The sequence below is a fragment of the Oncorhynchus clarkii genome, chromosome 25, assembly GCF_045791955.1.
Source record: "Oncorhynchus clarkii lewisi isolate Uvic-CL-2024 chromosome 25, UVic_Ocla_1.0, whole genome shotgun sequence".
Classification (NCBI taxonomy): domain Eukaryota; kingdom Metazoa; phylum Chordata; class Actinopteri; order Salmoniformes; family Salmonidae; genus Oncorhynchus; species Oncorhynchus clarkii.
In genome coordinates, this window is record NC_092171.1 from 11,435,396 (window position 1) to 11,542,895 (window position 107,500).

A 107,500-nucleotide genomic window follows, 5' to 3' on the forward strand; every position below is an offset into this window, starting at 1 on the left:
AGAGAATCTTGTTTCTCATGGTCAGAGTCTTTTAGGTGCCTTTTGGCAAATTCCAAGCGGGCTGTCATGTGTTTTTTACTGAGGAGTGGCTTCCGTCTGGCCACTTTCATAAAGCCCTGATTGGTGGAGTGCTGCAGAGATGGTTGTCCCATCTCCACAGAGGAGCCCTATCAGAGTGACCATCGGGTTCTTGGTCACCTCCCTGACCAAGGCCCATCTCCCCCGATTGCTCAGTTTGGCCAGGTGGCCAGCCCTAGGAAGAGTCTTGGTGTTTCCAAACTTTTTCCATTTAAGAATGATTGAGGCCAATGTGTTCTTGGGGACCTTCAATGCTGCAGAAAATGTTTTGGTACCCTTCCCCAGATATGTGCCTCGACACAATCCTGTCTTGGAGCTTTGAGGACAATTCCTTCGACCTCATGGCTTGGCTTTTGCTCTGAAATGCACTGTCAATTGTGGGACCTTATATAGACAGGTGTGTGCCATTTTAAATTATGTACAATCAGTTGAATAGACTACAGCTGTCCTCCAATGCACCTGAGCTCAATTTCGACCATAACCAAGGGACTGAATACTTATGTAATGATCATGCTGTTTAATCAGCTTCTTGATATGCCACACCTGTCAGGTGGATGGATTATCTTGGCAAAGGAGAAATGCTCACTAACAGGGATGTAAAGAGAAATAAGATTTTTGTGCGTATGGAACATTTCTGGGGTATTTTATTTCAGTTCGTTAAACATGGGACCAACACTTTACATGTTGCGTTCATATTTTTGTTTAGTATACATATGAAGTGGGTAAAACAGTAGGCAAACATAATTAATGTGACCCGTGTTCAATGACAGAGAGCAAGAGAGAGAGAGAGAGAGAGAAAGAGCGAGACAGAGAGACAGAGAAAGAGAGAAGATCATGGATTTAGAATGTGTGAGAGAGAGAGAATAAGAAAGGAAAGGATATTTTTGGGGGTTTAAACTTACTGTTGTGAGTTAGAATAGTAGACATGGTGCAATGTAGAAATTTGATTGGTTACCGGGCACGAAGGGCACATGCCCAGGGGACTAACCTCCAGGGGGCCACTATTGCTTTTGTTTTTCACTTACATTCAGATATCAAATCAACCAAATCTCGCTTAGGGCCCCCAAAAGGCTCCTCCGCTTCCTTCTGTCCGTAAAAAGTTGCCGCTGCTGTCCGTGTTCCTCTCTCTCACTTTCACAATGTGATGATGTGTCAAAGTCATTGGGTGGTAATGAGGCCTCTGCTGCTTACTCTAGCCTCTGCTTGCTCTCTAATTAATGGACCAAAGACTTTCCATTGTGATCAGAGCAAATGAACAATAAATCACAGACACAGCGTTGTCAGCCTACAGAACATCTGTTTTACACACGTCTTACAACATTCCCGCCGCTGGCCCCCGTGTGCAGAGTGTGTGGTGGGCTGTGTGTGTGTAAGGGCCGAGCGGGGGTGTGTGTGTGAGGTGTGTTTGTGTGAGGGGCCCTGTAGTGAAAGGCCTAGGCTGTAGGAGCCCGCAGCACGAGGCCCTCTTCATTTATTGCTCTAATGAAGAAGAACAGAGCGCATTCTGATGGAACTGGGATGTTCATAACAATAAAAAGACCTGCGAGAGGTGGAGGGAGAGAGGGAGAGAGAGAGGGAGGGAGGGAGGGAGGGAGGGAGGGGGAGAGAGAGAGGGGAGAGAGGAGAGAGAGAGGGAGAGAGAGAGAGGAGTGAGAGAGAGAGAGGGAGAGACGGAGAGGGAGGATCACATTCAGTAGCATCCACATCTTTCTCTCTCTGTCTCTTTGTCTCTCTGTCTCTCTCTCTCTCTCTCCCTCTCTTTCTCTCTCTCTCTCCACCCACCCACTCTCTCTGCTGTTGGGTAACTCTGTCCTTGCTCCATGGTTTGTTAGGCAGGCCTGCTGTAGTGCTGTGTCAGGACTTCTATTGGATGATTAATGCATGCGGATGGACTCATCAGCCTACAACAATACCACACTATCTCCATGCCGTTTCAGTGCCATGCCTCAGGCGTGCGCACACACACACACTCACGCATACACGCGCACAAGCACACGCACACTCACGCACATCTACAGAGGAATGTATGCACACACGCAGAGGCCTATCAAAATTCACCCTATCCAGGTGCAAGGAGCTACTATCATAATTCACCCTATCAGGTGCAAGGAGCTACTAGAAGATGGAGACATGAATCACCAAGTTAAACAATTTGATACAGTATATTCACAATATCACAAAAAAAACTTTTGGCTGACCGGATTAATGGCAACAAAGGAGTTTTCTTTCTCTCTCTCTTGTTGGAAGGTTTTCAAAATGGACGTTTTGGTTTTCATCCTCGACAGAAGGAAAATGTAATGTTAGAGTAAAGAGCAGGGAGAGAAGAGAGAGAAAATAGGGAGTGGGACATTAAAACATGTCAGTGCTACTCCAAGCGTTAGCCTCCCGCGGCTCGCACCCTGTGTGGCACTCACTACTTTAATCAGCTTGACCAGGGGACGAGTGGGAAAAGTTAGAGATGAGAGACGCAACCATGTGTGTTTGTGTTCGCGTGTGTGTCGAGATGAGAGGAATTTATCTTCCCTATTGACCTGTATCAGTGATGTGTGTGTGATGTTTCAGAAGCATCAGTGACCTGATACTGCCCAGTCTGATGTAAGGATGTTGGGCCTCTGCGTGTGTGCATACATTCCTCTGTAGATGTGCGTGAGTGTGCGTGTGCTTGTGCGCGTGTATGTGAATGAAATGTAACTCATGTGTTTGAGCTACATGGGACAGGTTGGGAGATGAAGATGCATGGCAACGTGGCTATTGGCTAATTTAAAGAGAGACATCCTCTTCATCTGTTCATGTGGATGCAAGGCAGTCATTTATTTATCTGTGTGTGCGTGCGTGCGTGCGTGCGTGTGTGTGTGTGTGTGTGTACTGTAGGTGTAGCTGATGTCTCAATAAGATTTCACTGTTGGACACGGTCTGACTTCAGTATTCAACTTTCGTCCAAATGTTGAGTTTTGACGGTTAAGTTTAGGCATTCATTCTGAATGGTAAAGTTAAGGATTAAGGTTTGGGATAGGATTATAACAGAGACAACTCAACAGTTAAGTGTAGGCATTTATTCTGAATGGTTATAACAGAGACAACTCAACAGTTAAGTTTAGGAATTCATTCTGAATGGTTAAATTCCTACTCGTCTCTATTTCAGCTCATTTATCACTTGATTTACTTAAAGACCCAGTGCAGTCAAAAACTACAGTTCCCCATGTTTTATATACACTGTGTGTACAAAACATTAAGAACACCTGCTCTTTCAATGACAGACTGACTAGATGAATCCAGGTGAAAGCTATGATCCCTTATTGATGTCACCTGTTAAATCCACTTCAATCAGTGTAGATGAAGGGGAAGAGACAGGTAAACCTAGGATTTTTAAGCCTTGAGACAATTGAGACATGGATTATGTGTTGGCGTGCCATTCTGACAGTGAATGGGCAAGACAAAAGGTTTAAGTGCCTTCTAACCGCCTGGAATTTCAGCCTGTTTTGGTGAGATGATGTTTTGGCCAAACTGGTGACATCACCAGATGAGTTAATATACCAATAAGAAAAAGAGTTCCAATCCTCTCCGCCAATAACAGCTTGTTTTCAGTTTTCCCCTCTCCACTCAGGCCACTCCCAGACATCTCAATTGAGTACCACAGTATGAGTCATAATACCCATAAAACCGAGCAGTCAAACAAGGAAGTGGTTTCAATCATTTTTCCACCATAATTTTTTCCCGTAGGGGATTTTAGTAACACTTAATAACCGTGTAAATCTCTCTTGGACAAGATGACTGTCAATATATTCACCTGTATTTACACCCCAAAAATGAAATGCTAATGTGGTTATCATAAAGAACTACAAATACCATGATGACCTGGACAAGACTGCTAAATATAGTAATTTCTTTAAATGGACAATTCTGTAAACTGACTTGTGGAAGTTTACAATTGACACAATACCTGTTAGCAAAGGTGTTAGCTAGAGACGACGTGCAGGAGCTTGCAGGGATTTGTAGTTTTGCATGATGTCTACTTTGATGATAATTAGCATTTTAGAATCTGCAAGTCAACAGAGCCGAAGATATTGATAAGTCATCTTGTCCGAGAGAGATTTACGTAGTTATCAAACGTCACGCCAGGGTAAGCCTACACGAAACACAGCCCTTATTTTAAGTGTTTCTAAAAAAAAAAACTTAGGAGGAAAAATTGGAACCATTTCCCTGTTTGACCTCTAGGTTTTATGGGTATTTTGACACCTCCACTGTGGGGCTCTATAGGTGGTCCAGGTATCCTCATGACATGGCACAAGTTGAAGGGTGGGCCTTTCCTCTTTTTGTTCTCCATTGCTCCGCTGTTGTTCCTTATGCAAGGTGGGAAGCCGATTACATCACAAATCCCCATCAGAACAACTCTTTGAACGCCCTACTCCTTGAAGTTTGCACTTGTGTCAAAAAAACAAACACTATTTTGATCCAAACTTTTTTTATCCTTTAATTAAGTGTGTGTACTTTACAGTATTTATACTTGGAATATCACTTTTCAACAGTAAAAGTTCAAACATCACTGGAGGATGTCTTTAAGGTAAGGGTTAAGGTTTGAGAGAGGGTTAAAAAAATATGCTAAATATAGCACTGAGATTGATCCCGCAATCCTCAGAGCTGGAGGTTGCGACTAACGCCCAGCTGCCATTCCCATATGCTGGCGAGCCACGAGTATACTTGATGGTAATAGCGCTCACTGTTGCCCCCTAGGGGCCGGTATTGACGGTATCTCCCGACATCCTTGGGACCTGGACAAACGTTGAATATTGCATTGGATTTGGAGTGAAACGGCTGAATATCTACAGAGAGAGAGAAATGGAGCAATTTTGACACAAACAATACAAAGACAAAGTTAAACAATCAGACACGCATACACACTCACTTTCCTCATCGACCGTAGCAGACTATGTGAATGATGTGTTTGGGGCACAGCACAGAGACACTGAATACATCAGCATTTAACAGGACATCTAGAGACTCTGTGAGAGCTGTTGGGTTTTACAGCTGGCCACACTGAAGGTAACGACCACACACACACCCACCCACCCACACACCCCCCCACCCACACACACACACACACACACACACACACACACACACACACACACACACACACACACCTCTCCTTCTCCTGTAGGAAACAGCCCCTCCACGGCCATTCATCAGCCATCCTAGGGAGCGGCCAGCGGTTCCACTCACTGGTTTAATTGTTAATGCTAATTGCTATTTATTGGCTCAGATGCAAATGATAGGCCAGCCAAAGTGAAATTTTATGATGAGTGAACTCCCCCTTTCGCACAAATTGAAAAAGTGAAACAAGAGGAAGATGAAATGAGGCGCGTCGGGTCTTAATGGCGCCTTTTTAATGAGGAAGGCAAAATGAAGACTGATTTACACCGGACCCAATCCCCTGTTTTCCCTAGGAGCCCCATTTGGCAGGGTAAAATGGAGCGGTAATTGTTCTGGCTCTTTTCCGACGCCAATCGGGGAACCCAAATCTTTCTTTATTGACAGAAATGAATGTGTTTATCCGCCAGTCACATGGAACATGCCTCATCAGCTTTATCAAGTTCAACCGCTCGCCTCAACACTTCACACTCACCACAGGGGGGAAGAAGAAGAAGACACTGGGTGTCAGTGGAGCCTCATCTCTTCACTGGACTGAGTTACACAGCTACATAAAGACTAATGGCTGCTTACGGCTGCTTAGCTTTGAGATACTTATGACTGCTATAAGCAGACACAGGCAAACTGATGTCTGGATTCAGAGTTATGGACAAAGCGGCATTTAAAGGCAATGTTCCCGCAAAGACCGCATTCATGGTAAACGCTGCAATAAGCGGATTCAGTAACAGACTCACTGCAGAATTAGACGCTCGTCCACGTTCTCCAAACGTCAAATTTCAAAGTTGCTCCTAACGTCAAATTTCAAAGTTGCTCCTACCGTCAAATTTCGAAGTTGCTCCAAACGTCAAATTTCGAGGGTGTTTTTGTGGCTCCATGGTGCTCTGTATTGTTCCATTTCTCCAAAACGTCAACTTTTGAAGTTAAGGGTTAAGTTTAGTCACTCATTCCGAATGGTTAAGGTAAGGGTTAAGGTTTGGGATAGGGTTAAATCCAACAACAACAAAAAAAACAGTTTCAAACACTCAACCTTCGGTTCGAGGGTGGTGGAATTGAAATAGTAATGGGATTAGGTCTATCCACCACCTCCGTCCACAACACCCTAGCAAAACCCAAGCCTACTTAATGGTAATAGCACTCACTGTTGCCCCCCCCAAGTGGCCGCTTTTGAAGGCATTTCCCAGCATCCTCAGGACATGGATAGATGTCTTGAACGACCGGGCTGTGAATCCCGGGCCATAAGCAGACATAGGTAAAAATACAAAAGAAGCAGACACAGTGTTTACATACAATTAAGAAAGTAACACACCAACACTTACAGTACCAAACCCTTTCTGGGTTGGAAATGAAGGCCAAATGGAATCTGTAGAATCACTTGTGTGATTCATTGACGGAGATGAAACACATACCTGTAGAGCTCCTTCATCATGATGACTGTACTCCAGGATTTGTCGAGCACTGAACCTAATTGGGCAGAAACATGCAATTACAGCTCCACCAACCTGGTCTAGCAGGGGGTCATCACAGGATACAGCACATAGGAATGGAACAACTTAATAGGTGTATGCGGTTGGACCTAATGTGTTCACCTGGTCACTTATAGTCAAATATATTTAAAAAAACAGATTGTTTGGGACTGGAGACAACTGGGCCTATAGTGAGAGTGAGAGACACCATATTCAGCCAGAACACATCCTGGTTAGGATGTCCATATAACCCACAGCATATGGACATGTGACTCACATTCTAATATACTCTAAAAGGCCCAGAAGTATTTGCAAAGCGCATTACTGTAATGTAGGCCCTGGTGTGTGTGTGTGTGTTTTCCACTCTGTAATGACCGGTTGCAGGGCAGACTCCTATCCATGATGACTCTCTGTCCGTCTTATTTGTTTTCCATCCCTCGTTTCTCTTCGTCCGCTCCGTCACTCCCCCTGATTAAACCTCCTGCCTTCCTCCAGGTGGGAGAGCCTCGCCAATTAAAGGCCAATCCAATCGGCTGTCACCGGGAAGGCTGTGATCTGAGGAGTGTTTGTGTGTGAGTGGGTATGTGTCTGTGTGTCTGTTTGTGTGTATGTCTGTGTGAGAGGGTGTGTGTGTGTGTCTGTGTGAGAGTGAGTGTGTGTGTATGTCTGTGTGAGAGTGAGTGTGTGTGTATGTCTGTGTGAGAGTGTGTGTATGTCTGTGTGAGAATGTGTGTGTATGTCTGTGTGAGAGTCAATGTGTGTGTCTGTGTGAGAGAGTGTGTGTATGTCTGTGTGAGAGTGTGTGTGTATGTCTGTGTGAGAGTGTGTGTGTATGTCTGTGTGAGAGTGTGTGTGTATGTCTGTGTGAGAGTGTGTGTGTATGTCTGTGTGAGAGTGTGTGTGTCTGTGTGAGTGTGTGTGTCTGTGTGAGAGTGTGTGTGTCTGTGCGAGAGTGTGTGTGTGTGTGTATGTCTATGTGAGAGTGTGTGTGTGTGTGTGTCTGTGTGAGAGTGTGTGTGTATGTTTATGTGAGAGTGTGTGTGTATGTCTATGTGAGAGTGTGTGTGTCTGTGTGAGAGTGTGTGTGTTTGTATGTCTGTGTGAGAGTGTGTGTGTCTGTGTGAGAGTGTGTGTGTGTGCGTGCCGGTCTGTGTGATCCGGGAGGGTAATGCAGTTAGAGTTATTTCACAGTCCATTAAGGAGCTTATGTTGACCCCGTGACCTCTGAGCCAACAACACTGAATCCATTATCATCACAATGGAAGGCCCAGGCTCCGCTTGACATGACAATGCCACCAGGAAATCCCAAGTTAGCACTTAGGGAGAGCTAGGAGACAGAAAAAAAACGACCGCTACTTTTCTCACCCTGCGTCTTGGTGGGGATGCTCGGTAAGATTTGGGGGATTAATATTACAGGGGAAGAGTCATTTGTATCATTATCATTCAGCCAGGCCACAGAAGGACAATAGACGTAAGCATGGAAAGAAGGAATGCTGCTGACGGAGAAGGTTTTTTGGGGTGGGAGGGAATCTGATTCAATTACGTGGAGAGCAAAAGCTGGTAGCGACTGTACGTGCCTAAGTGTATGAATAGGGGAGCCGTACGTGTGTGTGTGTGTGTTTTTGGGTGTGTGTGGCTTTGACAGATGAAGTCATCATCCTTTAGGGGAGGAGTTTGTCAACAGAGATACCCAATAGTTATGGATACTGTCAATAATTATCCCAGGAAATGACAACACGTTGCTGTTGACACACTGAAGACTATGTATTAGCTATAACGTTGGAGTGCATTTTTGAGAATAAATGAAACATTTGAATGTTCTATAAACAAAATATTGTAGAAATGGATTTAACATTTGTCTTATTGTACTTTTTTAATTACACCATTATTATAATTATCATTATATTCGTCTTAGTATTCGTGTTTTATATCATTTTCATTTGTCATTTTTATATCATTTTCATTTTTCATTTTCATATCATATAATTTTCATCAGTATTATCATTATATTTGTATTATTGTATTATTTCTAATATATTTAGAATTTAAAAAAAATGTGTCATAACTTGTTCTTCAATATCAATATCGTTATCAGAAGTAGTACTATTAAACAAATTGTTTTCTTATTATTGCCGTTATGCTTTTATCAGCATTATTACTTATTGATCTAATTAGCATAGTACATATTTAATTATCAATATCAATAGCTTCATTTGGTAATTTACCAAATATAAACTACAACATTTGCATAATTCCCCTAGCACAATGCATACAGAGGCACGGGTGTGTGTGTCCTGTCTGTTGTCTGTATGCACGTGCCTGCTAGTCCGTATGTGTGTGTGCGCTCATGCGTGCGTGCGTGCGTGCGTGCTTGCGTGTGTGTGTGTGGTGTGCCCAAACCCTTGTCTTAATTACAGTAGTCAGAGTGAATTAAAAGGAAATGAGGTTATGAGAATGACAGGCCAAACTCAAGGACTAATTAACCCACAATCACTAGTCTAAAGGAATCCCAAGTCGTTTTAACTCGCTGCTCTTCTCTTGTTGTATGTCTGCAGTCATTTCTAAAGGTTATCAAACACTTATGAAACGCTCCAAGGGTTTTAAATGGTATGCTAAATATGATATTAGATCGAAGAAATAAGGAGAAGTCGTCTATCTCAAAAGGTATTCCAGAAAGGCTTGCATTAATTAGCATGATTATATTGCAAGAAGATTTTGTTGTGTTGTTGTTTAAATGATCATTTTCAATATTGAAGCATAAAGGAGAACTAAAAGCCTGTCACGTGCACAAATCAACATGTTTTCACTTTCCAATTATTTTGGTTGGAATGATTCATTTGAGGACATTAAAATGGCAATATCAAAACTCACTGTTGAGAAACACACAGGCCAAATCCACTGCTGTTCCCTATTATTAAAATAACTAGGGAGACAATTATTAAACTATGAAAATAAATGACTGTAATTATCACCTAGTAGTAAAATGGTTTTAAATGAAGTAACTCAATGTTATGAGCAATACTCAGAATGATGACTAAATTATAATAATAAACAACAGGAATTCATTGAAATGTCCTTCAGCATAAATACATGATAAATGCATGATAAATACATGATAAATGCATGATAAATACATGATACACACATCACAATGGCATAATGAAGAAACTGTTAAAAAATATATAATACGTTCATGCTTCCACATTAAATCTGTCTGCAACAATAATGTTTATTTTCAGCTCAGCATCGCAAATCAGAATTGCATTTTAATGCACCCCCGTCTCTGTCATTTCAAATCTGTCCCTCTCCAGTAATTCATTTATCTTTCTTTCTATTCATCTGTCTATTTATCCACTTATTTAGTTAGAAGCGAGGTGGTACCCGTGACCCTCACCTTGGCCTGCTGTCCACACCGCCTGTATGGCTATCGATTGGCAGGCCTGATGGTTGTATACACCGCTAACAAGACAACATGATCTGAGCTGAGGCTGGGTATAGGGCTGGGGTGTAGGGCTGGCGTGTAGGGCTGGGATATAGGGCGGGGGCTAGGGTCTATAGCTGGGGGTATAGGGCGGGGTTGGGGTATAGGGCGTGGTTGGGTTATAGGGTGTGGTTGGGGTATAGAGCTGGAGTATAGGGCGGGGTTGGGGTATAGGGCGTGGTTGGGGTATAGGGTGTGGTTGGGGTATAGAGCTGGAGTATAGGGCGGGGTTGGGGTATAGAGCTGGGGTATAGGGCTGGGGTATAGGGTGGCGCTAGGGTATAGAGCTGGGGTATAGGGCTGGGGATAGGGCATAGGGCTGGGGTATAGGGCTTGGGCTGGGGCATAGGGCTGAAGGTGGGGAATAGGGCTTGGGCTGGGTTTAGGGCTGAAGCTGGGGTATAGGGCTGGGGTATAGGGCTGGGGTATAGGGCTGGTATAGGGCTGGGGTATAGGGCTGGGGTATAGGGCTGGGGTATAGGGCTGGGGTATAGGGCTGGGGCTGGGTATAGGGCTGGGGTATAGGGCTGGGGCTGGGAGAACGCAGCATTCCCCAGACGGAAGGCAGTGATCCTGGGCTGGCGTTATGTCTGTCTCCCCCTCTCATCCCTGGTGTTGGAGGTGTTGAAATACAGCCGTCTGTCCGTCTGTCTGGCAGGAAGAGTCTGTCTGTGAGAAGTGACTCAGAGCCAGAACACAGGAAGGGCATTCAGAGAGGAAGAAAAAAACATGTCCCCCTTTCTCTCTCTCTGTCTTTCTCCGTTCCTTTCCTTCTTTACAGCCAACACATCAGTTTTACTGTAGGAAGCACCAGAGGAGTTTAAGAGGAAGGAAAACAATGAAAAACTTGAATAGACCCCAAACATCACCACTACCTCTCTTCCCCACCCCAAACATCACCCCCCCTTCTCTTCCCCACCCCAAACATCACCCCCCCCCCCTTCTCTTCCCCACCCCAAACATCACCCCCCCCTTCTCTTCCCCACCCCAAACGACACTCCAGGCCCCCTCTTCCCCACCCCAAATTACACACAGCCCCCCCTCCCTCCCAGAGAGTCTCTCCATCCTCCCTCCCCTTCACCTCCTTCCCGGAGGTCCACACCTCTCCAGTAGCGGCCCGTAGTGTTTGGGTGGGGAGACAGGGGGAGACAGTGAAATTGATATCCCTGGTCGTCCCTGTCCCAAGCAATATGTTGCCTTTCTGGGACTTATCACAGTGATTGATGGGAGGGGGCCACACCAGCAGGGACCCCTGCCTTAATCAACCACACACACCCTCAACAAATTGGACAGTGGTGGACTAACAAGTCAGATAATGCCGCTCACACACACACACCCCTCCCTCTGCTGGTAAACACACACACACACACACACACACACACACACACACACACACACACACACACACACACACACACACACACACACACACACACACTCTAAAAGTTCTCCTTGGAAGACCTCTCAAAGCTGTCTGGCAGAGGAGGAGAAGTAAGGTACAGAATGGAACAAGAGATGGCAGTAAGAGAACAGGATAGATAGGAGGAGGGAGAGAGAGAGAGGGAGAGGGAGAGAGAGAGAGAGAGAGAGAGAGGGAGAGAGAGAGAGAGAGAGCGAGCGAGAGAGAGAAAGGGGTGAAGATACACTTTGGTTTCAATTCAATCAAACCAATACAGGTACGCAATGCAATTCATAATGTATTCATTAGCATAAAGGAACATTTCCTGTAGTCTAATGAAATTGCAGAACAGTTTTGGGTACTATAAAATGCAGCCCTTACTGGTAGACAATTCCACTTCCAGCAATGTATTAATTTGATTAATTGATGAATTATGCGTTTTATGATTTAGATCACAAAATCTGATTTTGTGATACAAACCTCATATCTTAATGCTAAAAAACATAGTATACTGGTGTTTGCGAATTTATTAACTGTTGAAAACATTCTCATTTGAAAAGAATTAGATTGGATTCTGAGAAGTTGCTATAAATGACTCTGACATGTCTGTGAATAGTCCTCTTAATGCTGGGGATTTGAACCCTTTGGATGACTAGAAATGCTATGGATGATTGGAGTAAAATGTGTGTCTTTAAAATGTCATCTTCTTAACATTTCTAATATTCTATCCAGCTATCTCACTAACTACAATCTCCATTTCTCAACGTTCATTTATGTATTTACATGCCTCACTTACCAATAAGACTTCATGAAAAGGAGAGTGTGTGTGTGTGTGTGTGTGTTCTCTGTGCCTATATAAGTGTTGCGTTCCACTATTCTAATGAGTCCTCAACACTCAGCTCTTCAGCATCTGAAATGTGTAACAAAGGCGCAGTGTCAGTGACATCAGACAGACAGAGAGACAAAGGCCATACACTCTGCCTTTCCCCCAAACTGTCCTTCACATGCCTCCCTTATTGAATCCCTTTCTACCTCCCTCTCTAACCCGCGCTATTGTCAAATTGTTTCTCAAACGGAACACAATTGAAAGGCAGACAGTTGTTCAATGCCTGCAGCCAGCCCATTGATTACCAATAGGCTGTGTGAGGGAACGGAGAGAGGCTCTATTCTTTGTAAAGGCTCCTATCCCGACAGCACTTTCATTTAAATACTACCACTGTTTTTACCTGCCGCCTAGTACTATTAGCATAACAAACAAGGCAGATCAATCAACTGCAATGAGAAACACAGACACACACACACACACACACACACACACGCTTGCTATTCAAGATTTTATCTCGACACAGCAGAGCATCTGTCTTTGTGTGTGTGTGTGTGCGTGTACTTCCTCTCTCTTTTAGAGATGTTTTAGAAGGACTTCACCACTGTAGATACCATTATTGTTGAGGCTGGGCCCTGTTCAAATAACATACTAATGTTTCCTTCCTTCTTTTGTATACAAGGTCCATCTCCCGTGTCAAGGGGTCCAGGATTGGGTGATGGGAGGATGAGGAGGGGAGGAAGAGGAGGATGACAGCATACTATTCTCCTTCTCTGTCCGTTTCTCCTTGGTGGCCCTTCCAGCAGTAAATAAATTAGAACAAGGGCGAGGATGTGTGTGTGTTTGAGTGCGTGTGTGTGTGTGTGTGTCTGTGTGTCGGCATGGGAAACCTACGTGTCTGATGCACACACCTGCTGATGAAGGCCTGCTGGATGTGTGTGTGTATGTTTGTGTGAGGACCCCCCTGCTCGCACTGTGTGACAGTAGGAACCTGTGTGTTCCTGTGTGTGTGTGTGTGTTCGCGTGTGACACTATCAGAGGGAGCGTGTGGTGGTAGATTGATGTGTACCCCCGGCTCGGTCTTTTCTGTGGAGAATGGCCGCGTTCCTCTAGCTAGTGATGCTACATCTATCCTGGGGCCTCCCAACACAGCGCCCAACCAGCGTTTGATCACTCTTTATTTGGCACTGAGCGTGTGTGTGTGTGTGGGTCCCACACTCGGAAGGCTCCACTGCGGCCATTAATATTATATATAGATACCCTTGTCAGGGATTTACATCACTGATCCCAAAATCCTGGGAAGAGGGAGGCGAGGGGGGACAGGGGTGAGGAGAGGAGGGGTTGGAGGGGAGAGGAGGAGTCAGGGGGGTTGGGTTGGGGATATCTGATTGATAGTGTTGAAAGTTGGAGACTTGGGGAGGGAGAGAAAAAGAGTAGAGAGAACAGGGTTGGATGAATCACCGTGTTCCTGCCTTGATACCCCAGCGCTCCTTTGTTGAGGGGCTGACAGTGTTTTCACTTCTGTTTGATTTACTGACATTCGTTAATGTTGGTATGTTTCTAATTGGTGTTTTTAGGACCTTCTTCTGATTTGTCATCTGTTTGTGTAGAACCGTTCTGAAAATGTGCCTTTGACGTCGATGAATGATTTCTATTTCAGGTGGGCAAGTACATCTCGCGATAGGATTCAACCCACTATCAACACAGAGAGACAATCTGACTACCCAACTGGTTATGGCGAACAGACGGACAAACACTAGATTCAATCTAACTGAGAAAAGACGAAAGAAAACACAAGATAGATTGATGATTAATAGGGTTATTTTGAATAAAAACGGCACACCAAAAAATCCGAACAGCGAGGTGTGAGAAGCTTTAGCTAGCTGAAGAGAGAGAGAATTCAGCTTTGGCCTATCATGTTCTGTGTGTCCTTCCATAGCGAACGGAGGAGAAGAGCTGTGACACTTGGATTTTCCAAGCAGTCTCCATATTCCCAGGAATGCCTTATCCTGATGGAACGATGACAGGAAATCAATAGTTCATGTACCTAATGAAGTAATGAGAGTCTGAGTGTGTGTGTGTGTGTGTGTGTGTTTATGGTTGTGTGCTTGTGTGTGCATCCCTGAGCAATCACACACAGCTTAAGCCAGGTCCCTTGGGCAGGGAACAGCTTTAACTAACAACTTCATTACCCTCTCACACACACACACACACACACACACACACACACACACACACACACACACACGCACACACACACTCACACACAGAGACATACACACGCACATACAAATACACATCTTACCCAGACAGTCTTAGTTGTATACGGACCAAGGCTGTGTGTGCGTGCGTGTGGCTATGCTATAGCCTTCTCCCCATTCTGCCCAGACGGTCTGTGCAGAGTATTCCCGGGTCTCTTCCGTCTCTCCAAACTTCCCCTCAGTGTGTTTCCAGGTCCTGCCAAGTTATTCTGAGGCTGTGAAAACATTCCCAGTCCTGAGCCCAGTTCTGGGAACCCCAGGCCTGGCAGACACCGAAGAGCTTCAATCATCCAATTAGATCGTCAAGGGGGATCTCTCCTCGCCACCGTCAGCCAATCACCTTGTTCAAATCACACATACACACTCTCTCTCTCGCCCCTGTCCATTAAAGATGTCTGGGGCCGGAGTGGGACGGGCTGATCAAGAAACATGATGTCCCTAATAACAGTCTAATAACAGTGTGAAGGGAAGGAATTTGGACAAAACGACATGGCGCATGGCAGAGCCTGTTTACTAGTGGGTAATTAATTCTCCACATATGCTGGGAACATCTGTCGCTATGACCTGCCGGGGAGGAGAGGACACGCTGCTGCGCTGCTTCTACCAGTCTCATTAGCACACACACACACACTCACGCGCGTGCGGGCGCACACGCGCAAACACACACACGCATGCATGCAACTACACACGCGCGCGCACGCATGCAAGTGCACATACACAGGCACACGCACACACAATGGACACACGGACGTTCACACGTGCACAGAATCTGAGATCAGTGATTAGTAAAGACAGATCAGTCATCTACTCAGCCCTGCCTACCTATCCCTGTTATCTTTGACATCTCCTCCATCCTGTCCTCTCATCATGCCGCTCCTGGATCCTCCTCCTCCAGGAAAGGATCCTCCTCCTCCAGGAAAGGAGTGTGCGCGTATGTGTGTGTGTGTGTGTGGCAGCTGAAACCAGAGGTATGTGATGACAGTATTTTCCTGAGTGATGTATGAGACACTGAGGCAATTCAACAAGATGTGGTGGCTACAAAAGAGCCAAGAAAATGAATATTACTGGTAGAATTAGCAGTGTTACATGAAGTTGGTACAGTGCTGTTTTAAAAAGCCAAACCGTGGGAGCTTCAGAAGACTTGGATGCTTGCACCTCTGGACACAGAGAGGCAAGATGTTGTTGACTCTGGAGCACTCCCAAATTGTAGCATTTGTTTTGGACATCCAGACTACTGGTGTGTGTGTGTGTGTGTGTGTGTGTGTGTGTGTGTGTGTGTGTAAGACAGAGAAAGTAGTGGTTGACCCCTAGACAGTGTGTGTTGTCTTTGACATCTTGACTTGTGTTCAGACCAATAAATCTGTGTATCAGGAGGAAACCAGGGGTCAGCACAAACACTGATTAGATAAGCTGCTACAGCACTGCGGTGTGTGTGTGCGTGGAAGACAGAAAGAGAAAGACAGGGTATAAAAGATGAGAGTGAGGGAGAAGATGTGGGAAGAAAGGAGGTAAAGAGAAGGGAGAGGAATTTGGGGACAGAGGTAGAGGAAGGGGGCATCTCCTTCTTGTGCGTATGTGTGTATGTGTGTATGTGTGTGTTTGTGTGTGTGTGTGTGTGTTCTGGCCGCAGGGCAGTAGACAGACAGTAAAAGCACAGTGGAGATCAGTGGTGAAGGTGAGGTGTCACACACAATACTGTCACACACACTGACAACTGATGGACCGTTATCAGACCCATTGGCCACTAGGGACTACCTCGGACAGCCTCTCTGTGTGTGTGTGTGTGCTCAGCCAGGTGGCTCAAGATCCACTTCGAAATCTGACATTGGGAGATGCCTTCAAAACCGGCTACTGGGGGCGTTATTACCATTAAGCAGGTTTTGGTTTTGCTAGGGCATTGTGATTGGGCGTTAGGGATGTGCGTAAGCAGCGAGCACTGGCCCCTGGGGGTCGTATGTTCAATCCCAGCGAGAGGCAATCACTTGATTTATTTACCCTCTTCCAAACGTTAAACCGTATCTTAACATTCAGAATGAATGCCTAAACTTAACCAGCCACGAGGCACCGGCAACAGAAGCGGCGCTACCCAGCGTCCAAAACACCTCTGCATTTTGGATGTTTGGAGCAACTTCAAAAGTTGACGTTTAGAGAAATGTGGACAGAAGTTAAATCGGTCAAACCGTGAGATCTATCATTTCTTTTTTTGACCCTTATTTTACCAGGTAAGTTGACTGAGAACACACTGTCATTAACAGCAGCAACCTGGGGAATAGTTAGTGGGAAGAGGAGGGCGGTGCTGTCGTGTGTCTGTGTGCTATATCGCTTTGGTTTGCCTCAATGAAACCTGCCTGTGTAAATAATCGGAACGTCCCTGTTGCTGAACTACTTCGTTCCAGATCTATTGAGAAAACAAACGCGCTTATTTCTTCATCTGACTGGCACACAGCTAACACTCCAACACATACATGTAGCAGACATGATTGGCTTTGCATGTTGAGTAATCTTGCCAAAACCCTGAAGGTTTGCATTAGTTCCCCAAGCGGGTACCTTGGTCTTTAGCTCAATGGCCTGACACAGCCTTGTGGTGCTCAGACCACCTACAAACCCCAGTGTTTCACACAAATTCAAAGATAGAAGTACATAACTTTTGCGGCAAAGTACAGTGAAATGCAGTGGCTCGCTAAAAGAGCCACGACAGCAGAAAACCCATACAGGATGATCTTCATTAACCTCCACTATGCCACAATTCCCTCTGGTGCTGCCTAGAGAGACAAAGACAAACTCTCCACCATGTGTCCTGTACCCCCCCCCCCCCCCCCCTCCTCCATCGCCCGCTCACCCCTCTCCCCAACGCGCACTCCTTCTTGTGATCGACTTCTCTCCCCACTCCAACCAGCCACCACCACCCCTATTCCCAACAAACAATGACAAAACTCCGAAACAGTTTACTGTACAACAACACACTGTAGGAAAACACTTCCCACAATCCCCCTCCTCCCCCAAAAACACTCGCTCACAACAAACAACACTAAAACAACCCGGAAACAACGCTTGAACCCCGCTAACAACCGCCACCCAGCAACAGTAGGTCTCCCTGAAGCTGTCTCTGCTAATCTGGTGAGGAATCAATTACGGTGTTCCAAAGTGAGACTAAGTCTTTCCTTCAGCTCATCCTGCCTCTAATGTGATTGTCCTGTGTGTGTGTGTGTGTGTGTGTTTGTGAGTGTAAGAGAGTGTGTGTGTGTGTGTGTGTGTGTTTGTGAGTGTAAGAGAGTGTGTGTGTGTGTGTGTGTGTGAACGCATCCGTGCGTGTGTGTGCGCGCGTATTCCGAGCTGCTCTGCGCTGTGTGTCTCTCAGCCAGCAGCGTAGTGAAGTAATAAGGCTAATCTGGTTGGCTGCTCGCCTCCCCATCCACACACACCTTATTGTATTAGATCAGTAATGAGATTCTGCACTCCATCAACACGATGGTGCACTGGGTGTGTGTGTGTGTGTGTGTGTGTGTGTGCGCCTCTCTTCTCACAGAGGAAATTTGCCCATTTACATCCTACCATTAGCTTTTTACAAATGTGCCCTTGAGCTTCACGCCTTGCCTTCCTCGCCTGATAACACTTTCCTTTGGCAGACAACAATGACAACACACACAAAGGAAAATGCACACACTCGCATTAAGTTGCCTCCCGTTCCTTTGATTTGTCAGAAGAGCGTTAACTGGGCAAAGCAGACAAGTCAACAGGTAGGGAGAGTGACAATAGTTGGCTAGTGACATGCTATTTCCTCACCTGGCAGAGCAGAGAAAAGGTCTTTCATAGAAACTCACTCACTCTCTCACTCACTCACTCACTCACTCACTCACACACACACACACAACTTCCCTCATGACGCCCAGGCCTCAATAACAATTACCATTACCTAACCACTGCCCCACCATTATGTGAGGCGTGAGTTTTAGAGGGCACACACACACACGCACACGCGCACGCACACACACACACACACACACACACACACACACACACACACACACACACACACACACACACACACACACACACACACACACACACACACACACACACACACACACACACACACACACACACACACACACACACACACCCATACAGATGAGGTATGTTTAGAGGACACACACACACACCCAGATGAGGTGTGTTTAGAGGACACAGGGGTCTGTGATGTGGAGAGGAGTTGTGTTCAATGGGCCAGATAATGAGTTACCATAAACACCTTTAGTGTGCAGGACTCATTAAGACATGGACCAGTAGCACTCTGATTACATGGACACTCTGACACTGGCACAGTTAACTCTACATGGCTGCTACTGATCTAGACAGTACAGTAGCACAGTTAACTTTAGGGTCAGTTTGTTATATCTGGAGTACTTCTCCTGTCCTATTCGGTGTCCTGTGTGAATCTAAGTGTGCGTTCTCTAATTCTCTCCTTCTCTCTTTCTCTCTCTCGGAGGACCTGAGCCCTAGGACCATGCCCCAGGACTACCTGACATGATGACTCCTTGCTGTCCCCAGTCCACCTGGCTGTGCTGCTGCTCCAGTTTCAACTGACCTGAGCCATAGGACCATGCCCCAGGAATACCTGACATGATGACTCCTTGCTGTCCCCAGTCCACCTGACTGTGCTGCTGCTCCAGTTTCAACTATTCTGCCTTATTATAATTCGACCATGCTGGTCATTTATGAACATTTGAACATCTTGACCATGTTTTGTTATAATCTCCACCCGGCACAGCCAGAAGAGGACTGGCCACCCCACATAGCCTGGTTCCTCTCTAGGTTTCTTCCTAGGTTTTGGCCTTTCTAGGGAGTTTTTCCTAGCCACCGTGCTTCTACACCTGCATTGCTTGCTGTTTGGGGTTTTAGGCTGGGTTTCTGTACAGCACTTTGAGATATCAGCTGATGTACGAAGGGCTATATAAATACATTTGATTTGATTTGATTTGATTTAACTCTACATGGCTGCTACTGATCTAGACCGTACAGTAGAACAGTTAACTCTACATGGCTCCTACTGATCAAGACAGTACAGTAGCACAGTTAACTCTACATGGCTGCTACTGATCTAGACCGTACAGTAGAACAGTTAACTCTACATGGCTGCTACTGATCTAGACAGTACAGTAGCACAGTTAACTCTACATGGCTGCTACTGATCTAGACCGTACAGTAGCACAGTTAACTCTACATGGCTCCTACTGATCAAGACAGTACAGTAGCACAGTTAACTCTACATGGCTGCTACTGATCTAGACCGTACAGTAGCACAGTTAACTCTACATGGCTGCTACTGATCTAGACCGTACAGTAGCACAGTTAACTCTACATGGCTGCTACTGATCTAGACCGTACAGTAGCACAGTTAACTCTACATGGCTCCTACTGATCTAGACAGTACAGTAGCACAGTTAACTCTACATGGCTCCTACTGATCTAGACAGTAGAGTTGCACAGTTAACTCTACATGGCTGCTACTGATCTAGACAGTACAGTAGCACAGTTAACTCTACATGGCTCCTACTGATCTAGACCGTACAGTAGCACAGTTAACTCTACATGGCTGCTACTGATCTAGACAGTACAGTAGCACAGTTAACTCTACATGGCTGCTACTGATCTAGACAGTACAGTAGCACAGTTAACTCTACATGGCTCCTACTGATCTAGACCGTACAGTAGCACAGTTAACTCTACATGGCTGCTACTGATCTAGACCGTACAGTAGCACAGTTAACTCTACATGGCTCCTACTGATCTAGACCGTACAGTAGCACAGTTAACTCTACATGGCTGCTACTGATCTAGACAGTACAGTAGCACAGTTAACTCTACATGGCTGCTACTGATCTAGACCGTACAGTAGAACAGTTAACTCTACATGGCTGCTACTGATCTAGACAGTACAGTAGCACAGTTAACTCTACATGGCTCCTACTGATCTAGACAGTAGAGTTGCACAGTTAACTCTACATGGCTGAAACTGATCTAGACCGTACAGTAGCACAGTTAACTCTACATGGCTGCTACTGATCTTGATAGTACAGTAGCACAGTTAACTCTGTTCTGGACAACAATACTACAACATGGGCTTGACAGTAATACACTATCACATGTATTCTACATGGGTGCTATTGTGATGGGACGTCAACAATTTACACTTAATGTTGTAACATTTCGAAAAGCTATTTAATTTGTCATAAGCATACTAAACAGAATCTATTGTAGCCAATAACCATCTGAGGTGCAGACTGCAAAAGCGTTTTATTTGAACCACCAAACCTTTATAAAGTAAATAGCTACATATATTCTGTATTTTAGGTACATACAATAGATGAATGTGTCCAACCACCCCTGGTGACTGGGACAAATGAACATCACTGCAGGACTTACTGAGAGACAGAGGAAGTGAACATCACTGCAGGACTTACTGAGAGACAGAGGAAATGAACATCAGTGCAGGACTTACTGAGAGACAGAGGAAATGAACATCAGTGCAGGACTTACTGAGAGACAGAGGAAATGAACATCAGTGCAGGACTTACTGAGAGACAGAGGAAGTGAACATCACTGCAGGACTTACTGAGAGACAGAGGAAGTGAACATCACTGCAGTACTTACTGAGAGACAGAGGAAGTGAACATCACTGCAGGACTTACTGAGAGACAGAGGAAGTGAACATCACTGCAGGACTTAATGAGAGACAGAGGAAGTGAACATCACTGCAGGACTTACTGAGAGACAGAGGAAATGAACATCAGTGCAGGACTTACTGAGAGACAGAGGAAGTGAACATCACTGCAGTACTTAATGAGAGACAGAGGAAGTGAACATCACTGCAGGACTTACTGAGAGACAGAGGAAATTAACATCAGTGCAGGACTTACTGAGAGACAGAGGAAGTGAACATCACTGCAGTACTTACTGAGAGACAGAGGAAGTGAACATCACTGCAGGACTTAATGAGAGACAGAGGAAGTGAACATCACTGCAGTACTTACTGAGAGACAGAGGAAGTGAACATCACTGCAGTACTTAATGAGAGACAGAGGAAGTGAACATCACTGCAGGACTTACTGAGAGACAGAGGAAATGAACATCAGTGCAGGACTTACTGAGAGACAGAGGAAGTGAACATCACTGCAGTACTTACTGAGAGACAGAGGAAGTGAACATCACTGCAGTACTTACTGAGAGACAGAGGAAGTGAACATCACTGCAGTACTTAATGAGAGACAGAGGAAGTGAACATCACTGCAGGACTTACTGAGAGACAGAGGAAATGAACATCAGTGCAGGACATAATGAGAGACAGAGGAAGTGAACATCACTGCAGGACTTACTGAGAGACAGAGGAAGTGAACATCACTGCAGTACTTAATGAGAGACAGAGGAAGTGAACATCACTGCAGGACTTACTGAGAGACAGAGGAAATGAACATCAGTGCAGGACATAATGAGAGACAGAGGAAGTGAACATCACTGCAGGACTTACTGAGAGACAGAGGAAGTGAACATCACTGCAGGACTTAATGAGAGACAGAGGAAGTGAACATCACTGCAGGACTTACTGAGAGACAGAGGAAGTGAACATCACTGCAGTACTTAATGAGAGACAGAGGAAGTGAACATCACTGCAGGACTTACTGAGAGACAGAGGAAAAGAGCATCACGTGCACGTAGACCGGTTCCCATGTAATTCCTCATTAACTCTGTGAGAATGATAAAGGAATGAAAAACGTGTTTTATTTCCACCCCTCCAAAACATTCTACACTAGGAGATAATATTTCAAGGTGCCAATGCTAAATATCTCATGATGAGTTTATTTGAAGAAAACAAGAGTACACTTAATAAGCAAATGATCCTGCTGTGGAGGAGAGGAGAGATAGATTAGAGGGAAACCACCAGCTGAGACACAGAGAGAGAGTAAGAGCGAGAGAGGCCTATATAATGATACTGAGAGAGAAAGAAAGGACACTAAAGCCAAACATTCAAAGATATAATTATGTTCGTCTTTCAGTGGCCGGTGGATAGATATCAGTAGAAGTTAAATGAGCATAATCACATGACAAACTCTCACAGCTTCTCTCTCTTTCTCTTCCTACCCTCTCTCTGTAACTGTGGGAAGAGTAGATAACTTTGAAGTTGCTCATAAAAGAAACATATCCGTGAGTGTTTCAGTATGAACTTATTATCCAGGGTGCCAATAAGGCTGTGCAAAAGCGATGTGTGTGTGTGTGTGTGCATGCGTTGGGATGCGTGCGCGCTTGTGTGTGTGGAGGCGATAGATCATATCTAAGGAGTGTTTGCTCTCGGCACAGATGCCATCATCACTAACTACTTGCTGCAGATCCTTGAGAGCTAAATCACTTTGCCATGCAACATTGGCTGTTCAGTCACTTCGCCGGCAGATGCTCCATCTGTTGGTGGAGATGTCTTCTACACTCCCTGCTCACCTTCAGCCAGAGCCACCCACACACAGGGTGTGTGTGTGTGTGTGTGTGTGTGTGTGTGTGTCGTCAGCGAGCTAGGGGCAGAGAGGACCAGGGTCAGTATTACAGTCATGGCCCAGAGGCCTCTCCACAGTTAATGCTTTGACCACAGTCACGGTCCTGTCTGTGTTAATCGACAGAGCAGCCATAGCCACTCACTACCCCTCTTGACCATACTCTCTCAACCGTTCCTAACCCGACCACACTCTCTCAACCCTCCGGAACTAATCGCCACGTCTATTGACCATACCCTGTTTGACCCGACGAACCAGCCTCATCAGCCACTCCGCCTTCTCAACTAGACTCCTCTTGACCTCCCTCTCCACCGTCCAGACCTGACCACTCTACCAGGTCATTATGAACCACCGACGACTTCTCAACCCCAATTTAACACTGTTTTTCTAACCAAGGACTCATTCTCTTTATCTTTCCCTCCACTCCAAAGCTCTTCTGAGTTAAGTGCTGCTGTAGATGAGATTGACTTGTAATAAAAAATATAAAAAAACAGCCAAGGTTTTGCCATCCAAGGTTGATATTCATTTTGGTTCACTAGCATCCTGTCTATTCTCTGTTTAAATGTAGGAGTTGTCGGGTCCTCATGTCTCTGTGTGTCTGCCATTCAGATGTCACACAGCTAGCTGGAGCTATGGTTCACACTCATTTTACATGTGTATTTTTGACATATGCTTAGTGGGGGCTGGGGAAATAGCTCCCTAGCACTGTGTGTGTGTGTGTGTGTGTGTGTATGATGGTTCCTCAGACTCCCTGAGCTGCCCCCCTCCCCTCCTGTTCCAATTATCTTTTATGATAGTGGGACAAATGGAACTGTGTCTCCCCATCACATTCGGGACAATCTGGAAGCACCCGGGGTCCCCACTGTACTGTTGCCTGTGGTCTCAGCTAATCCACTCACACAGACACGCACACACACGCCACCACCATCCTGACACTCAGGCCGATCACACACCTCTCCCAAATCTCAGACCTCCTGTTTTTTTTCCTACTCTCCTACTCCTCACTTCCTGTATCAAACAGGCCGTTCTGTCTATCCCTCATCTAACACAATCAAATCAAACTTTATTTGTCACATGCGTGGTAAACAACAGGTGTAGACGAACAGTGAAAACAGGCCCTTCCCAACAATGCAGAGAGAAAGAAAATAGAGAAATAGTAGAAAAGTAATAACCCGTTATTATAAAAGTTATAATAAATACACAATGAGTAATGATAACTTGGCTATATACATGGGGTACTAGTACTGAGTCCATGTGCAGGGGTACGAGGTCATTGAGGTAGATATGTACATATAACTAGGAAGAAAGTGATTAAGCAACAGGATAGACAATACACAGTAGCAGCAGCGTATGTGATGAGTCAAAAAAATATAAACTCAACATGCAACAATTTCAAAGATTTTACAGTTCATAGTTACAGTTCATAGTTACAGTTCATAGTTACAGTTCATAGTTACAGTTCATAGTTACAGTTCATAGTTACAGTTCATAGTTACAGTTCATAGTTACAGTTCAGCCAGGTCCATCCACTCAATCAGATTTTTTTTTCTTCTCTCTCTGTCTTTCTCTCCTCACCCTTTCATCCCCTCTCACTACCCCCTCTATCTTCCTCTTTCCCAGACTCCCTACCGCCATCCCTCTCTCCCACCTCTCTCTTCCTCCTCTCTCTCCCACTTCTCTCTCCCACCTCTCTCCCCAGAGTGTGTAGTCCATATGTTGTTTGACAGCAGGCCTCAGTAAATTATAACTGTATCTAAATGTTGATGACTGGGACTCTGGGAGATGCAGGCAGATAGACAGGGAGCGGTGTGTGCGTGTATGTGTGTAGATGAACGGTTGTTTATGAAGGGAGGAGGCTGGGGAGATGGGGTGATATGATGGGGTAGGGGAGTCAGGGGAGGTAGGGGGTAGAGGGGGTTTAGGGGGTGCTGCCAGATGTCAAACAGTTGAAGCTTCTCACGGACACGCTAACAATTCACTCAGAAGCAATGGGGGGGTAACAGACGTGACCAGCCCCCCAACCCCCACCCCATCTGTGGTCTGACACCTGACAGGACTCCCCCAATACACCCCAACACCTATACCTACTGGGTCAGGGGTAAACTGGGTAAGGGAGAGAGCAGCCAGGTCGCTCAAGATCCACTTTGAAATCCGACGTCCGTCCAGAGAACCAGGACGTTATGAGATGCCTTCAGAACCAGCCACTAGGGGCAACGGCGAGCGATATTACCATCAAGCAGGCTTGGGTTTTGCTAGTGTGTTGTGGATGGGCGTAAGCTGCAGGCTGACGCCCATAATCCCATGGATAGGCACTCTTTTATAGATGTTTTACCCTATCTCAAACCTTAACTCTTAACTTAACCATTCAGAATGAATGCCTAAAAGTAACCTGCCGCGAGGCGTTGGCCACAGCAGTGGAGCAATCCAGAGTGCAGCTGCAGCCGGAGGAGTAACCCAGAGTGCAGCTGTAGCCGGAGGAGTAACCCAGAGTGCAGCTGTAGCCGGAGGAGTAACCCAGAGTGCAGCTGTAGCCGGAGGAGTAACCCAGAGTGCAGCTGTAGCCGGAGGAGTAACCCAGAGTGCAGCTGCAGCCGGAGGAGCAACCCAGAGTGCAGCTGCAGCCGGAGGAGCAACCCAGAGTGCAGCTGCAGCCGGAGGAGCAACCCAGAGTGCAGCTGTAGCCGGAGGAGTAACCCAGAGTGCAGCTGTAGCCGGAGGAGTAACCCAGAGTGCAGCTGTAGCCGGAGGAGTAACCCAGAGTGCAGCTGCAGCCGGAGGAGCAACCCAGAGTGCAGCTGTAGCCGGAGGAGCAACCCAGAGTGCAGCTGTAGCCGGAGGAGTAACCCAGAGTGCAGCTGTAGCCGGAGGAGTAACCCAGAGTGCAGCTGTAGCCGGAGGAGTAACCCAGAGTGCAGCTGTAGCCGGAGGAGTAACCCAGAGTGCAGCTGTAGCCGGAGGAGTAACCCAGAGTGCAGCTGTAGCCGGAGGAGTAACCCAGAGTGCAGCTGCAGCCGGAGGAGCAACCCAGAGTGCAGCTGCAGCCGGAGGAGCAACCCAGAGTGCAGCTGCAGCAGGAGGAGCAACCCAGGTTGTCGTTTGGAGCAACCCAGAGTGCAGCTGTAGCCGGAGGAGCAACCCAGAGTGCAGCTGTTGCCGGAGGAGCAACCCAGAGTGCAGCTGCAGCCGGAGGAGCAACCCAGAGTGCAGCTGTAGCCGGAGGAGCAACCCAGAGTGCAGCTGCAGCCGGAGGAGCAACCCAGGTTGTCGTTTGGAGAAACGTGGATAAACGTTGGAATCTGAAGTCAAATTGGTCAAACCGTGAGCTCTTGTTGGGGAGAGACGGGAGGCAGGGCCAGGGTATGCTGTTTAAAGGTAATAGTATGGAAATGATTCCCCATGTTGTCTGAGACATGAGAGGTGGCCCTTTGGAAAGCTTGCAAACACACATGCACTCACGCACACAAACATCCAGCCACACACCCCACCCCGCCACACACAGGTGGTACACAATCCTGACAGGGTCAGACACCTTTCTTCTCATGATTAACCCACTATAAAACAGCAGCCAAATGTGTGTGTGTGTGTTCTGATGGACCCCTGCCTCCTTAGGACATTACCTATCAAATTAACCACATGACAGCCTCTCTTGTCCACCCTCTCACTACCTGTCAATCATCATGATTACACACAACCTAAAATGTCTACAATGGCACCAGCCAGGTGGGGGCTACATATTGGAAGTGGATGAGGTAAGTTACCCTCTATACAATGTAAAGAGCTTTCAGACCTGGTGCTGTGTCAATAGAAATTGAGATTCATTCATTTTAAATAGACTTGAGAATGGCTGATGGCTCAATACGGTGGGTGGCTCAATTGGGCGTCCTGAGAAATAGACTATTTCAGCTCTCTACATCACATATCCAAAAAATGACTGGCTTAACCTCTCTGTGACTAGAACTGTAGTTGATGCCCGGGATAATTAAACAATAAGGCCTGAGGAGGTGTGGTATATGGGCAACGTACCACAGCTAAGGGCTGTTCTTACGCACGACACAAAGCGGAGTGCCTGGACACAGCCCTTAGCCGTGGTATATTGCCCATATATCACAAACCTCAGAGAAGCCTTACTGCTATTATAAACTGGTTACCAAAGTAATAGGAGCAGTAACAACACATGTTTTGTCATTCCCGGGGTATACGGTCTGATATACCACGGGTATATCAGAATTCAGGGCTTAAACCTCCTAGTATATCATTTGAAATATCCAACCCATATAGATAGATCTACAAATCAACCCATAGAGATAGATCTCTGAACCAACCCATAGAAATAGATCTCTGAACCACCCTTAGAGATAGATCTATGAATCAACCCATAGAGATAGATCTCTGAACAAACCCATAGAAATAGATCTCTGAATCAACCCATAGAGATAGATCTCTGAACCAACCCTTAGAGATAGATCTCTGAACCAACCATTAGAGATAGATCTATGAATCAACCCATAGAGATAGATCTCTGAACCAACCCATATAAATAGATATCTGAATCAACCCATAGAGATAGATCTCTGCATCAACCCTTAGAGATAGATATATGAATCAACCCTTAGAGATAGATATATGAACCAACCCATAGAGATAGATCTATGAACCAACCCTTAGAGATAGATCTACGAACCAACCCGTAGAGATAGATCTACGAACCAACCCTTTGAGATAGATCTACAAACCAACCCATAGAGATAGATCTATGAACCAACCCATAGAGATAGATCTCTGAACCAACCCATAGATAGATCTATGAACCAACCCTTAGAGATAGATCTATGAACCAACCCATAGAGATCGATCTCTGAACCAACCCATAGAGATAGATCTCTGAACCAACCCTTAGAGATATATGTATGAACCAACCCGTAGAGATAGATCTATGAACCAACCCATAGAGATAGATCTATGAATCAACCCATAGAGATAGATCTCTGAACCAACCCATATAAATAGATATCTGAATCAACCCATAGAGATAGATCTCTGAATCAACCCTTAGAGATAGATCTATGAATCAACCCTTAGAGATAGATATATGAACCAACCCATAGAGATAGATCTATGAACCAACCCTTAGAGATAGATCTACGAACCAACCCGTAGAGATAGATCTACGAACCAACCCTTTGAGATAGATCTACAAACCAACCCTTTGAGATAGATCTATGAACCAACCCATAGAGATAGAGCTCTGAACCAACCCATAGATAGATCTATGAACCAACCCTTAGAGATAGATCTATGAACCAACCCATAGAGATCGATCTATGAACCTCTGAACCAACCCTTAGAGATATATGTATGAACCAACCCGTAGAGATAGATCTATGAACCAACCCATAGAGATAGATGTATGAACCAACCCATAGAGATAGATCTCTTAACCAACCCATAGAGATAGATCTATGAACCAACCCATAGAGATAGATCTCTTAACCAACCCATAGAGATAGATCTATGAACCAACCCATAGAGATAGATCTATGAACCAACCCATAGATAGATGTATGAACCAACCCATAGAGATAGATCTATGAACCAACCCATAGAGATAGATCTATGAACCAACCCTTAGAGATACAGTTGAAGTCGGACGTTTACATACACTTAGGTTGAAGTCATTAAAACTCGTTTTTCAACCACTCCACAAATTTCTCTGATGAAACAAAAATGGAACTGTTTGGCCATAATGCCTCTTGTTATGTTTGGAGGAAAAAGGGGGAGGCTTGCAAGCCGAAGAACACCATCCCAACTGTGAAGCACAGGGGTGACAGAATCATGTTGTGGGGGTGCTTTGCTGCAGGAGGGGCTGGTGCACTTCACAAAATAGATGAGGTAGGAAAATTATGTGGATATAATGAAGCAACTTCTCAAGACATCAGTCAGGAAGTTAAAGCTTGGTCGCAAATGGGTCTTCCAAATGGACAATGACCCCAAGCATACTTCCAAAGTTGTGGCAAAATGGCTTAAGGACAACAAAGTCAAGGTATTGGAACTTGAGCCCAGACCTCAATCCTATAGAACATTTGTGGGCAGAACTGAAAGAGCTAAGTTAAACAATTTAAAGGCAATGCTACCAAATATTAATTGAGTGTACGTAAACTTCTGACCCACTTGGAATGTGATGAAAGAAATAAAAGCTGAAATAAATCACTCTCTACTATTTCACATTCTTAAAATAAAGAAGTGATCCTAACTGACCTAAAGAAGGGAATGTTTACTAGGATTAAATGTCAGGTATTGTGAAAAAAATGAGTTTAAATGCATTTGGCTAAGGTGTATGTAAACTTCCGACTTCAACTGTAGATCTACGAACCAACCCATGTCACATGCCCAGTAGATCTGTATACTCAGAACAGCGAAATGCTTAGAATAACGAAAGAAAAAATAACTTAATACAGTTATTTACTCAATTTGAAAGGGTTATGGTGCAATGAATAAAAAATAAAATCCCTTCATATTCCATAAGAGTTAGAGGTAACAGGATTACTGTGTGAGTGCTGCTGTTTTCAGAAGGCTAGGGGGTGTGTGTGTGTGTGAGCGTGCGTGCGTGCATGCGAGTGTGTGTGCGTGGGAGTGTGTGATTGCAGAGGACGATATTGTGTGGATAACATCTTGTGCAGTGGTCAGTGGCTGGGCTACAATATGATTAGAACCAAGCCCTGAGCATGGTGGACACGTCGAGGTAGAGTTAGGAAATGGACTTAATATTTTATTTTTATTGGCCAGTCTGAGATATGGCTGTTTACACAACCATTGGACGGAATCTCCACAATGCTTGTGTAATAACTTTTCTGCAGAAAAACGTCTGTGAATCACAACCATTGAGCCAAATGCGTTGTACATTGGTTGTACAACTTGAGTGTGAAAGGGGCCTTTGTGAGTAGATAGCGTTTGCTGTCTCCTAACGATGACTGTAATTTAGCAAAAACACCACAGTGCTATCCCCTATAGAGTGAGACGAGACAGGCACATGTGCTACGACGGCCCGTGCACCAATCACACAGCAGATAGCACAGCGCCACGACAACCCACATGATGACCAATGGCGCGGCGCGACAGAGCAGAAGGCAGTAGTCACGGCGTCCAGTATGTGATTGACGGGAGGGCCGATGGCCCCCCCCCGACCGACCCTCCCCCCATGTATGGCCCATGCCTGTCTGGAAGTGAGCTGCCCCACCATACGGACATGGTTTATATGTGTGTACATTCTGAGAATAGTTACTTAGCCACCTAGCCACATCCAAGCTGCCCAGGTGGTCAGTACAGAGACCAGTACATTAACAGAATGAGCCACAAACCCATCACTGTATCTCTCTCTAACTCTCTCTCTCTCTCACACACACACACACACACACACACACACACACACACACACACACACACACACACACACACACACACACACACACACACACACACACACACACACACACACACACACACACACACACACACACACAGACCATCTGGTCCTTCATTGGAGCCCCCACTAACCCCTGCCTTGCCTACCCAGCGGTGTCTGTCTGATAGGGGCCACTGATGAGCCGTGTGTGTGTGACTCTACGTGTGTGTGTGGCGCCAGCCCCCAGGCCTTCCATCACTCCCTGCTACCAGGTCTACACCAGCTGTCTGCGCTCATTTGCATTCCTCTCCCCCCCAAATAATGAAATTAGCCACAAGTTTCCCGAGGTGCTGCAAGACACAGACTTAGGTTGCGTGTGTCAGTGTGTGACGGGGTGTGTGTCTGTGTGTGTGATAGAGGGGAAGGTCAGAGGGAAGAGAGCGTTGGAAAATGCTGCTCGCACAAAAAAATTATCAAACGCTGATAAAACCCGAAAGCCACAACAACAAAAAAGAAAGTGATTTAGACTTTTTAGGTCCTTTCTTCCCCCTCTTCCCTCACAGAGGTATTTTATAACATTTCAATTGCATGTCCTGCGCCAACGCATAGCGTGTGTGTTGTATGCGCGCGTGTGTGTGTGTGTCTGGGAGGCAGGGTGCTAGCTGAGAGCTACTGTCCGTCTCTGTTTAACTCAACTCCACTGGCGCTGGACAATACGAGACTACAAAAACAAGAGCAGCGAGCCAGGATGGTTTTTCCACGTAGCTCCTGGATCGCTGCTATTGCACTACATGATCAGAGGGGAGAAATATGAGACTGTTGCCAAGATCAGAAGTGAGTCTGTGTATCTCGCCTCTGCAAACCAATGTGAGGCAGGGCATTGTGCTTCAGGACCTTGAGAGTTGGTCAGACGTTGTGTGGAGGTTATAGTTCGTTGTAAAGGAACGTCAGCAAATCCTGTCCATCAATAGTGTGCCGCCAGTCAACCCACAGCACAATCGGCAGGCCGGGACAGCTGTCAATACAGCAGCTACAGAGACAGACACCTGCCTCCGTACTCATCACCTCTCACAACAATCACCTGCCAATACCCCTAACCGCACTGATCAGCTCCCATCATCGCTGATTCAGCTTGAAGAGGTGTGTGTGTGTGTGTGTGGTTGAGACGCCACATGTTCTGGACTTCTGATCAGAGGGGAGTCAAAAGGGACCTTTTCCTGTCTGTGGAACAATGACTGTGAGAACACACGCACGCACGCACACGCACACACACACACGCAAGCACACGCACACACACACAAAGGGGCATTATCATAATCGCTGCATTGAAAGCCTTTGCTGTGGCCTCCTCAGAGACACAATGGAACAGGTGAGAAATGGCGCCTCCAACTGGAAACCTTTAACATGACATGAGACCAAAATACTTTCCAACCATTCTTTTCCTTGAACTGATCTCTGATCTCTGATGACATGACTGGATCTGTGAAAGCGATGTAGTAGAACCCTGGGATTATTCGGCTCATATCAGATCCGTGATTACTAAAACGAAGGGAACAGAGGGGAACAGAGGAAAAGGGAGGAGGGAAGATGGGAGGGGAGATGACACAGGAAACAGGGAGAACAGAGAAGGAACAGAGAGAAAGCAGGACAGAGGGAAGGAGGAGAGGCATGCGACGGAGGAGGATAGAGAGAGAGAGAGAGAGAGAGAGAGAGAGAGAGCATCGCGACGCCTGGGCTGTATCCGCATGAGAAATGTAATTACAAACGAGAGCGTGAGTGATCCTCAGCTCACCCACATCTGGTCTGGCATCTGGCAGCCAGCTCGTCTGTGCCCGCTGCCTGGTACTACCCACCCTAATGTTTCTGTCTACACGTCCATTAAGAGACCATTACAAAACGCTCCATCTCTCCCCTCACAGTCTACCACAGACCCAAGGGACTGGGAGGGACTTGGGAGAGAGAAGTTGGGAAATAGAAGAGAGAGGGAGGGAGAGAGAGAGAGAGAGAGAGAGAGGGAGGAGAAGATAGAGAGAGGAGAGAGAGACTTTTAAAAACGGTCCAAAGTCATTCACATTGCTCCACACAAACATGCTAAGTGCTTTCTATGGAGACTGAGACGCTGGGGCCTGAATGCTGTCTGATCAACACCCATCCATTAGCTGCTTTATAAGCCAGACTGGGGTCAAATACACATACTGTCACATATACAAATCTCAAAAACATGTCCACCTGGGTTAAGATAAATGTACAGGTCATTTCTGCTTGGATATCAAGATGGGATTTGACTGAGTGTGTGTCAGTGTGTCAGGGAATGTGAATGTGTGTGTTGGTGTGTGTGTGTGAGCGTGCTGCGCCTCCTATCTGCCAGGTCTGGCAGCTGTTACTGACAGCTCGATGGAGACCAGAGGAGGGCATGCAAATGACCCAGCATGACAATGATCTCATCCCCTCCTCGACCCGCCCTTTACCCCTCCTCGACCCAGCCTGATCACCGAAAATAGACTTGGATTCCGGAAGTTTGAAAAGATCCTGAGAACGTGGATATATCCACTTCCTCTGCACTCACAGAACAATAATAAAGACTCCTACCCAGCACCGGGCGTGAACTGGTGATGCTCAGAGCCAAAGCCTGCTGCTCAGACCACTGCATCACCGCTGGTGGCAACACTCGAGTAATGACGTGAGAATAATTGATGATACTCGATGGTAAGAGCGAGTCATTTTCAATTATTTCCTTTCAAGCGTTTCTCAAACCACAGCCCTAACCTTAACCACGCTGAAACGATGCCTAAACTCTTAACCTTTGAGTTGTTTATGTTATAAACCTGTAACCACACGGAATTAAATAGATGTTCATCTATTTTTTTTGCCTTTACCTCCCTTATCTCACCTCATTTGCTCACATCGTATATAGACTTGTTTATACTGTATTATTGACTGTATGTTTGTTTTACTCCATGTGTAACTCTGTGTCGTTGTATGTGTCGAACTGCTTTGCTTCATCTTGGCCAGGTCGCAGTTGTAAATGAGAACTTGTTCTCAACTTGCCTACCTGGTTAAATAAAGGTGAAATAACCAAATAAAAAAAAATAAAAAATACAAAAATATGGTACCTACGAGATCGTGTTGCCTCACCCCGTCTCAGCCTGACAACGATGTTTTCCCTCCTCACCGTCTTTAACCCTCCCTGACTCAACCCATCTCTCTCGCTCCACAATCAACAGATTATCAACAGATTATTAACAGATTATCAACAGATTAATAACACAATATCAACAGATTATCAACAGATTATCAACAGATTATTAACAGATTATCAACATATTATCAACAGATTATCAACAGATTAATAACAGATTAATAACACAATATCAACAGATTATCAACAGATTATCAACAGATTATCAACAGATTAATAACACAATATCAACAGATTACTAACAGATTATCAACAGATTAATAACACAATATCAACAGATTATTAACAGATTATCAACAGATTAATAACACAATATCAACAGATTATCAACAGATTATCAACAGATTATCAACATATTATCAACAGATTATCAACAGATTATCAACAGATTAATAACACAATATCAACAGATTATCAACAGATTAATAACACAATATCAACAGATTATCAACAGATTATCAACAGATTATTAACAGATTATCAACAGATTATCAACAGATTACTAACAGATTATCAACAGATTAATAACACAATATCAACAGATTATCAACAGATTATCAACAGACCACAAACCACTTACAAACCCTTAAAGATGATTTTACACACAACAAATGAATAACATATTGCATGAATTGGATTCATAACATACCGTACGGATTGCACAACAACAACAACAAGAACGGATGACGTGGTAGAGCATTGGATGACGTAGCACACTAAAAACGGGGTGCTCGTTTTGGCTCGTGAGCCCCACTTTTAAAACTACCGGCTGAAATTACACAAACGTTCTGGAGCATCACTTTAACAAACACGGAATGTGTCCGACAGGTGAGACGGGCAGGTGGGGTGGTGGGCAGGAAGGGTGTGTGGACTGGAAGGTCAGGTGTGTCAGGAACGTGTGTGTGTGTGTGTGTGTGTCTCTGACGTTCTCCTGCTGTGAGGCTGCAGTGTGCTGAGACAGCCCGTCACTCCCCTGTCACACCCCTGACCCCGTATCCCTACACCCCCCTCCCTGATACACACACACAATAAATAGACCCCCCCCCCCCCCCCAAACCAGCGTGCTTGGACTACACACTCATGCGCGTGCACATCCACACACACACACACACACACACACACACACACACACACACACACACACACACACACACACACACACACACACACACAGTCAGCACAGGCTGAGTTATTGGGAAGTGATGGACTAGGCCAGAGCACAACAATCCCTCTACTGAATCTCCAGATTACACACTGGTGCCCTGGACTCATCACCAGACAACACACACACGCCCAGACAGAACAAAGCACTCAGTATGAGGTGTGGAAATGAAATCAGGGAGCTATAGGCAGATGAGTTGCTCCACTCTCTCAAATTAAAGCACATTTATTTTGGGCCGCCGAGTGTGGTCCCGCTCTGTGGGAAAGCGTCCCCATTAGCCTGATTCCAGGATGGGAAGAATGAGCAGAGGGATGAGGTAGTCGGCTTTACGTGCTCATGTGCTGTGTGTTTTTGTGTGTTGGTTGACAGAATGAGGCGTTTCTTGGAAGAGAGAGGTGTGTGTGTGTGTGTGTGTGTGTGTGTGTGTGTGTGTGATTACATTGCTACTGTATAAAATGCATGGCATCATTATAGGTTAAGTTGAACTTGAACATAGGTTGAAGAAAATGCTCATCATAACATTATGGCACATTTCTTGTGACCGTGAATTTAATTAACTTTGTGAATTTCCGTCCATATACAGTAAGACAAACAAACGAAAAGGGATACAAGGGAATACAGTTACCAATACAAGTCCACACTTCTCTGTGTGATAATGTTGAGTTGAATTTTCTTACTGAACGATAGTTTCATACAATCTTCCCAGCGTTGGAGTAGAGGCGTCCAAATTTATCAAACACGTGACAAGTGGTGAAGACTGTCTTGAATGGCTGGAGAGAGAGAGAGAGAGAGAGAAAGAGAGAGAGATGGGAGAGAGAGAGAGAGAGAGAGAGAGAGAGAGAGAGAGAGAGAGAGAGAGATAGAGATGGAGAGAGAGACAGAGAGATGGGGAGAGAGAGAGATGGAGAGAGATGGAGAGAGAGAGAGAGAGAGGGAGTGAGGGAGAGAGAGAGAGATGGAGAGAGAGAGAGAGAGAGAGAGAGAGAGAGAGAGAGAGAGAGAGAGAGAGAGAGAGAGAGAGAGATGGAGAGAGATGGGGAGAGAGAGGGGGAGAGAGAGAGAGAGAGAGATGGGGAGAGAGAGAGATGGAGAGAGATGGAGAGAGAGAGAGAGAGAGAGGGAGTGAGGGAGAGAGAGAGAGAGAGAGAGAGAGAGAGAGAGAGAGAGAGAGAGAGAGAGATGGAGAGAGATGGGGAGAGAGAGGGGGGGAGAGAGAGAGAGAGAGATGGGGAGAGAGAGAGGGGGAGGGAGAGAGAGAGAGTGAGAAGGAGAGAGAGGGAGGGAGAGAGAGAGAGTGAGAGAGAGAGAGTGAGAAGGAGAGAGAGGGAGGGAGGGAGAGAGAGTGAGAAGGAGAGAGAGGGAGGGAGGGAGAGAGATGGGGAGAGAGAGAGAGAGAGAGAGAGAGATGGAGAGAGATGGGGAGAGAGAGAGGGGGAGAGAGAGAGAGAGAGATGGGGAGAGAGAGAGGGGGAGGAAGAGAGAGAGAGTGAGAAGGAGAGAGAGGGAGGGAGAGAGAGAGAGTGAGAGGGAGAGAGTGAGAAGGAGAGAGAGGGAGGGAGAGAGAGAGTGAGAAGGAGAGAGAGAGAGAGAGAGAGAGAGAGAGAGAGAGAGAGAGAGAGAGAGAGAGAGAGGAAACACAAAGTTACTCACTTCCGGTTTTAGCGGTCGTCATCGAGGAGTAGCTATGAGAGATGTCAAAGTGGGAAATAACATAAATCTGTCATTATTCAGAAACATATTCAATGAAGCATTAAGTCCCCATACAGCATGTTCTCCTCATAAAGCCTGTGTGTGTTCCTGTGTGTGTTTGTGTGTCTTCGGCAGTGAATGCTCTTTTCATGAGTGATTGTGACAGGCCTGTCATCAGCCCCCCAAGCCTCTCACAGAGGGCATGGACGTACTGCTACAACACCCCAACAACCCAACACAGAACACAATAACTACACACACAGACTCAGGAAAAAAAATTAATGCACACACACATACAGGGTTGGGGAGTAATGGATTCCATGGAATCCGTGACATGTAATAGATTACAAAAATACATAACTAGAATCTGCTACGTTACCAGAACAAATATTATAATCAGATTACAAATACCTTTTAAAAAGTAGATGATTACTTTTCAATTATTTTAAACTGCCTGTCATTGTTTTTGCGACCTGTGGACAGCCAGTGAAAAATGCGCTCTTGCAACAGCTGCAGAGTACAGATCCCAGCCTATGGAATAAACGTTTGAAGGACTTCCTACCTTCTAAACTCTTCAGTGGTATTGTCCTCCATAACGTCAACAACAAGTTTCATTTAAGACGGCCACGAGTGGGGCTTCGGTTGCTCAATCTCCTTCGTGCTGATAAAGAAAATGTCCATAGGCCTAACGGACATGCTCAAACTCGCACACTTTTGCTAGACTTCAACAGCTTATCGAGACATCAACGAGTCACCAAACACAAAGGTAAACAATAGGCCTATTGTAAACGCAGCATTTGACGTGCATTTTTCACTAACGGCTCTTTTCGGTACACTTAAAAAAAAGGTGCTATCTAGAACGTACTGTCAAAGGGTTCTTCAGCTGTCCACATAGGAGAACCCTCTGAAGAACCCTTTTTGGTTCCAGGTAGAACCCATTTCACAGAGGGTTCTATATGGAACCCAAAAAGGGTTCTACCTGGGACCAAAAAGAGGTTCTCCTGTGGGGACAGCCGAAGAATCCTTTTGGAACCAAATAAATACCTCAAGGCACAACGCCTCTCCCCCATGTGACCTATTTGTTGTGTTTATGTAATGACATGTATGTGGAACTGATAGATGCGCGCACACACACACACACACCTGTTAATGTTTTTAAATGTATGTAAATTATAAAGTGTTTTGTGTGTAATGTATTTTTGGTTGTGTGTCGGACCCCGGTAAGACTAGTTGTCACTAATGGGGATCCTAATAAATCTAAATCAAATATAGCCTAATCGTATTATTATATGTAGTAGAAAGCGATGGGTCAGAAGAAACCTACATAACCAACCCATAAAGTTGAATTTAACATCCATATATGGCTATGTAACCTTTAACATAGATTTATCCTGCAATAGATGTCGTTCAAATGGTAATATTCCTTTTTGTCTTCTTCTAATGCCTCTTAAGGGGAAAGTCATATAAAAGTTACTGAAAGTAATGAAATTACGTTACTGAGCTTGGGTAATCCAAAAGTTGCGTCACTGATTATAATTTTGTAGTAACTGTAATGGATTACATTTAGAAAGTAACCTACCCAACCCAACCCTGCACACACAGACACTCACGCATACACATATACACACACACACACCGATACAATCTGTCCCTCGCTCTCTACATCTCTCTGACCACCGCGTGTTCCTGTAGGAGCAGAACCGTAACATGGCCGTAACCTCTGGCGGTCGATGGCGCTATGGTCGGTGAGGAACGGTAGCAGAGTGGAGCGGCTGCTGAAACTAACCGGGCCCTTAATCACGGCTGTAACGGGCAAATTACCGGCAGCGGCAGCCCGCTAATGATGAATGCAGAGTCTCCGCTCAAACCCTGACCTCCTTTTCTGCTGCGCTGCAGAAAAGGCTGCCGGGGTATTTATAGCTGGGCCTGAGCCCACTTTACAACTGGCCTACATGCTAGGGAACGCCACACTGCCAGGTAAGTGTGTGTATGTGTAGTTGTACGTGTCTGTAGGTGACTGTGAGAGTGTGTGTAGGTATATATATATAAATATATATATATATGTATGTGTATGTGAGTTCCTGTGTAGTGACTGCGTGTGTGCATTTGTGTGTGTGTGGTCTGATGTCCATGCCATCCCCCGCCTCCACACACATACACACACACACCAGAGAGTGACCTGGTGTGAACTCTGACCCCCTCGTCCAGGCCCTGTGATTACCCAGCAACCTTTGCAGCACGGCAGCGGCCACAACCCAGAACAAAGTGGCGCCTCGGAATTAGAGCTGGCCGCTAAGGGAAGGAGGGAGAGGGAGGGAGGGAAGGGGTTTAGTTATTTATTTCTATATGTAGTTAGTAGAAGTTGAGGAAGGACAAACTAATGTCAGAGACTGGGGCGCTGTGTACTTCCTGCTCTCGGGGTAAACATGTGATCGCCCTGTCACTCACACTCCATCGCCATGACAATCATCGCCATGCCGACCGACGCCTGGGGGGCGGGGACAAGCATGTCCTTGTAAACAGGAGCCCCCCTCCGCACACTGACACTAACGACGGAAGAGCAGTGCGCACACACACAAACACACACACACATGTGCACACACACACACGCGCGCGCATGCTGTCACCACCAAATACATATATCCTCTGCAAACTGATCACACAGTGAAAACATCTAAGACAGATCTCTCAGTCAAAATCCCTTAGACATCAGAAACACACCCACGTCTTGGCTAGTAGCACGATGTGATCTTTGACTAACTTTGGGCTCTGAAAGGTCAATCACTAGATTACTAAGTGGATTTTGTTCCCGTTACTTGTGATGTGTGAAGCTGACCAAAGTGGCCAGTTTGGTGTCACTACGGTAATGTGTTTAATGTGCGTGTGGATGGAGTGCAGTAGACCGCATGTCAGTGTGTGTGGAGATATGTGCCATGCGGATGTGTGTGTGTCGGTGGAGAGTGTGTGTCAGTGCGTGTGCATGGCCCCATCTCTCTGTGGTGTGGTAACCTGTGGGTAGTAGGCAGGGACTTGTCAGGCTGAGGCAGACGGCAGAGAGGACCATGACTGGAGCTTTGTGTGACAGCTTCCTTTGCACCCGGGTGCCCCGATCCCTCACGCACGCACGCACACACACACACACACACACACACACACACACACACACACACACACACACACACACACACACACACACACACACACACACACACACACACACACACACACACACACACACACACACACACACACACACACACACACACACACACACACACACACACACACACACACACACACACACACACACAGCCACCAGAGCTGTGAAAGTAGGAAGAGAGACACAGCAACGCTCCTGGAATGCAACACAAACATAGGGGGAGGGGGGGTCAGAGTGTCATATCAATTTGTGGCTGTGGTGGCATTTCTTGAAGAGGCTAACCACTGTCACTTCAGTTTAGTTTAGCTTGACACTGTCTGTCTGTCCAGCTGAAGAACTGACCGCACACTGGAACACAGCTGATAAATCACTACTACAAAAGGCTTTAGTATACAGCTTTAACTTGCATTGTCCTATTCTGGGTTGGGGCCATCCTCAATTCAAGGATAAAACACTTAAATATTCATTGAAAATGAATGACAGTTATCCTGAATTGGATTTCGATTCAACTCTCCGAATTTCAGTCATCTTATCATTCGCTGCCTGTACTTCTCTGTGTTGTTTTTGGTTTGGCATAGGATAGGTGGTGTAGCCTAATGAGGGCTAAATGCTAATACCATGGTAACAGCATATTTTGAAATGATGAATAATGAGTATTTATTGTTTTTCAAAGGACTTCACGTTCGTGTGAGCCTGAGGTAAAGCCCTGACGTACTGGAACGGAAACCCGTAGGTTTAGGTCACCTCATCAGTCCAGAGCACTTTAACCAGACCCCTCCATTAACACCCTAGATATTGTTACCTCACGGGACCAGTGCTCTAACCAAGCATTTATCCTCTCTTTCACTCGATCCCTCCCGAGCTCCCTCCCCCTCCTCTCTCCCTCCAACTCAATGAGAAAAGACAGGGGAAAAAATATGAGATTGATTTATTTGCTTCAGTGTTCTTTGGGTTGAAGTTTTTTTCTCTCTCTCCCTTTCCACAAACTGAAACCAATTAGTGGGTCTAGCACTTGTAGTGTGGAATGTAGGTCGACCTGAGGAGTAATAAAAAACTATTGACTTTCGGTGACTGTAAGCGGCGTGAAAGGGGTGCCGCGGCCTTGTCCAACATGAAAAGAGCTCCATTAATTTCACTTATTTCACGAAGGGCCCTGTCAAGTCCTAATGCGTTCCGCACACTTCTAGCATTCAGACACCCTGACACCAGCCCCGGCCCAGCCAAAATGAGTTACTTTACTTCAACCACTCAGAGAGAGAGAGAGGGAGAGAGAGAGGGGGGAGAGAGAGAGAGAGAGAGCGAGAGAGAGAGAGAATGAGGGGGAGAGAGAGAGAGAATGAGAGAGAGAGAGAGAGAGAGAGAGAGAGAGAGAGAGAGCGAAGGAGAGAGTTGACAGAGTAATTTCTAATTTCCTGGTTGAGGCTGGAACTGAGGCCTTTCATACATGGCTAATTCTGCCTCAACCTCTCCCTCTTCATCCCTCTCTTCTCTCTCTCTTTCCCTCTACATCTCTCTCTTTCTCTCTCTCTCTCTCTCTCTCTGTCTGATTGCCAAGCATGTCCAGGACACTGTGAGACCAACGTGACACAATACAGAAAAGACGACACATTATTTTGAGCATAACGCACGGGGCGTTCTCAGAACCTTTCTCCTTTAAGCAGTGACATAACACACCTCTCGGATCGACTGCAGAATGTTGAGAGGCCTTAAAACAAAATGAACGTCTGGACGGAAAAACGGATCAAGTTCAGTTCAGTGCATGACAATGGTTCCTATGTGGCTATCATGACTAAAATGACTAAAATACAGGTTATTCTACCAAAACCAACCAGCTCCAGATTAAGGTTGCTCTTGCGGTAAATGGCTGATTTAATTTGGTTATCATGGACATGTGTTAACCTAGCCTTGGATATAGCTAAGGCTCACTTAACAAAGTTCTCAGAGTGTGTAGTTCAGAGGGCTGTAATCCAAGGTTAATCTATATCTCATCTCCTAGTCCCTGCTTAACTAAACCTGAATTAGGCCTTTCCCTGGATCTACATCTATCTAATCCGAGGCTGGGAGAGTGGGACGTCATTTCAGGGAAATGAGTCTATTTCACTGGCTTTAGCAAGTGTGTGTGTGTGTGTGTGTGTGTGTGTGTGTGTGTGTGTGTGTGTGTGTGTAGAGGAGGGTAGAGGCTATCTGCAGACAGAAACTAATCAGTGTGTATGAGATAAGAAAGCAGCCTTTATGGTGCATGGTAATCAGGCCTAACCCTGCCACGGCTATGCATAATCACTCACACGTATTCACATGATTGATGAAATATGCGTTTGTGAAATCCGAGCTGCCTTTGTTATCATCCTGCATTTTTCTCTCTCTTTTTTTTCTCTCCCTCTCTCTCGTCCACACCAGAGGGTTTCGCAGAGGGCCGAGCGAGGCGAGGAGCGACACGACGGAGAGCCACACAAACAAGAAATTACACGCACAGCGAGGGGCCTTCGTAAAAAAAAAAACACACAAAAAAAAACCCACACACCCACTTGTTTTTTTTTGTTGGTATTCCGTAATATATGAGATGCATGAGAAAACAAAGTCCTCTGAAGAAGTGAAAGAAGAAGAAGAGAGAGGAAGAAGAAGAGAGATGAGAAGGCGAAGAAGGGCGGAAATAAAAAGAACATTAATTGTAATCCCCCCCCCCAACAGAAGTGTAAGACGGATAAGAACGAGATGAGAGAGGGAGGAAGAGAGACGGATAGGATTGATAGAGTTGTGTTCACTGACACGCGATCACATTAATGAGCAGACTGAAACAGAATACTAAACTTAAGTTACCGTCTCAGACCAAGACGCACGTCTACAAACACATAGCAAATAACAATCCCACTCACATTAAGCCCATTCCCTCATTGTAAAGCCTGTTCGCCCTTATTTCCACATGAAATGTGATACTGATGTTTTAATAAAGAGATCACTGGTTAATTCTTTGACAAGCCTAATTCCTCCACAAAATCAGGCCACTCTTTATGTTAGCTGTGTGGTCTAGATTAACACTGTGTTTTCCAATGTGAGCATCCCAGCTGATCTCAACATCGACAAAGGTGCTTTACTGGTCTACTGAAGCTAAAGCTACACTCTTAGAGCAAAAGGTGCTATCTAGAACCTAAAAGGGCTCTTCAGGCTGTCCCCATAAGAGAACTCTTTGAATAACTATTTTTGGTTCCAAGTAGAACCTTTTTGAGTTCCATGTACTGTAGACCCCTTCACACAGAGGGTTCTACCTGGAACCAAAAAGGGGTTCTCCTATGGGGACAGCTGAATAACCCTTTCGGAAACCTATTTTCTAAGAGTGTACCCTCCGTGATGGGCGTTATTAGGGACAGATCCACAGACAGACAGTTAGCGCTGTAATGAGAAACAGAGAGACGGCTTGATTTGGGCGCAACACGCCTGTCTACCCGCCCGTCCGCAACACACAGATTAAATATGCACAATTCCCATGCAAAGCAGGCGGCAGCGGAGGCGATGTGATCAGCCGTCTCCATCTAATCCCAACGCTGGGCTCTCTCAGCCAGGGTTAGCGGCCTCATTCGTCAACACACCTTTTAGCATGACACAATGGCCATTTGCAGCTGTAAGTGTTTGCGATTGCTTCCCCCCTAGTGTCAGTGTGTGTGTGTGTGTGTGTGTGTGTGTGTGATCAGATTTCATTCCACTCTACCATATGGAAGACACAGGTTCAACAGGATTCTGGTCACACACTAAAACAACAGCAATGTTTACCAGGCTGGGAATTACCAGGGATATCACGATACTTACTGCATTACGATTCTCACAATTCTATATGTACAGTATTGTGAGTTGATACTGCGATTTTATTGCGATTCGATGTTCCAATAATTATTGCTCACCATATGTCTGCTGCGGAAGGAAAAGAGAGAGAGAGCCATGAGAAAACGAGTGTTGATCAGTCATGGAAATAACTGGTGAAAACAAATGTCCTCCCTTTTTAACAAGAAGATGGAGAACATGCTGTGTAGTTTTCATGCAGGTGCAAAAATAATATCCCGAAATGTAAACCACATCAATTTTTCCCCTATCACTAATAATAGTACATTTATTGCAATATCTAAACGTGGGAAATATAGGATGCCACAATGATAGAAACACTCTCATCTTGTATGACACAGGAAAAAATTGACACAATTAATGAGTGCTTTAAAAGAGAACAAATACGCAAGCAACGCAGCAAATACATGAAACATGGTTTGTTTTCTGTTTATTGTGACATGGATGTACTGTCTTTTCTCCTTGAGTGTTCAGAAGTGTGTACGTGTGTGTGTGTACCTGCATAGACTTGCTTAATATGTGTGCGTGTGCATGCTTGTGTATTGAATGGGCGTGTGTGTGTGTGCGTGTGTGTGTGTATGCATATGTGTATCCTGTCCACAACCTCCTGCATGTCTAGAACTAAAACAGCATCTACATTTTCTCTCTCTCTCTGTCTCTCTCCCTCTCTCTCTCTCTCTCTCTGCTGAACTCTGATCATAGACACAGTCCATATGAAGGCTGTCATGTTGCTGTTCTAGTGATGTGTCTGCTGCAGCAGAATGTGTGTCAGGGCCGGCCAGGGAGAGAGGATACAGACAGGCTAGTATTGTATGCTTCACTGGAGCATAGCCCCTCTCACAGGCCTACTGGCTCAATTAAAACACACCTAGTCTTATCCTTATGGCTCTGTTTTGCATCTACACTGGGTGAGATATCTCCCATATCTAAATATACCTCCAACATCAAGTATATGACTTCCCCTCCAACAACCTGCTTTTATTCAGGAATTCACAGGTTATTCTACAGCTAGTTTTGCGTATTTCGTACCATAGTATACGTAGCCATTTGGATTTCCATAGAATATGGGGTAAATTGCTTTTATGTACACTGAACAGAAACATAAACACAACACGTAAAGTGTTGGTCCCGTGTTTCATTAGCGGAAAATTAAAGATTCCAGAAATGTTCATATGCACAAAAAGCCCAATTGTTTCCATCCCTGTTAGTGAGCATTTCTCCTTTGTCAAGATAATTCATCCACCTGACAGGTGTGGCATTTCAAGAAGCTGATTAAACAGCGTGTGATCATTACACAGGTGCACCTTGTACATGGGACAATAAAAGGCCGCTTTAAAATGTGCAGTTTTGTCACACAAAGAGAGAGCGCGCAATTGGCATGCTGTCTGCAGGAATGTCCACCAGAGCTGTTGCCAGAGAATGTAATGTTCATTTCTCTACCATAAGCCGCCTCCAACATTGTTTTAGAGAATTTGTCAGTACGTCCAACCAGCCTCACAACCGCAGACCACGTGTAATGGTGTCGTGTGGGCGAGCTGTTTGCTGATGTCAACGTTGTGAACAGTTCCTCGTAGTGGCGGTGGGGTTATGGTATGGGCAGGCATGAAGATACGGACAACAAACTCAATTGCATTTTATCGATGGCAATTTGAATACACAGAAGTACCTTGAATAGATCCTGAGGCCCATTGTGAGGCACATTGTGAGTCCCATTTATTAAAGTTATCATCGAACAACACCTGCATATCTGTATTCCCAGTCATGTGAAATCCATAGATCAGGGCCTAATTAATTTATTTCATTTGACTGATTTCCTCATATGAACTGTACCTCAGTAAGATCTTTGAAATGGTTGCATGTTGCGTTTATACTTTTGTTCAGTAAACAAAATGCTTCACCTTGAAAATAAATGTTGAGGGTGAATCTTCTCCGTGTCTATTAGTATATTACCGTGACGTGCTGAGTAAGGGCTATACATTATTTTAAAACATTAATTGCAGCAAAAACACCATGCCTAAATATATGTTAATATTTTGATGATCTGGCCTATTCAAATATCAACAAAATTGAAACAAGTGCATTCTAAAAATATATATTTGGTAATGGTAGATATGGTAGTGATTTTTGATCAAATTTCACAATGAAGATGATATTCTCAGCACAGATTGACAATGTTAGTTCTGTTTTTACATGGACCCATTTTAATATGACAGTGAAAGCTGTGATATCTATTCTACATGCTGCTGATGGCGGATCACTGCGTGTATAAAAACTGCATCCCGTGTCAGAGAGGGACCCCTTTTAAAGCACCAGGCAGCTATAACGCCTCTGGCCTCTCCTCCTCTCCTCTCCTCGTCTCCTGTCTCTGCCTGGTTACTCAGTATGCAAGTCTGGAGGGGGAAATGCTGACATAATGGAGAAGCGTGTGGGGTTAATTGATAAATATACGGGGAAGAGAAGGAAGGAACATGTCAGGGGAATGCTTTATTACACTGCCAATGAAGGAGTAGGGGAGTTTTACACCGCAGTAAAACCGTTATGGTGAATTAGCCCTCTTTCGTCTGCCCGGATGCTAATGTACATGGAGAGGCTGGAGAGAGGACTGGGGACGGGGTCGGATGGGGATGGACAGGACAGAGACACCGTCTCGCACACGCACGCTCACAAACTTGGGCTGGACGATATGGCCAAAATATCATACCACGGTATTTAAAAGAAATTGGACAGTAAAGACAGTATTTGACGATATTGTGTTTTTTAATAATAAAAGTTTGCTTTAAAGATTTGCTTTATGAGTAGTGCGTGAGCCAAGGGTGGCAACACATACAAGTGATTTCAATGGGTATTCCGCCATTCTGACAACAAAGGAAAATGCCAGGGAGGACTTACTGTGACAGGGTAGGAACCAAAGTGTTGATAAGTGTTTCCTAGGGGACCCTATAATCTTTGGTTTTATTTACTATTTTCTCTTAGCTACTTCATGTAGCTAACATATTCATGCTTTGCATATTCATTTTTGATTTAGAATACACTGTTGCACAAACAACATGATGATTTAGGTCTACACCATCGCTGGTATTATCAGGCTGTATAGCTAATTACGTTTGCTCTGACTCAGTACATTTATTAGCTAGCTAGCTAGCCAGCTAACTAGCGATTAACATTAGTGGCTAACTAGATTTAGGCCCAACTTGCTAAGAAAAGACAAACTAGCTGTTTGCTGATGTAAGAAACACAAACTAATAGTGTCATTATAGAACGAGCAAAGTGAAAACAGCATTGTTGTCATCAACATTGTTGTATGCTCTGCATTGACCATGCAGACTGAACCCAAGAGTCTCATGGTCGAGGAACAAACAAATGCGCTCCTTAAGTGACAGGGGGCGTGGCTTGGTCTGTGTGGAAAGCCGCATGGAGAGAGAGAGAGAGAGAGCGGAGCGAGATGAGAAGTAAACTATAAAAATGGACGTTACACACGGCGTTTCACATTTAACAAACCAAACATTCAAATACCGATATAGAAGGTCAATTCAAATCAATACCGCTATATAGTAAAATACGGTGTACCGCGCAGCCCAAAGCTCACACACACACACAATACACACACTGCCCCCTCCCCGCCTCCCCATCCTTACCAGTGGCCTACTTTATTTTACTTATTAATGGCTCATAATGAATATCATTGGTATTTAAACACAGCTCGTGTATCACACACGTCACGTTGATGCATTACGCCCAGGATAATTAACAAGAGGAGGCTGCAGCAAATCGTCATCTTCAGATGAAACATTTTTCCCCCTGTCCTGTCCTGTCCTGTCCTGCCACAAGCCTGGAGCCTGGCTCCACAATTATGACCCTAATAAAATGTGTGGCTGGGAGGGTGGGGGGGCGCAAGAGGAGTGGGGTTGGAGGGGGACTAGAAAGGATAGAGGAGTAAAACAAGCAATTACTGAAGCAACGTTAACAACGGTGTGTGTGTGTGTGTGTGTGTGTGTGTGTGTGTGTGTGTGTGTGTGTGTGAGAGAGAGAAAGTGTGTGCGTGTGCATATGAGAGCATTTGTATGTGCCAGGTTGTGCCAGGTTATGTGTGTGTGTGAATGTGTGTGCGTGCGTGTATTTCTGTCTTTATATCAGCGCACGTGCGTTTGTGTGCGCATGCATGTGTGCAAATGTTTGCGTCTAGCACTAGGCAGTGGGTCTAGGCAGTGGTGTAGAGGCATCAGTTGAGCGGGCTGATGGATGAAAGCCTAATGCGAGGGGAAGGAGAGGAGAGGCGGCCAGACGTGCCCACTACGTGCACTTCATTAGACACTGTAATTAGCCACCGTCCACCATTAGACAGCACTGGTGGTAAGAACGCTAGCTACCGTTAGCTTAACGTCACAACATCAAAGGCCAGGGAGAGGGCTGGGGATTGGGCTTGGGGATGCATTGGGTTAGAGGTAGGATATGAGCCTGGGCTAGACGTTGGAAACAGGGGCTGGGGCAAGGACAGGGGGACCCGGACAGGGAATGGAAGTTGGGCTGGGGATGGGATCTATGAGGCTGGGTACGCATTGGTATGAGGCTGGGTACGCAGTGCTATGAGGCTGGGTACGCAGTGCTATGAGGCTGGGTACTCATTAGTATGAGGCTGGGTACTCATTAGTGTGAGGCTGGGTACGCAGTGCTATGAGGCTGGGTACTCATTAGTATGAGGCTGGGTACTCATTAGTGTGAGACTGGGTACGCAGTGCTATGAGGCTGGGTACTCATTAGTATGAGGCTGGGTACACAGTGCTATGAGGCTGGGTACGCAGTGCTATGAGGCGGTGTACTCATTAGTGTGAGGCTGGGTACGCAGTGCTATGAGGCTGGGTACGCAGTGCTATGAGGCTGGGTACTCATTAGTGTGAGGCTGGGTACGTAGTGCTATGAGGCTGGGTACGCAGTGCTATGAGGCTGGGTACTCATTAGTATGAGGCTGGGTACTCATTAGTGTGAAGCTGGGTACGCAGTGCTATGAGGCTGGGTACGCAGTGCTATGAGGCTGGGTACGCAGTGCTATGAGGCTAGGTACGCAATGCTATGAGGCTGGGTACGCAGTGCTATGAGGCTGGGTACTCATTAGTATGAGGCTGGGTAAGCAGGGCTATGAGGCTGGGTACTCATTAGTATGAGCCCGGGGATATACAGGACTGTAACGGCAATATATATACATTTGGGAAAATACTAGACATACATTTTAATGATGTGATAGAGACGTAAGAAAGGGAAAATACTACTAATGCTGAGAGGGCAAACATATCAGGAATAGCTAATGAATCAGGAAAGATGAAATCTGAGTGATGAGCAAGGGGGAAGGGGGGCTTGGTGAGGGCTGAAGGGGTGAGGGCGATTTGGGGAGACACCAGGGTTGAGGTTGTCCACTCTAGCAGCCCTCTGAGCCTGATACAGGGGTTGTGCTCTCCGTTTGCTGCCGGTGACACACGCGGTAAGCAAACACACTAATTACCAGAGAGAGAGAGAGATGGCGAGAGCGAGAGAGCGAGAGAAAGAGAGAGGGGACTTTCTACCCGTATCTCATATCGGTGACAGCAGCCTGACGTGGCAGAGCTGGGGACCTTCACTGCTGATGACAGGAAATAATCATCATCCTCCTCATCATCATCATCGCCCTCCTCCTCATCATCATGGCTAGCATCACCAGGGGGATGAGAGGTCATTAGGTGAGCTGAGTGCTGTCACTGCAGAGCAGCAATCAACAGTGAGACAGCCACATGAGAGAGGGTAGAGATTGCGCTCACTGACACACACACACACACACACACACACACACACACACACACACACACACACACACACACACACACACACACGGCAACGCAACCTCCACCGCAGGCAACAAAGACATGGAGTGTCTTGCCCTTTTAATTGATGGAGTGCAGTGGTGCCGTCTGTAGATTATGGAGTGTGTTGCCGTTTTAATTGATGGAGTGCAGTGGTGCCGTCTGTAGATTATGGAGTGTGTTGCCCTTTTAATTGTTGGAGTGCAGTGGTGCCGTCTGTAGATTATGGAGTGTGTTGCCCTTTTAATTGATGGAGTGCAGTGGTGCCGTCTGTAGATTATGGAGTGTGTTGCCGTTTTAATTACAGTGTGTTTTGCCGTATACAGATAGATGTAAGATCTAAATTGGAGCCAATTCGCTACAGCAGGAACGTCAAATCAAATCGGTCACATACACATGGTTAGCAGATGTTATTGGTCACATACACATGGTTAGCAGATGTTATTGGTCACATACACATGGTTAGCAGATGTTATTGGTCACATACACATGGTTAGCAGATGTTATTGGTCACATACACATGGTTAGCAGATGTTATTGGTCACATACACATGGTTAGCAGATGTTATTGGTCACATACACATGGTTAGCAGATGTTATTGGTCACATACACATGGTTAGCAGATGTTATTGGTCACATACACATGGTTAGCAGATGTTATTGCGAGTGTAGTGAAATTCTTATGCTGCTAGTTCCGACCATGCAGTAATATCTAACACGTAATCTAACAATTTCACAACAACTATCTAATTCACACAAATCTAAAGGGGTGAATTAGAATCTGTACATATAAATATATGGATGAGCGATGGCCGAGCGGCATAGGCAAGGTGCAATAGATGGTATGAAATATAGTATATACATGTGATATGAGTAATGTAAGATATGTAAACATTAAAGTGGCATTATTTAAAGTGACTAGTGATCTATTTATTAAAGTGGCCAGTGATTGGGTCTCAATGTAGACAATGACTAAGAAGAGTGCAGGAAAGTTCTCCTGCAACAGAGTGATCAAATGAAGATCCTACTGGAGAAGAGATGGGAGAAATGGCACCCACACAACCTCACTGACCCAGACTAGGAGGGTTTGGGAAAAAGTAGAAGATTTCATGGACTGTAAGGAATATGGATCAATAAAGTACTCTTCCTTTTCTTTTGATACCAGAAACAAATGAATATATGGCAGAACATGGAGGGCTTGGGGTACGTGGATAGCTCCCCTAAAATAACAATAACTTTTATACAAGACTGTTGAATGAGTTCAAATGGGTTCGTTGACATAGAAATACCAAATAGAAATCTGTTTTATTTTGAAAAATCGGCTTCAGTCAGCCTAGGCAAACTACACCTATGTTAAAAAAAGAGAGCCCAACAAAAGAGTAGCTTCAATCCAACAGGGTCATTTCCTCAGCCCTGGTTGCTCTCAGAACAGTTGAGTTAGTGGGGTGAGTTAGTGGGGTGATTTAGTGGTATGAGTTAGTGGGGTGAGTTAGTGGGGTGATTTAGTGGTATGAGTTAGTGGGGTGAGTTAGTAGGGTGAGTTAATGGTATGAGTTAGTGGTATGAGTTAGTGGGGTGAGTTAGTGGGGTGAGTTAGTAGGGTGAGTTAGTACTGTGAGTTAGTAGGGTGAGTTAGTACTGTGAGTTAGTAGGGTGAGTTAGTAGGGTGAGTTTGTGGTCTGAGTTAGTAGGGTGAGTTAGTAGGGTGAGTTTGTGGTCTGAGTTAGTGGGGTGAGTGCTGTAGAATGTGTAGGTGTAAAGGTCACTAGCCATGAATCAGAGATACTGTAGACAGAGCCACAGTGGATCTGCTGAAATCCTGCTGCATCTCCTCTTTTATCTACCTGCTGCATTCAGATAAATCACCCTGCCTGCCTGCTCCCTTGGTTAACGCATGCTAATCTGGGGAAATAACACTGATCGAGGTTTGTGTGTGTGTGTGTGTCACACACATGCACAAATACACACACAAAGAGAGACGTGCGAATGCATGCACGCACGTGCAAGCACACACACACACACACACACACACACATCACACAGAGAGAAGAGGTAGTAAGAATAAAGAGAGAGAATAGAAAAATGGGTATAATTTAATCAGAAATGCACTTGAAAATCACCATATCCATCATTATCTTCTCCTCAGTCAATGGGAGAGGAGCGCAGGCCGATAGAGATTCATTAGACAGCCAGGTAGGTGTGTGTGTGTGTGCGTGCGAGTGTCTGTTTCACTGTGTGTATGAAAGCATCACTGTGTGTGTGTGTGTGTGTGTGTGTGCGCGCAGGCTCTCTCTGACGCCACCTCATTGGAAAGCAGGAGAGGTAGGCAAAAAGCAGGACATTCATCACGCGCCAGACGAATGACAGAGGATTACTAGTTAGACAGTGTAATAAGCACCATCTAATTTCCTCTTTAGAATCAATTTATGTTTCCCAGCTTGGGATCATCATCATCATGGGAAAAAAGCTTCCCTGCTGAGAAATGAAGGCGTCAAAAAAAGCCCTTTTCCATAAGAGGTAGAAGTAGAGGCAGACTGGAGTGAGGTAATGACTTGGTGGTTCCTGATTAAACTGTGAGTGGTATCTTCACTTCCTCTGTCTGGGTGAAATAGGACTGTTGAGTTTTCCTCAGAGAGTATCAGAGAACACAATCTGACCAGAGTAGGCCTCCAATGGCCAGACCAAACGGCCAAGTGTGAGCCATGTGTTTCTATGATAGCTTCATACTGTATGTTCAGTTGAGTCATACACTGTCTGTACATTCACATTGAGTACTTACCATGATTGTACCTGTGTTTTTGGGGAAACAGGATTTTGTTGCAACACAACTGAAGTGAGAGACAGTGTGACTAGAATATTACAAGCTAGACCTCCAAGTAGCCAGCTATGTGGTCACATTCACAACAAACGCAGTCTGTCGGAACAGTGGTCTGTAGTTGTGATCACTTACAAAACCTAAAAAAAAAATTCTGAATTCAAAAAGTGTGTGCGTGCGTGTCCGCGTGTGCGTGCGTGTCCGCGTGTGCGTGCGTGTCCGCGTGTGCGTGCGTGTGCATGCGTGTGTGCTCCCTGATCCAGTCAAAGCGCTGCGTCTCCTCCATGCCGTGTGTTAGTGTGTGTTAATCAGCGGTGGGGTGCTAGCTCTCCAGCAGGCTAACTGATCGGGCCAGCCTGTGGGCTCACAATAACAACAACAACGACAAAACAACAAACAGAAACACACACTCCCCCAGTCACCTCTAAAGTTAGAGAGAACAGACCGAGCGAGAGGGAGATAGAGAGAGAGAATATTGTTTATTTCACTTGTGTTTATCCATTTCACTTGCTTTGGCCATGTAAACATGTTTCCCATGCCAATAAAGGCAATTTAATTGAATTGAGATAGAGAGAGAGAGAGAGAAAGAGAGAGAGAGAGACAGAGAGGACAGAGAGAGAGAGACAGAGATAGAGAGACAGAGAGAGAGAGACAGAGAGGACAGAGAGAGAGAGAGAGAGAGACTGTCCTCTCTGTCTCTCTGGCTCTCTCTCTGTCTCTCTCTCTCTCTCTCTGTCTCTCTCACTCTGTCCTCTCTGAGTGAGAGAGACAGAGAGAGAGAGAGAGAGACAGAGAGACAGAGAGAGAGCCAGAGAGACAGAGAGGACAGAGAAAGACAGTGAGAGAGACAGATGACAGAGAGACAGAGTGAGAGAGACAGAGAGAGAGAGACAGAGTGAGAGAGACAGAGAGAGTGAGAGAGAGAGAGAGACAGAGAGGACAGAGAGACAGAGACAGAGAGAGAGAGAGCCAGAGAGACAGAGAGGACAGAGAGAGAGACAGTGAGAGAGACAGAGAGAGACAGAGTGAGAGAGACAGAGAGGACAGAGAGAGACAGTGAGAGAGACAGAGAGAGAGAGACAGAGAGATAGAGAGTGAGAGAGAAATAGACCAGTCCCCTGAACCATAAAATACACCCACATCAAAACATATTCCCAAAATGCCTTTTAACCTACACCAGGTGTTTGTTACCAAACTTTTTGGCCCACGACCTCATTTTGATATCGGACAGTTCGCGCGACACCAACCATGTGAAAATAATAATGTAATTAATGTTTATTTTTTTTATACGGGGGCTATGGCAGTCAATCGAAAAACATTCCAGCAGTATTTCTGATTGTCTTCTCAACTCACCATCAGATACTTTTAATGTGGGTCTATGGAGCTCTAGAAAGGAATTCCGAGTTGGATGACCGTTCAAAACCATTTTTCCCAGTCAGAGCCTGTTTTTTTTTCCAGTTGTCTTGAACGCACTGAAGTCGGAAGTCAGAGTTTTCCGAGCACCCAGGTCCTAGTTGTTTTGAAAGCGGCAAAGCGGGAGATGGCAGTGTATTTATTCCCTTTGAGTCAGGAAACTCCTCCGTAGTGACCCGGGAATGCGTTGTCTGCAGCATTAGGTCACATGACAGCTCGATCAGCTGTTCAATTTCACTTACTGGCATGTCAACTGAGCCAGGATCACAGTCAAGGGGATTGGGAAGTAGGCCCCAAAGTCCTCTTCCAAGCGCTGGAGGTGAGCAGTCATCACACGTGTGGGACACGTACTGATGCTGTTTTCTGTTAGAAACATGCACAGCCAAGGGAAAGGGGGCATTGTTGGCTTTTGAAAGACTCTCTCTCCAATAAATCAAATCAAATTGTATTAGTCACATGCGCTGAATACAACAGGTGCAGACCTTACAGTGAAATGCTTACTTACAAGCCCCGAACCGACAGTGCAGTTAAAAAAAATATGGATAAGAATAAGAGATAAAAGTAACAATTAATTAAAGAGGAGCAGTAAAAAATAACAATATACAGTTGAAGTGGGAAGTTTACATACACTTAGGTTGGAGTCATTAAAACACGTTTTTCAACCACTCAACCAATGTTTTGTTAACAAACTATAGTTTTGGCAAGTTGTTTAGGACATCTACTTTGTGCATGACAAGTAATTTCTCCAACAATTATTTACAGATTATTTCACTTATAATTCACTGTATCACAATTCCATTGGGTCAGAAGTTTACATACACTAAGTTGACTGTGCCTTTAAACAGCTTGGAAAATTCCAGAGAATGATGTCATGGCTTAAGAAACTTCTAATAGGCTAATTTATATAATTTGAGTCAATTGGAAGTGTACCTGTGGATGTATGTCAAGGCCTACCTTCAAACTCAGTGCCTCTTTGCTTAACATCATGGGAAAATCAAAAGAAATCGTAGACCTCCACAAGTCTGGTTCATCCTTGGGAGCAATTTCCAAACGCCTGAAGGTACCACGTTCATCTGTGCAAACAATAGTATGCAAGTATAAACACCTTGGTACCACGCAGCGGTCATACCGCTCAGGAAGGAGACGTGTGCTGTCTCCTAGAGATGAACGTACTTTGGTGCGAAGTGCAAATCAATCCCAGAGCAACAGCAAAGGACCTTGTGAAGATGCTGGAGGAAACAGGTACAAAAATATCTATATCCACATTAAACGAGTCCAACATCGACATAACCTGAAAGGCCTCTTAGCAAGGAAGAAGCAACTGCTCCAAAACCGCCATAAAAAAGCCAGACTACGGTTTGCAACTGCACATGGGGACAAAGATCGTACTTTTTGGAGAAATGTCGTCTGGTCTGATGAAACAAAAATAGAACTGTTTGGCCATAATGACCATCATTATGTTTGGAGGAAAAAGGGGAAGGCTTGCAAGCCGAAGAACACCATCCCAACCGTGAAGCACGGGTGGCAGCATCATGTTGTGGGGATGGCAGCATCATGTTGTGGGGGTGCTTTGCTGCAGGAGGGACTGGTGCACTTCATAAAATAAATGGCATCATGAGGAAGGAAAATGATGTGGATATATTGAAGCAACATCTCAAGACATCAGTCAGGAAGTTAAAGCTTGGTCGCAAATGACCCCAAGCATACTTCCAAAGTTGTGGCAAAATGGTTTAAGGACAACAAAGTCAAGGTATTGGAGTGGCCATCACAAAGCCTTGACCTCAATCCCATAGAACATTTGTGGGCAGAACTGAAAAAGCATGTGTGAGCAAGGAGGCCTACAAACCTGACTCAGTTACACCAGCTCTGACAGGAGGAATGGGCCAAAATTCACCCAACTTATTGTGGGAAGCTTGTGGAAGGCTACCAGACACGTTTGACCCAAGTTAAATAATTTATAGGCAATGCTACCAAATACTAATTGAGTGTATGTGAACTTCTGACCCACTGGGAATGTGATGAAAGAAATAAAAGCTGAAATAAATCACTCTCTCTACTATTATTCTGACATTTCACATTCTTAAAATAAAGTGGTGATCCTAACTGACCTAAGACAGGGAATTTTAATTAGGATTAAATTTCAGGAATTATGAAAAACGGAGTTTAAATGTATTTGGCTAAGGTGTATGTACATTTCCGACTTCAACTGTATACAGGGGGGTGCCGGTACAGAGTCAATGGGGCACCGGTTAGTTGAGGTAGTATGTACATGTAGGTAGAGTTAATTAATTAAAGTGACTATGCACAGATGACAATAGAGAGTGGCAGTGGTGTGGAGAGGGGAGGGGGGGGGGGGGACAATGCGAATAGTCTGGGTAGCCATTTGACTAGATGTTCAGGAGTTTTATGGATTGGGGGTAGAAGCTGTTTAGAAGCCTCCTGGACCTCGACTTCGCACTCCAGTACCGCTTGCCGTGTGGTAGCAGAGAGAACAGTCTATGACTAGGGTGGCTGGAGTCTTTGACAATTTTTAGGGCCTTCCTCTGACACCGCCTGGTTCCTGGATGGCAGGAAGCTTGGCCCCAGTGATGTACTCGGGCCTTGCGGTCGGAGGTTGAGCAGTTGCCATACCAGGCAGTGATGCAACCATGGTGCAGCTGTAGAACCTTTTGAGGATCTAAGGACCCATGCCAAATATTTGGTCACATGACCGAATAGGTTTTGTCGGGCCCGCTTCACGACTGTCATGGTGTGCTTGGACCATGTTAGTTTGTTGGTGATGTGGACACCAAGGAACTTGAAGCTCTCAACCTGCTCTACTGCATCCCCATCGATGGGTGAGAGTTTTCTTGTTTGCTTAAACTCTACCTCAGGCGAGCAGTAGCTCGAGACTTCCTTAGATACTGTGCACCAGCTGTTGTTTACAAAAATACATAGACCTCCGCGCCACCCCTTGTCTTACCAGACTCCGCTGTTCTATCCTGCCGGTACATGTTGATATCCTCAGCCTCGGGCTCGTCAGAGTCGTGAAATAATTATTTCCTCTCAATCCACCGATTCGGTCACTCATCTGTAGAATGTTTTTGTATTTCCCCTGCATGCAGCTCGTCTAGTTTCCCAAATATGTCTGTTACATAGGCAAACAGACATTTTCTTTCCATTACACAGAAATTCAACCAAGTCTGTTTTTTTTTCACCTATTGTGAATGACAACAGTTCCTCTCTCAATGCAAAAAATCTTTCCAACACCCCTTCGATAACCACCAAGCCTCGCTGTGAAATAGAACGCCGGCATGCTTTGATCCCATATCCCCACATCGTTTTGTGAACAGGTGTGCGCATGGATGTGGTTTGATGTGGTTTACAATGGAAGTTACCTGCTGCAGTATATCTCTGAGTTCTGTGCTCAGCTCTTTTGCCACCAGTTGCTCTCACACATTCATAACGAGAGTGCAGAGGCCTGCCCGCCATCCCGCTTTAGATTGAGCCTCATCTGTGTAAAAGCCCACCATTCGATCCCATGGAATCTGTTTTTCGCCAATATAGCCAGGGAGCACACTGAACATCTCCTGTGCCTTTTCATGCTCGGGAATCGTGAGGCAGAACAATATAGCATGTGTAGCAAACACAGGTCAATCCACGGGCATAACGTCCATTTGGAGAGCATAAGCTGGGGAGTTCTTGAGTCGTTCTGTCAGAGATTCCTCTTGATTGCTAGCAATCGCATACATTCTTTGTTTATCAGTGTCATCTGACACTGTGAGTTTCTGCGCCTCTGCCTTGTTTTCACCATATCAATCGTGGCCGGTAACATCAAAGTCTCAGCAATACCGTGTGGTTTCATAGCGTAGCAGGTCTAGCCATTCACCATGGGAATGATTCAAGTGCAACGGTCAAGTGTGGCCTTTTCCCATGATCTCTCTAATCATGTCCCTTTAGGTTTTTACGGTTAACCACATCACAACAATTTTGAGATACAAAGACGATGTTGTAATATATTTATTTAAAAGAAATGTTACTCTGCATCCTGATCTATCTTTTGACGAACATGCAAAAAATATTTCAAGAGCAGCCTTTTTTCAATCTTCGTAACATTTCAAAAATCTGAAACTTTTTATGATTTTTTTTTGCACAAAAGCTAAACCATGACTATTTTTCAAAGTTTTACTGCTAACCTACAAAGCATTACATGGATTTGCTCCTACCTCTCTCTCCGAATTGGTCCTGCCGTACATACCTACACCTACACTACGGTCACAAGATCCAGGCTTTTTGGAGGCAGGGCTTTCTCCTACAGAGCTCCATTTTTATGGAATGGTCTGCCGATCCATGTGAGAGACGCAGACTCTGTCTCGATCTTTAAGTCTTTACTGAAGACTGATCTCTTCAGTAGGTCCTACGATTGAGGAGTGTGAAGGTGAACGGCAAGGCACTGGAGTGACAAACCACCCTTGCTGTCTCTGCCTGGCTGGCTCGCCTCGCTCCACTGGGATTTCTGCCTCTGACCCTATAATGGGGGCTGAGTCACTGGCTTGCTCGCGCTCTCCCATGCCGTCCCTAGGAGGTGTGTATCACGTCGTGCCAGGCTTTTCGCTATACTCGACCTGGTTGTGTCACTGCCTTTCTGTCCTCGGGCTCATGCGATGGGGGAGATCTTTGTGGGCTATATTCTGTTGAAATCCCTTTGGTGGTGTGGAGTCTGTGCTTTGGCAAAGTGGGTGAGGTTATATCCTGCCTGGTTGGCCCTGTCCGGGGGTAACTTTGGACGGGGCCACAGTGTCCCCTGACCCCCCTGTCTCGGTCTCTAGCATCTATGCTGCTATAGTCTGCCAGGGGTGTAGGGTCAGTCTGTCATATCTGGTGTAATTCTCCTGTCTTATCTGGTGTTCCGTGTGATCTTAGGTATGCTCCCTCTAATTCTCCCATCTCTCTCTCACTCCCTCCCGGAAGACCTGAGGCTTAGGAACATGCCTCAGGGCTACCTGGCCTGACTACTCCTGGCTGTCCCCATCCCCAGTCCATCTGGTCGTGCTGATGATCCAGTTTCTGCTGTTCTGCCTGTGGCTATGGAACCCTGACCTGTTCATCAGTCATGCTACCTTGTCCCAGACCTGCTGTTTAGTCTCTCTCTCTCTCTCTCTGTCTCTCTGTCTGTCTCTCTCACTCACTCACTCACTCACTCACTCACTCACTCACTCACTCACTCACTCACTCACTCACTCACTCACTCACTCACACAACTGACATTTCCTCCTGACTTGCTGTACCCTCTATAACCACTGTGATTATTATTTGACCCTGCAGGTCATCTATGAACGTTTGAACATCTTGAAGAACCATCTGGCCTTACTGGCCATGTACTCCTATAGTCTCCACCCGGAACGGCCAGAAGAGGACTGGCCATGTACTCCTATAATCTTCACCTATAATCTTCAGCCCGGCACGGCCAGAACCACCCCTCAGAGCCTGGTTCCTCTCTAGGTTTCTTTCTAGGTTTTGTCCTTTCTAAGGAGTTTTACCTAGTCACTGTGCTAAAATAACCGCATTGCTTGCTCTGGGGTTTCAGGCTTGGTTTCTGTATAAGCACTGCTAACTTAAAAAGGGGTTTCTAAATCAATTTGATTGATTATCCGTGAGAAGAAAAAAAATCACTTTTGCTTTTAAGCCTATTAATTGATGGAAGTACCCGTCGTGTGTAAATACATTTGGCCGGTCATGCTTATTGGTCTATGGGTTCATTTGCATAATTTAGTGGAATTAAATTGGCGTGTGTATATTCGTTATGTATCGTATTTATCGCAAACGCACAGCATACAGGTCCAGAGCCTTTGAGTCGACAATCGATCAGACAGCGCTTTAATAAGCCCAATCACTGCGCAACAATTCGAAATGCAATCGTGTGTTAAAAAAAAGTTTGGACGGCCACGATTAAAAAAGAGCTACGATTTCTAGGCCTATTTCTCAACTGGTAGCCTAATTGAAGCGCGCTTCCCATTCGCCATTCAAACGCATAGGCAATGGAAGGAAGGCTTCATCAGTACGTCACACACCAATTTGCATTGAGCTGGAGGCAGAATGCATTTTGAAAATATAGCTATGTAGCTACTTAATGGTTTGAAACCTGAATGTTTCACTACATATTGTGAGGCATGTTTTACGTTGCTTCAAAGTAGCCAGGCAAAGTCCGACCATATCCGCGGAGGCAATTATTTTATAAAAGACTTCCACATGCCTTTGAAACCAGTAGTCTCTCTCTCAGCTTCTATTGGTTATCAAATTTGAAGCACGTTGGCTAGGAAAAACTCCCTAGAAAGGACAAAACCTAGGAAGAAACCTAGAAAGGAACCAGGCTATGAGGGGTGGCCAGTCCTCTTCTGACTGTGCCGGGTGGAGATTATAACAGAACATGGCCAAGATGTTCAAATGTTCATAAATGACCAGCATGGTCCAATAATAGGTCTGCGACAGGTAGCACGTACGGTGAACAGGTCAGGATTCCATAGCCGCAGGCAGAACAGTTGAAACTGGAGCAGCAGCACGGCCAGGTGGACTGGGGACAGCAAGGAGTCATCATGCCAGGCAGTCCTGAGGCATGGTCCTAGGGCTCAGGTCTTCCGAGAGAGAGAAAGAAAGAGAGAATTAGAGAGAGCATAGTTAAATTCACACAGGACACCAGATAAGACAGGAGAAGTACTCCAGATATAACAAACTGACCCTAACCCCCCGACTACTGCAGCATAAATACTGGAGGCTGAGACAGGAGGGGTCAGGAGACACTGTGGCCCCATCCGATGATACCCCCGGACAGGGCCAAACAGGAAGGATATAACCCCACCCACTTTGCCAAAGCACAGCCCCCACACCACTAGAGGGATATCTTCAACCACCAACTTACCATCCTGAGACAAGGCCGAGTATAGCCCACAAAGATCTCTGCCACGGCACAACCCAAGGGAGGGCGCCAACCCAGACAGGAAGATCACATCAGTGACTCAACCCACTCAAGTGACGCACCCCTCCTAGGGACGGCATGAAAGAGCACCAGTAAGCCAGTCACTCAAATCAAATCAAATTTTATTTGTCACATACACATGGTTAGCAAATGTTAATGCGAGTGTAGCGAAATGCTTGTGCTTCTAGCTCCGACAATGCAGTAATAACCAACAAGTAATCTAACTAACAATTCCAAAACTACTGTCTTATACACAGTGTAAGGGGATAAAGAATATGTACATAAGGATATATGAATGAGTGATGGTACAGAGCAGCATAGGCAGGATACAGTAGATGGTATCGAGAACAGTATATACATGAGGTGAGTATGTAAACAAAGTGGCTAGTGATACATGTATTACATAAGGATGCAGTCGATGATATAGAGTACAGTATATACGTATGCATATGAGATTAATAATGTAGGGTAAGTAACATTATATAAGGTAGCATTGTTTAAAGTGGCTAGTGATATATTTACATCATTTCCCATCAATTCCCATTATTAAAGTGGCTGGAGTTGAGTCAGTGTCAGTGTCAGTGTGTTGGCAGCAGCCACTCAATGTTAGTGGTGGCTGTTTAACAGTCTGATGGCCTTGAGATAGAAGCTGTTTTTCAGTCTCTCGGTCCCAGCTTTGATGCACCTGTACTGACCTCGCCTTCTGGATGATAGCGGGGTGAACAGGCAGTGGTTCGGGTGGTTGATGTCCTTGATGATCTTTATGGCCTTCCTGTAACATCGGGTGGTGTAGGTGTCCTGGAGGGCAGGTAGTTTGCCCCCGGTGATGCGTTGTGCAGACCTCACTACCCTCTGGAGAGCCTTACGGTTGTGGGCGGAGCAGTTGCCGTACCAGGCGGTGATACAGCCCACCAGGATGCTCTCGATTGTGCATCTGTAGAAGTTTGTGAGTGCTTTTGGTGACAAACCGAATTTCTTCAGCCTCCTGAGGTTGAAGAGGCGCTGCTGCGCCTTCTTCACGATGCTGTCTGTGTGAGTGGACCAATTCAGTTTGTCTGTGATGTGTATGCCGAGGAACTTAAAACTTGCTACCATCTCCACTACTGTTCCATCGATGTGGATAGGGGGGTGTTCCCTCTGCTGTTTCCTGAAGTCCACAATCATCTCCTTAGTTTTGTTGACGTTGAGTGTGAGGTTATTTTCCTGACACCACACTCCGAGGGCCCTCACCTCCTCCCTGTAGGCCGTCTCGTCGTTGTTGGTAATCAAACTGTTGTGTCGTCCGCAAACTTGATGATTGAGTTGGAGGCGTGCGTGGCCACGCAGTCATGGGTGAACAGGGAGTACAGGAGAGGGCTCAGAACGCACCCTTGTGGGGCCCCAGTGTTGAGGATCAGCGGGGAGGAGATGTTGTTGCCTACCCTCACCACCTGGGGGCGGCCCGTCAGGAAGTCCAGTACCCAGTTGCACAGGGCGGGGTTGAGACCCAGGGTCTCGAGCTTGATGACGAGCTTGGAGGGTACTGTGGTGTTGAATGCCGAGCTGTAGTCGATGAACAGCATTCTCACATAGGTATTCCTCTTGTACAGATGGGTTAGGGCAGTGTGCAGTGTGGTTGAGATTGCATCGTCTGTGGACCTATTTGGGCGGTAAGCAAATTGGAGTGGGTCTAGGGTGTCGGGTAGGGTGGAGGTGATATGGTCCTTGACTAGTCTCTCAAAGCACTTCATGATGACGGAAGTGAGTGCTACGGGGCGGTAGTCGTTTAGCTCAGTTACCTTAGCTTTCTTGGGGACAGGAACAATGGTGGCCCTCTTGAAGCATGTGGGAACAGCAGACTGGTATAGGGATTGATTGAATATGTCCGTAAACACACCGGCCAGCTGGTCTGCGCATGCTCTGAGTGCGCGGCTGGGGATGCCGTCTGGGCCTGCAGCCTTGCGAGGGTTAACACGTTTAAATGTCTTACTCACCTCGGCTGCAGTGAAGGAGAGTCCGCATGTTTTCGTTGCAGGCCGTGTCAGTGGCACTGTATTGTCCTCAAAGCGGGCAAAAAAGTTATTTAGTCTGCCTGGGAGCAGGACATCCTGGTCCGTGACTGGGCTGGATTTCTTCTTGTAGTCCGTGATTGACTGTAGACCCTGCCACATGCCTCGTGTCTGAGCCGTTGAATTGAGATTCTACTTTGTCTCTGTACTGACGCTTAGCTTGTTTGATAGCCTTGCGGAGGGAATAGCTGCACTGTTTGTATTCGGTCATGTTACCAGTCACCTTTCCCTGATTAAAAGCAGTGGTTTGCGCTTTCAGTTTCACGCGAATGCTGCCATCAATCCACGGTTTCTGGTTAGGGAATGTTTTATTCGTTGCTATGGGAACGACATCTTTAACGCACGTTCTAATGAACTCGCACACCGAATCAGCGTATTCGTCAATATTGTTATCTGACGCAATACGAAACATGTCCCAGTCCACGTGATGGAAGCAGTCTTGGAGTGTGGAGTCAGCTTGGTCGGACCAGCGTTGGACAGACCTCAGCGTGGGAGCCTCTTGTTTTAGTTTCTGTCTGTAGGCAGGGATCAACAAAATGGAGTCATGGTCAGCTTTTCCGAAAGGAGGGCGGGGCAGGGCCTTATATGCGTCGCGGAAGTTAGAGTAACAATGATCCAAGGTTTTTCCACCCCTGGTTGCGCAATCGATATGCTGATCAAATTTAGGGAGTCTTGTTTTCAGATTAGCTTTGTTAAAATCCCCAGCTACAATGAATACAGCCTCCGGATAAATGGATTCCAGTTTGCAAAGAGTCAAAAAAAGTTTGTTCAGAGCCATCGATGTGTCTGCTTGGGGGGGGGGATATATACGGCTGTGATTATAATCGAAGAGAATTCTCTTGGTAGATAATGCGGTCTACATTTGATTGTGAGGAATTCTAAATCAGGTGAACAGAAGGATTTGAGTTCCTGTATGTTTCTTTCATCACACCATGTCTCGTTAGCCATAAGGCATACGCCCCCGCCCCTCTTCTTACCAGAAAGATGTTTGTTTCTGTCGGCGCGATGCGTGGAGAAACCCGCTGGCTGCACCGCCTCCGATAGCGTCTCTCCAGTGAGCCATGTTTCCGTGAAGCAAAGAACGTTACAGTCTCTGATGTCCCTCTGGAATGCTACCCTTGCTCGGATTTCATCAACCTTGTTGTCAAGAGACTGGACATTGGCGAGAAGAATGCTAGGGAGTGGTGCACGATGTGCCCGTCTCCGGAGTCTGACCAGAAGACCGCCTCGTTTCCCTCTTTTTCGGAGTCATATTTTTGGGTCGCTGCATGGGATCCATTCCGTTGTCCTGGGTGAAAGGCAGAACACAGGATCCGCGTCGCGAAAAACATATTCTTGGTCGTACTGATGGTGAGTTGACGCTGATCTTATATTCAGTAGTTCTTCTCGACTGTATGTAATGAAACCTAAGATGACCTGGTGTACTAATGTAAGAAATAACACGTAAAAAAACAAAACACTGCATAGTTTCCTAGGAACGCGAAGCGAGGCGGCCATCTCTGTCGGCGCCGGAAGTAGACTCAGCCCCTGTAATAGGGCAAGAGGCAGAGAATCCCAGTGGAAAGAGGGGAACCGGCCAGGCAGAGACAGCAAGGGTGGTTCGTTGCTCCAGAACCTTTCCGTTCACCTTCACACTCCTGGGCCAGACTACACTCAATCATATGACCCACTAAAGAGATGAGTCTTCAGTAAAGACTTAAAGGTTGAGACCGAGTTTGCGTCTCTTACATGGGTAGGCAGACCATTCCATAAAAATGGAGCTCTATAAGAGAAAGCCCTGCCTCCAGCTGTTTGCTTAGAAATTCTAGGGACAATTAGGAGGCCTGCGTCTTGTGACCGTAGCGTACGTGTAGGTATGTACGGCAGGACCAAATCAAAGAGGTAGGTAGGAGCAAGCCTATGTAATGCTTCGTAGGTTAGCAGTAAAACCTTGAAATCAGCCCTTGCCTCGATAGGAAGCCAGTGTAGGGAGGCTAGCACTGGAGTAATAGGATCAAATTTTGGGGTTCTAGTCAGGATTCTAGCAGCCGTATTTAGCACTAACTGAAGTTTATTTATTGCTTTATCCGGGTAGACGGAAAGTAGAGCACTGCAGTAGTCTAACCTAGAAGTAACAAAAGCATGGATTCATTTTTCTGCATAATTTTTGGAAAGTTTCAGATTTTTGCAATGTTACGTAGATGGAAAAAAGCTGTCCTTGAAACAGTCTTGATATGTTCTTCAAAAGAGAGATCAGAGATCCACTTTCCTTCAGTGTCCAGTAGCCAAAAGGCACAATCCTAGTCATATTAGCAATCCATAGTTCTTGCATCTTTAGATTTCCCCTCTTTCTAAATTTCTCATTTCGACAGTGGTGTTTTCCCGCTAAATGTATTATGAAACAAACATTCGGGCGGTGCCCATTGCTGCGCTTATAATGTGAAGAAATAATCATTTTGCAACATTTTAAGCTAAATGTTCTGATCTGTTGCATCAGAATCATTGCTTTTTAACTTTGTTATTTACTGTAGCCTGTTTCTATTGGTTGAACGTATTTGGGATCTATTGTCCCACAAATGTCCCAGAGCCTGTTTGGTATAGGCCATTTTTTTCTCGACAAGATGACCAATATAATAGGTTAACTTTTCTACTATGGGGATAGTAGATTGATATAGGCTTGGGATTTGCTGTTCGTTACTCATCTTGTTGGCTGAGGAAAAGTACATGTGGAAAGTGAATCTAAACATCATCAAAGTGCACATTGGAATTCGGTAAGAAGGACATACATAGTTGCATCCTAGACTTGCATGTTCTGTTAATATGAATTACCATAATCTACATGTGATTGATATTTCTGTCACTCTGAGCAGCGTGGGTAGACGCCCTAATCAGGTTACGCACCCAATGCATTATGGGTCCGGTACATTTCTCAAATGTCTGGTAAATTAAAATGCTGCCGGTCAAATGTCCGGCGCAACATTTTCATGACGGAAACCCTGCTTGACACATCTCAACACACACATCCCCCTAGCAAAGTGTCCAGTGTTGCTGAGACACGCGACATATCCTGCCCCTGCCGTCAGCGGCGGGAGACCCTGTGGCGTGCCGCCTTGTTTATCTCATTCTGGGCAAAGTGTTCTCTCATTTGCCTCGTTTCCAGGCAATTGGTGTGTGTGTGTGTGTGTGTGTGTGTGCGCGCGTGCTGCTGGGCTGTGGCTGCTGGGAACAGAGCTAATAAAAAACCCTGATCCATGAAAGGCCTTGAGCAAAGACACACTCAATTACCTAATGCCTGGGGCCGACCACACTGCTGCTGCCACAGCCCACTCATTTACGTATGCATCCCCGCAGGTGTGTGTGTGTGGAATTTGACTGTGGCCAGGGTGATTGTGTGTGTGTGTGTGTGTGTGTGTGTGTGTGTGTGTGTGTGTGTGTGTGTGTGTGTGTGTGTGTGTGCGTGTGCGTGCGTGTGTGCGTGCGTGCGTGCGTGCGCATTTGCGCGTGAGAGAGTGCATGGATTTATTAAATTGCTGTCAGGTTTGACAAATGTGTATAGCTGAAGTTGGGAGGTTGTGTTAGAGTGCTCTCCATGTGTAAAAGCGAGTGTTGTTTCTTAAACTGAGGCTGTGTGTGTCTTCAGATATTGAACAGATTCATATCTCAAATAACAACATAGTCAAAAAGATAGCAGGATGTCCAACAACAAAAAAGGTTGACTTGAATCATACACAATGCACAGAGGATGATGTGAGAGGAACAGGAATTCCCAGCGGGAAAACACACGCACAAAGAAAACAACATTGGTACCTGTTTCCCCTGCAGGTTCTCCTGGTGTTCCTCTCTGAAGTGTTTGGTCCCGTAGGGGACAGGCTGGAAGGAAGAGGAGGTGTGGAGCATCCTCTCATAACTCCTGTTCTGATGGGCCTTAGAGAACGGCTGGAACCTGGAGAGAAGGAGAGGAGAGGACCTATGAAGTCTCATGTCAACAACGTCGACAATAATGTCATGAGGTATCTACTTGTTTCGATAGATTCCAGTGCACCTTCAAGACAATATACAGTCCGATCTCTGTAAACCGAAGCCCCATCTCTAAGACAATTCCTAGACACAACATTCAGTATGGGCCTCCGATTCGATCCCACCTCCCTCCATCCCTCCCTCCATGATGGCAGGCTCCTCTCTTCATCTCCATCCCAGTCTGATATTACATGAGTGCCTGCTGGTCCAGTCTAACGATGCAGGCCTTGTCTCATGTCTCTCTGCTTTGGACCACACAGTGGAAATGACCCAGGAAACACACCATCACTACTCAATTTGAACACACACACACACACACACACGTCTGATTTCCATCCAAATTCCCCCCACACACTCAAAGAGCCTCTACAGCAGGGTTGGGCAATTCCAGTCCTCGGGGGCCTTATTGGTGTCAGAGTTTTGCCCCAGCTAACACACCTGACCCCAATAATCACCTAATCATGATCTTCAGTTTAGAATGCAATTTGATTAATGAGCTGTGTTCGCTAGGGATGGAGAAAAAGTGGGACACCAAATCAGGCCCCCGAGGACTGGAGTTGCCCACCCCTGCTCTATAGTGTGTTTCTGCAGCCAAATGGGACTTTTTGTCTGCAGAGCTTATCACTACATATAAGAGTTAGGTGTGTGTGTGGTTGTTTTTCGTTGTTTGCTGGTGTTCAAGGTAAATCGCTACTGCTGAGGAGGAAAGCCAGCTGTTAATTTCCGTCAGGTTGATTTTGTAAATTACACCCCAGACACATTGCTTGGGGGAATATGTATCCTGTGCACTAGGTGTGTGCGTGTGTGTCGGGGGGTGGGGGTCAACTTGAGTACATCACTAAACAAACAAACAAACAAAAAAGCTACCTAGGCGCTACCCAGCTAGCACATAACATTCTGAGAACCATATGTTTCTTAGAGCTTGGTGAGAGTGTGGTTGTCCTATGGTTATTTTGCAAACATCTTTCCCACGAAGTTCTGGGAATCGTGCATGATACTTTTTGGTGGTTTCAGTAATTCAGCATATTGTTTCGTACAGGTTTCCTCATGGTTCTGTTTAAAGTACGGAATCGTTACAGAACGCAGACACCACAATTGGAAGCATCAGGGAGTTTTTTGTTTTTTTGTTGGAGATGTTGGGTCCCGCTGCCGAAGCAACCGGGGATGCCTCAGCTGGCTTGTCAGGCTCCCATGCCTCAGCTGGCTTGTCAGGCTCCCATGCCTCAGCTGGCTTGTCAGGCTCCCATGCCTCAGCTGGCTTGTCAGGCTCCCATGCCTCAGCTGGCTCGAGAGGCTCATAAGCCTCGGTTGGCTCGACAGGCTCCCACGTCACCCCTCAGCCGACGTCTAATCATTACACACACCTGTCACCATCGTTAGTCGCACCAGCGCTTCACCGGACTCACCTGGACTCCATTACTCACTGTTGCCCCTAGAGGTCAGTTTCCACATCATCTTCCGACATCCTCAGACATGGATGGACACCAAATACTGACTTTTATTACAGGTGACCTGCCTGCCATCCTGGTGGCGCAGTGTACTAATTCTATGGATAAAGAGCAGAAGTTCAAAGGTTTGAATCTCACTGACGAAGTGCCAGAATAAAAAAAGAAATGGGTTTGCATGATTAATACCTAAGCAAATTAATTTCCAAGTGTCCTATCTGAGCTCAAGGCAGTTAACCTAAACTAACAATTTTATTCAACATTTTATTGAAAAATGTTCTCAGGGAACCATAGTAAAACGTTCTTAGAACCTGCCTGCAACCTAAAAATGTATGTTCCTAGAACAGGCAAAATAATCACTTCCGTTCTCAGAACGTTTAAAAACGTTACCGGTCAGGGAACTTATGGCTTCGTTCCCAGAACCAATGGGAAACCAAAATCTTACATTCCCACAACTGTCAAGGAACCAAATGTGCTAGCTGGGTTTGTATTAAAACCCTACTCAATAGATACGCTTTCCACATTGAGTTTTTTTTGTTGAGTTGGCGTATGTATAGTAGCGTTCGCGTATGTATAGTGGGCTCACAAGTGGCACAGCGGTCTAAGGCACTGTATCTCAGTGCTAGAGGCGTCACCCTGGTTCGATTCCAGTCTATATCACAACCGGCTGTGATTGGGAGTTCCATAGGGCGGCGCACAATTGGCCCAGCGTCATCCAGGTTAGGGTTTGGCCGGGGTAGGCCGTCATTGTAAATAAGAATTTGTTCTTAAATGGCTTGCCTAGTTAAATAAAATAGCACTTACATTAACATCTCAGGCTGTGTGGAAATTGTGTTTGCCAATAATATAATGCATGTAGCAAATAAATAATCAGCATCTATCACTAGTCTGATGTATTCAAGAGCTAGTGAACTCATTTCCTACTATACATAGTTATAGAGAGACAAGGAAGAGAGAGGGACGTGTACACCACACAAGGTGGCATGACAAACCTGGAATTGGTCAGTTTAAGCGATGGTCCTGCATGGCGCCCACGCACGTGCACACACACGTCTACACACAAACACAAACAAGGCGGCAAAGACACTCTGTGGCCACCAGAGACCCTACAAGACAGATTACCCAGCAGTCCGAGCTAATGTGCACATGGGAGGGACATCAGCGGCGTGATATTAATGTGGCCCCAATGTCCCAGGCTGCACTGGGCCCGGGCATGCCTCGCCTCGCCGGCTGGTTCCACTCACGGCTCTTATTGCCTCCCGATTGCCTTTTAATAGGCTAGTTTTTATTCATTCAGGGCTATTAAGGAAAGTTTGACTCCTCACCAGGGATCTTTGGGCTGAGGCCGAGCTGCCGGGCCCGGTGACAACACACACATACACATTTACACACACACAGGCACACACACATGGGCATATGAGCACAGACACTGCCACCAAAAACCATGAGGGTGAGGAGAGAGAGAGAGAGAGAGAGAGAGAGAGAGAGAGAGAGAGAGAGAAAGGGAGGAGCAGGGGGAGGTTGTTGAGTTGATCAGTCTCCCGTGTCCGTGTGTGACTACATAAGCTGTGTGGTTTCAGTCAACTGAGACAGATGTGTGTGAGTGCGTGCGTGTGTGCGTGCAGACTGTGCTGTTTAAGTCAACTGAGACAGACGTGTGTGTGTGTGTGTGTGTGTGTGTGTGTGTGTGTGTGTGTGTGTGTGTGTGTGTGTGTGTGTGTGTGTGTGTGTGTGTGTGTGTGTGTGTGTGTGTGTGTGTGTGTGTGCGTGCAGACTGTGCTGTTTAAGTCAACTGAGACAGACGTGTGTGTGTGTGTGTGTGTGTGTGTGTGTGTGTGTGTGCGCGCGTGTGTGTGTGTGTGTGTGTGTGCGTGCAGACTGTGTTGTTTCAGTCAACTGAGACTGATAATGTGCCTGTTAAACCTGGACTCAGATGCTTTAGGCTGTGTGTGACCAGGGTACGGAAGGACTGCATCACTTTCTTTCTCACATCTCCAGTCTCTTTGTCTTCTCTGGGTCTAGGCAGAGCTCACTTGTCCTGTACTATAGCTTGAATTCAGTAGTCTTCATTTGGTAACATCCTGTTCAATAAGTGGCCATATGTATACACTCCCATCTGAGCATGTACTGAAGACAATGACCCACTAGCATTAGTGAAGCGTTTTTTTGTCATGAATCTTGTTCTGGGGGAGGCTCTGCAGAGTGGTCACTAGCTTAAATTCATCAAAAAACTTAGCTCATTAACAGTGAACCTTTTCTGTGGGAAACATAGGGCAATTCTAGGTATTGTGGCATATTTTGGTTAAACTATCCCCAATTCAATGGAATTGCAAACCCTCTGCATGCACAATGCATTCTTCCATCACATGTGCAGTGCACTCTTCCATCACATGTACAGCTGATTCTCAAGATCTTGCACACTAATGAGATGCTATTGAGCCCACACTACTATACTGTCTGAGCCAAGGACTACATGCTTTCTGGTAAGTTTTGATTACAATACTGGGTCGGGTGAATATATTTTATATGACCTACATGATTTTTTGTTAACTAGTAAATAGTAGCTTACAGCAAAGTGTGTTTAAATCATTTTTAACTTAACAATTTATGCTAGTTGCTACCATGTGGGTTTTAGCTTGCTTGAGCCTGTTAACTGAGGAGTGTTAATTCACCTGTTTCCATACATGTTTCATTTTAACACATTTATCTCACAAAGGAGTTGTTTAATCTAACTGCTTAACTATTTATCTGTACATGGAATTGTATTTATTTTTTTTGACTCATTTTTTCAAATTTTTACAGGAAAATGCCACGTGTACTATCTGATGTGTGAAGACATTTCACTGCAGCGAATGTATAAGGAAAAGCTGTGTACTTTTGCAAATACTATGCCAAATCATATGTGAAGAATGCAACAAAGATGCAGAATCATCTGGCCAAGTGCCTAAAAGTTCCCTCAGCGCTCACAACAAGCAACCTCTGACAAAAGTCCCTCTACTTCTAATTTGAGGTGAAAATGATGAATCAGCCACCCTATCGATAGCAACAGCTCACGGTCCTCCTGGAATCAGAAGTTTTTTTTGACTTTTTTGACTCTCCTGCAACCCGCCTCACCCAATGTAGCTATTTTTTCCTAAAGTATTTATATTTACTTCGGATCCGGAACCCCTCAACTGAAGCTAGCCAGCTAACTACCAGCTATCAGTCAGCAAACCATTGCTAGCGGTCTTCAGCTAACCGGTCATCAGCTAACCTTTAGCTCGGAAAGCTCTCGCCAGTTCGAACAACGCGACTCTAACCAGAGCATAACGGACCTATTATTATTTTTTTATCCCCGGATTCCCACCGCTAACGGAACATTTTCAGCTGGATCTTCATAACTAGCTAACTAGCTAACCGCAAGATTACTCCTGGCTAGCGTTTCCACCCACTTAGCTTGAAGCTAGCCCGGCCAGAGCTCCTGTGCTACCACCGAAGCATACTCCTGGGCTACAATATCTGGACCCACGACCAGTCTATCGATGTCACCGCATGAAGAGGCATAAACAGACTCGCTCCATCGCGACGCCCCCCAAAGGCTAACTTTCTAGCCCTTGCTATCTCCTTGCTTGCTAATTCGGCCTGCAAACTGCTAGCTTGTTTAGCCCCGGTCCGCTAACTGCTACCTTGTTTAGCCCCGGTCCGCTAACTGCTACCTTGTTTAGCCCCGGCCTACTAACTGTTAGTTTGTTAGCACAGGCCTGCTAACCGTCTGAATCGCCGCATCCCAAACACTCACTGGACCCATATTTACTTTCAATCTCTTTTCGATTTTTATTTTGTTTATACCTTCCGGTAACCTGCCTCACCCAATGTGATACGGAATCGTTATTATTTTTAATTTTTAGAACACACTCAAGAACCTCCAGAAGCTAACCAGCTAACTAGCTACAAGCTATTCAGTCATTGTCAGCCACTGCTAGCGGCTTTTACCTTTAACCTTCTGCACAGCCAGCCAGTTTTTTAACCTGGATAATACTCGCCAGTCCAGCTTCCCTGCCCCATCCACCGCTGCCCCCTGGACACTGATCACTTGGCTACATAGCTGATGCATGCTGGACTGTCCATTAATCACGGTACTCCATTCTGCTTGTTTATGTTTTATCTGTCGGCCCCAGCCGCACTCAGGCTCTGTGTGTAGTTAATCCGACCCTCCCTGCCTAGTCAACGCCATTTTACCTGCTGTTGTTGTGCTAGCTGATTAGCTGTGGTTGTCTCACCTACTGTTTTAGCTACTGTTTTAGCTAGCTCTCCCAATTCAACACCTGTGATTGCTGTATGCCTCGCTGTATGTCTCTCTCAAATGTCAATATGCCTTGTATACTGTTGTTCAGGTTAGTTATCATTGTTTTAGTTTACAATGGAGCCCCTAGTTCCACTCTTCATACCCCTGATACCTCCTTTGTCCCACCTCCCACACATGCGGTGACCTCACCCATTACAACCAGCATGTCCAGTGATACAACCTCTCTCATCATCACCCAGTGCCTGGGCTTACCTCCGCTGTACCCGCACCCCACCATACCCCTGTCTGCGCATTATGCCCTGAATATATTCTACCATGCCCAGAAATCTGCTTCTTTTATTCTCTGTCCCCAACGCTCTAGGCGACCAGTTTTGATAGCCTTTAGCCGCACCCTCATTCTACTCCTCCTCTGTTCCGCGGGTGATGTGGAGGTAAACCCAGGCCCTGCATGTCCCCAGGCACCCTCATTTGTTGACTTCTGTGATCGAAAAAGCCTTGGTTTCATGCATGTCAACATCAGAAGCCTCCTCCCTAAGTTTGTTTTACTCACTGCTTTAGCACACTCTGCTAACCCTGATGTCCTTGCCGTATCTGAATCCTGGCTCAGGAAGGCTACCAAAAATTCTGAGATTTCCATACCCAACTATAACATTTACCGTCAAGATAGAACTGCCAAAAGGGGAGGAGTTGCAGTCTACTGCAGAGATAGCCTGCAAAGTAATGTCATACTTTCCAGGTCCATACCCAAACAGTTCGAACTACTAATTTTGAAAATTAGTCTCTCCAGAAGTCTCTCACTGTTGCCGCCTGCTACCGACCCCCCTCAGCTCCCAGCTGTGCCCTGGACACCATTTGTGAATTGATCGCCCCCCATCTAGCTTCAGAGTTTGTTCTGTTAGGTGACCTAAACTGGGATATGCTTAACACCCCGGCAGTCCTACAATCTAAGCTAGATGCCCTCAATCTCACACAAATCATCAAGGAACCCACCAGGTACAACCCTAAATCTGTAAACAAGGGCACCCTCATAGACGTCATCCTGACCAACTGGCCCTCCAAATACACCTCCGCTGTCTTCAACCAGGATCTCAGCGATCACTGCCTCACGCTCCCTAAAACACTTCTGTGAGCAGGCCTTTCTAATCGACCTGGCCCGGGTATCCTGGAAGGACATTGACCTCATCCCGTCAGTTGAGGATGCCTGGTCATTCTTCAAAAGTAACTTCCTCACCATTTTAGATAAGCATGCTCCGTTCAAAAAATGCAGAACTAAGAACAGATATAGCCCTTGGTTCACTCCAGACCTGACTGCCCTCGACCAGCACAAAAACATCCTGTGGCGGACTGCAATAGCATCGAATAGTCCCCACGATATGCAACTGTTCAGGGAAGTCAGGAACCAATACACGCAGTCAGTCAGGAAAGCTAAGGCCAGCTTCTTCAGGCAGAAGTTTGCATCCTGTAGCTCCAACTCCAAAAAGTTCTGGGACACTGTGAAGTCCATGGAGAACAAGAGCACCTCCTCCCATCTGCCCACTGCACTGAGGCTAGGTAACACGGTCACCACCGATAAATCCATGATTATCGAAAACTTCAACAAGCATTTCTCAACGGCTGGCCATGCCTTCCGCCTGGCTACTCCAACCTCGGCCAACAGCTCCGCCCCCCCCGCAGCTACTCACTCAAGCCTCTCCAGGTTCTCCTTTACCCAAATCCAGATAGCAGATGTTCTGAAAGAGCTGCAAAACCTGGACCCGTACAAATCTGCTGGGCTTGACAATATGGACCCTCTATTTCTGAAACTATCCGCCGCCATTGTCGCAACTCCTATTACCAGCCTGTTCAACCTCTCTTTCATATCGTCTGAGATCCCCAAGGATTGGAAATCTGCCGCAGTCATCCCCCTCTTCAAAGGGGGAGACACCCTGGACCCAAACTGTTACAGACCTATATCCATCCTGCCCTGCCTATCTAAGGTCTTCGAAAGCCAAGTCAACAAACAGGTCACTGACCATCTCGAATCCCACCGTACCTTCTCCGCTGTGCAATCTGGTTTCCGAGCCGGTCACGGATGCACCTCAGCCACGCTCAAGGTATTAAACGATATCATAACCGCATCGATAAAAGACAGTACTGTGCAGCCGTCTTCATCGACCTTGCCAAGGCTTTCGACTCTGTCAATCACCATATTCTTATCGGCAGACTTAGTAGCCTCGGTTTTTCGGATGACTGCCTTGCCTGGTTTACCAATTACTTTGCAGACAGAGTTCAGTATGTCAAATCGGAGGGCATGCTGTCCGGTCCTCTGGCAGTCTCTATGGGGGTGCCACAGGGTTCAATCCTCGGGCCGACTCTTTTCTCTGTATATATCAATGATGTTGCTCTTGCTGCGGGCGATTCCCTGATCCACCTCTACGCAGACGACACCATTCTATATACTTCCGGCCCGTCCTTGGACAGTGCTATCTAACCTCCAAACGAGCTTCAATGCCATACAACACTCCTTCCGTGGCCTCCAACTGCTCTTAAACGCTAGTAAAACCAAATGCATGCTTTTCAACCGTTCGCTGCCTGCACCCGCACGCCTGACCAGCATCACCACCCTGGATGGTTCCGAGCTTGAATATGTGGACATCTATAAGTACCTAGGTGTCTGGCTAGACTGCAAACTCTCCTTCCAGACTCATATCAAACATCTCCAATCGAAAATCAAATCAAGAGTCGGCTTTCTATTCCGCAACAAAGCCTCCTTCACTCACGCCGCTAAACTTACCCTAGTAAAACTGACTATCCTACCGATCCTCGACTTTGGCGATGTCATCTACAAAATTGCTTCCAACACTCTACTCAGCAAACTGGATGCAGTTTATCACAGTGTCACTAAAGCACCTTATACCACCCACCACTGCGACTTGTATGCTCTAGTCGGCTGGCCCTCGCTACATATTCGTCGCCAGACCCACTGGCTCCAGGTCATCTACAAGTCCATGCTAGGTAAAGCTCCGCCTTATCTCAGTTCACTGGTCACGATGGCAACACTCATCCGTAGCACGCGCTCCAGCAGGTGTATCTCACTGATCATCCCTAAAGCCAACACCTCATTTGGCCGCCTTTCGTTCCAGTTCTCTGCTGCCTGTGACTGGAACGAATTGCAAAAATCGCTGAAGTTGGAGACTTTTATCTCCCTCACCAACTTCAAACATCTGCTATCTGAGCAGCTATCTGAGCAGCTAACCGAGCGCTGCAGCTGTACATAGTCTATCGGTAAACAGCCCACCCATTTTTACCTACCTCATCCCCATACTGTTTTTATTTATTTACTTTTCTGCTCTTTTGCACACCAATATCTCTACCTGTACATGACCATCTGATCATTTATCACTCCAGTGTTGTTAATCTGCAAAATTGTAATTATTTGCCTACCTCCTCATGCCTTTTGCACACAATGTATATAGACTCCCCTTTTTTTTCTACTGTGTTACTGACTTGTTAATTGTTTACTCCATGTGTAACTCTGTGTTGTCTGTTCACACTGCTATGCTTTATCTTGGCCAGGTCGCAGTTGCAAATGAGAACTTGTTCTCAACTAGCCTACCTGGTTAAATAAAGGTGAAATAAAAAAATATATAAAAAATATTTTAAAAAGTAGTCAGAGAAATGCTGATGAATGTCTTTCTCGAGCTGTGTATGCAACTGGTTCACATCTGATGCTCACAGGCAATGTGTATTGGAAGAGATTTCTGAATGTTCTTCGCCCAGCATACACCCCTCCAACCAGACATGTTTTATCTACTCATTTGCTGGATGCAGAGTTCAACAGAGTTCAAGTGAACGTCAAGCAAATCATAGAGAAAGCAGACTGTATTGCAATCATCTCTGAAGGGTGGTCGAATGTTTGTTGGCAATGAATAATTAACTATATCATCTCCACCCCTCAACCAGTATTCTACAAGAGCACAGACATACCGGTCTCTTCAATGCAGACGAGCTGAAGGCCCAAGTATGCTGGCAAGAGCATCCTGTTTGGTGTAGAGATCAACAAGGTCTATGGTGTCATCACTACCGTGTCTCGCCACCTTGGCCTGGATGAGGGCAAGGTTCTTGGCAGTCTGGCGAAGTACACTTCCAAGCAAGGGCTTTGGCATGGAGATGCAATATGGCAGTCGTGCCAACATATCTCATCAGCCACCTGGTGGAAGGGACTTTGTGGATCTGAGGCTCTTTCCCCTGTTGCCTCCATCCTCCAAATCCCACCAACATCAGCCGCATCAGAGCGCAACATGCCCTTGTTTGGGAACACACACACCCAAGCACGCAACAGGCTGACCAATACAAGGTTTGAAAAATTGGTGGCCATCCGGGCAAATTTGAGGCTTTTTGAGCCTGACAACGAGCCATCCTCAACAAGGTTGGAAAGTGACAGTGAAGATGAGGCCTCATAGTCTGATGTTCAAGAGGTGGACATTGAGGAGGTCCAGGGAGAAGACATTGAAGCCTCAGAGGAAGATAACCAAAGCTTTAGTTTCTTGAGTATCATATTACAGATGTATGTTGAAAATGTTTTTGGGAGATGTGATGGATCATTGAGGATCATTCAATATTCCCTTTATGTTGTTCAGTGAAATCATCCCATATGAAGAGTCAACTCATTTAATTAAAGTTCAATTCGTAAACTAAATCGTTTTTGGAAGGATTTAATCATTTGCAATTATGTCTACTTTTGATAAGGTTTATGTTTGTCTCCATATGATATGGTAAATACGTATATATAAAAAACAGCTACATTTAAATGGTATTAATATTAATTTGCATATATTTCCGTTAATTCCCACGGAAAGTTTCCACCTCTGAATATTCCCCAAAATGTGCAACCCTAACCCTAAAATTAACCACACTGCTAACCCTAATGCCCAACCCTAACCTTAAATTAAGACCAAAAAGCACACACATTTTTACAATATAGCCAATTTTGACTTAAAGGGGAAATCGCTCAGTACTGTAACAGTGTTCTCTTCAGATGTGAAGTTGTCACCTCAGCCACTTTAACCCCACCCCCCCAAAACCATCATCATCACGCTACACTGGAGAGTCTGATAACTCATTAGAGACACATTCAACTGGAAAGGGAGAGAGAGTGGGGGTGACAAGGAGGGTACGCAGGCAAATTCAGTGTGGTCCCTTGAAACATCTAGTTGAAATGAGTGTGGGTGTTGGCGGCTGGTGGATCAAACAGGGGGTTAATGGCGTTTCTCTTTGCCCACGAACAGGCGCACACACAGACAGATACACATACACGCACACGCTCGCACACACATACAGAGAATAATCGGATTCCCACATGAACTATCTGTGGTGTTTCTGTGTGCATAGTGTGTGTGTAGGATCATGCATTCATATGTGTGCGTGTGTGTGTGTGCGCGCTGTGGTAATGGGGTTGTGTTTGAATATAGTCTGAATATAACACAGTGAGCTGGTAATTAAACTACAGAGTTAAACAGCCTTTCTAGTCTAAAGTGGGGTGATGATAATCCCCTGTTATACTGTGATTATGTTCTGTTGTGGAAGGAATGTGTTCTGATGCTTCAGATGTTGCTGTTGCTGTAGTGCTGCTGTTGCTGTAGTCCTGCTGTTGCTGTAGTGCTGCAGTTGCACTGTCAGTCTCCCCAAAAGGCTCAGGTGTGAGCCACACACACACACACACACACAGGAGGTGGATGAAGTCCATTATCCACACACACACACTGTAAAGCCCTTTTTCATGTGATGAAAAGTAGCATATAACTGCTATCCATTAGGACAAAAGGCTGCATCTGTGTTCGTGTGTACTTACATGGTCTCCATGGTGTGGTTCCTCCATTCTCCAGAGCGTAGCTGGTCCTGGGCCTGCTCCAGGTCAGAGATGGAGGTCTGGACTCTCAGAGACGGCTCGAGACCACGCTGTCTCTGAGCCCACACCTCCGCTGGCCCACGGAACGGACCCTAACACACAGGGGAAAGATGGGAAGCCATTATACAGACACCAGCGGGCATGACAAATACATCCCCAACATTCAAAACATTTTCCATTGATCAAACATGCTGTACTGTAAGTCAGAAGCCCTGCAGTGGTCTTTCCCGGTTTTCCTCTGTTCGATATCACGTCTTAATCAGAGGTTTGTCTCTAGTCTCTCCCGGCTCTCTCTCCCTTTTCTCTGCATCTTTCTCCATCTCTTTACCTCTATCCCTCTTTTCTATTTCTCCAACTCTTTCTATCATTCTCTTTCTTTCTTTCTTCTCTCTCTCTGATCCGTCCCCCCACCGGTAGTTATGGCTTAGCAGTAAATCCACAGCCAATTTAGTCTAATTCCTTCATCTAATTAGTAACTTTCCTTAGTCTTGGACTAGTTTAGTAACTTTCCTTGGTTACTAAAGCTTAGTAACTTTCCTTAGTCTACAGTAACTTTCCTTAGTTTAGTAACTATCTGTAGTCTACAGTATCTTTCCTTAGTAAATTAACTTTCCTTAATCTACAGTAACTTTTCTTAGTCTAGTTTAGTACCTTTCCTTAGTCTATTTAAGCAACTTGTAGTTAAGTAGCTTTCTTTATCCTAGTTAAGTAACTTTCCTTTGTGTAGTTTAGTAACTTTCCTTCGTGTAGTTAAGTAGCTTTCTTTATCCTAGTTAAGTAACTTTCCTTTGTGTAGTTTAGTAACTTTCCTTCGTCTAGTTAAGTAACTTTCTTTAGTTTGGTTAAGTACCTTTTCTTTGTGTAGTTAAGTAACTTTCCTCAGTCTAGTTTAGTAACTTCCCCTTGTCTCCACTAACTTCCCATAGTCCTTTAACTTTCCTTAGTCCTGTAACTTCTCTCAATGTGGTTGTGCTGTTCGGTAGCTGTTGTTTAGTGGAGTGACCTTCAGCTTTTGTTGCTGTTGGTTGGTTGGGGAGAGTAGCTAGCAGGGAGCCCCTGTCCTTGGTCCTATCACCACAGGATCAGCACCCTGGCCTGACCAGACCCAAACACTTCCCAAACAACCACCTCCACCTATCCATCACCACTGATGTTATCACACTGGGGACAGGCCTGGACTCACACTACTGGAGAACACACACACCAAGAACACTGGGAAACACAGGGAGGGAAAGAAAGAGGAAGAGAGGGAGCGAGAGGGAGGGAGGGAGGGAGAGAAGTGAAGACAAACGGGTGACAATGAGACAAAGGGAGAGACTGGGAAAGATAAAGGGAAGGAGAGAAGAAGGGAGGGAGATAGAGAGGTTGGTAGAGGCAGTGGTAGGAAGTAATAGAAAGAGCGTGAGGGGGGGAGGAGAAAGAGGGAGAGATAAAGAGAGGGATGAGGCAGAGGGAGGAGAGGAAATGGGGGTGAACCCTGTCCTTAGCGAGGGTAAAACACAGATAAATAATGTAGGCTCATCTCATCCATGGAGCAGTGTTAGACATCCCAGCCTTCTATAATGAATTCCTGTTAGCAAGAGCCAGATGGAGCCGGAGCAGGGTGTGCATAAGAGAGAGTGTGTGCGTGCATGTCTCTATGTGTATGCGTGTGTCTTTGTGTGTGTGTGTGTGTGTGTGTGCACCATCTCAGTGCCCGGGGTGAGGGACTCTGGGCTAATAAAAAGAGATGATCCACGCCTCATTTCTGCTCACTTATGTTTTACATTAATAGAAACCAATAATAGGAACCAGTTACCATAAAAGCCTTGGACCGTAAATAACACAAATGGCAAACGCTTCTCATCAAATCTTTCTCACAGCTGGACGAGATGACACGCCGGAATCCAGGGGTACTTAAAGAATTCTTCATCAAGGCTGTTTTAAATGGCGGAGTATTCCCTGGCGGAGGCCTGGTTTGATAGGCTCACTTTAATAGCGGCAGCTTGGGCTGACAGGACCTGCTGATCTGCCTGGATCGGAGGGTCTAAACGTCTTCCAGTGGCCCCGTGAGAGACACGCCGCCATGTTTTAATGATATCATTCTTTTTTAAGGGGAGTTTAAAGAATCATCTCACGGCACCACGCGCCCCCTTTCATCATCCTCACCAGGGGGAGAGCTCCTCCGATAATTTCTATGACACTTTGTTATCCCCATCTCTGGAGCCTGATTGGACCAGTCAGAGGAAGTGAGTGAACACATCTGTTTCCTCTAAGAGGCCTGAGACTTTACAGATATACTGCTATACTAGTAGTAGTACTGTTACTAAGTTCCTAGTAAGTCTTCTATACTAATACTGTTACTACTTCTATACAAATTTTGCCAGAGATCATTTTTTTGGTTGAGAAGTTTGCATTAAACAGATTTATCAAATATCTTAACAAGGAAAGTCTGATATACAAACATCAGTATGGCTTCAGAAAATCTCACTCTCCCCTACATGGCTGTTACTTACTTCATTGACGAAATTCAAGAGGCAAATGACCGCAAAGATCATACATTAGATATTTTTTATATATATTAATTTCATAATTCAGACAACAGCTAGGTCACCCATATTCAAGAACAACCCACTCTCAATTCTGAATGACCTATAGAGGCCCTATGATTTGGAATTGATACTCGCCTGATTCTGCCAAGCTGTCCCTGTCGTTGTTTAAAAAGGCACATACTGTCCATCACAGTTCTACACCCCAGACTTGACTGTCTGTTTAGATGTTCTATTCCTTTATCTCTTTTGCGTCTAGTTTTGATTTGATTGTTTGTTTGTCCACACTGCGGAATCTGTGTGATTTACTTTTTCCCCTCTTGCACATACTGTTGTTGTTTTTACTGTTACAAACTGTCCTTATATTTGTGCAAACAAACTAAACTAGAAAGAATGCTATACTGGTACTAATACTGTTACTATTAGGACTGTTATACTGCTACTACGTTTCTAATATGATTACTATACTGCTACTAAGTAACTAATATGATTACTATACTGCTACTAAGTTATTAATACGATTACTATACTGATACTAAGTTACTAATATGATTACTATACTGATACTAAGTTACTAATATGATTACTATACTGATACTAAGTTACTAATATGATTACTATACTGATACTAAGTTATTAATATGATTACTATACTGCTACTAGGTTACTAATACGATTACTATACTGCTACTATGATACTAATCCAGTACTATACTATACTAGACTGGTACTAATACTGTTACTAGTAAGACTGATATACTGCTACTAAGTTACTAATACGATTACTATACTGCTACTAAGTTACTAATACGATTACTATACTGCTACTAATACTGTTACTGCTAAGATTGCTATAACAGTACTGATACTGTTACTAATAAGACTGATATACTGATACTAATACTGTTACTAATAAGACTGATATACTGGTACTAATACTGTTACTAGTAAGAATGATATACTGGTACTAATACTGTTACTAGTAAGACTGATATACTGGTACTAATACTGTTACTAGTAAGACTGATATACTGGTACTAATACTGTTACTAATAAGAATGATATACTGGTACTAATAATGTTACTAGTAAGACTGCTATACTGATACTAAGATACTAATACGATTACTATACTGGTACCAATGCTGTTACTAATATAACCAGTGTTTTGCTTGTTACTGCTATACTGTTACTATAACTGCTATACTGTTACTAATAAGACTATACTGGTACTATAATGATACTAATAAGACAACTATACTGGTGCTATAATGATACTAATATGACAACCATACTGTACCAATGCTGTTACTAATATAGTGTTTTGCTTGTTACTGCTATACTGTTACTATAACTGCTATACTATAATGATACTAATAAGACAACTATACTGGTGCTATAATGATACTAATATGACAACCATACTGGTACTATACTGGTACTATAATGATACTAATAAGACAACTATACTGGTACTATTCTGGTACTATAAGGGTACTAATAAGACAACTATACTGGTACTATACTGGTACTTGACTGCTATACTTTTACTAATAACACTACTAGACTGGGAATATAGTGCAATGATATTTCTCTTTCCTTTCATTGCTGAGTATGTCTCACTTGTGGTTTCTTGCTGGGAATGGGAGGCAGGGGCTTGGCTCCAAAGGCTCTAGGGACTCCGAGAAAGGAGGGGGATGAGGGGCTGGTGTTACCCAGGAGAGAGGCTCTGTCCCTGGGAATGTTTCTGGGTGGCAGGGGCTTGGTCCTCCGGAGCCTCAGCTCCATCTCATCTGGCCCAGGTCTGAATGGAGAGTTGAATACTCCAGGGCACTACAGAGGCAGAACAGGATAGAGTGAAGGGAAAGACAGGGAATGTACAGTATCCTGTAAGCAATGCATTATCTACAAATACAGCATGGGAGAATAAACAGGAACTTTTTTTTAACACTTTGCCATACACCAGCCATTACTTACGCTTTACAGTAGTTGTACCAGTTACACTGGACATATGAGGAAAAGAGAGTGATTAAATGTTTTGTAAGAAATGACTGTTTGCTAGTGTGTTAATGCTGAGCAAGAACAAAAGCCTGCACGCACAGTGTCCCTCCGGGATTAGAGTTGGCCACTCCAGCTATAACTCCGACACAGGGCCAATGTAAATTCACACAGACTAAGAAAGTATTGTCCAAGCCCTAGCCTCAGACTTGCATCCCTTCAAATAGAGAGATTGGTCACAGACAGACAGACAGGGAAATAATAATTATTTCACATCGGACTGATCCACTGCTCTGCTTTAATTAGGAGACCAAAGCTTTGAGGAGCTCTGCTAGCTAACTACTATATATGCTAATAACTTCCTTTTTTAGGCCAGACTAGGAGTGGGACTGCCTTGGTGCTACTACTGTTGCCTGGCCACTGAAGAGGGACAGGGCAGGGTGGAATGTGTGTGTGTGTCTGTGCTTGCATGTAGCTGCTAGTTTCTGGCCACTGTGGGTAGAGGGACTTGAAGGGTGGTGTAGCATCGTAGCAGGGGGTAACACACTGTGAACCCACCCCGACTGGCCACCGCGCTGAGCTGGGGAAGAGCAATGATGTTGACCCCCTGAACAGGGGAAGTAAATCTATGTCAGAGCGGCCACTTGTGTCCAGCGGAGTGGCTGGCGTTAAGGATGAACTGTGGGAGACCCATCCATTTCCTGGTGACAAGGTCAGACAGTGGAGAGGAAAGGAGTCCCGCAAACATATGCACAGCCCACTACCACCCAGAGACACTTAACATTCTCTCTCTCTTCACTCTCATTTTCTTATAGCTATTTCCTTCTACTCTCTCTCTTCCCTCTCATTTTCTTATAGCTATTTCCTTCTACTCTCTCTCTCCCACCGTGTCCACAGCGCAGTGCCACAGAGAGACATTCACTTTTTTTTTTATACTCTTCCACTTCTTTGTTCATCTCTCTTCCACTCTCTTTCCTTCTCCTCTCTCCCGCCATACGCACAGCCCAGCGCCATTCTCTCGTTCACCATCTCTCTCACAATCAGCCTCTTTTATGCCCAATCTTTAACAGCTTCGGTCAAATGTCACAGTTCCGGTCCTTTTCAAACCCAATGATTCCCGGGCAACGTTTGTCATGACGCCTGTGTGAACCTCCCTTTACCGGAGTGGGGGTGATGATGGAAGCTGGACCGGTAAGTGGACAGGCGGACAGACACAGAATCTGCTGGAAAGATGATGACGACGAAAAGAGTGTACAGGCACCAAGGAAATGACTACCTGGTGGAGACACACCCACCCACACCCACTGACCAGCAACACACTACTTCATCTTCATTATGAGCACACCGGGGTGCCAGGAGAAAGAGCAGCCGTGTAAACCTCCCACTCAGCAGATACCTACAGCACACACACACACACACACACACACACACACACACACACACACACACACACACACACACACACACACACACACACACACACACACACACACACACACACACACACACACACACACACTACTGGACGTGCCCCCTAAATTATACATCCCCATCTCAATTACTGCCAATGCCACCCCCGCTAAAAGGAACATGAAGGCTTGTCAGTGGCAGTGGCTGTCCGCATGGCTCTCTGAATCCAGTGTGTGTGTGTGTACCTGCTTTGTGCTGAGTAGGAAGTGCATCCTCTGAGCCTGGACATTCTTCTCCTGCTCCTCTCTCTCCATGGCCATACGCTCCCTCTCTCTCCTCTGGAACTCTGAAAACTCCTCCAGATCCCTCCTACACACACACACACACACACACACACACACACACACACACACACACACACACACACAGAGAAAATATTGTTTGCAGTTTGTTTAGTGACCATTTACCCACTTGAGTGTGTGTGTGTTTTGTGTGTGTGTGTGTGCGTGCGTGCGCAGATGTGTGTGAGGGAGAAAGACTGAGTACACAGTGATCAGGGATCAGGGAGTTTCTTGCTACAAGTGAATCCCTGATCTCTCCTCTAGCAGGAAACACATGCTTAATGACTCCAATCAGGGCTGAGAGAGAGAGAGAGAGAGAGGGGGGCGGGGGGGAGAGTAAGAGAGAGAAAGAGAGCGAGAGAGGGGTAGAGAGAGTAAGAGAAAGAGAGGGAGAGAGAGAGGGAGAGAGAGGGAGGGAGCGAGAGAGATGAAGAGAGAGAGAGAGTGAAGCCGTCAGTGTGCCAGGCCGTGGGATGATGAATATATTCCATCAGTATAGCCAGGGCGCTCCATGACATCTGCTATCCGAGCTGTCTAAATGGGACACATTAAAAGCCCATACGCAATCTCATTTTACAATCACACACTGTTACTGTGTGGGGTAATAACTTAAGGGGAATCGGAAACAATTACTAAAACATACACACGCGCGCACGCAAACACAACGCAGTCAAACAGGCGCACACACAAAACGGACATGACAATGCGCGCGCGCCCACACACACACACACACACGCAAACGCACAAAGACATTAGACTAAAAGAAAAGCCCATCCAATTCATCAGAAAGCGAGAGGAAAAAAAAGGTAACCATTGCTCATCAGGCTTTCGTTCCCAAGCTGCTCTCAGTTTTCAATTATGTGCTCACAAAGGAGAATATTCATACCGTCCTAACGTAAGGTTACACACACCGCCGTATTGACATTTAAAAATCACCACCATTTCCCTGTGCGTCGCAGCATTTTCATTCCTCCCTCCACACAAGATTAAATGACAAAATAAATGAAATATGCAGAGTAGCGTGGCCCCCATTTGGCCACCTGGTGAAGGGGAAATTGCTTATTAATGTGAAAAGATGAAGTTGTGGGACAGTCTGTTTCAGGTTTCTCTCCCCTCTTTTTCCGCCGTCTCCGGCCACCGGTGTGTGTTAGTGTGTGTGTGTGTGTGTGCGCGCATCGCTGTATGCTGGTGGCTGTGTCGGTGACCTTTGCCTCCCTATATCCCAGGTTTATTATTAATTGCGGTGTAGTGGACAAAAGCCAAACAGATTTGTAACGGCTGAAGGGACCTCGATCTGTGTCACGGCTGAGCAGGAGAACATACAACCCTCATTACTTCTGATGGTCATGGGGAGGTGGGGGGGGGGGGGGGGGGGGGGGGGGGGGGTTGGGAGGAGCACGGGAGCAGCCCAACACGCGTGACCTTTCCGTGTCCTCAACACTCAACTCACACAGGAGAGAAGTTCAGTCGAAGCTGGGCAGAAGTTAGGCGGAACACTTTTCTAGGGGTTGACCTCTCTTTTAGGAAAGTTGTCTCGTGCTCAACTTAAACTGTCGAAGCACATTAATGATAGTTAGCAATTAGGGAAAGCAAAATCAGATAGGAGAGAAATATTACAGTGGTCAGAGTGTACAATAACGTAGTTGTACTAGATGGTCTAGATATTTGTGATATATTCTTACAAATCTGTCTTTTATGAGAATTTGTACTTGTCTGTTAGACATGGTTCATCTTTGTTTTTGTATGTCTTGTGTACATGTCGAGACTGTTCAATGTGCTTTAAATAAAGCTTGACGTGATTTGATGAAACAGGGAACATTTTCATTGTAAAATCATATAGGCCTTTTCGTATATGTATATCAATTACAAAGCATATAAACAAAAAACAGGTCATTAAATATAACATATGAGTATACATACAACTCATTTACAAAATACTGCTCGCAACATTTAACCTGTTTAAAGGGTCGAATAGGATGTCAAGGAAATACTACTTCAATGAAAACATTTCTAAATCAACAGTGTTGGATCCGTATTGGAACACAAATCTCCTTTTCATGTTGTACACGTCAGATCCCAGCAGCTGTTCTGTTGCCCCTGTTGAAACAATGACGATGATGACAGTGTATTACAGGATAAAGACATGCATACAGCTGCTTTACCTATATTTAAAATCTCGGGGCATAGAGCTGGGTACGGGTAGAGTGGGGTGATGGGGAAATCATAGCCTGGTGCATTGTGGGGTAGCGGGGTGGGGTAGCAGGCCGGCCCGTCCGGCCTCCAGGCCAACACCGGAGCAGCTAATTGGCTCTCCTAAATATTTAATGACCGTACAAGCCGATTGGCTGTTTTAATTGTTCCAATTAAATAATTCAATAGCTGGCAGGGAGGGAATATTCAGCAGTCCATTAACTTCCAGTGTCTGACTCGATATATTGACCTCTGACCTATGACCTCTAATAGAGCAGGCCTCAACCCTGACCAACCTTTAACCCTACCACGGCAGAGGACACACAACATCATCACCATCAACAGGACAAGTTTACTACAATTATATACAATTATATAGAATCACAAAACAGAAGTTAACCAGGTTTGTTTACTCAACAGATTCCTTCCTGTAACAAGAAGAAACAGAGGATTTCCAGGATGAGGTGTCAACTTCAACAAAAAAAACAAACCCCCCAAAAAACTGAAAAAACCCAAAAAAGTGATGACAACCAAAAGCAATATTTTTTTCATCACTTTCCTTCCTGTAAGCGAGGTACTTCCTAACGAGTCAGTGACTGAACTGGAGAGCAACAGGCTTTTCACACAGAGACAAAACCCTCCAATCAAAGCCAGTGTGTACGTGACCTCCTCTACACCCCTGGTGTAGAGTCAGGAAGTGTGTATGAGCTAACTGGAGGACCGGTCCTCCCAGATCTCCTTTCATGGATGTCCTTGAGCCGAGAACCGGGACGCGACACAGAGAGTAAAATCCCTCAGCCTCACCACTCCGAGTCCATAAATTTCCCTCAGCCCGCGATGAGTTAAAAGATTTTGCCACGTTAGAACATTACAGAGAGAATTTATCTGATTATGGCAGTAATAATTACCCAGCTGTTTATTGCAGATAGAATAATAATTCATGCAGGCAACAGGCCGTGGTGGCAATGACACTCCGCATTTAGTAAATATGCAAACGGCTCCCTCCTAATTGCCCAGGCTCGCAGGATGCCCTTATTAAGCAGCACAACTTTAAGTGTCTTCCTGACAAGTGATAAATTGTTGTGTTGCACCAACTCTAGTCGCTTGAATTACAGTGGTGCCGAGAGGTCCTGACTTCATTAGGCTATGCAGGAGGGGACAGCTCCATGAAGATGGACACGCTAACATGGTGAACCCCGGCCAGGGGGAGAGCGGGAAGGAGGGAGAGAGAGAGAGAGCGTCGGGCGGTGCGGTTAATGAAATGACACAGATGGTTTTGTATGGGGAGATCCGTCAGTGAGGAGCAGGAAGAAAGAGAGAGAGAGAGAGAAAGAGATGGTCCTCCCGTCGGGCCGTCTCCCGTCATTGGCATGCCAGGCCAGTCGGCCTGCACTAAATGGGAGCCATTAGTAAAACTTTGAATAATTTATGCAGCGGACAGACAGAGGGGTGGAGGGATGGTGGGAGGGAGGGAGAGGCGGATTAAAAAGCGGACCTTTGCGGGGTGAGTGATCGGGCAGTGTGAGATCCGAGGGGCCCTGGCGAACACAGAAAGGATATTTTAAATAAACGTGGCGCTGCGTTAATTGATCGCGCCCCAGAAGCACTAAATAAACAAGTGATTAACTGGCGAGAGGACGACCTCTCCATGGAGAGGAGCAGCCAGAGAGGAGGGGCTCAATGGCCGTGTGTGTGTGTGTGTGTCTCTGGGAATGATAGACAGGAAAACATTGAGATGGCAACATTGTCCTGACTCTCACCGATATCTCCCACATTACCCACAACCATCTCATCCACTCTCATCCACTCTCACCCACAGCCAGTTTATCACAACACATAGTCTGCCTCCCAACAACCTATTTGGTCTATGAATCAGATCATATTTGGCCTATGAGTCCAGATAAATACTGGTAAATACCGAGGCTGAATATAGGGGAACAGGCCTAATTGAAATCTCTACGTATTTGGTCATTTTGTGTGTCCTATACCTTAAACGGGGAAGCAGGCTTCCAGGTTAAACGTCACAACTGTCACCTACCTGGTGTTTGTGTTACCCTCTCAACACCACAGAACCACTGTGTTTGAGGACTAACAAATGCTCATAAAGATGACAGGTGACGTGTGGGTTGTCGTGCTAGAATCTTACAGAGACGTCATGAAAATGCAAATGTAACCAGGTTCTATCGTACCCATCATGTCCCTAGCTATCCCGTGGCACACATACCAGTATAACCTAGGTCTGCTGTAGCTGTGCAGGTGTCTGAGGTGACACAACTCAGAGGTGACAAACCTCATTACTTCTCACCAGGCCTGCCTACCTCTGGAGGGAGGGGGGAGTCAGTGATCCGACGAGCACTTAACAAATTTACATTTAATTTTAGCTGAAGCCTTAAGATATTTTTACCCCCCCCACGAAAATATATTAGCGACATAAAAAATGTGACTTAAACGTACATTTTTTCTTTACTGTATAAAATAAACGATGGCATCTTTTTCGGCCCCTGGAGCCTAGCATGTTTTATTAATGACAGAGCTCTCGCTGAAAAAAATCACAGGCACATTTTTTTTATTTTGTCACGTCGTTCGCTGGCCACCCAAGGCACTTCTGAATCCTTTTTTTTCTCCTTCAGGTTACCGGTACACATGTATAGCGATCATACTCTCCGCCTCTAGATTAATCAGATCAATTCATCTCTGCCCAAGCACCCAGAGTGAATTCCTGTTAAGCATAAAGTCTGCTCCATGTTAACTAATAGGAGTCTCCTGGTGCCACGATACACATTAACATAACACCCAGACCTTCTCAGACTTTCTTTCACACGACAAAGACTGGCCAATAGGAAGAGTGATGTAGCACTCTGTAAAGAAAACACATCTATTCCAATACCCTACAACTTATCCTCCGAAATAAATATTCAAACTGGAATAATGAATACATAATTGGGTATGTACTGAATCGACTGAAAAAGGGAGAGAGAACTCACCAGAGACATTTGTATAGTACATAGCTCGACACAGACTATTTATCTCTGTTAATATCTCTGGTATGTTACCTACTATAGACTATAGGCTTCCATCAGTCCTGTTAATGTATAGTACCTAATCTGTTTGTTTTTGCGGGCCAGTCCCTCCATGTATCTCTTGCGTGCGTAGTAGTTATGGTTGTATTTCCTCACGCAGTAACCTCTCCACCTCTGCTGTATCTGTCGGAGAAAAACACAGCAACACACATCTATAGTTAACTTAACAATCCACTAGTTAGATGGGATGGGACCGAACTGACAATTTTAGTGTCAACATCACTACAACGGTTGTTGTTGGTATAAAATACAACTTTGTGCAAACTGGACTGGCAACACTTGCTTTAGAGGTCCCTTGCATTTATGTCAGTTTGACTTGACACACACACACACACACACACGTACGCATGCACGGTGTGGACGCACACACGCAAACACCCACACATACACCCACACACACACACACACACGTACGCATGCACGGTATGGACGCACACACGCAAACACCCACACACAACGAGTGTGCCCCTAAGCTGGGGCCAGATCTCTAAACAGAGGGGAGTGGATGTCCTTCACTCTAATTAAAAGATTAAACAATAGCAGGTAGAAGAATTATCAGAAGAGGGGAGCCAGGAGAAAAATAAATAAGACCAAAATGAGAATTGCGATTGATCCGCAGTCAATAGATCATTTTAAATAAAGTAATTGCCCGGCTCGCAACTCAAAGTTCTTGTTGACCTTTTTTTGACTAGTGAAATCAATGATGCATATTGGCCGGGTTAAATCTAATCAAAAGTCTCGGGCCTCTTGTAAACACTGTTTTCTATTAACGTGCTAATACATTAGCCTCCGCTAGAGCGACGATGATAAAGACATCGGAGGAAGAGGAAGAAAAAGGACTAGAATAAAAATTGATTGAAAAGGAAGTGCCACAAGGGGATTCAGAGATGATTGTATCTTTTTTTTCTGGTCAATGAGAGGCGGTGGGTGGATATGTCCTTCACACACACACACACACGCAGAGTGAGAGACTGAGTTTATCACACACAACATACTGGTTGTCCAAAGTTCACTACACTTGTGCATGCAGCTTTTTCAGTGGGCCCTTTTAAAAATTGCGTCTTCACTCCGGTGGGTTGGACACACTACCCATGAAAATGTCACAACATTTTCAATGTAGATGATTCTAAAACAGCATCTCAGTAAACATGATTGTACTACATGTTGGTGTCACTGTCGCTTGTTTCTTCTAGATCCCTCTCATCAGTTGGTGGGCTGGTGATTCCTTGGAATTGATTCGACCAGGTTTAAACCCGACTTCATGGTGATGTAAGAAGGTGGAGAAGAAAACAACTCGAATATGAGAGTTGCTGATATGGTCAGCAGTGTACAGTACATGTACAGTTGAAATCTTCCCACTTACAAATACAATCGTGTAGTTACGGAAAACATTTTTGTTGTTGTTGAAAGAAACAAATATAAATTAAAACCAAAACATTAGCACGAGGCCCTATTTGTTTCATTTGAGGATAACATTTTGTATAATTTGAATGAAATGCTTAGACCTTTCAAGACCGCCCAGCATTTCACAACAACCATTTTTACAATAATCCTTCCTTTTTTAAAAATGTTTTATTTGATCAGATTTTGACATCCCTTCAGAGTCCTGACCGTATGACATGTTTTACAGGAGTAGTAAAGCAGGTCTATCCTGCTGCCAAGCTTCTGTTCTCCTCTAAGTGCCGACATGACCTTTAACCTTTGGCCCCGTGACCTCAGGCACTTGGTCAGACCCAGATGGCTGCATGTAACATGAGCCTGACTAAAACACCGGGCCTGGACTTCTTTATGTGTTTGGATAACTGTCTGTCATAAAACTTTTCCTCAAATTTCAGTGGTTTCAGCGAATGTCCAAACAACTCACTGGTAATATGCCCTTCTTCAATAAAGCATAGAATTTTGTGGGCTTATAAAAAAATCTTTAACAATTTCACTTGGGGTGGAACAGAGCGGCTATATGGAATTGTAAAATATAAGGTTTCAATGCGATATCCTCGCATAAAAGTGCCAAAGCGTCACTCAAATGCAAAGGCTTTTGATTTATAGGTTGTGTGGTAGGAGTTGTTAAACTGGTCAAATGGGACTTATGACGATATGGGCCGTGACAGAGAGATCTGCTCTAGAGGAAAAGCCAGCAGAAAAGTTTTTAAATCAGATATTTGTCACAGCTTAGCTTAAAATGCTAATAATAAGGTTAAACATGCTAACTTCTCTCCTGACTGGTTTAGCATAACTGAGTAAAACTATTCAATTTAGTTTCATCATAAATACCTGTGCAAAAGGGTATAATATAATTTCAGAGATTTTTCTGCCATTGAAATCCTTGGGCCTAAGTGTTTTTTTGGGTCGCCCAAGTCCAAACAGTGTTAATTCATTTTCGGGATGGAAAAATGCTTTCAACGTTACTTTAAATGACTGAAACCACATTTAAAGTATGTAGAAAAGATAATGGACCTATATATTTTTTAAGAATATAATCTTTGATAAGTAACAATTACCAAGATAAAAGCTAGACAATTGAAAATTCCAAAAACAATGAATTTAGCAGTATAGATTTTCTTATTATGTTTGAGCAAAATAACACATAATTGCTGGAAATAAGCTTTAAAGCCACAACATTTTCTCTCAGCTGCATGGCAAAATAGAATTGCAGGAAATTTGCTTTAAAACTTCTCAAATTTGTCTCAGCTTAATGGTAGACTCAGCGAAATGACGTTGCCAAGGCTCCCATACAGTCACGCAGTATCTGTGGTTGTGCACAAGTTCGCTTCATGCTGTTCACAGCGTGGTAAGCAGGGCACCAAAACAGCAGAGAAGTTGAGCCTCGCGTTTCAACGCTCTTAGTTGTTTGCGTAAATTGACCCACTATACCGTTTACTTTCTGCATCTACGTCAAAATCGCTGAGTCTACCTTTAGTAGAGAAATGTGTCGAATTGCAGTGAATCGGCTCAAAAATGCTAAAATGTCGCTGCACCGCTAAAATGGAGGTGTCCAAAATGTTCTCTAAGATTCAGCAGCGCCGACGGGACGACCGCGTCCCCTGCCACGCCCCTGCCACGCCCCTGCAACACCCCTGCCACACCCACCACCTAAGACCCTTTTTGATCCGGAAAAAAACCTGAATTTAATTTAAATAGGATTGTCTGATCAAAACTGCGTATTAAAATCTAGACTAAATGTAATAATAATTTTGCCCATCCAATGCAAATGAATACTGATAACATTCCATTAGAATCAATTCCTGTATGGTATATAGGTAGAAGTACCCCCCCCCCATAGGGACAGAGACACTGGTGGTGAAATGAAGCAGCACCGCAGAACTATTCGTGGGGATCACATTGTGAGACCAGGGGACTCTCCATTTGCTAAAACAGACAGTGTGATATTTACCCTGACGGACATCTCGTGGTAGAAATTCATCTTCATGATAAAATATGCGGCCTGTGAACAAAAGGAGAGACAGCGTTACATCTCTGTCGCCTTATCCAGGCTCTCTGATCTGTCCTGAGCAGCCCGGAGATAAAGAAGTCTTTATACCTTATACATAATACGTCTCATAGACACCACGGAGAGAGAGAGAGAGAGAGAGAGAGAGAGAGAGAGAGAGAGAGGGAAAGAGTGTGTGTGCGTGCACGTGCAAGCTTGTGTCTGTGTGTGTGTGTGTCGAGGGAGAGGGAGGTATAAGTCAGACTTTGTATTGAGGGGACGGGGCTCCTCTCTTAATGCATAATGCAGACAAGGCCAAGAAAATGTATGGTAGTCAAGCTGGGAGCTAATGGAGATGTATGATGGTCCAGCGCTCTCCGCCGGGTTTGATAACCAATGACGCTCCAGCCAGGATAGACTAACAAAGGCCAGAATATTCACACGGCTCGCCTCACGCCTCGTTCCGCTGTGCCCAGACCACTGGGGGCACATTGACAGGAGCAAACTTGAGAGAACTATATAAAAGGAATTCATATCTCAAACATGTCTCTTTTTAATAACGACATAAGAAAGAGGGAACGCTCAGGGAGGAAGACAAAGACGTGAAAGACGAGAGGAAGTTTGGCCAAATGCGGAGATGAGAGTTCAGAGGGGAAAATAAGGGTGTTGGTTTTGAGTCATGTATAATAACTCTGCAAAGTCTGAACTCATAAAACGTTGTTTTGGTCATTTTGAGAGATTCAATGAGATTCTGTTTTATTTTTCAGATACTGTGTGTGTCTGGTGACATGTCCTTTACCTAACATTAAATCAGGGTTTATCCCCAGATTCCAGCTTGTGAACGCTTCCCAAATGTGCCTGGCAGTTGTGCTTTACCAAACAGTCAATTTAGGAGGTGATAAATAGCTGTTGTGATTTGTTTACAAAACTCAATCCAGAGAAAATTATTCGTGAGAGCAGTGGGGATTGGATTTTGTATCAACAATCTGTTCAATTAAGAAGCAGTTGGAGCTAATCTAAACCCTCCCACCATCCCTCCCTCTTTACCCTCTTCCTCTCTCGTTTATGCATTCCAGAAGCGATAGAGCCGCAATTCCATACCATATGACTTCGTATTCCTAAGTGCTAATTTCCAAATGTGTAATAGGTGAATTATATGTCTTCAGGTCAGAGTTGCGGCTTCTGAATATAGCAATTGAATTTTAATGTATGCTATCATAACATAATCAATATATCCGTAGCATTTCAGCGGCTAACGTACCTTCACCATTTGTCTGAAATGTGCCCTTGCTGTGAATCCTCGCCATATCTTCTGAATAATGGTGGCCTTCCTGTGTAGGTGACTGGGAGAAATGGTTATGAAAACATATGCTTTTATAAAGAAGAAATATGAAGAGATTAATGTATTGGTATAAGACAATATGGGATATACTATGTAGAGTATGTGGACTAGTATTTCGACTTGCCGATAATCTGCAGAAAAAAGGAAAGGGAAAGATATATGTACAAATCTGTATTTTGGTTGAGTTGAAAGGTCACGATAAGAGATAGTCCACCCCCCTGCACACAGGACAATGCACAGCAACCTTTACTTAAGGCTTTTCAATTATGTCCAGCGATCATGGCTCCCAGAGCAAGCAGACATTTGTATTCATCATCAAACATACTCTAAATACAAGTCTACTGCGATTCCAGCCTCAACGAGGCCATCAATTTCCAAAAGGCCATTTATATGCCCAGAAAATCAATGCTTATAGGGGGGATATGGTAACCCGGGAGTTGCACTTAAGAAGCTCAAAATGTGGCTAATTAGCCACTTAACACATTGATCAATTAACTAAAGTAATCTGAATTAACCTGCAGTCTGGAGGTTTGTCAGCTGACCCTGCAAAATGGTGTTAGGGTCACAGTACAAGGCAGAGAGTGGAATAGGCCTTTATTTCCCTCAGCCATTTGCACATCTCTATAACACCAAGAGGGGGTCATTTCATACTGTAAAGTGATCATTTAGGTTTTGGGGGGTGGGGGTTCTTCTCAGGGTAATGCGGCTGAAGGTCAATTTTTATTTGGGAGTGAAGAAAAGGTGCAGTGTTTTGATAAAGAATACTACAAATTAGGTGTGTATTCATTCTTTGAAATTGCACGCGTGAAAATAGGTATGGTTCGGGGGATGAAATTAGGAGTTTGTGTTATAATTATTGTTACAATGTCAACGTTAATTTATGTACAAGGAAAAACCCTTTTGCAACAAAATGAGCTATTTTTAAACTCCCACACACATCTCTTACCGGAGGTAGGCCCGCACCTGGCATCCCCTGAACCAACTCTGTATTAGGATGGCTGCTTCGTTCTCTCTCTGTCTGTTCTCCTCGGCTATCCTAGACTCACGCCAACACAGCAAATGCAGAAATGTACGAGCATGCATGGTTCAACCAAGTCAGATGTCTGTTCATCATACTATAAAAGGCATCCGCTGTAGTTGTTGTTGCTGTAAGCAAAGCTGCCTGACTAGCTAGCTACCGGTACAGTAGCTAGCTAATGTAAGCTAGCTACAGTAGCTACTTTTTTTCCCCCTCTCAACTTTAAAACAGTTACGCCAGGCACTGTTAGAAATAGTTCACCGTGTTACAGGGTGTTGGTGACAAGTTAAATGTGCATGCTGCAACTGCTGCATGAACGTTACCTGTTTCTGGTGAAATATTCTTCTTTAATTCGTTCGATCTCATTCTGCAACCTGACCAAACTAGCCATGCTCTCTCCGGAACGAGACGCAAGAGTTTACATGTTCCCTTGACAACGAGAGAGACAACCGTGTTTCCTTTTTCGTTTTGCGCGTCTCTACTATGGGGGTGGGAAAGTTATGGGCACCGGGCGATTGTCAAATGTTTTTCTCTTCTCGATAGAAGCCAACTTGTAAGGTAGTCTGGCCATTGTTTGGCTGAATAAGCACAGGAAAAAAAACATTCGTGGACCTGTGTATTACTAGAGGACGCTGTTGTGTGTGCATTTATTTTTCCACCCTTGCAATTTGCTCTGACTTGTAGCCTTTGCCCAGCGAATTGTATCAGATGGGGGAAGTGCATTTGAACGTTATATGAAAATGATAGTTATCTATTATCTGAATATTGCAAGCATTGTGTAGGTTACCTGTGTTTTTCAAATAATATGTTTTATCAATTATATTTACCGCAAGAAAAATGAAGGTAAATTGATGGATTATTTACTGTATCTGACTTAAATTACTAACATAATACTATATTATTATTATATAATACCTATATTTACCTGCTGTGAGAAAGTCACATGTCACATGGCAAAGGAAGGTGCTGTACAACATATTTTAGATGAAGTCAGGTGTTTTATTTAGGTCTACAGCACGGTGATAGCGGTAGGCAGTTCAATTGACATTTTACAAAATGGATCGAGAAAAATAAGATGCATAAAAACAGCTGGAATATAATCTTTCTAGCAAAACACTCTTTAGTGAACTTCAACTATTTGCCATTGAGCTGCCTGGCTCACAACAAGCATTTAGGCCAACACTGAAAATGGAGGACTGCAGGCAGCTACGAAGTCATACTTATTCTGTTCTCTACAGTCTGTCAGTGTTTTGACGGTTTTCAATCACCACATTGAGCCGCTGAACATCTACCTCTGTGGAGAGCGCCTCTTCTTGGTCACGTTCCCCTTCTCCTTCTCTCTCTCCCTCTCTCTCTCTCTCTCTCTCGGCTCCACTCTCTTTCCCTCGTTTTAAATGCTGACAGATCCCAGGATGCAGAATGTCGGAGTGACGATTGATCTGTCAGTGCTCACCAACTCTCAGCCTGCTCCCATCCCGACGTTATCGCCCCTCATCACAGAGTTATCAGTTTATTCTTCCCCCCTTTCCATCCCTCCCTCCCCTCTTTCCCTCCTATCCACACGTCAAATATTCTGCCTTGGCAATAGAGGCAAGGTGTCCATCCGCCAGCTTCCTCCCTCCCTCACTCCCTCCCTCCCTCCCTTCCTGCAATACAGATAACCAGCGAGGACGGGCTCAGCAAGCGGAAAGACGCAGGCCAATTTGCTGTCCCTCCACTGTGGTGCTGGCCGGTAGAGTTATGGGGAGAAGGGTGACCCCATGGCAGCCAGGCCCATCCATCGGGGGCTGCAGTGGGCTGGCCACCCTGGTAATTGCCCTGGAAGTGTTGTTTTGACAAGGCAGACGGGTGTAAGCCATCACTCCTGGCGCACGTTGATGAGGTGTCACCTGGAGAGGCTGTGGAGAGGCAGGCTGTTTACACGGCGCCAGGTGACCCACTTCTGCCCAGATTGAGACCGCCGGAGATGCAGACACACACCTCAACACCTCCCCAAACAGTGTGAATACAGCCATGTGCCCAATTACACACAGGCACACATATCTTTATATATTATATTGTTCTAACGTTATACAATTATTTTTCATATTACTTATCAACTAACCCATATACACTTAATTTTGCCCACTGTGCCGTAGGCCTGCATTAGGCCTGTGTGTGTAAGCCGTGGTCTTTACTGAGGTAAGGCAGATGAAATAGCCAGCTCCAGGCTAGGGCCACATTGTGCATGTCATTTACCAATCCTCTGGTCACCTCTCACAGCCAGAACACTCATCCTCCTTCCTGCCCATTGTCTCTTAATGAGGGCCACAAGGGCTGGGGCCAGGGTTGCTCATATAGCTGGTAAACACATGCAGGCATACACACACACACACACACATAAGTGCACGCATTCTCATATGCACCCACGCACAGACAGACACGGCGCACACACACACACACACGTTCACACACATACGACCATACACATAAACAAGTGTGTGCACGCATACACAGACACACACGCGGCCAAACACTCTCACACAGCTCATTGCTCCCCCTCCCCACCCCAGTGCTCACTGTCTGTCTGCAGACTGTGTGTGTGTGTGTGTTCCAGGGGGCATGGGGTGTGGTGGATGGAGTGCTCTCTCCAGGACCAGACTACCATTGTTAAACATCTGCCTGCAGCACATTAATCCATGTGGCTAGGCATCCCTCACATCCCAGGGATCACCTAATTGAAATCCATTATGACTTTTTTTTTATACCTCTAGTTTTCCATTCTTTCCCAATGCTTTTAGACCAATTTGAACCTCTCTCTCTCTCTCTGTATCTCTCTTTCTCTCATCCCTCCCTTCAACTCACCCTAATATCCTACTAATGGATAAAAAGTGTGATTTTGCCGGCGGAGTAAAATAAAAAGGATATCTTTATTAGCTCACCATTGCCCATAGAGGAGGTGGGGGGGGGGTAATGAATTGGGTATTGTTTAAAATAGTTTAATGTTGGGTTGTTTTGCCATTATTTGTGGCGGAGTGCGTGCAGACAGGGGTGATCTGTTAAGATGGCCGCCACCATGCAGGTCTGATGATGATCCTCAGTGTGTTTATGTGTGTGTGTGTTTGTGTGTGTTTGTGTGTGTGTGTCCCACTCAGAAGGACATTCGCTGCTGCCGGCCCCACCGTCACAGCGGGAAATTCATCACCACACACACACACACACACAATTATTTCTCTGCCTCCTCCCCACTCGTGAACACCCCATCATCATCCAAGTGACTCTAGACATTCTCCCACCCTCCCTCCCTCCCTTTTATTTTTCTTGGTAGCAATAATAGGAGATCGGGGGATCCTGCATTTGATGTCTGCAAAAAAAGGCTGTCGGCTACTGATTGAGGTTTCCCCGAGCTGAGGGGTCACACTGTATCACTGTGTCACTCACTGTATCACTGTGTCACTCACTGTATCAAATTTAACAGAGGAGCGGATGGGAGAGCAGAGCCAAGCAGAGGAGAAGAGAGGAAATGAGAGGAGAGGAGAGACGCATGACTGCTGTCTAAGTCTCCCTCCAGTCTCCACTGACCCTCTATCCCCCTCATCCTTCCCTCCCTCCCTCTCTTCATCACAAGCAGACTGGCTTTATGTGGCCAAAATAATACCCTGGGTGGTTAATGGAAAAGAGATATTTGCGCGGCCTGACTCTGCAGCGGACCGAAGAGAAAATGAATAATCTTATCCTGCTCTGATCACCACCAGGCTTATAGCTTCCATCTGAGCCACCACTGCCTGCCTTCCCTCTATATCATTTTATGATTCAGAAATCAATTGTTCTCTCTTTTGATATTTTCTCTCTGTCTGTTCCTTCCACTCCCCTCTCTCATGCTCTCTATCTGCCTCCCTCTCTCTCTGCCCTCTCCTACTCTCTCACTCTATCTCTCTCTCTCTGCTCTCTCTCTCTCTCTCTCTCTCTCTGTAATGGCAGGGTGTCTGTATTAGAACATTAAAAGCCGGGGCCTGAACAAAGGCGGCAACACAGACAACAAAACACCAATAACAGTAGCCAGTCTACATGGCTACAGGGTTACGTGTCTCCCTCTTTTCTCTTCTCTTTTCCATCCCTTCATCCATCCATCCCCAGTGTAGCCGTGGCAGGCGGTTGCATCTCTCGTGGCAGCCCTCCATTTCTCTCTGCCAGGACTAATTGGGGATCATGGCAGCGACGACCATAGACCTGTGTGTGTGTGTGTGTGTGTGTGTGTGTGCTCCTGTGCCACCGCCCTGTCAGGTGAGGGGTTGGACGTCCTCTAGCGTAGCTGGGAAAGCTAATCATAACCGCGGTGCAGAGATTAATGAAGTCATGAGCAATCAGAACTGACACACACACAAGGACACACACACAAACAGGTTTGCATACATACACTCAAACACGTACACACACACACTGGCCTGTCTGTCTTCCTCTCTTGTTAGCTTGCTAAGAGAGCGCTGTTTGTCCATCAGTGTGCATGTGTGTGTGTTCGTGTGCGTGCAGGCTTGGGTTTGTGTTTGTGTTGGCACTTTATGATTGTGTGTGTGTGTGTGTCACATCACTTCTAATTCCATTTTCTTTAGATTGGCTTTATTTTATGTTATAATGTCAAATTCTATAATCTCAGATTATTTTCTCCAGTAACAGCAAAGTATTTTGAACTGGTGTGTATTAGCAGTGCTCAGAGCAGTATTAGCAGTTCATTTCCTGAAACAGACTATAATTGCTGGGAATTGAACCTAATCTGTGCGATCCCCAGTCAGCACTGCAATCCATCTTTTATGGCACAGAGAGAGAGAGAGAGAGAGAGTGTGTGTGTGTCTATATTTCAAAGCGGAGGTTTGGTTCCTCGTAAAGACCTTGACCCTTGCCCTCTCTAGGCCTCTGTGGATATGGTTCAGCCGTGAGGTACCTAGGCCCCTGATCCCATTTCTGTGTGTGTGTGTGTGTGTGTGTGTGTGTGTGTGTGTGTGTGTGTGTGTGTGTGTGTGTGTGTGTGTGTGTGTGTGTGTGTGTGTGTGTGTGTGTGTGTGTGTGTGTGTGTGTGTGTGTGTGTGTGTGTGTGTGGGTGTATCTTTACCTCAGCAGCGTTGTTGCCCCAGCATATGTCTGTGATTGTTTTATCATGTGTAATATGTGTGCAGGTGTTTGCCCCAGCGTCTGTCCTGTTCGAGCACTTTCCAGAGAATTTGTCGTTCTGTCCGTCCCTCTCTGCTTTCCCTGATTTTCTCTCTCTCTCCCTCCCCCTTTCCCCCTCACTCTCCCTCCGTCCCCCCTCTCTCCTTCCCACCCTCCGCCCTCCCTCTCTCCTTTCCTCCCCCCCTCCGCTGGCCTGTAGGGAGTCTATTGCCCCTGATAGATTAGCTTTCTCAACCCCAATCACACCAGGCAGGCCTAACTAACACACACAGCATAAAACACCATTACCAGGGAAAACTTCTCCAATCTAACTATCAAATCAACTCAAATAAACTCACACAGTCACACTGCATAGCCCTTTCTGTTTCTGTAGGGAGGTTATTTACTTCCTATTTTTGGTGCTAAAGGGGTTTCTGTCCTCTGCCCTGGCCAAACAGTTTGTCATTGTTTACCGTACGTTTTGCTTTAGAGAGCTCTGGGTTTCTCCATATTAGGCCAATGTGGCAGTGTTTTTTTGCCCTTTAATAATGTGTCTAGGTCTGGGGGACCCCTGGTCTTAATGTAATGGGCAATTCCTCCCATGAATGGCCATTATGAGATCCTCCATTGAGCATGCTTAGTTTAGTCCAGGAGTAGGTTTATTTATCTGGGTTCGGGAAACCAGTCCGAAATGTTTTGCTCCTCTCTTGCTCTCTTTCTGTGGGTTATACCTGGATTATTTGTCATCTAGAAGGGTCCTGTATGGTATGTCCTATTTGAAATCGCCCTGCTCCTTTCTACAAGGCAAGGATCCTCTCTGAAATCCATGATGGTCAAAATGTTGCCACAACTATTGACGGCAGCATCGAAAACAATGCGTAGCTATTGCATCTATACTGAAGGTTCTCTTTCTGCGGGAGTGTTGTCTTGACAATGAGAGAGCTGGTGTACAGACTAAAGACAAGCCTCTGTCGCAGAGAGTCACTGGAGGTCACAATGGTAGCCGTGTGAAGGATTGGCACCGCTACAGGGGCAGGAAAACAATAAACAGCCCTAATCCCCACTTATTTACCACATGGATGACTAAAAGCTACTTGAAGCCTCATAACATTAAAAAGGAGCGTGTCCCCGCCGGCGCGGAAAGGCAGGGAGATGGAGCCGCCAAAATAGCCAGGCAGAATGACATGTCAGAGCCCTTCTTTAGTTCTAGATGTATGGTTAACAGTGGCTGCCTCTGATTAATACATTCCATCTAAATCATCGGAGGTTCCTCTGCCGTTTTATCCATAAAACGCAATAGGGCACAAATCAGTTTTACTGTAGCTTGATAACAATCGGAAAATAATGCTTCTTCCCACCCAATAAATTGTTGCTTATACCTCCAACCAAAATCAATTCATCCTCCTCCCATTTATTAAAAAACGCTGGTAATAAATCTTCCCCAATGTTTGTTCATCTGTTTTTTGATACGTTTCTATCACTTGGGTTCTGCTCTAATGTTTTCCCTGTCTCTGCAGCGTAAAATGGAAAAATCTATTTTGGGCCAATTTAATAGTTAAAGGAGTGTCATGGCGGCGTTCGGGGTGTAAATGGAATCAATAAAAGTGGCAGTGTGTGGAGCAGATAGCACCTTTCCCCTTGCCTCTGTGATTAACCCATCGGACTAGCAGGAAGCTGGCAGCAATATAGCACCCTGTGTGGGGCTGGATTCCCCACAGGCCTCTCCATGTCTCTTCATAAACCCCTCACCACACATTGGAATCTATGTTTATTGGTATGAGTGTGCTCGTGGTTATGTGGCTCTGTGTGCGCGTGTGTGCGTGCGTGCGTGCATGTGCACGTTCAATAGTGTTTATCATTTTAACCGGGAAAATGCTTTTTTGACCTTTCCTCCCCTCTCCTAGCATTAGCATATTTAGCGGTTCTATCACCTAAAAGTGTGTTTGTGACGAGGTGAGGGACAGACGGAGAAGGGAAGAGAGGAAAAAGAGGAGAAGACTGCTCGCTCTACCCCTCCATCCATCTGTTTTGTCTGACTAATGATCGGGGTGTGCTTCAGATGCAGGAATACAATACGGCTCATTGCGGTGCGTTGTCTCATTTGTTGTTGATCAATGAGCCTGTTCTCAGCAGACTGGGCCAGTGGTGAGAAAGATGCCCCGTGATTTATTCTAGGTGTTAAAAAATAATTTGTTTGGATTGATTAATGTTAATTAATTATGCTAATTGTGCAGGAAGAAAACAGATGTCGGCCCCCTCCCTCTAAGACCAAACCTTAATTACGGATGCTACAAATAAATAACACTACTAGTGCTGCTGGTTTACCTACAAATAAATAACACTACTAGTGCTGCTGGTTTACCTACAAATAAATAACACTACTAGTGCTGCTGGTTTACCTACAAATAAATAACACTACTAGTGCTGCTGGTTTACCTACAAATAAATAACACTACTAGTGCTGCTGGTTTACCTACAAATAAATAACACTACTAGTGCTGCTGGTTTACCTACAAATAAATAACAATATGAGTGCTGCTTGTTTACCTACAAATAAATAACACTACTAGTGCTGCTGGTTTACCTACAAATAACTAACACTACTAGTGCTGCTGGTTTACCTACAAATAACTAACACTACTAGTGCTGCTGGTTTACTTACAAATAACTAACACTACTAGTGCTGCTGGTTTACCTACAAATAAATAACACTACTAGTGCTGCTGGTTTACCTACAAATAAATAACACTATGAGTGCTGCTGGTTTACCTACAAATAAATAACACTACTAGTGCTGCTGGTTTACCTACAAATAAATAACACTACTAGTGCTGCTGGTTTACCTACAAATAAATAACAATATGAGTGCTGCTTGTTTACCTACAAATAAATAACACTACTAGTGCTGCTGGTTTACCTACAAATAAATAACACTACTAGTGCTGCTTGTTTACCTACAAATAAATAACAATATGAGTGCTGCTTGTTTACCTACAAATAAATAACACTACTAGTGCTGCTTGTTTACCTACAAATAAATAACACTACTAGTGCTGCTGGTTTACCTACAAATAAATAACACTACTAGTGCTGCTGGTTAACCTACAAATAAATAACACTACTAGTGCTGCTTGTTTACCTACAAATAAATAACAATATGAGTGCTGCTTGTTTACCTACAAATAAATAACACTACTAGTGCTGCTTGTTTACCTACAAATAAATAACACTACTAGTGCTGCTGGTTTACCTACAAATAAATAACACTACTAGTGCTGCTGGTTTACCTACAAATAAATAACAATATGAGTGCTGCTTGTTTACCTACAAATAAATAACACTACTAGTGCTGCTGGTTTACCTACAAATAAATAACACTACTAGTGCTTCTGGTTTACCTACAAATAGCACTCCACTACACTACACAAAAAGGTGCTATCTAGATCCTAAAATGGTTATTTGGCTGTCCTCATAGGACAACCCTTTGAAGAACCCTTTTTGGTTCCAGGTATAAACCTTTTGGTTCCAGGTAGAACTATTTTGGGTTTCCATGTAAAACCCTTTCCTCATAGGGTTCTATGGCACATGTGTCAAACTCATTCCACGGAGGGCCGAATGTCTGCTGGGATTTTACTCCACCTTTGTACTTGATTGGTGAATTAAGATCACTAATTAGTAAGGCACTCCCCTCACCTGGTTGTGTAGGTCTTAATTGAAAGGAAAAAATACAAATTGTCAGACACTCGGCCCTCCGTGGAATGAGTTTGACACCCCTGCCCTATGGAGACAGCTGAAGAACCCGTTTGAAAACCTTTTTTCTGAAAGTGTACTAGTTCTACCAGTTTACCTTCAAATACATCACACAACTAGTATCAGTTTACTCCAGGGACAAGTTAAATCACTCTCCCCAAATCTTAACTTTAACCATTAGGAGGCAAACACAAACTGAGCTTATATCAGCGTCTATGATCAGCCTCACCTAATCTTGTACAAGGAGCTGACTGGGGCTGACGGGAGTGAGTTATGAGTGTTTAGGGAGGAGATGGGAGGGAATTAACACACATTATTGATCAGGAAGATTCATTTATTGAGACGAATCAACAGCGGAAGACTACTGGTAAAATAGAGTTGGTCTGCCATCTGTTGTGGTATTTATACTCCTTTGTCCTGCTGTCTGTCTGTCTGGCTGTCTGGCTGGCTGTCTGTCTGCCAGTCTCTGGTACAGTAACTCTCCTGCTGTCTGTCTGTCAGTCTCTGGTACAATACCTCTCCTGTTGTCTGTCTGTCAGTCTCTGGTACAGTACCTCTCCTGTTGTCTGTCTGTCAGTCTCTGGTACTGTAACTCTCCTGCTGTCTGTCAGTCTTTGGTACATAAATGGCCTGCTGTCTGTAAGTCTCTGGTACATAACTGTCCTGTTGTCTATATGTCTGTCTGTCTGTCAGTCTCTGGTACAGTAACTGTCCTGCTGTCTGTCTGTCAGTCTCTGGTACATAACTGTCCTGCTGTCTGTCTGTCTGTCAGTCTCTGGTACAGTAACTGTCCTTCTGTCTGTCTGTCTGTCAGTCTCTGGTACAGTAACTGTCCTGCTGTCTGTCTGTCTGTCTGTCAGTCTCTGGTACAGTAACTCTCCTGCTGTCTGTCTGTCAGTCTCTGGTACAGTAACTCTCCTGCTGTCTGTCTGTCTGTCAGTCTCTGGTACAGTAACTCTCCTGCTGTCTGTCTGTCTGTCTGTCTGTCTGTCTGTCTGTCAGTCTGTCAGTCTCTGGTACGGTAACTGTCCTGCTGTCTGTCAGTCTTTGGTACATAACTGTCCTGCTGTCTGTAAGTCTCTGGTACATAACTGTCCTGATGTCTGTCTGTCTGTCAGTCTCTGGTGCATTAACTATCCTGCTGTCTGTCTGTCAGTCTCTGGTACATTAAGTCTCCTGCTGTCTGTCTGTCTGTCTGTCAGTCTCTGGTACAGTAACTGTCCTGCTGTCTGTCTGTCAGTCTCTGGTACAGTAACTGTCCTGCTGTCTGTCTGTCTGTCAGTCTCTGGTACAGTAACTGTCCTGCTGTCTGTCTGTCTGTCAGTCTCTGGTACATTAACTCTCCTGCTGTCTGTCTGTCAGTCTTTGGTACATTAACTCTCCTGCTGTCTGTCTGTCTGTCTGTCAGTCTCTGGTACAGTAACTGTCCTGCTGTCTGTCTGTCAGTCTCTGGTACATAACTGTCCTGCTGTCTGTCTGTCTGTCTGTCTGTCTGTCTGTCTGTCTGTCAGTCTCTGGTACAGTAACTGTCCTGCTGTCTGTCTGTCTGTCAGTCTCTGGTACAGTAACTCTCCTGCTGTCTGTCTGTCAGTCTCTGGTACAGTAACTCTCCTGCTGTCTGTCTGTCTGTCTGTCAGTCTCTGGTACAGTAACTGTCCTGCTGTCTGTCTGTCAGTCTCTGGTACATAACTGTCCTGCTGTCTGTCTGTCTGTCTGTCTGTCTGTCTGTCTGTCTGTCAGTCTCTGGTACAGTAACTGTCCTGCTGTCTGTCTGTCTGTCAGTCTCTGGTACATTAACTCTCCTGCTGTCTGTCTGTCTGTCTGTCAGTCTCTGGTACAGTAACTGTCCTGCTGTCTGTCTGTCAGTCTCTGGTACATAACTGTCCTGCTGTCTGTCTGTCTGTCTGTCTGTCTGTCTGTCTGTCTGTCAGTCTCTGGTACAGTAACTGTCCTGCTGTCTGTCTGTCAGTCTCTGGTACATAACTGTCCTGCTGTCTGTCTGTCTGTCTGTCTGTCTGTCTGTCTGTCTGTCAGTCTCTGGTACAGTAACTCTCCTGCTGTCTGTCTGTCTGTCTGTCTGTCTGTCTGTCTGTCAGTCTGTCAGTCTCTGGTACAGTAACTGTTCTGCTGTCTGTCTGTCAGTCTCTGGTACAGTAACTCTCCTGCTGTCTGTCTGTCAGTCTCTGGTACAGTAACTTTCCTGCTGTCTGTCTGTCTGTCTGTCAGTCTCTGGTACAGTAACTGTCCTGCTGTCTGTCAGTCTTTGGTACATAACTGTCCTGCTGTCTGTAAGTCTCTGGTACATAACTGTCCTGCTGTCTGTCTGTCAGTCTCTGGTACATTAACTCTCCTGCTGTCTGTCTGTCAGTCTCTGGTACATTAAGTCTCCTGCTGTCTGTCTGTCTGTCTGTCAGTCCCTGGTACAGTAACTGTCCTGCTGTCTGTCTGTCAGTCTCTGGTACAGTAACTGTCCTGCTGTCTGTCTGTCTGTCAGTCTCTGGTACATTAACTCTCCTGCTATCTGTCTGTCAGTCTCTGGTACAGTAACTGTCCTGCTGTCTGTCTGTCTGTCAGTCTCTGGTACATTAACTCTCCTGCTGTCTGTCTGTCTGTCTGTCTGTCTGTCTGTCTGTCTGTCTGTCTGTCAGTCTCTGGTACAGTAACTGTCCTGCTGTCTGTCTGTCAGTCTCTGGTACATTAACTCTCCTGCTGTCTGTCTGTCAGTCTCTGGTACAGTAACTCTCCTGCTGTCTGTCTGTCTGTCTGTCAGTCTCTGGTACAGTAACTGCCCTGCTGTCTGTCTGCCAGTATCTGGTACAGTAACTCTCCTGCTGTCTGTCTGCCAGTCTCTGGTACATAACTCTCCTGCTGTCTGTCTGTCAGTCTCTGGTACAGTAACTGTCCTGCTGTCAGTCTGTCTGTCAGTCTCTGGTACAGTAACTATCCTGCTGTCTGTCTGTCAGTCTCTGGTACAGTAACTGTCCTGCTGTCTG

At 45.3% G+C, this 107,500-nt stretch overlaps 1 protein-coding gene across 3 annotated transcripts; it reads right to left on the minus strand.

Annotated features, from left to right (window-relative positions):
• Positions 1 to 35,502: 35,502 nt before the first annotated feature.
• Positions 35,503 to 96,170, minus strand: LOC139383907 (spermatogenesis associated 17). Of its 3 annotated transcripts, XM_071128512.1 has the most exons (11): positions 95,957 to 96,170; positions 95,562 to 95,651; positions 94,535 to 94,616; positions 93,238 to 93,288; positions 89,866 to 89,969; positions 84,481 to 84,604; positions 82,451 to 82,660; positions 78,244 to 78,392; positions 66,474 to 66,609; positions 36,601 to 36,632; positions 35,651 to 35,720 (listed from the first exon to the last, which is right to left on the minus strand). In XM_071128512.1, the coding sequence occupies exons 1-10, from the start codon at positions 96,022 to 96,024 to the stop codon at positions 36,609 to 36,611; spliced, it is 1,038 nt and encodes a 345-aa protein (XP_070984613.1). In that variant the 5' UTR covers positions 96,025 to 96,170; the 3' UTR covers positions 35,651 to 35,720; positions 36,601 to 36,608. The 3 variants fall into 3 exon arrangements, with proteins under 3 accessions (XP_070984612.1, XP_070984614.1, XP_070984613.1); XM_071128511.1 differs by lacking the exon at positions 36,601 to 36,632 and having other exon boundaries at positions 35,503 to 35,720; XM_071128513.1 differs by lacking the exons at positions 36,601 to 36,632; positions 95,562 to 95,651 and having other exon boundaries at positions 35,503 to 35,720.
• Positions 96,171 to 107,500: the final 11,330 nt, after the last annotated feature.

Bases quoted from the DNA above. Each gene is read 5' to 3' on its own strand.
- LOC139383907 (XM_071128511.1), bottom strand. From the start codon at position 96,024: ATGGCTAGTTTGGTCAGGTTGCAGAATGAGATCGAACGAATTAAAGAA. The intron at 94,617-95,561 runs GTAAGAGATGTG...CATTTCTCCCAG, and splicing joins CAGGTGCGGGCCTACCTCCG to TCACCTACACAGGAAGGCCA. The intron at 93,289-94,534 runs GTACGTTAGCCG...TTTTGTTCACAG, and splicing joins ATTTCAGACAAATGGTGAAG to GCCGCATATTTTATCATGAA.